Source organism: Triturus cristatus, chromosome 4_1 (genome assembly GCF_964204655.1).
Source record: "Triturus cristatus chromosome 4_1, aTriCri1.1, whole genome shotgun sequence".
Lineage (NCBI taxonomy): Eukaryota > Metazoa > Chordata > Amphibia > Caudata > Salamandridae > Triturus > Triturus cristatus.
This window is the reverse complement of record NC_140585.1, coordinates 142,388,025-142,532,203: the sequence shown is the minus strand read 5'-3', so window position 1 is coordinate 142,532,203 and position 144,179 is coordinate 142,388,025. Positions and strand designations below refer to the sequence as shown.

General features: G+C 48.8%; 1 non-coding gene across 1 annotated transcript; it reads left to right on the top strand.

The window, feature by feature from the left end:
• The first annotated feature begins 68,142 nt into the window (after nt 1–68,142).
• On the top strand, nt 68,143–68,214 carry TRNAP-AGG (transfer RNA proline (anticodon AGG)). The gene has a single exon. It is a non-coding gene; the product is annotated as a tRNA-Pro (tRNA).
• The last annotated feature ends 75,965 nt before the right edge of the window (nt 68,215–144,179 follow it).

The window sequence follows — 144,179 nt, the reverse complement described above, 5'->3', positions numbered from 1 at the left end:
TGACTTTCTTTGTCACGTATTGCATCCCCAGGCGTCAAACTACCTGTCGCAGATGTCGCCGAACTCACGACACCCTCCACTCGCCCATCTGTTTCTCCTTGGGCTTCTGGGGAGGGTGACTTTTCGGTAGGTTTATCACTTTCGTGCCTAAATACTTCGCTCTGGTCCCTCTGATCATCCGGCAAAGGAAGTGGGACCCTTTTCAGATGCAATACGTGGATCCAATGCTGTTTCCGTTCAACTTCTACAGCCGTCCTCGTAGCCAAGAGTACTTGAAAGGGCTTGGTCCAGCGTGGGTCTAGATTTCCGTTGGTAGTTCCGAACCAGGACCCACTGTCCAGGCTCCAGGCTGTGTGCAGGACCCTCCGGCAGAGGCTGCAGTACTGCTGATATCTGTTGGTGAATAGAACGAAGATCTTTAGTCAGTGCATAAAGGTAGTCTGCCAACATAGGGTACTCAATGTCTCTAAGGGATTTTGGTCGTGGCACACCCCACACATTAGCAGGCCTATCAAATATCACCTCATACAGCGATATTCCACTGCGGGAGTGGGGAGTGGTTCTTACAGACAGTAAGGCCAGGGGTAAGAGATCAGGCCATTTCAGTCCTGTTGTATCTTGTAGCTTCGCTAATTTCAATTTTAAAATCCCATTATATTTTTCCACCAGCCCTGCTGATTGGGGGTGGCGGGCAGCATGGAACTTCTGCTGTATTGACAAGCACTTGCAAACATGTTCAACAAGGTCAGCATTGAAATGTTTCCCATTGTCACTCCAGATCACCCGGGGTAACCCATAGCAGGGAAAGAACTCCTTTACTAGGGCCTTTGCGGTGGCTAGGGCAGTATTTTCCTTGGTAGGGTACGCCTCCACCCACTTGCTGAACGTACAAACCACTACCAAGACATATTTGAGATTGTTAACCCGCTCAAACTGAATGAAATCCATTTGTAATACCTCAAAAGGTAGGGTGGGGGGCGCGAAGCTACCGGTCAGAACAGGGATGCTACCTCCTGGATTATGCTGTAGACAAATCATGCAATTCTGGACTAGTTGCTTTGCAGTCCTATGGATGTTGGTATTATACCACACGGTATCTAGTATTGCACAAATACCTCGAACCCCCACATGTGCGGGACCATGTGCCATGGATACCACCGAATTTACAAATGCATTCGGCAGAAGCCATCTACATCTCTCTGACAGGTCAATCCAACATCCATTGTCATCCAGCTTCCCTATCTGTTCTTGCCAGTACTTTAGTTCTTCAGGGGTTACTTCCGATTGCAATTCTTTCACACTGTCTATAGTATTATTGAATGTCTCTGTTTCTACCATCCCTTTATGCAGACTCGCTACAAACATGGAGGTGGTGTTGGATTGGGCAGTTTCTTTAGCGATTCTGTCCGCAAAGGAATTTCCCTTACCTACATCATCAACTACTGCTTTGTGAGCACTACATTTTACAATGGCTATGGCTTGGGGCAAGGTCAGGGCGGCCAACAATCTCAAAACCAACTGACCATTCTTTATTTTCTGACCATGGGATGTGAGGAAACCTCTCTCTGCCCACAACCTCCCAAAGCTATGTGCTACGCCAAAAGCATACTGGCTGTCGGTGAAGACATTTATCCTTAACCCTTCACCTAATTCACAAGCTCTTAGTAGTGCGACTAACTCGGCAGCCTGGGCCGATCGATAAGGTACCTTGGCCGTCTCAACTACTGTTTGCAATGTGGTGATCGCATAAGCAGCGGTCGTAGTGCCGTTAGGTAACCTAAAACATGAGCCATCGACATACAATTCCCCTTGAGGATCAGATAAAGGAATGTCTGTCAAATCTATCCGCCCCTTTGTTTCTTCTTCTGTCCGAAATATGCAATCATGTATATCTTGACTGTGGTCTTCCAGAAGGAGAGATAGTAACGTAGCAGGGTTCAGGGTGACACATCGTTTGATGGTGATGTGTGGTGCAAACAGGGTCAATTCGTACCCCGTAAGACGCGCACTAGTTAAGTGCTGGGTCTGCGTCCTGTTCAACAATAGGTCCACAGCGTGAGGCACCATCACTGTCAGGTCCGTATTCAGGACGAGCCCTTCCGATTGTCGGATCGCCACTGCACCGCAGCCGTGGCTCTCAGACAACTGGGAAGTGCCCTGGCGACATTGTCCAATACCGCCGAGAAGTACGCACAAGGTCTTTGCTTACCACCAAATCCTTGTGTTAACACTGAAAGCGAGCAACCGTCCACCTCATGCACGTAGAGAACAAAAGGCTTCCGGTAATCAGGGGTGCCAAGCACGGGAGCAGAGCAAAGAGCAGATTTCAAAGAAACAAAAGCATTCTGAAATTCAGCTGTCCAAGGTAAAGGCTCATGCACATCTTTAGTCGTTAAATGCAAGAAAGGTTTAGTCAGTAGGGAATAGTTAGGGATCCACTGGTGACAGTAAGAAGTTATGCCAAGCAAAGCGCGAACATCACGTTGCGTGCGGGGAACAGGCATGTTAGATATAGTTATGATGCGATCAGGAGTCAGTCGTCTTCCCTCCTTCTACAGGAGATGACCTAGATAGGTCACCTCTGGTCGACAATATTGAAATTTAGACAACGAGACTTTATTACCATGGTCTGCCAAATGCTGTAACAATGCAGTCGTCGCCGCTCGGCAACCGTGTTCGGTATCAGAGGCCACAAGGAGATCGTCTACATTCTGCACCAGAACGTTACCGGGTGGCAAAGTCAGTGTATCCAATAACGTTTTAAGCGCTTGGCTGTAAATACTCGGGCTTTCTGTATAGCCCTGTGGGGCGCGAAAAAATCTGAAGCTGCGGCCTCCTAATAAGAAGCCGAAAAGATAACCGCTATCTTGATGAATGGGGATACTAAAGAAAGCATTTTTCAGATCAATGACAGAGAAAAAACTAGCAGTCGGAGGAATCATCGTCAAAAGAGTAGGGATGTCAGGTACCACGGGATATTGGGGCACTACAATCTTGTTTATTTCGCGCAGGTCAATCACAAAACGATATGTGTCAGCGTAATCAGGGCTTTGATCTATCGGGGCTTGAAGTGACCTAAGAATAGGAAGAATAGGTCTATTGCACGTATTGGAAGCGGTTCCCTCCACTACACCGGTGCGGATCAAATCATGCACGATGTTATGTTATGTTATGTTATGGTTTTTTATAAAGCGCGCGATTACCAAGTAGGTGTCCTGGCGCTGTCCACAAATCCTGAATTTTAAGCTGGCGTAGTTGTTAAAACAACCAAGTTTTTAGAGCTTTCCTAAACTGGAGAAGATTCTCCATAAGTCTCAAATGGGGAGGTAGTTTGTTCCAGAGCTTGGCAGCCCCATAGAGAACCTGCGTCCTCCCCAACGGGCTTTTTTTATGGTAGGAATGGAGACGAGTCCGGCCTCTGCCGAGCGAAGGTGCCGGGCAGGGACATACCTGGTAAGATGCTTAGTCAGGTAACCTGCGCCTTCCCCCTTCAAGGCCTTGAACACCAAACACAAGGATTTGAATTGAACTCTCTTGTGGATAGGCAACCAATGCAAATCATGGATAGCCTTGGAAATCGGGGAGAACTTTGGAATACCCGTAAGTAATCTGGCCGCCGCATTTTGTAATAATTGCAGTCTATGCATCAGATTCTCCTGAATATTCAGATAAAGGCTGTTGCAATAGTCGAGTCTGGAGGACACAAGAGCGGTGACCACCGTTTGTCGACTTTCGGGAGGAAGAAAAAACAGGATCTTTCTCAACATTCTTAGAATAAAGCCTGTTTTAGATGCTACTGCCTTAATCTGTAGTGACATCGTGAGTTTGTCATCCAGCACCATCCCGAGGTTTTTTACATTACTTACTGGGCTGGGACAGGCTCCTAGTTCCTGAGGCCACCAGGTAGGAGTCCAAAAGCTGGGATTATTTCCAAACAGCATTACCTCCGTTTTCGTGGAGTTTAGCCTGAGGCAGTTGCTGGCCATCCACCGGGCCACTTCCAGCATGCAGGCCTGGAAATTGACATCCATTCCCACATCACTTCCGGGATATAGAGACACGACGATCTGTGTGTCATCGGCGTATGACGTGACACTAAACCCATAAGATCTAATGATAGGGGCAAGGGAGGCAACGTAAACATTAAAAAGTGTTGGGCTCAGTGAGGACCCTTGTGGTACCCCACAAGGCAGGGAGAAAGGGCGAGATATAAAGTTTCCCAGTGCCACTGTTTGACTCCGCTCTGAGAGAAAGGAGTTCAGCAATTTCCATGCTTTTTGCCGAACACCTCCTTTCCTCAGCCGGTCCATCAACAATCCGTGATGGACCGTATCGAACGCGGCGGATAGGTCCAGCAGGATCAAGGCTGCTCTGCCGCCTTGATCAACTGCTAACCTAATCTGATCTGTTGCCGCGATCAAAGCGGATTCGGTGCTGTGACCCTCCCTAAACCCATGCTGGGATACATCCAGCAAGGCTGATGACTTTATAAAAGCTGTAAGCTGTGTGTTCATTGCTTTTTCCACCAGTTTCGCCGGGAGGGGAAGCCGGGAAATAGGGCGAAAATTGTTAGGGTCCGTTGCATCTAAACTCGGTTTCTTCAGGAGGGGGAGAATGGAAGCCGTCTTCCAGATATTAGGAAAAATTGCTTCTTGGAACATCCTATTAAAAATGGGCGTGAGAAGTTTGGCTATCGGCCCCGATGCTAGTTTAGTAATCTTTAGTGGACAGGGGTCAAGAGGGGAACCTGAATTAGCTTTAGTGAGCAAATCCACGGTATTTTGTATTGTAAGCGGAACAAATTCCTCCAGGGTAATGGATGACGTGACCACTTCAGTAAGTCTTTCCTCCGCCTTCTCCTCCCACCTGATTGAGTTGCTAAGGCTAGTAAAGATATTATTAACCTTGGTGGAGAAAAACGAAGCGATGCTTTCGCAGAGCTCTGTGCTAGCCGAGATGGAGGTCGGTGCAGGAGAGGATAATTTTGTGATAGTGGCAAACAGCTCCTTCGAGCAATTCTTAGCTGCCGAAATCTGGGTCGCAAAATACTTCTGTTTTGCTTTGTGCAGCATGCCTTTATAGGTTGCTAGGCTAGTCAAATATTCCTTTTTTTCTGTAATGGAGTAATTCTTCCTCCAATTACGCTCCAATCTCTTACAGATACATTTTTGTACTTTGAGGTCGGTCGAGTACCAGGGGGCTGAAGGTACGCTCCTTTTGAGAACAACTAGTTTAGGAGGAGCTAGGTCAGCACAAGCCTGCGTAAGTAAATTAGTATAGGCCAATGCCGCCTCGTTCGCGTTCCCAGCAATGGGTATAGGAATGTTAGTCAGAGCGTTGGCGATGTCGTCTGCACGCACCCTATTCCAGGCTCTAATTTCTTTCTTATCAGTTAAATACCGATCACTATCTATGTGCGGTGTAAGATTAAGATTAAAACGAACTCCCGCATGATCTGACCAGGCCAGGGGTAGCAGTGCTATAAAGGATAACTCCGGGGTATTAGAAAAAACCCCATCTAAGGTATGTCCAGCTGTGTGTGAGGGGCCAGTTACATGCTGTACTAACTCCGCTGTTTCCATGATATTAAGAAGGCGGGCTGTATCAGGCTCATCTGTCTGTTCGAGATAGAAATTGAAATCCCCTAGTATGGTTTGAGAGTTTCCCAAAAATGCGTTTTCTACAAGGGTTCCTAGCGAGGAGAAAAATATATGTTTGGGCCCAGGGGGTCTATAAACAAGTGTTCCTTTAAATGAAAAATGACTAGTTAGTCTTATGTTGAATGCGAGTGCTTCGCAAGATGGGAGAGAGATTGCGTTGAAGGTTCCAGAATAGGAGCTGTGATAAATAATGGCCAAGCCTCCGCCCCTCTTATTCGGGCGGTTAAGTACTTCGCAAAAGAAACCTGGTGGAGTGGCTTTAACTAGATCCGGACCGGACGCTTCGTCCATCCAGGTTTCAGTAATAAACGCAATTTTTATGTCCAGATCCATCAACATGTTAGCACATTCAGTGCTATGCTTTACAAGGGATCTTGCGTTTCTCAGAATGCAGGCAACAGATTTCCCAGCTTTGCACAAAGTGTTTACTGACTCTGTGCCAGCCATATTAGTTCCCACCTTAGTAGGATGAAATGAAAAAGAGCAGTTGGAACACATGCCTAGCGGTTGGAAAAGGCCTAATTCATCAGGTTGCTGGTTGCAATCTCCCATTATCTTCCCGGTATTTAGTTGTAGCAGTGTAGTTCTAGAGTACGTGAGTCGAACCGGTACTTCTAAGTGCATCCGGGCAGAGGTTTGGGCGCTGAGCGCGGCTTGGGCGCGGACGGGCGCAGACGATGGACAATAATGCCCGCTCACCCGCGGGAGCAATCTTATACTGCGGGACTCTAGGTAACCGGGCATCCCACCCATTGTTTCGAAATGGGTGGGATGTGCAACAAACCCACATCAGTATCTCCGGTAGCCCAAAGACTCTGTGGAATCTTTGCAAGTTCAGGGGGCAGAGTGTCCGTTTTGGAAAAACATTGCGCTGAAGGAGGAAAGGGTTTCTTAATAGTCAAATAAACACCATCTGGAGAGCAATAGATGCAGGCATATAGCCTCTTCAGTATATCCATCCCCAAGAGATTCTCACCACACTGTGAAGTTAGAAGGAAGGGTGAATCAAATGAAATCGGTCCCAAAGTAAGAGAACGAGGTTGGGAGATGGGGCTTACCACCGGAGTTCCAGAGAATCCTACAGACACATTATTCTGGCCAGACAGAGCAGCCCCAGGGACAAGGGCATGTGAAACAGAACTATTCATAGCCCCTGTGTCAACTAAAAACTTACCTGGTGTGTCCATTAAACGGGCACGCACATAAGGTCCGTTTTGATCTACTGGAATTGACACACGTCCCCCACTCCGTCCTCGGCTCTCCTATGCCTCAGAATAGCCTGCCGAGTCCACCACACATCCTTCATTGTAATACTGTTTTCCCTGACCATGGTCGAAATAATTCTGACTATTCTCACCTTGCCCGACACCTTCCTGTCTCGTATGCCCACCTCGATGACCACCAGCACGGCCTCTCCCTTGGCCCCTCGGAACGCCGTTTTGTGCCTGTAACAACGGACACTGAGCTCGCCAATGCCCTTCCTGTTTACAGAATGCACACTGATTTATTCCCAAATCTGTTCGTCCTCCACCCTGCCCGGGACCCGCCCCTCGTGGGGCGAAGTTCTGCGTTCCCCGACCCCTCCCTCTGCCTCTTTCAACTTGCTGTAACAGGACCCTAGTCTTCAAATCCTTCGATCTCTTTTCTGTTTTCTCCTTACTTTCGTTCTCCCGATGCTCATAGTATTGTGCCATACTTAAGATAGTTGAAGTGGTAGATGTAGTCCAGGTACTCTCCGCAGCCTGAAGTCGGGCTGATATCTCAGGTAATAGGTTAGTTACAAACCTGTTAACAAACAAGCGTATGCCACCCTCCTTGGACAGATCTTGCCCGCTGAAGTCAATGAAAACCCCTTCGAACCTCGTAAAGAAATCGGACACACTCTCATCCTTCTTTTGATTACACGCGGTCAGCTTATCCCAATCTACTTTCCTGGGCGGAATTAGCGAATGCATGTAAGTTATTATTTTCTCCGGCAGAGTCAATATTTCAGTTCTAGGCTTATCTCCTGGCTTACGATCCCTATCCCAGTCCCTCATTGCTCCCAGGTTCCCCCAAACTCCGTCACATGGTCCTGGTCATGCACCTGTCGCCATATGTCCACCGGCACCAATAGAGCAAAAAACAGCTCGATATCAGCCAGTGTCATTACCGCCGAGGAGGCGGCTTCCGTGAGTTCCTTATAGTATGCTGTAGGATTCTTTCAAGGGCCAGGCAACTGCGTTTTCAATGAAAGTACCTCGCTACGTTTCCACGGGGTGTATACCCATTGCTCCTGAAAGCGGGCGTCTGCTCTCGGGCGGGTAACCGTCCCATGTGCATCTACTATCTCAGTTACTTCTGGGTGATAAATGGGGTGCTCCTCATGCATTGGGAACTGCTGTACCCCTGCGGGACTAGCTGCTTGTAGGCGTGTTCGGTAACTGACCAGAGTTTTCACATTCCCATATACCTCGTTTGGACTTAACTGGGACTTGTGTGCCTGGGTATGAATGTCATATAGTAGAGTCGGAGCTCTTTCCCTGTTATAAACTTGCTCCCACAATGAGATGAGGCGTCCAGCCATGTGTGCTAATGCGTGCTGCTGCATCACTGGTTCATAATCTTTCATGGTGCTCCATATGTCAGACAGGGTATAAATAGATTGCCGCATCCATTGGGATGCCTGTACTGCAATGGTCTCCTTTTCCTCTGTTCCTAAAGCTGATCGAGTGAACAGCTTCTTGCCATCTAATGAACCGTACGGATGTACTGGGAGTTGAAACAGCTGCGAAAGGAGTTGCACTCGCGGAAGAGGAGGTCAAGGCAGAGGGAGAATGTATGGCCCCCGATGACAACTGGGGAGCTTCAGCTGCTGTGGCTGACAACAAAGTGGGTAATAAAGCCATAACTTCCGAGACAGAGGAAGTCAGCCGAGAGAGATCGGTGACAGGCGCGAGGGAGGGAGGCTGAGGCGCTGATGCAACCGGAGTTGCTGTGGAGGCGACTAGAGCCGGCGTAGGGGCAACTGTCCCTGCCCCCGCCTATACACTAGCTGAGGATGCCTCCGGATATAATCGTTGCGGGACATAAGGGGGCGCTGGCCGTATGTCCAGCAGGTCTTCTATTTCATCCTCCGCATTAGGTCGAGCCACATAACTTTTATCGACCTTCAATCTAAACTCCCGATTCATACAATCGATTCCTTTCTCTACCCTAGCTCTGTCATAGGCTACAGCTGAGTTATGGTCTGCCCAGCCTTAGCTCTCGCTAGTTTCTCCCCCCTCATCCGTCTTTGCTTGGCTTCTTTCTGCCAGGCGTTTAAGGCATCAAACATAGATTGCCTACTGCGCCTAGCAAACAGTTGTTCCTGTAAGAAGGCAATTTTCTTTTCATCAAATGAACCAGTCTTTGGCCACTGTAACTCTTCATTACCTTTAGTGTACTTCTGCCACAAGGTTTTGAACAATATGGGGGCAATTCCATGCTTCACATACATGTAATGGCTAGGGCTGCCCTCAGGAGGGGCAGGCTGACTCTCAGCCAAACAAGAGTAGCTGGTCCGACAACAACAACCAAAACAATTCATTTTGCTGAAACACGACATATTGGTTAGTAGACAGACACAAATAACATATAACAGACTCTATACCACAGATAACATGTATGTCGACATTACTTTCTGCAGTTCAACCTATCCAAACTTGATGCATCCAAACAAACGAACCAAGCCCGTCGACTCCCGTTCGTGGAGAATTATTCAAAAGGATCAACAGACTCACAACAAGCAGTCTCCCAACAGACTGGCAAGAGGCTGTCAGACAGGGGTAACCACGAACTGGACTACGGGCCATCCCATGACCTCCCTGGTTCACCACTGAGACTGTTCTGATGTAGTCCAAGCCGTACTTCAGATATGTCTCATGGCTACCCAGTTACAGCCGCAGGCTTTTCCAAGTGCAATCCGGCCGTGCATTACTCACAGGTAACAACTAGGCATCTGATCAGTATCTCAAACTCACAAAAGATCCGCGGAGTCTCTACAGTCAGTCCCTACCGGACCACCCTGCTAGACCTCCGTAATTCCCCTAGGGTACTCACGACCCCTCAAATCAAATACGGTTAACCATTCCAAATGCACCGCTTTAGCAGCGCGTGCTTCAAACAAAATGCACCGCTCAACAGCGCATGCTTCAAACAAACAAATTACTCACCGGGTGCACCCAGGTACGAATGTGCGTTCTCCGCTGCCAACTCCTTACAACCAACACGGTCAGCTCCTGGGTTTAAGCCCGTAGGACCCCGGTGAAGGGCGACTAGCAGCAGAGGGCACCCCGATCGGGAGCACGGAGTGGACGTCGAACTCCCCTCCGCCCGCCCGGCCAAGACGCCCTCGATCCTGCCACCCGAATACGGGGGAGGAAAGACCCTATCACGGGGTCCCTTCGTGGTCGCCAACTGAAGTAATCTAATAGTAATCCCAAGGGCCACACTTACCAGTGGCCCGCAATATTAAGTCAATAATAAGCAGTTGGCAACGTAGAAGGTTCAAGCGTTTATTGGCCACAACAGAACTCTACATAGAGGAGCCTCATCGATCCTCACCCATCAGGTGCGCTGAGGAAGACTGTTGGCCCCTTGACAGAATCACACTTATATACATAACAGACTCAGCATACAAAGCATTGAAAGTGGAAAAACACCAGTTAGCCCTAGAGCTCCTAAATGAGCTCATACCATCTGCACACATAAGGTTACTATCTTCTCCAGAGAAGGTCGGCAGGGTGACTCCCTTTCGTCTCGGGCACAGAGGAATTTCGCTTAATACTCCCTACTGCAGATGTGACCTTGGGCCATCTGCCGTAAATACAATTCACCCTGTCTCTAGGCTGGTACGAGCTAAATCATACAGACGGTGTTCAGAGAGAACCACGTGATCTGAGGCACGACTGGTCATGATCCAAGATGGCCGCAGTTTGGCTTTTCGGCCCTTTCTATCATACAAGACACGGAGAATAAATGGGCCATCTTACAAAGTAGTTCTCGATGCATACGGAGTAGAGATACAACCCAAGATACGTTATGCTAACTTCACATACTGACTTGAATCCCACAGAATATTATCAAGCCCATTATCTTATTTTATTTAGGCTACCACAGTAGTGTGCTATGAGTCTTTTACATCTTCGACACTTGTAAAGTCTCAACAGATTTCAGTCTATTTAAGGTGCAGTAGATTTCTTTCTTTATATCTTCATATTCTGCCTCAGTGTAGTGTGTTTTCTATTCCTGTTGATGTTATTCCTCCTATTGGACGGGACTGGCTTCCTCATGAAAAACACTACTGATGTGTGATATTTTTTGGCTTGTACCTACTTTAATTTAATAACAAAAGCTGCACAGACAGCATGCTGCACCGACAATGTGTCTAATGTACGTGCTGTCATTTAACAGCGTCATTTAACAGCGTGCTCCCTGGTGGTCTAGCGGTTAGGATTTGGTGCTCTCACTGCAGCGGTCTGGGTTTGATTCCTTGTCAGGAAAGAGTAGAATTTCTCTTCTGCATGATGTACTTCTATTCCGACAGGAAACAGTTTTATTTGTTCTTTTTTATTGCATTGAAACTGATTTTATTTATAACATTTAAATTGGAAGTATTTTATTACATACATTCTTCTTTATTCGACTTGACACCAGTAAACATTTCAGGGACAGCGAGGAATTGCTGACAGAAAAGTGACTGAAGGCCAATGGACTGGGGTGGGACCATTGCTAGGAGTGGAGCGCTTGGAGAGGAGCCTGGCCAGGAGATGGGCCCGGAGCTTGGAGGGACCGCAGCATTTTCCTGCCGCTAAAGCGGCAATAATTTTAACGCCGCTCTTGATAATATGCCCCATAGATTGTAACTGCATTCTGTGGGCAGCTATTCAGGCGGAGCGCCGCACCTTCGAGAATCATGCCATATCTATTAACTCAGACTATACCAAGTCAATATTCAATTCTAGGCTTATCTCCTGGCTTACGATCCCTATCCCAGTCCCTCAATTGCTCCCAGGTTCCCCGAAACTCCGTCACATGGTCCTGGTCATGCACCTGTCGCCATATGTCCACCGGCACCAATAGAGCAAAAAACAGCTCGATATCAGCCAGTGTCATTACCGCCGAGGAGGCGGATTCCTTGAGTTCCTTATAGTATGCTGTAGGATTCTTTCTAGGGTCAGGCAACTGCGTTTTCAATGAAAGTACCTCGCTACGTTTCCACGGGGTGTATACCCATTGCTCCTGAAAGCGGGCGTCTGTTCTCGGGCGGGTAACCGTCCCATGTGCGTCTACTATCTCAGTTACTTCTGGGTGATAAATGGGGTGCACCTCATGCATTGGGAACTGCTGTACCCCTGCGGGACTAACTGCTTGTAGGCGTGTTCGGTAACTGACCAGAGTTTTCACATTCCCATATACCTCGTTTGGACTTAACTGGGACTTGTGTGCCTGGGTATGAATGTCATATAGTATAGTAGGAGCTCTTTCCCTGTTATAAACTTGCTCCCACAATGAGATGAGGCGTCCAGCCATGTGTGCTAATGCGTGCTGCTGCATCACTGGTTCATAATCTTTCATGGTGCTCCATATGTCAGACAGGGTATAAATAGATTGCCGCATCCATTGGGATGCCTGTACTGCAATGGTCTCCTTTTCCTCTGTTCCTAAAGCTGATCGAGTGAACAGCTTCTTGCCATCTAATGAACCGGCCGGATGTACTGGAGTTGAAACAGCTGCGAAAGGAGTTGCACTCGCGGAAGAGGAGGTCAAGGCAGAGGGAGAATGTATGGCCCCCGGTGACAACTGGGGAGCTTCAGCTGCTGTGGCTGACAACAAAGTGGGTAATAAAGCCATAACTTCCGAGACAGAGGAAGTCAGCCGAGAGAGATCGGTGACAGGCACGAGGGAGGGAGGCTGAGGCGCTGATGCAACCGGAGTTGCTGTGGAGGCGACTAGAGCCGGCGTAGGGGCGACTGTCCCTGCCCCCGCCGATACACTAGCTGAGGATGCCTCCGGATATAATCGTTGCGGGACATAAGGGGGCGCTGGCCGCATGTCCAGCAGGTCTTCTATTTCATCCTCTGCATTAGGTCGAGCCACATAACTTTTATCGACCTTCAATCTAAACTCCCGATTCATACAATCGATTCCTTTCTCTACCCTAGCTCTGTCATAGGCTACAGCTTTCTGAGCTATGGTCTGCCCAGCCTGAGCTCTCGCTAGTTTCTCCCCCCTCATCCGTCTTTGCTTGGCTTCTTTCTGCCAGGCGTTTAAGGCATCAAACATAGATTGCCTACTGCGCCTAGAAAACAGTTGTTCCTGTAAGAAGGCAATTTTCTTTTCATCAAATGTACCAGTCTTTGGCCACTGTAACTCTTCATTACCTTTAGTGTACTTATGCCACAAGGTTTTGAACAATATGGGGGCAATTCCATGCTTCACATACATGAAATGGCTAGGGCTGCCCTCAGGAGGGGCAGGCTGACTCTCAGCCAAACGAGAGTCGCTGGTCCGACAACAACAACCAAAACAATTCAATTTGCTGAAACACGACATATTGGTTAGTAGACAGACACAAATAACATATAACAGACTCTATACCACAGATAACATGTATGTCGACATTACTTTCTGCAGTTCAACCTATCCAAACTTGATGCATCCAAACAAACGAACCGAGCCCGTCGACTCCCGTTTGTGGAGAATTATTCAAAAGGATCAACAGAATCACAACAAGCAGTCTCCCAACAGACTGGCAAGAGGCTGTCAGACAGGGGTAACCACGAACTGGACTACGGGCCATCCCATGACCTCCCTGGTTCACCACTGAGACTGTTCTGATGTAGTCCAAGCCGTACTTCAGATATGTCTCATGGCTACCCAGTTACAGCCGCAGGCTTTTCCAAGTGCAATCCGGCCGTGCATTACTCACAGGTAACAACTAGGCATCTGATCAGTATCTCAAACTCACAAAAGATCCACGGAGTCTCTACAGTCAGTCCCTACCGGACCACCCTGCTAGACCTCCGTAATTCCCCTAGGGTACTCACGACCCCTCAAATCAAATACAGTTAACCATTCCAAATGCACCGCTTTAGCAGCGCGTGCTTCAAACAAAATGCACCGCTCAACAGCGCATGCTTCAAACAAACAAATTACTCACCGGGTGCACCCAGGTACGAATGTCCGTTCTCCGCTGCCAACTCCTTACAACCAACACGGTCAGCTCCTGGGTTTAAGCCCGTAGGACCCCGGTGAAGGGCGACTAGCAGCAGAGGGCACCCCGATCGGGAGCACGGAGTGGACGTTGAACTCCCCTCCGCCCGCCCGGCCAAGACGCCCTCGATCCTGCCACCCGAATACGGGGGAGGAAAGACCCTATCACGGGGTCCCTTCATGGTCGCCAACTGAAGTAATCTAATAGTAATCCCAAGGGCCACACTTACCAGTGGCCCGCAATATTAAGTCAATAATAAGCAGTTGGCAACGTAGAAGGTTCAAGCGTTTATTGGCCACAACAGAACTCTACATAGAGGAGCCTCATCGATCCTCACTCATCAGGTGCGCCGAGGAAGACTGTTGGCCCCTTAACAGAATCACACTTATATACATAACAGACTCAGCATACAAAGCATTGAAAGTGGAAAAACACCAGTTAGCCCTAGAGCTCCTAAATGAGCTCATACCATCTGCACACATAAGGTTACTATCTTCTCCAGAGAAGGTCGGCAGGGTGACTCCCTTTCGTCTCGGGCACAGAGGAATTTCGCTTAATACTCCCTACTGCAGATGTGACCTTGGGCCTCAGCCGTAAATACAATTCACCCTGTCTCTAGGCTGGTACGAGCTAAATCATACAGACGGTGTTCAGAGAGAACCACGTGATCTGATGCACGACTGGTCATGATCTAAGATGGCCGCAGTATGGCTTTTCGGCCCTTTCTATCATACAAGACACGGAGAACAAATGGGCCGTCTTACAAAGTAGTTCTCGATGCATACGGAGTAGAGATACAACCCAAGATACGTTATGCTAACTTCACATACTGACTTGAATCCCACAGAATATTATCAAGCCCATTATCTTATTTTATTTAGGCTACCACAGTAGTGTGCTATGAGTCTTTTACATCTTCGACACTTGTAAAGTCTCAACAGATTTCAGTCTATTTAAGGTGCAGTAGATTTCTTTCTTTATATCTTCATATTCTGCCTCAGTGTAGTGTGTTTTCTATTCCTGTTGATGTTATTCCTCCTACTGGACGGGACTGGCTTCCTCATGGAAAAACACTACTGATGTGTGATATTTTTGGGCTTGTACTTACTTTAATTTAATAGCAAAAGCTGCACAGACAGCATGCTGCACCGACAATGTGTCTAATGTACGTGCTGTCATTTAACAGCGTCATTTAACAGCGTGCTCCCTGGTGGTCTAGCAGTTAGGATTTGGTGCTCTCACTGCAGTGGTCTGGGTTTGATTCCTTGTCAGGAAAGAGTAGAATTTCTCTTCTGCATGATGTACTTCTATTCCGACAGGAAACAGTTTTATTTGTTCTTTTTTATTGCATTGAAACTGATTTTATTTATAACATTTAAATTGGAAGTATTTTATTACATACATTCTTCTTTATTCGACTTGACACCAGTAAACATTTCAGGGACAGCGAGGAATTGCTGACAGAAAAGTGACTGAAGGCCAATGGACTGGGGTGGGACCATTGCTAGGAGTGGAGCGCTTGGAGAGGAGCCTGGCCAGGAGATGGGCCCGGAGCTTGGAGGGACCGCAGCATTTTCCTGCCGCTAAAGCGGCAATAATTTTAACGCCGCTCTTGATAATATGCCCCATAGATTGTAACTGCATTCTGTGGGCAGCTATTCAGGCGGAGCGCCGCACCTTCGAGAACCATGCCATATCTATTAACTCAGACTATACCAAATTGATAATCTCATGAAGAAAAACCTACATGGACGTGAAACACCAGCTCGGGAAGATGGGACTTCCATATGCTGCTGTTCCCTGTGAGTGTCAAGGTCCCTGCACATGGCAAAATTCACTTCTAACAATAACCCAGAGGAGTCTGGCTGGAGGTCGGGGATAAGGCAGGGACGTACAGACGAGAGCAGGCCTGAGCGAAGTTCGGGGCTCCCCTGGAGGTGTTTCGAGGGAAGGTGCGGACCTTGGTACCAGTTAAGAGCTCTGATAGTGGGACAAAGGTGGACACCCAGGATCATGGTCCAAGAGGATGGGACCTTAGCCAAGGATAGAAAATCTACTTCTGACGACCTGGAGGCATCTGGGTAGGGCCCTTGCGTGCTGGACAGTCAGGACACTGCCCCCACAGATGGGGGGATGCTTCATAAAAGGTGTAGCTACATGTGGGGCGGAGAGAGTGGTGCAGGACAGCTCAGGAGGTGAAGTTATGAACACTAACTTGGTGAGCATATTCTTTGAAATGCTCGTCGGCCTGGAATAATTTGGACACTTTCTAATGGGATTTGTGCTTACTCACTCTGATTCTTCAATGAATTGGGGCTGCGGAGGAGTGAGGGATGGACTTGCATGCCTGGCATGGGGGGATTGGTTTGTGGGTCACTTTCCTCGCCTGATGGACTGGACTAGTTTCCTCATGGAAGAACACTACTGGTAAGTTTGCATCGGGTGGGGATACCCCAACAGGAGGGTCCCTATGCAGATTGCGGGCAGCCCGAGAGAACTGGCTACTAATCACTTCATTGGTTGGTCAAACTTAGTTTTCAGGCATCATCCCCCCTTTGTCAGAGTTGAGAAGAGCCAAGGGCCAGAGAGATCTCTGGGCTGGGGTGGGTACACAAGGAAACATGGGAGTGGGGTAGGTACATGATCGCATTCTAGAACAGAAGGCGTCGTCGATACACTTAGGCGGGCCACATGTATGGATATTTAGGTACTGCCAGAGGGACTGTTCTTTGTGTTATTTTTCTGGTTTAAAGAGCAATGATGACTACAGATGTTGGATGCTGTAGGAGGAGGAGAGGTGAGGGAATTGGGCAGGACCCAACCCTGCTGGCACCTCACACGGGCCATTTCCACGACTATGGTTAATGTGCTAATGTCCTGGAATGTATGGGGTCTCAAAGGCTACCCAAAAAGATGCTGTGTGTTATCCTATCTTGAATGATATCAGGCCTGCATAGTTACGTTGCAGGAAATGCACCTTTTGTAGAATGAGCTAGCGGAGCTAGGTAGATCATGGAGAGGTCATTTGTACGGTGCTACATACTCTAACTATAGGAGAGGGGTTGTGACGTGGTCACCACCGGTTGTCCTCCTTGATAGGTGGACGGTACATGCAGACCCCAGAGGCAGCAACTATTAAATGTTTGGAGACCTCATCACCAGAGAGACACAGGGGACATAGTTGTATAGACTATGTGTTGGGGAGGACAAAGGATTTGAACTGGTATGCGTCCGCAGCCATCCATAAATAGATATTAGTGTAGTATCCTGGTATCCTCAATTCTACTGTATCCTTTCTATGGTTTGTATTGTCTATCACTCCCTATATCTATATTCCTGCTTACTCTGTTATAGAATGTGTATAGGTCATAGGAGAAGAAGTTGCAGTTGGAGCTAGACAGCTTGGTATGGTTTAACCTGTATGGATGAGATCTTTCATTGAAGATTAAACCTCTTTTAAACCACTTGAAGACTGGAAAGTATTTTCTTCAAATGTCACACTGGCGTAGTAGGCAGTCTTCAAGAAGATCTCAACAGCAAGTATTCTCAAACCCTGACACCAAGGAATTTTCACTTTTTGGAGAGAAAGAGATTTCATCATTTTCCTCTGTTATTATACTATTGATTTAAGGTTTGGGAGCATTTCGCCACATTCCCCAAATTAATAGATGGCATTTATTCGATGTGGGCTTACTATTTTCTATTTGTATATAGAGGAATAAATTGTATTTATACATCTGAAGTTCCTGTTAAAGAGAGTACAACATTTTCAATTTAATTCAGAATTTTCGTGCTTGAATCTGGGGTTGGGAGCTTTTCGCCACACATGAGCTAAGTTTAAGTTCTAGTCGATGTGGGCTCACCCTTGATCTCTTTCAGGAATCTGAATTGTTGTCTTTACCTTTTATGCCACTTCATGAAACGCAGTTATTTCATCAATCATCTCCGATCCTACTGACTGACTGCGCAGAGTATGGTATGTGGTCATCATGATCATGGTGTCCAACTCAGTCTGTAGTGCACCGAGTGAGTCCAGAGTCCATATTCAAATATCCACTGGATCGCCCTGCAGTAGAAGTACAACTTTGTTACTAAACAACAAGTGCATTAACCTGAAACAGGACACATATACATCAACATAGCATTTTCCAAATTCAGTAACTAAATCAACGCACGGCTGTCAGACATACCTCCACTACTACACTCGTGACTAGTACTACTCAACTCCATCACTACACAGACACGTAGGTCTGCTGTGGTTGTTGACTTATTTACCTTTTATGCCACTTGATTTGAAAGTAAACGCCTCGAGTTATTCCATCAATCATCTCCGATCCAACTGACTGACTGCGTACAAAGATAGTATGGTCATCATCATGGTGTGGTACGTGTTGTCCAACTCAGTCTGTAGTGACTCCGATTAAGTCCATATTCCATATTAAAAAATTGCAACGTATATTGGCCTGCACCTGCAGTACATTGACTGTCACTTGAGTTACTTTTACTTGGTAGATTAACTAGTAGAGTTCGACTTCATGCACAACATCAACACAACAAACAACAGCAATCGCTCAGAGTCAGCAAGCATCCAATGCATGCCATCATTACCTGTCTTGCTCTTCTCTTTGGCTGTCAGATCAGATGCCTAGTTCTGACAGGTGTGTGTTTTTTAACGAGGCAGTGGCCTCATTATTATGCCACATTCATTTTCAGTGTTTTTAGTCGCTGTTTGGGTTTTCTTCTTATTCATGTGTGACACTTTGTCGCAGTTGAAGTTGGTTCACATGGTCAGCGGTGTGATGGGCCGCAGCCTGGGTAGCGGTCATTGGTCAATTGAGTTTGCAGAAATGTCAGCAAGTTTCTTCGAAGAGTCTTGTCTTTCTCTGCCAACTACCTTCTGTTCTGACAGTGATGAGCTTTGGATGCCTGCCGAGGCTGTAGCCTTCTGACAGTGATGAGTTTACTTTTGGATGCCTGCCCAAGTTCTGACAGTGAAGAGTTGTGGATGCCTGCAGAGGCGGTAGCCTTCGGACAGTGATGAGTTTTGGATCGGAGACAAAACAGAGAATAGCTATAGTCATGTTTCACTTCTTCTGGAGGGACTGTTAGAGGCAACATTTCTTGTACTATTCTCCATCCAATGTCTGGCTTGATGGAAATGTATTTAGGGCGAGTCAGAAAGATGGAGCAGGACTCTGAGGAGTGGAGAGTTAAATGCACAGAGGTGCAACTCCAATAGGGAAATAAAAAGAGAAGACGGTGGTGATGGATTAGTTGTGATTTAATTTGAACCAGAAAGACAGATACACACAAATAAAGGAAGGAAGAAAGTAACAATTTGAAAGCCTAGTTGTCAGGGAAGACTCTGGTGGTTTGAACAGAAGTAGGTCATCTAACCCACTAATTCCGTCATCAAAGTTGCTCTCCTTTTCCTGCTGTGATTCAGGTATTTTGTACTCCGGTGGTATAAAGTGCTGATTCATTTTGATCATGGTTAACCTCTCCACGCTTTTGGGCGAGGGACTGGTCCTTTTCAAAGTTACAATGGCACCAGCAGCACTGAAAACATGCTGAGAAGAGACACTTGCGACAGGGGAAGCCAGATACTTTATCGCCAGCCTGCTGAGCACTCTCCATTGGCTTCTTTTCCCATACCAATACACCAATGGGTTTCGATCCATGAAGACCTCTGTTGGGTCATCTAGATAGGCCTGGACCGTCCGCTCAATGCTCAGGGGTGCTCCGATGTGCTTGGCCTCTTTTGCCTATGCATCAGCACTGGACTTACCATACCCCTACCGTAGAAACCAATCAGTTGCCGATTGTACTGTGGATGATCCTGTTCTTGCTGTTGTTGATGTTATTGGTAGTGTTGGTGTCGGTGACTGCTGGGAGGCAAACACACTGCCCTCAGGGTCTGAAGTAGAACTTGACTCTGGATGCCCTGTAGTACTTGTTCTGGCCTGGGGCAAGGGGCCTCTAATTACCAGCCGTTCGTTTTCAAAGTCAATGGCTTGCTCAGCTATCAAAGTTTTGTACTTGGCAACATCCACTTCTGAAAAAGGAATTACTGCCTTACTGTTCAGAAATACTTTGTACCGTGGATCCAAAATTGTGGCAGTAATGTAATGTGGATGTGACACAATGTTATTTTGAATCCTTGTATTTTCAGATAAGCGAACGGCTAAGGAGTCCGCCAAATAATATGCTTCTTGTTTGTCATCCACACCTGCGTACTTTTCAGACACCTACTTCAGCTGTTGCTCTAGCATGTGCAACAATGGGATAGCTTGGTCCATAGTACAGTCCTTCCTGCTGACTTCACGCGTGATGACCTCAAAAGGAATTAGCATCTCTGTCAGGCATTGAACGAGGTCTCATAGGCCCATCTCAACGGTCATGCCTCTCACGTTAGGATCCCCTAATCTTTGCATGACATAAGCATTGAGTGGTATGTACTGCTCAAACAGACGATCAAGCATGTAATAAGTTGAGTTCCAACGTGTTGGCACCTCCTGGATGAGTGCTTTGACTGGCATTTTATGCTCACATTGAATGACCCTCAGCTGCTTCCGGGCTTTAAAAGAATGGCGAAAATGTGTGCATATTCTTCTGCAGGTGGCCAGTAAGTTGTTGACTTTGTATTCATTTTTCAGAAAGTCTTGCACAACAATGTTAATGCAGTGTGCCAAACACGGGACCCTGAAATAGCCACCATCTTTCATGGCCCTAACTACATTACTGCCATTGTCCTTGGCAACAAAACCAATGTTAAGCCCTCTTGGGCGCAGCCACTCAAAGACCTTGCTGTTAAATTCATCCAAAATGTTTGCAGCAGTATGAGATTTCTCCATTGCAAACATGGCTACAGTTGCATGTTTGCGAGTGGTGTAAAAAATCTCAGCAGCGTCAACACCAGCAGATATGTGTTCTCTAACCCCCACAAAAGAGATTCAGTGTGCAGTGATGCACATGTCATCAGTGGCTTGGCAACTGGTCCACATGTCTGTTGTCAGGTGGATACTCTGAACAGCACTCTGCTTCAAGGCTTTTCCAAGCAATTCCAGCACGTCGTGATGTAGTGCTGGAACAGCAACTCTGGCAAAATAGTAGCGGCTGGGAACCTGCCAATTTGGGCAGATGGCTGTCACAATTTCCAGAAAACCCACCCCTTCAACAAAAGAAAAAGGGAGAAGGTCCAGTGCTAACATTTTTGCCAGCTTCGCATTGTACAAACGTGCTATTGGGTGGTTGCGTTCGTACTGCCCTTTCCGCCTAAACATGCTGATAATGGTGGGCTGCATGGTTTTCCTTTCTCTTAGGCTCAACAACGCATTTTCTTTCATTGCGGTCCTCCTTGCTGTCTCAAGCTGACTCTTACTCTTGTGCCACTGAGATGTTGCTGAGGATGTGGGCGATAACACTGCACTGCTGGGGACAGGGCTACTTTGTGTACCACAACCAGGGAGAATGTCTCCCTGTCCTTCCTCTTCCACCGTGATCGGATCTTCTACTCGTTTATCCCCACCAACACCAATGGTTGCAGTTTTTATGCTGCAAAGGTGGTCCTCCCAGTCGATCAAGTGGTGTTTTTTCAGATGGGTTATTTGGCCTCCGGTACCATAATTTGTACCAAGCTTACCCTGACTAACGGAGGTATTACAAATGGAGCATATAGCGATGTTCTCTTCCTTTTTGCTAACCGTAAAGAAGTCCCAAACTGGGGAGCTTAATCTTTGTCTCCTGCTGGAGGTGCCACTTCCAATGCCGGATGAACTGGAGGGTGTGCGTTGAATTTGACTCTGTACTGTACCACTACCTTCTACTGAGGTGGTGGTAGTGGTGCTGGATTCCAGGCCTTTGCTAATGCAAATATGGAAGCTGTAGGTTGTGTTGGTGTTACCTGTGTTGGAGGTATGCGTGCTACATCCCTCGCAGCTATTTTGGATAGGGTAATAATGTTGGTCTCCATCTCCTCGGGACCGGGAGTGATGTTCGTGATGACTGGCTCATCGTCATCATCCTGCAAGTGTAAGGCTTTCTGGCACCTTCCTTTTCCCTAGCCTGGTCTTGGGACGTGTCTCCCTCTCAGACTCAGTTTGTGGCTTCCAAGTGGCATCTAGATCATCAGAAGGGGTGCTTGGCGAAGAACTTGATGGACTAACCCTCCTTTTCCTTGCTGGCGATTTGGAAGACAAGGGATCTTCTGAATGAGTGGCTTCCTCTTCTTCTTCCTCTGCATGAGGCTCAATTTCCAGAACTGCCCCTACTTCGGGAGGAACAACAACTACTATTGCGGGCGGTGGTTGCGGCTGTTGTTGTTGACCACTTATCTGCTGTGTTTCCTCCTGCGTTGATTGGGTACTACTTTGAGATAGCGATAAGTTTATCTCAGGCTCAGCATCACTGGTTTCCACCATTAGCCTGGCTACCTCTTCCACACTCATGTGCTTGGGCCTGGGTTGGTGGGTTGGGCCCACTGATGCGGAGGTGCTGCCTCCAGCTTACCCCCGGACACCGCTGCTGCAGGCGTCATTTTGGGTTTCCCAAAAAAGGTTTTGGGCGGCACACCCGAATTAAGTGTCACTTCCTTCTTCTGTTCCTTCTTCTCAATAGCAACCTTCTTGGTACTGGAGGACCTGGTAACTGCTTTCTTTGGGGCCATCTTCTTCAGATGTCAGCAGCACTCAGTTGCACAAGTTGCAGAGATGTCTGGTCAGGTCACAAGTCACGTCGTGTACAGCAGCAGGACGTCTGTCTGGCAGCACAACGGGTGATGATGACACACCTCCTCCTCAGTCATTTGTGCACCTAAAAGCAAAAAAGCCAGATGAACATCAGTCAAACGTGAAATTTGTTGTGCTTAAATTACTAATAGTACAATCAAACTAATATAATATATAATATAACTTAGTGTGTGGTGGTCACAATTATTACATTTTAGTAGCTCAGTGAACAACAACAGTGTAGCCATTTATGAGACTTTGACAAACAAGGCCAGGGCTTTCCTGGTGTACTGTGTACACTGAAGAAGAATAAGAATAGCAAAGAACAAAAACAAAAATGTAGTGGAGCCTGTTTGGCCTAAATTTGTGCATCACGTGGGATGGATGCAGCATCAGGGAGCTGCAGCTGGCAATGGGGATGGATTTGGAAGCAGTAAGACAAGAGGAACAATGGAAAGACACGCAGGACTATGTGGCAAAAACAGCATACTACTAACAACCACCACAAAATGGCCCCCAGCCACATGGTCACTCACAGGCACAAGGCACGGCAAACAATGAACTCAAGTAGGCCTATATGGCCAGACAAAGGATGCCTGAAAAACAACACAGCTTTAATGTAAAAACGAAAATCCACATGGCTAAAAACAGGTTGGAAAGTTACACAACAACCACAACAACACCACATACACATGAAAAAAGGCATTTATTTAACAGACCCAAAAAGTGAAATACACCCCCCAAAAAAACTCACATTTTGCAATTCAATCCAATGCCATCCATGCCCTAAATGAAATTCAACAGACACCACAGAAACAGTTGTTTCATGCACCCATGATGATTGATGAGTACCCCTGGGCCTACTGGCAGACTGGGCCACAAGCTTGGAGGCCTATGGCAAAAGCACATTGGCTGGTCCCACAAAATGGCCGCCACCACATGGCCAGGCCACCCACAACAACAAGAAAAGGAAGACAAGACAGACAATGCAGGCCTATGGCTAAAGCACAATGCTTGGCTTCACAAAATGGCTGCCACCCACATGGTCAGGCCATCCACAATAATAAGAAAGTGAAGACAAAGGACAGGACCAGGAAGTTGGAGACTCTGGGGAACTTCTTTCCTCTTTCAAAAAATTGTAAAAACAGAAAAATTACTCCTTGCTCAAAAAACTACAGCCAAATGACAACCTGAGGAGCTTTTTTAGCAAAATGAACAAAATCTTAATTTTCGAGAAGGTTTTATGCTGCTCGAGAGATATTCTTTACCAGATTGCAAATTCTGCGTGTTCGGCATCGCAATCTTCACAAAAAGTCATTATCGCGCACGCGAACAGGCATATTGAGCACGCGAAGAAGAAAAAAAGTCTGCGTTGTCGCGCAGTTCAGAGTTGCCAAAACTCCGCGAGCTGAACGCCCAGGGTTACCTACTGGCTGAAAACACCTATTTATTTAAAACACACCAAACAACTGAAATACCACTCCAAAAACCACATTTTGCAATTCAATCGAATGCCATCCATGCTATAAATGATGTTAAAATTCAACAGACAAAACAGAAATAGTTTTTATGCACCCATGATGACTACCTCTGGGCCTACTGGCAGACTAGGCCACAAGCTTGGAAGCCTATGGCAAAAGCAAGCACACTGACTTACTCCACAAAATGGCCGCCACCCACATGGCCAGGCCACCCACAATAACAAGAAAGTGAAGACAGACAATGAATGCAGGCCTATGGCAAAAGCACACTGCATGGATGGCTCAACAAAATGGCCGCTAGCCACCCACAACAAAAAGAAATGGAAGACAGATAATGCAAGCCTATGGCAAAAGCACACTGCCTGCCTTCACAAAATGGTCGCCACCCACATGGCCAGGCCACAACAACAACAAGCATAAGCCAAGGGGAACAAAGAAAAGACATGCAGGCCTATATGGAAAAAGCAGCACACTACTAAACTACCACCACAAAATGGCCCCAAGCCACATGGTCACTCACAGTCACAACAGGCTATGGAAAACAATGAACTCCAGCAGGCCTATATATGACCAGACAAAGGAGGGCTGCTAAACAACACAGCTTTAATACAAAAATGCAAAAACGAAAATCAACAGGGCTACGAAAGGTTGGAAAGTTACACAGCAAGCACACACACACATCCAACAAAGGTATTTATTTATTAACACACACACCCAAAAAGTGAAATACACCCCAAAAACCACATTTAGCAATTCAATCCAATGCCATCCATGCCCTACATGATGTTTAAATTCAACAGACACCACAGAAACATGCACCCATGGGTACATCTGGGCCTACTGGCTGAAATTTCGAATAAAAACAACTAGGCCCCTACTGAAACTACAGGCCACCCTCAACAATGAATTTTAAAAACGATGAAAATCCTCAAAAAAATATAGGTACACTACAAACAAGCCCCAATCAAACAAACAAGTACACCAATTCTACAATTTACTTGTAAAATCTCAAATCCAAAAGTCCTCAAATCCAATCCAATGATATGATGTATCAGACAGACACAAAGGTGCCGATCACAATCCGGTAAAAAATTCCCCCGTGCGACTCGTATCGGGTCTTTTTACCGTACGAATCGTACAAGTGCCGTACGAACTGGCAATCACGATTCGCATGGTAAAAAGTCCATACGAACCGCACTGGGAATCATTCCCCACACGTCCTCGGGTCGGAAAATGTGTCCGACACGTCCTCGGACGATTTACCTTACAAACGTGAAAAGCCAAGTCCGACCGAGGAATCACGATCCATCCCGTGCGTCCGAGCGTACAACCGTATGGAAAAAACACCGTCCGCACCGAACACCCATAGCAACCATGGAGACATGTGCCCGCATACGCGCCCAACACTCCCCCCAGCCCCCGTACGTCCGACACGTACCCCCCGTGTATGTATACCCCCACCCGTCTAGGTACACCCCAGTACGTTCCAGTCGAACCCCCACCCCAGTACGTGTCATACCCCCGTCAATGTACACCCCCCCACCCCTGTACGTGTCGTACCCCCGTGTACCCCCACCCCAGTACGTTCCAGTCGTACCCCCACCCCTGGACGTGTCGTACCCCCCGTGTACCTACACCCAAGTACGTTCCAGTCGTACCCCCACCCCAGGACGTGTCGTACCCCCCGTGTACCTACACCCCAGTACGTTCCAGTCGTACCCCCACCCCAGTACGTGTCGTACCACCGTCAATGTACACCCCCCACCCCTGTACGTGTCGTACCCCCCGTGTACCTACACCCCAGTACGTTCCAGTCGTACCCCCACCCCAGTACGTGTCGTACCACCGTCAATGTACACCCCCCACCCCTGTACGTGTCGTACCCCCCGTGTACCTACACCCCAGTACGTTCCAGTCGTACCCCCACCCCTGGACGTGTCGTACCCCCCGTGTACCTACACCCAAGTACGTTCCAGTCGTACCCCCACCCCAGGACGTGTCGTACCACCGTCAATGTACACCCCCCCACTCCAGTACGTGTCGTACCACCGTCAATGTACACCCCCCCACCCCAGTACGTGTCGTACCCCCCGTGTACCTACACCCAAGTACGTTCGAGTCGTACCCCCACCCCAGGACGTGTCGTACCCCCCATGTACCTACACCCAAGTACGTTCCAGTCGTACCCCCACCCCTGGACGTGTCGTACCCCCCGTGTACCTACACCCAAGTACGTTCCAGTCGTACCCCCACCCCAGGACGTGTCGTACCACCGTCAATGTACACCCCCCCACCCCAGTACGTGTCGTACCACCGTCAATGTACACCCCCCCACCCCAGTACGTGTCGTACCCCCCGTGTACCTACACCCAAGTACGTTCGAGTCGTACCCCCACCCCAGGACGTGTCGTACCCCCCCGTGTACCTACACCCAAGTACGTTCCAGTCGTACCCCCACCCCTGGACGTGTCGTACCCCCCGTGTACCGACACCCCAGTACGTTCCAGTCGTACCCCCACCCCAGTACGTGTCGTACCACCGTCAATGTACACCCCCCACCCCTGTACGTGTCGTACCCCCCGTGTACCTACACCCCAGTACGTTCCAGTCGTACCCCCACCCCAGTACGTGTCGTACCACCGTCAATGTACACCCCCACCCCTGCACGTGTCGTACCCCCCGTGTACCTACACCCCAGTACGTTCCAGTCGTACCCCCACCCCAGTACGTGTCGTACCACCGTCAATGTACACCCCCCACCCCTGTACGTGTCGTACCCCCCGTGTACCTACACCCAAGTACGTTCCAGTCGTACCCCCACCCCAGTACGTTCCTGGCGCACCCCCAACACAACCTCCTAAGTACGGAGCGCACCCCATGCCCCAACATCACAACCGCATGTACGAGTCTTACAAAGCCACACACAAGGACAAAATCGTACAACCAAATGGCCCATGTACACACCGTACACACGCTCAAAACGCACGTACACAACCAGGACAAAATAAAACAACACAAGAATACACCAGTCGAAAGGCACACAGCCACTAAACATGGCCAACAACCACTTAAATAACACAATCACTGACCTGCAACTGCCAAAAACAAACAGAGGCCCAATACACCACCACTCCTTATAACACACCCACCCAAAATTCAAAAACTGCCACACCCACCCATGGACCAATAAAAAGGGCCCACACACACAAACCATGAGCCTTTCCAACAGACTCACTGCTGCCAGACACCACAGAACCAGACTACAAGCTAGACCACACCTTACACTTGCACACCTTCAAACGACCACCCTCACAAACACCCTCTCATCACATTCACACACACACACAACCATCCACACCCCCCCCCAACATCCACACCCCCCCCACACCCACACCATCCCCACCCACACCCCTCACCATGCCCACTACCAAGAATCCAAAGTTCAGTCACCGAGAGTTGGAGGTCCTTGTTGATCAAATCCTCAGAGTCGAGCCACAGATCTTTGGAACATTGGTCAGAAGCACCAGCCAGGCAGCCAAAACAGCCATGTGGCAGACCATCGTCGATGCTGTGAATGCTGTTGCGGACACCAGGAGGACCAAGCAGGATTGCCAGAACAGGTGGTACGATCTGCGGAGGAGGGTCAGAGCCAAGAGGCAGGAGGAACACGACCAGGCCAACGCCACCGGAGGAGGGCCCTCCCGCAGAGCCGTACAGTACCATCCCTGGGAGGAGAGGGTGATGGCCATACTGCCGGTGGAGGCAGTTGAAGGAGTAGAAGGACTCCGAGACCCGGGTGAGTACACAAACAACGCACCTCACATGGGGGGAACTGCAACCACAACCAAAATCAATAACAGGCACGCAACCACCACAAGCCATCGCATTACTCAACCACACTCCATGAGCAGGCACATGCCACTGCTGCCACCATGCCCCATGCACCCAGCTGGACAATGTCAAGTCACAGGCCACAGAAGACAACAACACATGACACGGTAACCCGGATGGCGGGAGGCTGGGCACCAAGAATCACATAGTGCGACTCCAAAGCAGACAACAATGCCCTCTGCCCATATGGCCTAGGTCACAGCCAGACAAACACTGTGTCCCAACACAGGAATGACTTGCCAGCAAATGGCTGACGCCTTGCATCAACACATGGGGGTGAAGGCACTGTTTTGCACATGCCAGCAGCTAATGAACAGCCAACAGTGTGAAAGAGTGGCAGCACACACCACCACAGCAGCAGCGCACAGACACACAGCAGACAAAATGGGTGCCTGGAGATCAGAAACAAACTCACATCAACAGGCCAAGGGCCACTCAAAGATCTGCTAACAGTGTGTGCCCAGGAAGCTGGGCCAAGGTGACAGAGGGTGACACACGGAGGGAGGGAGAGGGGGACACAGAGGGAGGGAGAGGGGGACAGAGAGGGAGGGAGAGGGGGACTGAGAGGGAGGGAGACGGACAGAGGGAGGAGGCTGACACACGGAGGGAGGGAGAGGGGGACACAGAGGGTGGGAGAGGGGGACAGGGAGGGAGGGAGAGGGGGACTGAGAGGGAGGGAGACGGACAGAGGGAGGAGGCTGACACACGGAGGGAGGGAGAGGGGGACACAGAGGGAGGGAGAGGGGGACAGAGAGGGAGGGAGAGGGGGACTGAGAGGGAGGGAGACGGACAGAGGGAGGAGGCTGACACACGGAGGGAGGGAGAGGGGGACACAGAGGGTGGGAGAGGGGGACAGGGAGGGAGGGAGAGGGGGACTGAGAGGGAGGGAGACGGACAGAGGGAGGAGGCTGACACACGGAGGGAGGGAGAGGGGGACACAGAGGGAGGGAGAGGGGGACAGAGAGGGAGGGAGAGGGGGACTGAGAGGGAGGGAGACGGACAGAGGGAGGAGGCTGACACACGGAGGGAGGGAGAGGGGGACACAGAGGGTGGGAGAGGGGGACAGGGAGGGAGGGAGAGGGGGACTGAGAGAGAGGGAGACGGACAGAGGGAGGAGGCTGACACACAGAGGGAGGGAGAGGGGGACACAGAGGGTGGGAGAGGGGGACAGGGAGGGAGGGAGAGGGGGACTGAGAGGGAGGGAGACGGACAGAGGGAGGAGGCTGACACACGGAGGGAGGGAGAGGGGGACACAGAGGGTGGGAGAGGGGGACAGAGAGGGAGGGAGAGGGGGACTGAGAGGGAGGGAGACGGACAGAGGGAGGAGGCTGACACACGGAGGGAGGGAGAGGGGGACACAGAGGGAGGGAGAGGGGGACAGAGAGGGAGGGAGAGGGGGACAGAGAGGGAGGGAGAGGGGGACAGAGAGGGAGGGAGAGGGGGACACAGAGGGAGGGAGAGGGGGACAGAGAGGGAGGGAGAGGGGGACAGAGAGGGAGGGAGAGGGGGACTGAGAGGGAGGGAGATGGACAGAGGGAGGAGGCTGACACACGGAGGGAGGGAGAGGGGGACAGAGAGGGAGGGAGAGGGGGACAGAGAAGGAGGGAGACACAGGGAGAGCAAATCAGTCCTTTGGTGTGTGGGAATGTCTGCTCGTCAGCAGGTGGACTGCGTGCATGTAGACAAGGGTGCCCAGTGCCAGAACCCCCCCTCTTCATCATGGCAAAACGCAGGGCCATGTTACAACCTGTACACAAGCACAAGGACAGCCACCTGCATCATATGAGTGTGTGGATCCACTCCATGTGCACATGTACAGTGCTACAAGGAAGGCGCAAACGCATAGCTCGGCACACATGCACACTCCACTGCTGACTGCAGTCACACTTGACGCAGCAAGTAAGACTGTGCCACACATAGTTAAAGGGGCCAAATTGGTGCCCAAGGGACACACACATGCACAAGTGCACTGTGAGTGGAATGCAAGACAGATCCTAATTCCAAGAGGAAATGTGCCAACTTTGTAACGGATGAAACATGGATGTTGCATGGATCAAAATTAACATTGTCTCTCTCACACACAGGTCAACGTCGTGCTGCACCCCCCAACACTGGGGGGGAACACTCACAGGACCCGGATCTGCAGGAGACCGATCCCACCGGCAGCGACCACTCTCACCACTCTGCGGACGACCCCGACCGACCTGGCCCCTCTGGTGTCCAACCACCTGCAGCACCTGCGTCAGGTACAACCGTGCCAACCACCACCCCCACTCCTGCCACATCCCAGGAGACACCCAGGATCCCTGCCCCAACACCACAATGCAGCCAGGCTCGCCAGGAGGGACACGGTGTCCCGGGCACCCAGGAGGAGGCAGGCGACAACGCCAATGCCACCCCTCAGGGGTCCCGGAGACCCCATGTGCCCACAAGTGCAGGCCAGACGCAAGTGGGCAGGGGTGGTGGGAGTGGAGAGCGGCGGAGGCGCGAGCCTGACCAGTTGGCTGGGGATCCGGTATTTTCCCATGTCCGTAACATCCTGGACTCATACCGGCAGGACACCACGGGCATGGCCCAGGTTGTGTCCGTCCTCGAGGGGATCAAGGTCCAGCAGGCCCAGCAACATGCGGAGCTAATAGCCTGTCTACAGCTACACCAACGGAGGATGGAGGACAGACAGGCTCAGCAAGTGACGGCGTCCCAGGGGATTCACGCTGAACTCCGTCGGATGGCCGACACCATGGCCGACCCTCCCTGTGCCAGAAGGCGGAGAACATCACCACCCACAGGGAGGGATCATGAGGAGGAGGAGGAAACATCCGACGGAGCATCCCAGACGTCGTCACGGCCTGCTGCTGAGGTTCCCCGCAGGAAGCCGGGTCGTCCACGGAAAGGACCGTGAGGGTGGCTGCTACATCACCATCTCCCAGGACACCTGGCCTGGCACCTGGCCCACTGGAGCAACAGCATCACAGCATCAAGAGACATTCTCTGCCACATGGCCCTGCTGGTCACTGGCTGACCAATGTTGACAAAGACTGTGGCATGGACTCTGAGGATTTCCAATGGCAAGGACACCAACTCCCCTACTGAACTTTGGATTCCCTAATCCCGGAAAGGCCCTCACTTGGCCCCCCCCCCCCAATAATAAATCACACTATTAAGAGTAGATGCCTGCTGGTAGCATTATTACCTAACATGTGTCTTGTACAGTCTAAACATGCCTGAGTCATCTGTTCACTTCAACCATCCACACCCTGGGGCCTGAGTCTGGCACAGGACACATGGGTCACAGTTTTCTAGGCAAGACAGACATGGAGCACCATACACACCCGTGATGGTCAGAACCAGCTGAGGGGGTGGCCGAACAACCGTGCTGACAGACACATTGAGTACAGCAACAGTCATGCGCAGAGGTCAGGGATCCTGGCCCGTGTCCTGGGGGGCACCCAGGTACGTGTAGACAGGTGGCAGAACCATGTCCTGCAAGCTTGAGTCCGGTGGATGCAGAGAATGGGGTCATGGACAACGTTGGATGCATGGGGATGGCACATGTCACAATACCCACACAGTCATGGACATCATGCCCATTACACAGTCTCAGCACACACACACAGCTTGCATCTTGCCACTCGACACATTGACACATAGCCACAATCAGGGAATACCATGCCAGACATGCAGGATGCACCGTGCCAACACACCAGCATTGACTGAGAAGAGGCACCTTGGAGGCATAGGGACACCTTTAATAGTCATGTGTTTGGGATTGCAGAGGCAACTTGAAGTACACATGAACACATCATGTGGAGTAACATGTGGCTCCAACACTGGCACCCCCCTTCTGCAGCACAAATGCGTGATAGCCATGGAACTGGCACACAAGTGTCGGATAATAGCTAAATACCCACAGCTGCTCACGGAGAGACTGCCATACACCATACATCCGCTGATGTGGAAGTCCCACGCCATGTCAAGACAATGTTAACCGTATGTGTCCGAGGGCAGTGTCACACACATTGATGCCTTCATCACAATCCACCATCCCATCACTGATGACTGACAACCAGGCAGCCCATCTATTCAGGTGTACCCAGCTGCATGTCGTGTCCCATGGGGATGCCACATGTCTGCAGAGGACCCAAACCCCGACCGGGGCAGTGTGCACACATCGTGAACAACTGCCACACCCAATACACCCCAGATGCATCCCTTACCCCATGGAGACTTCCAAACGTGTCCGTGCCTGTAACGCTGAGTCAGCCCACGATGCCATGTCCATGAGGAATAGCAGTGCCACAACAATGCAACCAGCAAACGGCATGCGCAGGTACCTGGGGAAGAGAGACACACAAGAAGTCAGCCACAAGAAGCACAGCCACTTGCATGTGCATTTACTCGACACATGTATGTATGACAACATGCTAGGTCACAATTATGCCTGGGGAAATACTACCATCACTGCCACCATCACTCCAGTGACACACCCACACACACCTCTGACCCACGTGCCATACTTGCAGGTGGAGACACACATCACAACGCATGCCACACGGGGACCAATGCGTGCACACTCAGACCCTGGTACTCACCACTAAGCAAAGAAGTCGCGTATGAGCCGAGTCCGGATGTCCTCTTGCGGCTCCACATCCTCCACATCACTAGCCCCATTGCCAAGCCCTTCGTCCTCCACGGGTGGATGGTCCTCGTCATCTTGATCCAGGATGAGGGGCACAGCTCTTTCAACTGCCATGTTGTGCAGCATGCAGCAGACCATGAAGATCTTGCAGACCTTCGCCGGGGCATATGGGAGTGCGCCGCCGGTCTTGTGGAGGCACCGGAATCGGCTCTTCAGCATGCCAAACGTCCTCTCTATCACTCGCCTTGTCCGGCCATGGGCGGTGTTGTAGCGGAGCTGGGCCGGCGTGATGGGGTTGCGGAGAGGTGTCAGCAGCCAAGGCATGTTGGGATAGCCAGCGTCCCCTAAATGGAAAGCACATGGATATCGTTAGAACTGGCGAAGCGGTAGTGCTGCTCGGCCAAACAGAATACAGGACAGACAGACTGTACCCACCAACAACACATGCACGTTCGTTGCGCAGCTGCATCATCATATCAGGCATCCCGCTACGCCTCATGATGTAGGCATCGTGTGCTGATCCTGGAAAACGAGCACAGACATGTGAAATCACCATGTTGGACAGACACACCACAAGGGCATTGATGGAGTGGTAGTGCTTCCGATTGCGGTACGCCACCTCCCGTGCGTGTGGTGGTACCAAACCTACATGTGTCCCATCTATGGACCCAATGACATGGGGCATCCCTCCCAGGGCATAGAAACCACGCTTGACCTCAGTCATCTGTTCAGGGGTTGGGAACTTGATGAAGTCATCCAGGTGAATCAACATGGCCTCCAAGAAATCATGCAGCACACCGCTGAACATGCTCTGGGACATGCCACCAACATGAGCTATGGTATATTGGAAGGTACCCGTGGCAAGGAAATGTAGGGCAGCCATTACCTTCAGCTGGGGTGTCAGTGCCGTAGGATACCTGTGCTGCGGTTGCAGGTGTGGTGCCAGTCTCGCCGTCAGCTCCAGAATCAACGGTTGGGTGAAGCGGTAGAGCCGGATCCTGTCATTCTCCTGCATGGTGGCCAAGTCTGGAATTCTTCGGGCAACAGGAGGCGCTCTGCAGTAATTTGGAAGTGACAAGGAAGAGTGAGTGCACTACGAGAACAACTCATGTCTACTGAGCACATGTAAATCTGCCAATACACACATGCCACATAGGGAGTCAGGCATGTGCTACATGCCCAGGACACGTATGGATGCAAGGTGACACTCCTTCCAAGACCCAGCTACACACGGTAATTGAGAACCTCCCCATGCCACGCCATGGGAATAGCTGTGTCCCAGTGCAAGTGCACTTCCCGACGCAAGACAGGAGTGACATACACCCACACATCAGCAGAAGTGTGATGCTGATTGCAGAGACTGGCAGCGGAACACTTGAGCCACAGGTCACATGACATTACACTAGTCCAGCCCACACACCTTGCCATGAAGGTGCACATGTCATGACTCCCCACACATTCCTTGTGAGTTTGCTGACATGGCCTTGTCACGCTACTCCGTGTCCCTTGCATACATGTGCACCTCACATCCGGTAACACATGTGGCATGGTGTTGGGAACAGTGTGCAATGACAATCTACACACAGCCACATGTTGGTTGCTGCAACGGCTGCAGCTTTTGAGGGTGCAACAACATCAACCCGATGTAAATCCCGGACACATATATGGCATAGTCACATTGTGCACTGTGGGTAGTGATGAGTCATGTGTCATGACCCCTGTACCGGGCATCATGGGACACTTCCGTGTGTTGGTGTCCGTGCCATGCCAGTGACGCTCACCCCAAGTGCGCAGTCCCACATGCACACATGTCAAAGGAGTCAAGGGCATGCCTGGCACACATTGCACCCTCACACAGTACACATGTACACATCTCATCATACATCTGGTGCCTTCTCCACTCAGGAGGCATGTTCCACATCACAGCCTGTGACACCTGTGCCCAACACATGTGGTAATGCACAGACGATGCCTTGGTGTCCATTCCTGGACAAGTATGTCCATCCATGGACAAGTATGTCCGCCCTATTCCGACATGTGTGTCGCCCATCACCACAGTGATGTGTAAAATCCGCCGTACTGCTGCTGAGAGGGCCTGTGCATGTTCCCAAATCACTGTGGGAGTGCTGCCGTATGTGTACCCATCGTGATGGCGAGCGTAGATGCGAGTGTACGGTCCGTACCACTACGGGTACGCATACGCGTGCAGACCCATAGTGATAGTGAGCGTAGATGCGAGTGTACGGTCCGTACCACTACGGGTACGCATACGCGTGCAGACCCATAGTGATAGTGAGCGTAGATGCGAGTGTACGGTCCGTACCACTACGGGTACGCATACACGTGCAGACCCATAGTGATAGTGAGCGTAGATGCGAGTGTACGGTCCGTACCACTACGGGTACGCATACGCGTGCAGACCCATAGTGATAGTGAGCGTAGATGCGAGTGTACGGTCCGTACCACTACGGGTACGCATACGCGTGCAGACCCATAGTGATAGTGAGCGTAGATGCGAGTGTACGGTCCGTACCACTACGGGTACGCATACGCGTGCAGACCCATAGTGATAGTGAGCGTAGATGCGAGTGTACGGTCCGTACCACTACGGGTACGCATACGCGTGCAGACCCATAGTGATAGTGAGCGTAGATGCGAGTGTACGGTCCGTACCACTACGGGTACGCATACGCGTGCAGACCCATAGTGATGCGTACCCGTAGTGGTACGGACCGTACACTCGCATCTACGCTCACTATCACTATGGGTCTGCACGCGTATGCGTACCCGTAGTGGTACGGACCGTACACTCGCATCTACGCTCACTATCACTATGGGTCTGCACGCGTATGCGTACCCGTAGTGGTACGGACCGTACACTCGCATCTACGCTCACTATCACTATGGGTCTGCACGCGTATGCGTACCCGTAGTGGTACGGACCGTACACTCGCATCTACGCTCACTATCACTATGGGTCTGCACGCGTATGCGTACCCGTAGTGGTACGGACCGTACACTCGCATCTACGCTCACTATCACTATGGGTCTGCACGCGTATGCGTACCCGTAGTTGTACGGACCGTACACTCGCATCTACGCTCACTATCACTATGGGTCTGCACGCGTATGCGTACCCGTAGTGGTACGGACCGTACACTCGCATCTACGCTCACTATCACTATGGGTCTGCACGCGTATGCGTACCCGTAGTGGTACGGACCGTACACTCGCATCTACGCTCACTATCACTATGGGTCTGCACGCGTATGCGTACCCGTAGTGGTACGGACCGTACACTCGCATCTACGCTCACTATCACTATGGGTCTGCACGCGTATGCGTACCCGTAGTGATAGTGAGCGTAGATGCGAGTGTTCGGTCCGTACCACTACGAGTACGCATACGCGTGCAGACCAAAAGTGATGGAGAGCGTAGGCATGCATGTACGGGCCGTTGCCATGCATTTGGGGTGCCCTAGGGCCCCCACACGCACCGTACCTGTGTGTGATGCTCCAAATTACATGGGGGACAAGTATTAAGGCCTACATGCATGCTGGTTGTCATGGAGACCAAGTTCAAAATTGGAAATTGTTCTGGAAGGTGCACAGCAGAAGTCAGTTGGGATTTGTCTACTTTGTTGCAATGTGTTTGTGGGGCTGACATCATGCAGGAGAATGAAACCGATAGAGAACCCACAGACTGCTAGGTTTGAAGGGATTGGTGGAAACATAGGATGCAAATGTGAGTGACCAATCTCTCTGTACTCCTGTGCATGAGACTGGGCAGAAGGGCACATATAAGGCAGCCAGGTCCCATGAGGGAGCACTTGCCTGCACATCTTTGCATTCGTCGACCCAGCTGCTGCTACTGATTCCCTGGAACCATGTCAAGGGCTGTGGAGAGGACACAGCCATTCACCCTGGAGGAGAACATGGCTCTGCTGGATGTGATCCTCCCACAGTACTCCATGCTGTATGGGCGACCAGGTTATCAGGTGAGTGCATAGGCCACTGCCACAGACTGTCCCTATGTGGTGACTGTGACTTCTGCCATTGCGTCCAGGTGTAACACACATGCCATGTACTGTCGGGGGGGGTCCCAGGGGGGGGGGTGCCTGATGTCTCCCAGCAGTGCCCTGAGACAGGAGGGGTGGGTGCAGAGTCCTCCCAGCAGTGCCCTGAGACAGGAGGGGTGGGTGCAGAGTCCTCACAGCAGTGCCCTGAGACAGGAGGGGTGGGTGCAGAGTCCTCACAGCAGTGCCCTGACACAGGAGGGGTGGGTGCAGAGTCCTCCCAGCAGTGCCCTGAGACAGGAGGGGTGTGTGCAGAGTCCTCACAGCAGTGCCCTGAGCCAGGAGGGGTGGGTGTGATGCACAGTGTGAGCCTAGATCATTGATTGTGACATTGCCATCATTCCACCTGTGTACCCACTGTGGCACGTACTGCTTTTTCCCTCACCAGGGGATGATGTCCCTATGACAAAGGTGCAATGCGTTGGCTGCATGACATGCCTTGTTGTTACCAGCTAATTTGTACCCATATGTCTCTCTGTGACATGTGGCTGGTGTATTGATGTGGTGTCACTTGTTCCTCCTCACAGGTAGGCGCCACTGCCAAGGAGCAGATCTGGCTGACCGCCGTCAGTGCCGTGAGGGGTGTGGATGGTCGGAGGCGGCGCCTGGCCCAGGTGAGGAAACGCTGGCAGGATATCCGGTGCTGGACGCGGAGGATTGCACGGCTCCTGCTGGGGGACTCACCTGAGAGCCACAAGAACCGCGGCCGCCGCCGTCTGAGCCACCTCCACAGGCGTGTGCTGCCGGTGGTCTTTCCAGACCTGGAGAGGCGCTTACAGGCGATGCAGCAGCCGGAAGGGGGTAGGTACATGTGTGTTTGTTGTGTGTCACCGGCATTTGTAAGGGCACAGTAGCATGAATCCACTGGCAGGGTTTAAAGGTGCTGTGCAGATCCTGTTTGGCCCAGTATAGCGCTGTGCCCCTGCCACCCTTCCCCTCCTTGCAATGTGTTCCCTGGTCTGTGTGTAGTCACTCCTTCCCAGGGTAATGTAGGCTGGCGCTTTGTCCACGGGAACAATGTCTGTAGCATCATGTGTGGGGGTGGTGTGTAACAGGTTGTGGGACCTTGCCTGTGCACTGTCAAGTTCACTGCATGTGGGTTCCATGTCAGTTGGCACTGATGCTGACTCCAGACATGGGAGTTGGTCTCTCATGTGTCATGCCTTACAGCGCGCATGTCCTATGTAGTGGCCTGTGACATGATGTGCATGACTGTGCGATACACATAGTGCAGGGATGGTGACGTGTGTTGCTGTCATTACCATTCAGTAGCATGTAGTTGCGTGCCCACTACTGTCCCCTGGGGCACCTTTTCCTCAGTGGTGTATGTGTCATCATGAACGTGGCCACTGTCAGTGTCTACAGCGTAAGTTGTGCTCTGTGCCATTGTCCCCTGTCACCATGTATATAGACGTGCTAATTTGTACAGGTGTCCACTGTGCAGCCTGACCTGATTGTCCTTCTTCATACTCACAGTTGCCAGTGCCTGTGTGTCTTGTTATACTCATCTGAGGATGGGCACTGGTACCTCATTATTTGTACAGGCGCACCTTGGCTGTTTGGCGTCCAATCTTGCTTTTTGCCTGCCCCTGTGTGTATCACCCAGACCATGAGATGTTGGTGCCACCTGTGTCTCCACAATTTGCCTCGTGTAGGGTCTTGTTGGGGCGGGCAATGCCTATGTGTTAAATCCTGATTACCACTTGCTGGGTCTGGGCAGTGTGTGATGTGCCTGGACACACACGCAATGTGCAGTGACCGAGTCATGTTGTGCATGTTTTCAGCATTACCTATGCAGCATGTGTCTCAAGTTCATGGATATGGTCCCTGGTCATCGGTATTTTCGCAAACGCTGTGTGGTGCAGATGCAGTGCTGGATTGTCCCCAGGACCTGGGTGCTATGTCAGACTCCTTTTCCTGTGTTTAGCTATTGTCTCATGCTCTCCATGGTATTTCAGTGGCATGGTGGCTCAACCAACTGTGTGTTGCATGCCCTACATCGGTACCCTGTTCAGTAGATGTTAGGGATCTTCCTTTTCAGGCCATGCAATGTTACCTATGTAGATTGGACTCATGTGACAGATGTGTACAGGTGTCTGAATAATTTCTGTCTCTCCACCCTGCCCACAGCATCGTCGGGGGACACAGAGGGAGACATGGACACAGACCAGGCGGAGGGACCGAGCACCAGTGCCAGCCGTGACATCGGGTCTGGCACATCGAGTGGGACAGAGGCGGAGGAGAGTGTGGCCGAGGACCTGTCGACTGGCACATCAGACTACGAAGCTGACAGGTCCGGGGACGATGTCTCCGAGTGGGCGGAGGCTGCACCAGCAGCTGACAGCGGAACAACACCTCGCACCGCCCCCTCAGTTTCCACCAGCCGCCTCCCACTTGCTCGTGTCCCTTCCCAGCGTGCCCGGTCACAGCATGTCTCCTTCCTGCCAGGCACCGCGCCCCCTGCCCCTGTCTCCACTGCTGCCGCCAATGCAGAGTCTGTGGACATCCAGCGGCAACTGCAGGTTGGTCAGGCTGCGATCCTTAATGTCCTCCATGCCCACGGCAAAACCCTCACCAACATCGAGGCTTTCTTGGAGGGCATTCATTCATCGCAGGCTGACCAACGCAACTTGCTGAGGTCCATCGACTCCACACTGACTGCAGCAGTGGGTCTCCTGCAGCGCGACCTCCCCCCACCTACCCCTGCCCCATCCACACTTCCCACTCCCATGCCTGTCACACGTACACCCAGACGTCGGCATGCACCCACATCAACGGACACGGGCACCACACCAGCAGGGAAGGTCCACCGCACTCCTCCTGACACGCACACACAGGGTGAGGTAGGCACACCCACTGGGTCGGGGGGCAAACGTGTGACACGCAGCCATAGTGGGAGTCCGCATTCCACCCAGTCCACTCCCTCCAAATCCCCTCCCCTCAGCTCTCCTGGCCACATCTCCCCCAAGGACTCCTTCATGGCCGCTCTGTCCCTGAGCCCCACAGTTACACCACCACGCAAGCGGTCACGGAGGTCCCCGGTCAGGGTGGTTGAGTCTCCCCCCCTGTCTCCACCCTCCCCCGGTGGTGCTGCGACCCATCCCTCTGACCCCCCCCCCCTCCTTGGGGCCTGAGGTCCCTTCGGGTGCAGGGGACTCCCTGGATGACCTTGCAAAGGTGTGTAGTGCCATCCTGGCCTCCGCCTTTGGCACTGACCCACCCCCTGTGGTGGACTCCTCCATCCCTGCACCCACAACGCCGCCCCTTTGCCCTGATGTCCCTGCGGTGCCTGTTGCTCCCCCCCCCCCTGATGCCCTCACCAGTGTGGAAGACGATGCCATTTGACTGTGCAGGCAAGGTAGGGGACACGCATCCCACTGTGTCCCCCATCCAGCTGAGAATCATTGACTGCCCTATGGGCTTTGTGAAGATTGAACTGCCTGCGATCCACGGACATTGTGCTCCTGCAGAATAAAGCTTAATTTTGTTTTCATTATCACACTACTGCTATGCTGGTATTGGTGTTGGTGGGGCTGCTACATGGTTTTGGGTGGTGTGTAAGGGTTTGGGTGTGTGGGATATGTAGTAGTGTACTGCTCATTGGTGGGACCCTGTGATCTGTGTGCCATCACAAGGTGTTGGCTAACTTTCTTTGTTCATGTAGGCAGTTACTGCATGGTGCACTTGTCCAAGGGTGTATTCCTTCCTCTGTGTACCCAGCTTTCTTCCCTGCAGGGTGTTCCCAATGTTTAGCGCAGAGCTGTGTCTACATGAGCTGTGTGTGTGACGGAGCCCTTCTACTTTGGCCATGCATGCAGGGCCATGTCTCCACCTGCGACAATCGTGGCATCCTTGGTGATCACTGTACTTGTGTGTGGAGTCTGTTGACATGAGTTCATGGGGACATGTTCCCTTGTAGCCAGTATGCATGTGGATAATTCTGGCCTCACACACATGTGTTACACCCCTCCAGTCTCAGGGCACTGCTGGGAGGACTCTGCACCCACCCCTCCTGTCTCAGGGCACTGCTGGGAGGGCTCCACACCCACCCCTCCTGTGTCTGGGCACTGCTGGGAGGACTCTGCACCCACCCCTCCTGTGTCAGGGCACTGCTGGGAGGACTCTGCACCCACCCCTCCTGTGTCAGGGCACTGCTGGGAGGACTCTGCACCCACCCCTCCTGTGTCAGGGCACTGCTGGGAGGACTCCACACCCACACCTCCTGTCTCAGGGCACTGCTGGGAGGACTCCACACCCACCCCTCCTGTGTCAGGGCACTGCTGGGAGGACTCCACACCCACCCCTCCTGTGTCAGGGCACTGCTGGGAGGACTCTGCACCCACCCCTCCTGTCTCAGGGCACTGCTGGGTGGACTCTGCACCCACCCCTCCTGTGTCAGGGCACTGCTGGGAGGACTCTGCACCCACCCCTCCTGTGTCAGGGCACTGCTGGGAGGACTCCACACCCACACCTCCTGTCTCAGGGCACTGCTGGGAGGACTCCACACCCACCCCTCCTGTGTCAGGGCACTGCTGGGAGGACTCTGCACACACCCCTCCTGTCTCTGGGCACTGCTGGGAGGACTCTGCACCCACCCCTCCTGTCTCAGGGCACTGCTGGGAGGACTCTGCACACACCCCTCCTGTCTCTGGGCACTGCTGGGAGTGATGGGCACCCACCCCTCCTGTCTCAGGGCACTGCTGGGAGGACTCTGCACCCACCCCTCCTGTCTCAGGGCACTGCTGGGAGGACTCTGCACACACCCCTCCTGTCTCTGGGCACTGCTGGGAGTGATGGGCACCCACCCCTCCTGTCTCAGGGCACTGCTGGGAGGACTCCACACCCACCACTCCTGTCTCAGGGCACTGCTGGGTGGACTCTGCACACACACCTCCGATTTCTGGATATGTGCGCTTGGCACATACACGGTGGGGTTACGCACACTGCATTAGAGGTGAGGGTACGAGTCTACTGACACTGGTGTGGTGGGGGTACGCTCCGTACGTCCGCGGGTGTGGGTACGGGTCGTACTTACACTGTTGGGCAGGGGGGTACGCTCCTTGCATTCGTGGGTGGGGGTTCGAGTCGTACTTACACTGTTGGCATGGGGGGTACGCTCCATGCATACGCGGGTGGGGGTACGGGTCGTACTTACACTGTTGGGCAGGGGGGTACGCTCCATGCATACGCGGGTGGGGGTACGGGTCGTACTTACACTGTTGGGCAGGGGGGTACGCTCCTTGCATTCGCGGGTGGGGGTACGGGTCGTACTTACACTGTTGGGCTGGGGGTACGCTCCGTACGTCCGCGGGTGGGGGTACGGGTCGTACTTACACTGTTGGGCTGGGGGTACGCTCCGTACGTCCGCGGGTGGGGGTACGGGTCGTACTTACACTGTTGGGCTGGGGGTACGCTCCGTACGTCCGCGGGTGGGGGTACGGGTCGTACTTACACTGTTGGGCTGGGGGTACGCTCCGTACGTCCGCGGGTGGGGGTACGGGTCGTACTTACACTGTTGGGCTGGGGGTACGCTCCGTACGTCCGCGGGTGGGGGTACGGGTCGTACTTACACTGTTGGGCTGGGGGTACGCTCCGTACGTCCGCGGGTGGGGGTACGGGTCGTACTTACACTGTTGGGCTGGGGGTACGCTCCGTACGTCCGCGGGTGGGGGTACGGGTCGTACTTACACTGTTGGGCTGGGGGTACGCTCCGTACGTCCGTGGGTGTGGGTACGGGTCGTACTTACACTGTTGGGCTGGGGGTACGCTCCGTACGTCCGCGGGTGTGGGTACGGGTCGTACTTACACTGTTGGGCAGGGGGGTACGCTCCTTGCATACGCGGGTGGGGGTACGGGTCGTACTTTCACTGTTGGGGTGGGGGGTACGCTCCTTGCATACGGGGTGGGGGTAGGGTCCGTACATATCCGTCCCCACGCTATGTGATGTTTGTGCGGCCCGTACCCAGGCCTTTGCCACGTGGGTGCGATCCGTCCCGCCATTGTTGGGGTGACGTGTGTGGGCGTGGTCCGACTCGTACCCACGCTCTTCAGGCGTGGGTACGGGACGTACCTGTCTGGTTGTGTTGCCGGTTCGCGTGGTGACGGACTTCCGTTGTGGCGGTCGCTGGATTATCAGGACACGCCCCCACCCCCTCGTGGTGACCAGGGCATGGGAGTCAGGTATGTCCAGGCCATGTGTAGTGTGTCACTCATGTGGTTGTTTTGTGGCCTGCCCTGGTAGTGCCACCCCCACCCCACCCCACTTTCCCCCCTCCCTTAGTTATTCTGACCTTCTGCGGCGTCTGCGTCGTAACCTGTAGAGGAGGTGGACTGCTATGAGGGCAGGGATGACTCGTAGGTTCGGGTCCATGTCTGTCCGTCACGTACTGGTCCTCCTTGTTCGCGTCGTCGTCTGTCCGTCGCGTACTGGTGGTCCTTGTTCGCGTCGTCCTGATTTCCCGGCAGTTTTTGGCTGCCGCAAAATATTCACCGTGCGGGGTGACGTCGGTGCGAATCGTGATTCCTGGGTCGTGAATGGCTGGCTGCGTGCGTCCCGACGTCAGGTCGGCGCTTTCCCGGATCGCATTGGTAGGTGTTTTTTGTTCGGTCGGTCTTTTTTACGATTCGTACGGTAATGGTGTACCCGTGCGAATCGTAATTCCATGTTTGTATATTTTGACGACCGGGTACGCGTCGGACGGAGAATATGCTCCGTCCGACGGTTCGTACCCGGTTTTTACCGGATTGTGATCGGCACCAAAATGTGATCCCTCCATCTCCAAATCCAAATGAAAGTGAACAGCACATGGACAAAGCACTAGGAGGAGCTTGCTGGACAGGAACAGGAAGTTGGAGACTCAGGGGCACTTCCTTCCTCTTGAAAAAGAAAGTAATAAAGGGCTCCTTGCACAAAAAACTACAGCCAAATCGCAATCTGATGGTAAGTCGTTACCGCGCACGTGAGAACGCATATTGAGTGCGCGAAGAAGAAAAACAGCTATGCTACATTGCAGTTTGCGTAGTATTCGATAACTACACGTTCTACGCGAATCGCGAAGTTACCGAAACTCCGCAAACCTCGCGAGCGTAGCGTAGTTCACTACCCAGGGTTAGTTGTGGTAAGTGCAGACCTCCCTGTTGAATGCTTATTGGGCAATGATTTAGAAACTTCAGATTGGGCTGAAGTGGAATTCAGGACTCATGCAGAAATGTTGGGCATCCCTGTAGATGTGTTTGCCATGACTAGGTCAAAGGCAAAAATGTCTTCCACTGAACAGGCCCTGGATCCTGGAATAATGGATCATGTGCCTTCCAAGCGCCTTCCAAGCGAAGGAGCAGTAGGGTTAAGGCAGGGTCTTCTCCCCTGCCTCAGAGTACAGATCAGTCTCTTGAGGGAGATGATCCGAGTCCTGAAGAAGGAACTGTCTCAGAGGAATTTGAACCTGATCAGGTTGAGTTCTTGGGGTCAGGGGGCCCTTCTTGGGCAGATCTGAGCCAGGAGCAGCTGAAATGCCCTCTCTTGAACCCCTCAGACAGCAAGCTGCTGCTGAGGCTGCTGGGAGTGCCAATGGGCCCCAGAGGAGCTATTGGGATGATGGACCAGAGGGTAGAGTCCCCAAACCTGGTGCTACCAGGAGGTTGGTTATACCTCTGAGGTTTAGGGGCTTCCTATTGACACTGGCACATGATATCCCATTAGCAGGACACTTGGGCCAAAACAAGACCTGGGACAGACTTGTTCCTCACTCTCATCCCTGACCTGCTCTCACAGAACCTTGATGATTGGTCAGTTGATCTTGGCAGGCAGCCTCACTGCCCAGCAGCAAAATGATTGCAGGTGAGTCCTCAATCAGTAAAAACATATGTTTTCTCTGACTCCAAGTCAGACTACCTGGTGCACTCATGAAGTGGAAACAGGTGACAGTCTGCCTGTTAAAAATAAGATTTACAGGCAACCTGTCTATTGAAGTTGTGGTTCTTATACCATTTTTAGGTCTTGCCTGACCCAGCGCATGCGCTGGTCTGGCGAGACTTATTGAGAGGGCTCCAAAAAGTGCTACCAGGCCAGCCTAGAGCCACTGTGCATGTGCGCGGGCGCGCGCGCCGCGCTTTACCGACATTACTTTCGGGTTCGCGGCCGCACGGTCGCCTTGATGTTTGTTCGTGATCGCGATCACTTTCGCGGCTGCAGGGCCGCTTTGCATAGCCAATAGGTCTCGCTTTTGGGACCTTATAAGTATTTAGTTATGCAACTGTTGCATGGCTAAACACTTATAAGGTCCCAAAGGCGAGACCTATTGGCTATGCCAATGCTTGTTCTTATAGCTGTAAATAGTCTTGTTTTGTTTCCTGTTCCAGTACCAACACCTAGAGCGAACTTTCCCTTCCGTTTACGGGGTTTGCAGCTCATGGACCAAGTTCCAGGCGATGGATTAAGTGGCATAGCTAGAAGAGGACTGCTCATAGTTTTTGTTAATTAAAGAGACTAGTGGCAAATCATAATGAAGACAAAAGAAGGGAGTTACAAACGTTTTTACCACCGCAAGTACTTCATAAGTAAAAAACAAAACGATTTGTGAAATTCGATATCTTAATTCACTGACTTAGGATACGTTTCATTTTACCTTTGCAAGGTGCCCTTATAAACACAATAAAAATTGACATGATGATGGATCTTCTGCGGGAAGAAAACACAAGAAAATGTGGACATTTGTGGGTGGTGATTATGCATAAGTGCGGGAATGTTCTCACACATCTAGGTGCCGATTACGATCCGGCAAAAACCGGGTACGAACCATCGGACGGAGGCTTTATTCCGTCCGACTCGTACCCGGTCGTAAAACTTTACAAAGATGCAAGTACGATTCGCACGGAAACAGCATTTCCGTACGAGTCGTACAAAACACCGACCGACGAAAAGAAACATACAAATGTGATCCGGGGAAAGCGCCGACGTGACGTCGGGACGCTCTCAGGCAGCGCTTCACGAACCAGGAATTACGAATCGAACCGACAGCGGTCCGGACGGCAATATTTTTACGTCACCCAAAAAGTGCCGCAAAAGCGAAGTACGCCGCGATGCGAGTGGAATTGGGGGCCCGGAACGTGCCGTACCCCCCCCCAGCCCCCGTGAGTACGCGCCGTACCCCCCAGCCCCCGTGAGTACGCACCGTACCCCCCCCAGCCCCCGTGAGTACGCGCCGACCCCCCCCGTGTATGCATGGAGCGTACCCCCCGTGTATGTACGGTGCGTACCCCCCGTGTACGTACGAGTCGTACCCCCGTGTATGTACGGTGCGTACCCCCCGTGTATGTACGGTGCATACCCCCCGTGTACGTACGAGTCGTACCCCCATGTATGTACGGTGCGTACCCCCTCGTGTATGTACGGTGCGTACCCCCGTGTACGTACGAGTCATACCCCGTGTATGTACAGTGTGTACCCCCAGCGCTACGCGCTGGGGGTACGCACCGTACATACACGGGGGGTACGCACTGTACATACACGGAGGGGTATGCACCGTACATACACAGGGGTACGCACCGTACATACATGGGGGGGTACGCACCGTACATACACGGGGGGTACGCTCCATGCATACACGGGGGGTACGCTCCATGCATACACGGGGGGTCAGCGCGTACTCACGGGGGCTGGGGGGGGTACGGCGTGTACTCACGGGGGCTGGGGTGGGTTCAGCGCGTACTCACGGGGGCTGGGGGGGTCGGCGCGTATGCGGGCACATGTCTCCATGGTTGCTATGGGAGTTCGGTCCATATGGTGCATTTTCCATACGGTTGTATCTTCGGACGCACGGACGGATCGTGATTCCGCGGTCGGACTTCACTTTTCACATTTGTACGGTGACTCGTCCGAGGACGTGTCGGACACATTTCCCGACCCGAGGACGTGTGGGGAATACTTCCCAATGCGATTCGTACGGACTTTTTACCATGCGAATCGTGATTGCCAGTTTGTACGGCACTTGCACGATTCGTACGGTAAAAAGACCGGATACGAGTCGTACGGCAATTTTTTTACCGGATCGTAATTGGCACCCTAATGTAGAAACTTGCATACCTATCAAAGGTACTTTCCATTGTTATAGACTGACAGGTCAGCGCTCTGCAAAAGGAGTAAATGCTTTTTTATTTGCGAATGGGGATGAAACCCCTCTTTTTTTTAATGTAGATGTACTGGATGAGGATTTTGCAAAGGGGTACAAATAAAACCTTTCAATGTGGAGAAACATGCACATTTGCATCATGTAGGCCTGGCCGAAATTCAAATTATGCCAGTGTAGCTTTTGTCATTTTGGAATTCAATGTTATGATTGTTGTGCTACATTTCTGACATTAATTCATTACGGCACTTCACAGTAACATGCCATTCTCAGTAAGATTTTGCTGCAAACGCACAAGAACTGCTGTTGTTTGTGCTGCTTTTGCACTATGTTAACAGCAAACAAATGCGTTCTCATGTCAAAAGCTGATGTGAGGATGCATTTCTTACTCACTGGTTTGAATTTAGTGTAATTTGGATGAAATTTTGCACAGCCCTTAAAGCTTGTAAAATTTTCCACTTGGTGGAAATTCTGTGGGCATAATTGTTACCCAGTGAAGAACTCCAGAAAAGAGTGTTGCAGATTTTCTGATGTACACTAGGGATTCTATGTGGATCCATTTAAAATTCATAAACTGCTCCAAAATGAGGAGCAGTGTTATGGGTTAAAACTTCAATCCTTTCCCCGCAGGCCTCCTATGAATCCAGTGTGCCCTGCATTTATTGGCAAAATCCACTTATGTTCCTGCAAGCTTTGCTGGTAAAATGTTTTGCACTTGTTTTGGATTTGTTTTCCACAGAAAGGGAAAAAAAATATTTGCAATGCAATAGGTCTCGCAATTGTGCGATTTTTAGCTATTGGCATTGTAAATGTGATTAGAAAACCTGCAATAATAAAAGGTATTGTCATTTACAATACCAATAGGTCAAAGTTTTGAAAATGCGAGACCTGTTGCATTGCAAATGCTTGTTTTAGTATATGGCTAGGTCTCCCCCTGGAGCCCGCTGTGTATTGTGCTATTTACTGTCATTCTATTGGTTTACTATTGTGTGCTTTGTGCTCTAATCTCATAAAGAGGTTAGTAGTGAGTGTTTAGTAATAAATGCATATATTTTATATATCTCTTGTGTGGTTCTCCTTTCATTTGATCATTCAGGAGGTTCTGATCTGGTGATACAAGCTGCTTTACATTTCTTTGAGACTTAGCCTGAAGGCTGTTCTCCACAGCTACCACTAGGATAGCTTTCTATAAAGGTTGTCTTTAACCTAATCTTCAATAAGGGTTGTTTGGACTGGTACAAGGTGCCCACTTTAATTAGTGGTCAGCATATACCAGGCCAACTTCTCACAGGACAAAATGCAGAACAATGTCATACATTCACCCCAGTACAGAGATCTGGGCCTAAATCCATTTTTTTTGCTCGCCATTCCAGTTTGGACCCAGCCATATGCAAATCAGTCTTGTCCCTGCGCCCAATGGGAACAGTCCAGCCCGAACGGCCAGGCCAAGTCCTCCCTGGACAGGAAACATGCATCCTTGGACCGGTTTCGGGCTTTCAGCCCTCATCAGCCACAATAGCTTGACTCCAGTGGCATGGAGAGCACGGGACCCACGTCTGGGCATATCCGTCCCACTCGGGACAGGGTCAAGACTGATTTGCATATGGTGGGTCCAAACTGGGGTGGTGTGGTAAGCAAAAGAATGATGGATTTTACCCAGATCCTTGTGACTGGGGGTGAATGTTTGCTTTGTCCAACATTCTGTCCATCAATTGTTTCTTTTGCATATGTCGCCCTAAGTGGGAAGGGGATGCCCAGACGTGGGTCCCGTGCTTACTACACCACTGGATTCAAGCTAACCTGGCTGATGAAGGGTGATGCCCTGAACCCGGTACCATGATGCTAGTTTCTGGTCCAGGGAGGACCTGGATTGGCAGTTTGGGCTGGACTGTTCCCACAAGGAACAGGGTCAAGACTGATTTGCATATGGCTGGGTCCAAACTGGGGTGGTGTGGTGAGCAAAACAATGATGGATTTAACCCAGATCCATCATCTGTTGTGCATTTAGTTACACAATTCATTTTTTATAAACGATTACAACCCAGCAAGTTAACTGGACTTGCGTCCCAAATTAAAAACTGGTTATCTTTTTCAGTGGATCCGATTTTTGCAGGAACATATACTGACATCTTATTAGTGATCTGCTTGTTACTAACGCCTACAAATTGAACTTCTTTTCCCAACAAGAGATAGGTTGGGAACCTTTATTGGTCTACCTGTGGAGCCAGCAGCATATATCAATCAGAAATGATACTGGGTAGCCATTCACCTCATCATCTACATGTGGGGCACTCTGGTCTACGTTTAGGACCGCACAAGCGTACAATCCTTTTCCCACCTCAGGCGCATCATTGTGCCTGCATTTGCGTTGGTCCAATATTAAGTTCAAATGTTGATGCAATTTGAGGAAAGTTGACGCTCATCACTGAAGAATCTGAATGAAATCAGACTTATGTTGAAATTCTATATGTTTTTATTCTCCATACTATAATTAATCTTTGGGGCTGAAGACAAGTTTCCATTGAATTGGCTTTGGTTTTGCATGTTCTGCACAGCAGCTTGTTTGTCTTGAGCAGTTGACTTAGGCATTCGGGGCCACATGTACGACCGAAGCAATATGTGTCTTCCTAATTGGTGACTTTTTGGGACTCACAATTAGGAATGCGCAAAATGCAATCTACTCGTAGCTCAGACACATTTGGTGATTCCCAATGGGGTCGCAATTGACATACTTTATCAATTCAAGAGTCGGTTGTAGGTTACCGGCACGCAAAATACAGTCAGTACATGCTAAAAGGCATTTAAGCGATCTCAAACTGCCCAATTCTCCGTTTTGCGACCGCTAAAAATGGTTCTACATTTGGCTCTCCATTCTGTGGCATTGTATTCATGTTCAATTGCATCTCTGGAACTATTTGCATCTCATTTGGCACTCTATCTGGATTAGATCTAAAATCCTGTTTCCAGTTACCAATCTTGCCCCAAAAAGGACAAGGCGTAGCCTTTTTTTAATCATATTATTATTTGCATGAATCACATTCAAATCATTGATGAAACCTCTACCTCTTCCCTGAGAACATTATCTCCTGTGAGCACAAAATGTATATCCTTTCTCTGCACACCAATTCCCTACATTACCCAATTCACAGCTGGAATAAAACCAGAATCAAAACCAAGATCTGACTTTTGGGAACAGTTTCCTTTTCTGCCTCCTTTCTGAAAATTATTTGTCTGACCTAGCATAATCTCTTCCTTAATGTTTCCTCTGTTTTGCATCAAAACATTCACTACATTACTTGGTACACTTCAAAATCTCATCAAGAGATGTTGCTTGCCAGCACATCAGACTCTGCTTAAGATGAGAACTAATCCCTGGACGCTAAACCAAGATAAAAGCTGAAAAGAACCAGCAAACGCCTTCTTGTGCGGAGTTGTCGATTTTAATCTACTATCTTTAGATCCATATTAATCTAACATACGATTCATTCACCAATTACTTAAGCACAACTGCATTTTTAATAATTTTTGACTGATTTACTTCGTTTTGCAGCACTCTAGTCTTCATATGTTCAGTTACTAATTTATATTGGTTCACTGACACAACATCGATGTAAAAAATATTGAGTAAAAAATATAGACAACATAAATATCGACTCCTATACTTAAACACGTAACTACAAAAATATCGAATCAAAAATATTGATGTAAAAAATATAGATGTAAACATTATCGATTTAAATATATATATAAGATAAAATAATATACATTAAATATATTAAATATTATTTGTTTTAAAGAAATAAATTAAATGTAATATACATTTTTTCAAAATATTACAAATAAACAATAACAAAATAAACACGTTAACATAATCATTTATACATATATATTTACTTGAAAATAATTAATAAACTACTATCTTTAATTTATTTTAAAACTTTAAGATTAAATAAAAATAAAATATATATATCAATATTTTAAAATAAAAAAAACCATTCTAGAATAAATTACATCATTAAACTATAAATAAGTATTTAAACTTAAATTGCCCAATACAATCAGTGCAAAAGTAGGAAAAGTGTGGGATAGTAAAATATTTAAATTTACTATTCCAACTCCAGTGAGTGCAACAGTAGGGAAAGTGTTGGATAACGGAGGGGTAAAAATGACTATTCCAACTCCAGTGAGAGCAACAGTAGGGAAAGTGTTGGATAGCCGAGGGGAAAAAAAATACTATTCCAACTCCAGTGAGTGCAACAGTAGGGCAAGTGCAGGATAGCGGAGGGGTAAAAATTACTATTCCCACTCCAGTGAATGCAACAGTAGGGAAAGCGTTGGATAGTGGAGAATTTGTTTTTAGTATTCACACTCAGACACCTAGAAAATATATATATCTATATATTAAACAAAATAAAATAATAAACATAATTTAAAAAAAATATATATATATAAAACATATAAAAATAACACATATTATAATACTAATTACATGCAACAAAAACCTACAAATATTATATAAAATAAAATAATAAATCAATTTTGAAAAAAATCATTCTTTTAAACTAGAAAATATTTACAAACAAATTAATTATTTAAAACATAAATGTATTTTTGTTATTTCCTACCCTATAACACCACACCAATAACAAAACACTTCAAAATTTTTTATTAAATGTATTTACATAATTAACATAAATATTAATTAACAAAAAAATATTAATAATTAAAAAAATAACCTTTATTAACTACACACACTTTAACACTATAATATCCACAACACACATCTAAATTAAACTATAAAATAATAAAACACAATTAAAACTTATTTTAAAATTAAAAACTATTACTATTAAAAACTAATAATTAAATAAAATGTATTTAATACCCACCCTTTACCCCTTTAAAAGTAAAAACAACACACACAAAAACCAATTACCAAAAATAAATATGTCAGTCAAAAAAAATCCTTTATTGCTTAATTAATTAAAGTCATTTGCAATTAATGTACAACAAAAAAATACATGAATACGGATCAAATAAATTATATACGAAAACTTTAAAAAAATTCTGAGTAGTTTCATTGCATGCTCCATATAATTGCCAATTCATATGCAGAATCGAAACTAAAACCGTATCGTTAATGACCAGAGAATACTAGGGCTGTAAAGGTGCGTGAAATATTCAAAGCAAAGTGAATAGGGTTAAGGATTAAATAGCCGCCCACGGGGCTAAAAAGATGACAGATGATATGTGGAAGAGAGTATTTACTCCGAGCCATGTGGGATAAAAGTACATAACTGTGCTTGCAGATCTAAGGTGTTATCTCTCATTTTTACAGGACATAGTTCAAATCGGGGATGTTTCACGGTGATGGTAGTATGTTGGCCTAATTTATCAGTGTATTTAAATGCTGCTTGCAACAGGAAAATATACTTGCCAAATTATGCGAGATCACATGGCTCCACTATATTGAAATCTAAGAGGCCCATTAGGATGGCGGGCGGACTTCTGTCCGCCCACCCGCCCGCCACACTAGCGCTGCTGGGACCTGCCGCCAGTGGTGCGGCAGTCCCGCACCGGCGATTAGGATGCCACCGCCACCGTGGTGGTGGCATCCTCCATTCCCAGCATTGTGGCGGGCGGTGCTGTGAGCATGGTTCCGCCCCCATGCTAATATGTATGGCGGTGTCTAGCAGATACCGCCACCATATTAAACCCTTTTACGCCCGGTTGACTTGTCGACTGGGCGGAAAAGCGGCGGACAGTCTTCCCGTCCACCGTGGTACCCCCGCCATACTAATATGGCAGGGGGTAAATGGGTGGCAGGTGGGGAAGGATGTAAGGCGGATCACCTCCACCATGCAGGCGGTGGCGATCCGCCCTACATCCTAATGGGCCCCCAAGTTTGTGGCCTCATTACAAGTTCGTACCCCATTTTTAAGAAACATAGTTTTAAGCAAGGCACGATGAGAATTCAGAAGGACAGGACAGAAGCACAGCAAGTGGTAAAACATTTCCATTTGATATCTGCATAGTCTGCACTTAGTGATCAAGGAAAGGGAGTGCCATTTAGGATTCAGCTCTTTTGTTTGTCGGCACATCAACCTTGCAGCCATGATTTGTTGTAGACATGTCCTTCTGATTGCATGACGAAGATATGGCTGTGGTCTAAGTTGTAACGGGTGGACAGTATCATATGAGGTGGCCGCTGCAGCAAATGCTGGGGTGCTCTCGGATTTTAGTTTTGCCAAATCAGCAAGTATTGTCTGTAATTTTGCTTGTCATTTAAAAAAATTTTAAGAGCCAAATGTGACAAAAGTTTGTTGTTTACCACAGACAAGTCTATTTGAAGTGTGTCCGCTGCTTTGGTTAAATAATTCGACCAAAGATTTGGCTTTATGGTAAACATCTGTTGAAGAATTAATTTTAGGGTGTTCGGTGGAGCCTTGATGATCCTGTAATAGTATTTAAAGAATCCTCCCATGTTAGACCACATTTGTGCCTCAAGGCCAAATTCTAATCTTCTAAAATAGCCTCTTGTATAATTCAGGAGTCTAAAAATTCTCTTGTAGACTTGGAGTTGAAATTTGTCGAATGATCTCGTGAAGGTTTCCGGGAAGGCCCCCTGGCCATAAGTGAGTGCTGGCATGAGAGGCCTGAAGCATCCATTGAATGGGTATAGTAGTAGGGCTCTCTAAGGTTGGATTAAGCTGGCTGAATTGTGTAATGATCAGTGCTGACTTCTTTTTCAGGTGATCCAGATGGGTTTGGGTCCACCCTTTGATGAGAGCCACACACCCAGATCATTACAGACATTTGACCTTTGAATGGTGAGAGGACCCAGGCTCCAAGTGTCAATTCCTGTCTTATTGCTTCATCCGAATACAACCGTTTTTGTTTTTGACTCATTAACTGCCAATTTATTTACTTTATTGTATTAATGGAGAGCATGCAGGGCTTTTTGGATCACAATTTGTGAGTGGTCCATTAGCACAATATCATCTGCATATTGTGATAATGTTATCTTTAAAGACACAATTTTGGGAGGAATCAGGTTTGCATGTTTTAAGGTTAAAAACATATCCACGGTGTACAAGTTGAATAAGAGGGGGGCAGGACATACCCCTGCTTTTATCCACTGTTTGTCATTATCGTCTTTGTCGTATGTGTGACAGACAGCTTAATCTTGACCCCGGTGGACATATATAGGGACATTATTGCACGTAGAAGATGATTTGGAATGGCCCAGTCCTGTAATTTCTGCCAAAGAATGTTTAGTCAACAGAATCAAAGGCGGCAGAGTAGTCGATAAAACATGCATATAAAGACTGAGATCAACGATTTAGAGTTTGTTGTATTAAAAAAGATATGGCCACAGTATTGTCAGTCGTTGATGCATTAGCACTGAAGCCAGTTTGACAGAATGGGATCAGTTCATTTTCTTCTGCCCACGCCTCTAGCTCTTTCAGCAGAAGTGAAGCACAGCCCTTGGCTTCAATGTCCAACAGCGTGATTAAGCAGTAGTTGCCTGAGACCAATTTGTCACATTTCTTGATAATTGGGTGAAGTATCGTTTTTTTCCAAATTTCTGGGCATCATGCCTTTCCAACTTTCCAAAGAAATATCAAATAATTAACATTAATTAACAACTATATATAATTAATTAAACACAAATTACTTCCCACTCTTTACTCCTATAAGCCCCAAAATACACACCTAAAATTTGTTACACAATTACCATAATAATTACCAATTAATTTATTAAAATTAACAACCAATTATTAATTCATCAATTAAAAATAAATTACTTCCCACCATTTACACCTATAAAAACCACAACAAAAACCTAAAATGAATTACAAAATTACCATAATTAAGTACCAATTAATTAATTACAATTAATTGGAAACCTGATTAAGAGTGTGTGGGGAACGCTGAGATTTACTGTAATGTTGTACTGATTTTAACGAACAAACTCACTCCTGATATTGTATTATTGCTGCTAAAAATCTTTTAATTCGAGTAAAGGAAAAATCGTTTTTAAATAGTAGTGCATTTCGAGACATTCTGTTGCTAACTGATGCTAATTTCTTTTGCACATTGAACTGCACATTGCACTTTTGCTGATCCTAACCTAGTTCGGTTAAATCGGAGTCTGAGCGCCATCTTCACACAGGAAGGTTAGCGTTAGCGCTCTAGTGGTCCGTGACTTCCGGCGGGGGAAAGATTAAATCGGATGCAAAGACGGACGCGCAGCGGACGCGCGCAGCGTGCGCGCCGCTGGCGCACCGAAGGTAAGCCCGTCTGCGCCCGTCCGCGCCCGACCGGGTCCAGGGGCCACCCATGCTGCCCCTCTCACTACATATACATCGGACTCTCTTAGAGCATTACAGCAAGCCCGTATCACCCTAAGTCCCACTATTGTTAGGCGTTTGGACACTGTAGGTATTAATCGCCTAGCTATTTCCAACCGCGCTGAGGTAAAGCCCCCTGTTTACGCCAATAATAGCGAGACCACCATCAGGGTAATATACTTGAATACTCGGTCCTTATTGAACCACCAGTCTGACATTTTTATTTTACTCACTAACGAAAAACCGGACATTCTTCTTCTGACGGAAACCTGGCTCACTGCTGAGTCGCTTCCTGATATTTTGGCGGCTCTCCCTCCAGATTACTATATTCTTCACGCGGACCGACCGGGAGACCGCTCTGGAGGTGGAGTAGCTGCCATCATATCAAAACGTCTCAACTCTCTCTCTTCTTCTTCTCTTTCCATACCAGGGGTGGATAATCTGCTCCTCAGTATAGGAACCAACACAGGTGTCCTCACGCTGCTCCTCCTCTATCGGCCACCATATCCCATGACCACCTTTGCCACTGTGTTGAGCGAACATTTGTCCTCCATTTTGACACATCATGCCAGTTTCGCACTTATCGGCGATCTTAATTACTGGTACAACGACCTCAACGCCGGCTCTCACGCCTTTGAACTGTTTGAAACGTTGCATAGTCTGAACTTGACGCAACAGATTCTTTGTCCTACCCACCTCAAGGGCCACATTCTGGACCAGATTTGGTCACATAACTTAGCGCTGTCTCAGCCTATTGTCTCTCCTTGTGTCTGGTCAGACCACTTTTTAGTCGACACGGTTATCACCCTCACAGGCAGGTTCCCTGCCCCTCGTATGGCTGGCGGGCTCTCTCGAAAGTGGAGCACACTGGATTCCCAGGCCTTCCTTACGACCCTAGTGGACACCAGCCCAGCCCGGGATCCCATAGTCTGTTCTGATATCGACACATTAGACAGCAACATTACCAACTGGCTAAAGTCGGCCAGTGACCAATTTGTCCCGCTGACACGATTCCCCCCCACCAAGCACTCCACCTCTCACAGATGGTATACGCATGATCTTAAATTGCACAAACTAAAAGTACGTCAACAGGAACGCATCTGGAGGCATACCTATTCCGACTCAGCTAGATTACTCTACATCACTGCTCGTAGAGAATACAAAGCAGCCATCACCTTAGCTAAATCAGCCCACTTCTCGGATAGGCTCTCTTTAGCAGCCAATAAATCCAAGGAAGTGTTTAAAATCATGAACGAGCTCACCACCGACGATAGAACTCTTCCTGCTCAGACCCCTTCTCAAGAGACATGTGATGCCCTTAACCTTTTCTTCATTGAAAAGATTATAAAAATCAAAGACTCGATTCATTCTCCTCCCCAGCCATTCCTTCAGGACTCCACGCCCAATAACCACTTGACCATTACGACGTTCCCTGCCCTTAACGCCAACTCACTGGCTCGACTCGCAACCCGAGTCAAATCAGGTTCTCCTAGCGACTGTTGCCCGCCTTCAGTTATGCGGGACATCTGCCTTAAGTTACCGAATTGCATCCTCTCTCTGTTGAACGGCTCCCTCAACAGCGGTACTGTCCCTGCATCCTTGTAACGCCCTGAACGTCTCAGGATCGTTTAACAGACACGATAATGAGAACGCAACCACTTGTGAAGGTTTAGTTATTTTAATGAAGGCAAAAATAATACAAGGAATAAACAAAGGTTATAGTCACTGGAATCCTCCAGGCTAAGTACGTTACCAGCCCACAGCACGGATGGTCCTAACCGTCCTCTGCATATACGCCGATCCCGGCGTATGCCAACAGAGGGCAGAAATGAAATGGCCGACAATGCCAATCGGTAGGCTGTGAGGGGCACGAAGAGTGTTGGGGAGAATGGAGGAGTCAGGGAAACACCCAGCCGGGGTCTCTACCTGAAGGGAGCAGCCGCTCAACCTCTTCCTCAGACTGCACCGGGACGCGGAGTCACCTCCTGGTGATGCGTCACCGATACCCCAATCACAAGCAAAGAAGACTGAACCGAGAGCAGCCGCTCGATCGATCCTGTGGACTTCCGAGTCTGTAACGCGGCAAACACCTCCTGGTGTGCGTTACAGCTGGCAGTCCCTGTATCTCTGGTCGGGCTGGGAGTTACGACTCCAACCAGCGAAAGCGCCACTGCGCTTTGACTCAGCCGAGTCAAAAAGCGAAGCTCAATGGTTATCCGGTAGAGCTTCCGGGTCCTTCACAGGTGACGATGGGGCAAGACACGGCCCAGGGAGTAACGACTCGACCTACCTCCGTTCTTGCCTTACTGGAGCACCACTCCGGAACACTGCTCTTCACTAAGCAGGTACGTCGGTTGTAAACACAATATCCGACAGCGTTGTACCTCCCGGTTCCTCCCTTTATAGGGCGTTGTTTTCCTTGAGTTATGTAACAGCTCTCCTGTTTACATAAGGGCGTGTTTTCCTTGAGCTATGTAACAGCTCTCCTGTTTACATAAGGGCGTGTTTTCCTTGAGTTATGTAACAGCTCTCCTGTTTACATAAGGGCGTGTTTTCCTTGAGTTATGTAACAGCTCTCCTGTTTTACATAAGGGCGTGTTTTCCTTGAGTTATGTAACAGCTCTCCTGTTTACATAACCTCTCAACCGCTAAGCATCCTGGGAGATGTAGTCCGTTTTCGCTGGTTACCGTTTTCCTCCCCTCGCATGACGGGAATTCTTGACAGTACATCCTCCCTCTCAGCGGCTCCCCACGGGTCCAGCGCTGGCAGGAAAAGGCCGATGGAACAAGGAGACCAAGCGCGGAGCATGAACCCCTTCAGCCGGTTCCCATGACTGCTCCTCCGGGCCATAGCCTTTCCACGCAACCAGGTACCACAGCTTCCCCCTGCGCCATTGGGACACCCGTATGCCCGACACTTCATACTCCACCTCCGACTCCACGCATACCGGCCTAGGTGTCCCAGACGGCTTGGAGGGTGCTGGTTTGAGCAATGATACATGAAAGACAGGGTGTATCCGCAATGACTGGGGCAAGCACACCTTCACGTTCACGGGACCCATACACTTGGTAATTCGATAGGGGCCCATGTACTTGGGATGGAACACACTGTTCTTTCGAAACCTCATGTTTCTTGTGGATATCCAGACGTAGTCTCCAGTGCGGTACAGTGGCCCGGGCCTTCTCTTCCTGTCTGCCGCAGCCTTGTATCTTCTCTTGGCCTCTATTAGGACAGCCCTTGAGCGCATCAACGTGTCTTTTATGTGTGCCACCCTGTCCGCTGTGGCGGGAATCCTGTCCTCTCTGAACGGATGTAGAAATGGCAAGAACCTGGGATGTTGGCCATAGTTGCTATAGAACGGAGATGACTGTGTGGAGCTGTGAGTGGCGTTGTTATAGGCGATCTCTGCAACCCATAGCAAGTCGACCCATTCTTCCCTGCGCTGGTCCACAAAACATCGCAGATACTGTTTGAGCGTTTGGTTCAGGCGCTCGGTTTGGCCGTCCGTTTGAGGGTGGTAGCTGGTGGACAGGGCGGTCTTAACATGCAGCGCAGTGCACCAAGTCTTCCAGAATTGCGCAGTAAACTGCGACCCCCGGTCCGACACGATCACCCCAGGTAATCCATGCAGTCGTACCACATTCTTTAGGAGTAGTGACGCCAATTCCCCGGCCGTAGGGACTCTCTTGCAGGGGATGAAGTGCCCCATTTTCGTCAAGTAATCCACCACCCCCAGTATTGCCATCATCCCCTGGTCTACCGGTAGGCCCACCACGAAGTCCAGTGATATGCTATCCCATGGTCTATCCGGGGTCGGAAGTGGATGTAAGAGCCCTTGGGTTCGGCCATGGTCGGCCTTCATGGTAGCACACGTAGGACACTCCTGTCCCCACCTCCTGACATCCACTCTCATGGTTGGCCACCAGAAATGCCGTCCCATGCTAGCCACCGTTTTTTCAAAGCCCAAATGACCTGCGCATGGAGAGTCATGGCACCAGATGAATGCTTGTTTCCTTAGCCGAGGCGTGGGTATCAATAGGCACCTGCCCTTCAGGGGTATCCCGTCCTTCAGCTGCCATTCTCTGTGACTGAGGAGCCACCTCCGCCATGCGAATGACCTGATCCCTCTCTCTTTCACTTAGCCTATGTTCCAGCCGTAATACCAGGTTGATAAGGCCCTCACATGTCTTGGGTTGTGGGTCAATATGAGCCACGGCGTCCTTGAGCTCATCGCACAGCCCGTGATGGAAGAGCGCCGTCTGTTTAGCAACAGGCCACTTGGTTTCCGCAACCAGCCTTCGGAACGCGTTGAGATACTGCACCAGGTCGTTGGATCCCTGTCTCAACTCAAGCATTTCACGGTCCGCCGTGTACGAGTCAGCCCTTCTGTCGAAGACCTTCAGGAATTCCTCGCGAAAAGCACCCCAATCACATAAGATGGGGTCGTCCCTGCTCACCAGAGGTACGGCCCATTGTGCCGCGTTTCCAGCCAAATAGGATATAAGGAAAGCCACACGAGCCTGACTCGTGGGGAACGCCCTTGGTTTGCACGATAGATGTAGCGCCACTTGTGTGAGGAATACCTGCACTGTGTTAGGATCCCCACTGTACCTCTCTGGTGTTGCCAAGGGGACGGCTACCGGCATTTCCACTACTACCGCAGGGGTCTGGTTCGTGAGGGAGGTGCTGGGCGTGAGCGGGTCCAATTGGATAGCATCCAGTCTGGCTTTTACATCGGCTGTTTCTTGCCTGGAGGCAGCCAATTCAATTTGCACGGTCGCTAAAGCAGCCAGCACATCATCAAGTGTTGCCATGTCTGTTATCGACCGGGAGACAGTTAGTGTTATTAAGGTCGGATATTTTGTAACGCCCTGAACGTCTCAGGATCGTTTAACAGACACGATAATGAGAAGGCAACCACTTGTGAAGGTTTAGTTATTTTAATGAAGGCAAAAATAATACAAGGAATAAACAAAGGTTATAGTCACTGGAATCCTCCAGGCTAAGTACGTTACCAGCCCACAGCACGGATGGTCCTAACCGTCCTCTGCATATACGCCGATCCCGGCGTATGCCAACAGAGGGCAGTAATGAAATGGCCGACAATGCCAATCGGTAGGCTGTGAGGGGCACGAAGAGTGTTGGGGAGAATCGAGGAGTCAGGGAAACACCCAGCCGGGGTCTCTACCTGAAGGGAGCAGCCGCTCAACCTCTTCCTCAGACTGCACCGGGACGCGGAGTCACCTCCTGGTGATGCGTCACCGATACCCCAATCACAAGCAAAGAAGACTGAACCGAGAGCAGCCGCTCGATCGATCCTGTGGACTTCCGAGTCTGTAACGCGGCAAACACCTCCTGGTGTGCGTTACAGCTGGCAGTCCCTGTATCTCTGGTCGGGCTGGGAGTTACGACTCCAACCAGCAAAAGCGCCACTGCGCTTTGACTCAGCCGAGTCAAAAAGCGAAGCTCAATGGTTATCCGGTAGAGCTTCCGGGTCCTTCACAGGTGACAATGGGGCAAGACACGGCCCAGGGAGTAACGACTCGACCTACCTCCGTTCTTGCCTTACTGGAGCACCACTCCGGAACACTGCTCTTCACTAAGCAGGTACGTCGGTTGTAAACACAATATCCGACAGCGTTGTACCTCCCGGTTCCTCCCTTTATAGGGCGTTGTTTTCCTTGAGTTATGTAACAGCTCTCCTGTTTACATAAGGGCGTGTTTTCCTTGAGCTATGTAACAGCTCTCCTGTTTACATAAGGGCGTGTTTTCCTTGAGTTATGTAACAGCTCTCCTGTTTACATAAGGGCGTGTTTTCCTTGAGTTATGTAACAGCTCTCCTGTTTTACATAAGGGCGTGTTTTCCTTGAGTTATGTAACAGCTCTCCTGTTTACATAACCTCTCAACCTCTAAGCATCCTGGGAGATGTAGTCCGTTTTCGCTGGTTACCGTTTTCCTCCCCTCGCATGACAGGAATTCTTGACAATCCTTCAAGGAGGCAATTTTGGTACCCCTCTTAAAAAAACCTGGAGCAGACCCTGGGGAACCGTCTAACTATCGTCCCATTTCCCTCCTTCCCTATCTCTCAAAGTTACTGGAGGCCCATGTTACTCAATTTCTTTCACACTTCATTGAGTCCTCCAGTTACCTTGGTGCTTCTGGATTTGTCTGCCGCATTCGACGCGGTGGACCATAACATCCTTCTCCGCCGTGTCGCACAGGCAGGCATCCAGGGCACCGCCCTCAATTGGATTATGTCCTTCTTAACCAACAGAACACAGGCCGTACGCCTAGGCCCCTATATAGCTGGGAGAACTGTAACCACCTGTGGAGTCCCCCAAGGTTCCTCTATTTCACCGCTGTTGTTCAACCTCTACCTCCGTCCACTCATCCACTCACTTAGGAACTGGGATATCACGGTGTATAATTACGCCGATGATTTACAAATCATTTTTCCTCTCAACTCCCCTATTGCTGCTAATGTCTGTCATGATTCATATACTGGAATGGATGAATATTAATCAATTAAAGTTGAATCCGGGGAAGACTGAACTACTACTCCCTGGCTCTAATTCTGCTCACTGGGGTCCGCAGTTCTGGCCTACTGAATTGGGCCCTCTTCCGGTCCCGCTTAAATCAGTGAAAAGTCTCGGCGTGATAATTGATGCAGAACTTTCGCTAAAAGCCCAAGTGGGGGCTGTCATCTCCTCCTCCATGTACCAGCTCAGGAAGATCCGCAAGATCAGCCATTTACTCTCATCCCCTGCATTAATTCAGGTTGTCATCTCCCTGGTCCTGTCCCGCCTGGATTTCTCAAACTCTATCTATCATGGACTCCCTCAGTGTCTTTTGCACCGCCTTCAGGTCGTTCAGAACCAGGCGGCCCGTCTCATTTACAAAATCCCTAGGTGGCAGTCGGCAAAATCACTATTACAGCGACTTCACTGGCTGCCAATTGGACAAAGGGCAGCTTTTAAGTTGGCGTGTATTATCTATAAAGCCCTTCATTGCACTAGTCCTGCCTTCTTGCAATCTCTAGTTACGGCCCATCGGCCGTCACGTAACCTACGCTCTGCTCATCTCCACTTACTGACTGTCCCCAGAGTCAAAACCAAGAAGTTCGGTGGCCGTTGCTTTGCTCTTCTGGCCCCATCCCTTTGGAATTCATTGTCTCTCTCTACCAAGTCGAGTCCCTCCCTACTCAACTTTAGGAAACTGCTAAAAACTTCCCTTTTCCCTCTTTCTTGTTAGTCAGCTTACTGTTATTTTTCATTTGTTGCCGTTATCACTCTTCTGTGGTTAAGCGCCAGGAAACCCTTGGTGTCAGTGCGCTATATAAATATCATTTAACATAACATAACATAACAATTAACTACCAATTATTAATTAATTAATAATAAATTACTTTACACATTTAACACTATAACATCTCAATTAAACAAATATTAATACATTTAAAAAAATCAAAGCATTTAAAATAATTAAATTACTTCCCACCCTATTTCCCTATAAACCCTCAACCCGCTACAGAACTAAAAGCGCAAAATAAAGAAAAAAAATGTAATAACTACTAAAAATGTAACACATATATTAAAAATACAAACAATTCTTATACAAAAAACATACATCACATACATATAAAATATATACTATAATACATAACAATAATAAAAAACGATATTGTTAACAACTATATTTTTGCAAACGATATTGAACACTTCGATATTTTAAAGATCGATATTACTTACCTTAAGTCGATATTCTTGACCACGATATTCTTTCTGTCGATATTTTTGACCCACGATATTAATGACTCGATATTTGTGCAAAACGATATTTTGTACTCGATATTCTGTTTCTGCACCATTTATATTTGTCCATTACATGAGGAGATAGACCACGATGGAGCTGAACCCTTGGTGGGTCTATATCTGACCAACATGCAAATGCCTTGGACTCCAACCACAAATCTTTAGGAATAACAATGTCAATATTCAACTCAAACCAAAGAACTTTTGAAATCGTCGCAATTCATTCTACCTATTTTTACCACTTGTATTCTTCTTCTCTGAGCTGTGGAAAATTCTTTGTAATTGTCAAGAGATCAGATCACGTCCTCACCACGTAAACATACGCACCTCCCTGTACTTCTTTAAAAGGGAATCCTACAACCCTTTCACACTCAGAATGTCTCATTCTCGTTCTCTTTTCTTTTTCTTCATTTTGTTTCTGCTTTCCCTCTTTGTTGAACCATTTTCTTCTGTAATCTTTCAAGTTCTCCCCATTGTTTATGAGTTTTATTATATTTTTCAATGGACACATTACATTTCTCGTATTTTGCTGTCACTCAGTTCCATTCTATAATTCCTGCACAATCTCTTTTCATACAAATCCACACAAATCCATAGCCAAGGGGCTAATTTATGAGCTGCCTCCACCGCCGGGTCGTCACTTTTCCTGATGCTCCAGCGGCGCGGGCCCCTAAATCATATCTATGAAGCCACGCACAGCCGCTTTGCGTGGCTTTGCGTGGCCTCATAGATATGGAGTAAGACAAAGCAGCGCTAGTCGTTGTGCTGCAGTACTCTGCACCAGGGAGGCGTTCCATGGGCATTGTGGTGAGTTTTTCCCAAGCAACACCCATGGATTTCTTTACTGATCTTGATTGAGATGGGAGAGGTGGGCCTGTAAGGCCAATCTGTGTTGAATATGGCACTGATTACAGGGGCAGATTAGCCCATACCTTTTGATTTAAACAATCCTATTCTGGTAATCTGCAATCTCTGGACTTGGAGATAATTCTTCCTATCGAGGCCATTGGCCCTGGACACATATTGAATACATATTATTTTGCCCTGATGAAGTCCAATCTTTGGACAAAACACATTGCCGGTTTTGTGCTGTAACCATTGGGGACCTCATTTATGAAAAGTGTTGCATCACTGGGTAAAAACAGCGATGCAACACTTTTCACTGCACCCTCCATGCGACACAATGGATGGGCCTTATTTACACTACGGCGCTCCATGTCGCAAGGATTGACCGGCTACGTCAGGAATCCTAACGTACCTGGTGGGGCAGTAATGTCGCATTGCTGGAGTGTGTCGGTAACCTGACGCAACTCCAGCAACGTGTCATTACACATGGGGCGAATGCCATGTGAAAGGCCCTGCATCACTCCTTAAGCCTGTTTGAAGCAGGCCTAAGGATTTGAAGCAGTCAAGTCGTGGAAGTGGCACAGTGAAATCTTATAGATTTCACTGCGCCACTTCTACGTGGCTCTCCTGAGTTGGAACGGCCAAAACTGCATACATTATACCTGACGCAGGTATACTGTAGCGCAGGGGTTTACAAAGTGACACATCTGCCTAGATGCGTCACTTTGTAAATATGGCGCAGTGTGGTGCATTATTTACGCTGCCACAGCATCACAAGAAGTGATGCAACGGCAGCATAAAGGCCTCATAAATAAGGCTCTAAAGACCTTGTTTATGAGGTTTGCCACATGCAGCACTCATAGAAAAAGGAAAAATTAGGAAAAATAGAGATACTTCTCCTCATTGTGCCTCTCTTCTGCCTCCCCTGGGGAGGCGTACGTTTTTGGTGCAGCCTCAGACTTACGATTTCTCGTAAGGCAGGGGCAGTGTCAAAAAGCCATGGATTTTGCTGGGAACGCACCCAAGTAACACCTTGCGTTAAAGGGAATGATATTTATGAGGCAGAATTAAGCCAAAAAAAGTGGCTTAGTGCTGCTTCGTAAATGCCAATTAAATAGTAGGAGGTCAGGAGGACGAAAGCTCAGAAGCGGATTAAGGCTTTATTATATAAAAAAGAAAGGGAGTGACGTGAAAAGCCCCTAGTGGTTTGTACATCTGGAAATATTTTTGGACCAAGTTCGAATAATAAATATTAAAGTGACATTATTGGACTATATACATCGCGGTCCTGACCGCATGGCGACTGGATTTATAATCATGATGTTTGTTTCCTCACCCTTGTCCTGAGGAGGCCAAGAAGTACAAGACGGCCGAAACGCGTCGACATGTTTTGACAAAGAGGAGTCTGATGAGAATTGATTTATCTTTTGACTACTAAATGCACAGTTTTGTGATTAAGGTTTGAGATTAATATGAACCAGGTGTGCATAGAAGACGACCTCAGAGTGTATCACCTTTATGTTATAGGTGAACACTTTTTTTTCCAACAAGTGGGTAGAAGGAACCTATGAATTTTATGTGTTAATTGGATATTGGTTTTGTATATATAGATGTGTGTTTAGGAAAAGAATTTCAAAAATAATTTCAAAAATGTATTGAATCTAAATTACGTTAATTAAAATTACGTAATTATGTGTCCTTGGTTTGTGATTTTTTGTTGATAAAAAAGAAATATGAATGAATAGCAGAACTCTGTACTGTCATTAAGGTAATACATAGTTCCCGGTGATAACAGAGAGAGACATAGATATATTTGTTCCTCCTGGCCATTTTTTCACTTTATTCTCGTAAATATGGAGCAGGCTCCTGCGCCATGGAACGCCACAAAAAGAAACATTCCAGCGGTGCAAGGGGCCTCATAAATGATGTTTTGACAAGTGGATAAATAAAAAATAAAAGAATTGAGAAAGTTGTCTTTGGAATTTGATTGGAACTTACATCATTTGTGGTGCATCATTAGATCATTAGTTGTATTTTGAGTATATCTGACCACGCTTGGGCAGCGGTTGCATTTAATGAATGCACACATTTCTTATTAATACAAGTATAATATACATTTTGAACTAGAGGGAGGTACGGCATCCATGGCTCGTTGTCCAATTTATTTGTTGTATTGCTCATTTATGAGATGCCTGCACCGCCGGGTCGTCACATTTATTTGACGCTCCAATGGCTCAGGACCCTTAATCATATCTCTGAGGCAACGCAAAGCCACTTTGTGGGGCTCTGCACGGCCTCATAGATATGGAGTAAGACAAAGCAGCGCAAGTTGCTGCGTTGCCTTACTCTGCACCAGGGAGGCGTTCCATGGGTGTTGATGGTGGGTTTTCCCAAGCATCACCCATGGATTTGCAGCTGCCCCATATTTACTTAATCACATAAACCTGGGGCAACGCCAAAACCGTACGCCTTCCCAAAGCAAGAATAACGAGGAGAAATATATGTATTTTTCTTCATTTTTTCTCTTTCCATGTGTGCTGCATTCTGCAGCCAGATGGAATGAAAGGCCTGTCTGGCGGTGCCCAGGACAGCAGACACTCCCTGCTGGGGAGAGGTGTCTTTCCTTTGTAGGAATGCACAAGTGATTGTGATTGGCCAAAGGTAACAGACACAGCCTGTAACATCCTCAAAGAGTGAGCCCATAACCCTGATGCCCTCTCGTGCTGGTCTGGAGCAAACACCATCTGCCCCCTTCCCTACCAGGTATTATCTCTTATTAGACACTAAAAAAAAACACCAGCCGTGTGGGCCCTAGCGTCGCACAAGTGCGTTTTAGTGAATATCTTTTAAAGCCGTACACTCTACTTTTCATGACCTCTCATTCTTAGAAGCAACAACTACTGAGCAACCAAAATCTAGTTGTTTTTTCACGACATTCTGCCTTGACACACGGAAGAGATGAATCAGGGGGGTACTATACCACCCAGGGAAAGAGAATGATTCCCCAAGAAGATACTGCACCAAACGGTACACTAAACACCATTCCAAATATGTGGTCCTGGGATGCAGAACCCTGATGTAGTCCTAAGGGACGAAACGCGTTGACTGGGCTGATTGGGTAAAAGTGTTGTTCTATAAAATGAATAGAAGTTGGATTGTGAGACGCAATTGCAAGACTCCTGGAGATTGAATATTGTGTAATTGCATCATATTGGATATGTTGCTGGACTTTGTGATGGCTTGAATCTTGGCTGAAAATAAATTGACATGGTATACGCTATTATAACCCTTTAGTGTCTGTAGTCTTAATCAGACTGAAATAGACTTTATGAATTAAGACAATGTAACCCATCTGCTATGGATCCATTAATCATGTAGAATGATCCCTGTCAGAGAAATACATGTTCGTACTTTCCTAATCTAAACCCTTCAGGCCTGAGTGAAATAGGAATCAAACTTTAATAAAGTTGACAGACTCAGGGCCTCATTTACAAGCCCCTTGCGCCCTCGCTCCATCACTTTTTTTGACGTAGCGGCGGCACAATCAGTGAACCACACTGCGCCACATCTACAAACTGACACATTGTGTGCAGTCCATCAGTTTGTAGAGCACTGAGGCACATTATACCTGCGGCAGGTATAAAGTATGCAGGGTAGGTGTTTCCAAGCAAAAAAGCCACGTAGAGCTAGTACAGTGAAATTTACATTTCACTGCGTCACTGTATGATTTCACTGAGTCAAAATCCTTCCGCCTGCTCCGACCATGGTGAGGATTCACTCAGGGCTTTTGCACTGGGACTTGCCTATGTGTTCTGACGCATTGCTGGAGTTGCATCAGTTTTATGAGCAACTCCAACAATGTGTCACTTTTGCGCCAACAGATGAGTCAGAATTTCTGACGCATCTGTTAATCCTTGCGCCATGGAGCCCTGTACTGTAAATACAGCGCATCCATGGTGTCTCAAGGACATTTGGTGCGGGCGCAAGGAAACTGACGCATCAATGCCGATGCATCAGTTTCCTGTAGGTGAAGCCCTCAATGTGGGATCCTGTCACACAATAACATGCAGAGGTGTGTGGTGGGTGTTTCCTTCTCTTAGTAGTTTTGAATAAAAGGAAGCGCTATTTGCTGAAAGAGGAATATCTGAGTCAGGAGACCCTGCCATGGAGCGCCCTTCTGTCCTTCGGGAGTCCCTGCGACTAAGGAGGGCACAGACAGGAATGATATAAAATACAGGTAGAGTTCTGGCAGAGATGGACACAACATATACAAAATGTAACATGGGTTCATACAGCTGGCTCGTTGGTCTAGGGGTATGATTCTCGCTTAGGGTGCGAGAGGTCCCGGGTTCAAATCCCGGACGAGCCCACATTTTCTTTTTAAAAAGCCATATTTCAATAAATGGATACTTTGAAAAGTGGAGAATCACAAAACAAGTGACTTTAAAATAACCAGGTATGGTTCTGCATTTGATTACATACATACTCTGCCGCACTCAGCAGGAATTAGAACCCTGGACCACCGAGCCAGCTGCAGAAACAGCTGGTGGAGGGGGCGGGGCAGCGACCCCGCCACATCAGCAAGGAGGAGGGATATGTTTTTATGTTACTCGCGTTTAAGCTGAGAACAGGGGATGCAAAAATTGTATTGAAACCAGCCTCTCGGAGACAGAAAGGTGAGCTGTGGGAGTGCACACTGGACACAAGCAGCAGGGCTGAGACCCATCCAGACACAAGGGTAACTCTCTAAGAAGGGCTTCAGTTATATTCGCAATGATCGGGTTGTTTCTGCACAGAGTGAAGTTAGAAGGACGGTCTCTGCCCTCCTTCACTCTGATTGGTTCATCAAGAGATGCGGGAATTCTGTGGCACAATAAATGTCCCATGTATTTTCTTTGGCTCAATAATTCGGATGGGCGCGTTTAAAGCGCCTTGGTTCTGATTGGCACGTTCTGTGGCACAATCAACCTGGCGGAGGAGTGTGGTGTGGGGTGGGGGGGGGGGGGGGGAGGGGGGTCTTTGGTGCAGAGGTGTATTTCAAAGGCTTATTCTCTGGCACAGTCATTGTGATGTGTATTATGGAGGGTACAATAACGACCCCAGGCACACGTCGTAGTGATATCCTGTAGCTGTGATTGTGATGGGCATATTCTGGGCACAAGGATCCTGGTAATGGAAATAAAGAGACGCAGGTACTCACCGGGCTGAGAGGGGGCAGGTGGTAAATGAGACCGGTGAACCCTGAAACTCCCACGTGCACAACACGTCCATAGTGTATTCACTAGAATAACAACAGTCACAAACGTTTTACACAGGTGGCCGAAATAGCTCAGTTGGGAGCGTTAGACTTAAGATCGAAAGATCGCTGGTTCGATCCCGGGTGTCGGCAGAAGACTTTTGCTGACGCAAAGTGACCCTTTATGGCTTAGAAACCTGAAACATAAAGCGTAGATTTAAATTAACCTTTTTAGTCTTCTGTCCTTTCGCCTTCATTCCTTCCTCCTCATTTTCATTATTTACGCGTTTCTTGCAATGATGCATCCTTCGGGTACAATCCTTCTATTGTTTGTGGGTCTCACACCTTGTGCACAGGAGCACAATCCCACAGGGTGTGATGTGACACCCACGCTGCACGCACAATCACGCACAGTGAGTTGATCACCCAGTGCCTCAGAGCAGAATCCCACTGATTGTGTGTGAGCCTCGCGCCCTGGGCCCAAGCACACTCACACATTGGACCCCAGTCACCCCACGCATTGTGACGTCCACAACGTGGAACATATCCTCCAGCCGCGGCCCCTGCAGGTAACAGCGGTGAGGCGGTGGGGCTGGGTTGGGGGGAGGTTTCAACGGACGATGAAGAGGGAAAATTAATTATTTATTTCATTTGACCTCTGCGTCGTCCTTTGAAATCCCCCCTTACTCGGCCACACCGCTGTTACCTGCACAAACTGCATCTGATATCCTCACTGCTCGGAATAAAGGGATATATTTACGAGCGGAGTTGCGTCACTCTTTGTACCACGCAACTTGGTGCAAGAGCGATTCAAGTCCAAAATGAGTGGCTTATTTACAATATTTTGGAGTAGGAGAGTGCCACAAGCCTTCTAGGTGCGTTGCCCTGCGTCAAAAGACAAGAGAAGGATGACGCTGTTTCTACAAGCTACGGCACATTCCGGTCCTGTCTGCCGGTGCACAGGCGCACAAACTGCAGCCTAGTGCCAACGCATGCACCCTTACCCCACGGTGCAAGAGTGTCTGACCTTCCTGCACAAAAACAATCAAAGGAGACATATTCCTCGTTCTATGCGTGTGGAAAAAGGAATAAATGAGGAGAAATGCAAACATTTCTCCTCATTTTTTCCTTTTTCTTTTTTTCATGCTGCGCCGGCTTTGGGAAGGCGTTAGTTTTGGCGCTGCCCCAGATTTATGCTATGTTGTAAATCCAGTCGCTGCTGGCAAGGCTTGCAGGTGGCAAAGTGGACGCGGGTGGGGCGGCAGTCGCGCATGTGGAGTAGCAGGGATCGGAAATAAAAACCTTAAAAAACTTACTTCGAGGCCGGGTCCTGCATCTTCTCTCCTCCTGCTCTCCTGTCTCCGACAGGAACAGGAAGCAGGCAGCCAGGCTCCCTCCCCTAAGCCAATCAGTTGTGATTGATCTGCATTGCATTGCAGCGTTGTGATTGATCTGAGCGCCGTGACACGGCGCTCTGCCAGGGGCTGGAGCAATGGGCATGTTCTCCATTCAGGCTGTAATACAGCCTGCATGGAGAACAGGGAAGTGCGCATGACTGGTTTGGGCTGCCCGACAGGACCGACCAAACAGTCATTGTGCACTTAGGAGTGGGCGAACCACTCCTCCCTGCCCTGCTCAGAGAGCAGAGCAGGCCCGCCCAACCGCCACAAAGCAGCAGGACATGGAACATAAAATGACAATAACTCTGTTATTGTCATTTTATGTTTCTGACAGCTTAAAAGCAGTGGGCGACGCTCCTGCGCCATAGCAGAGGAGGAGCCGCCCCGTGTAAATCTGGGGAAGTGTCAAAAACCATGGGTGCTGCTTGGGAATATATGGCAGAAACCATACAGAATGTGTGAGGTTTCAGTGAATATGTTTAATTTGCGCATCACCAAGTAAACCGTCTTTATTGTATTTAATCTTTCTTTTCATCACACTTCGGGATTACGTAAAAATGGGCTTTATTTTTTGTTTCCTAACTGGTGGTAAATTTTCTAATATTTGCACAGTTCATTAATAACTGAATTTTAAATCAGACTCTCTGTATGCTTGCAAGACTGTCACATAGTTCACTCTACCAAATCCTCTCAATTTGCATCAAGAGAAAGAAAAGTACCCATGATCTCCAAATTAAAATAATAAGCTACAGATTGTCAGAAAATATACCCCTGTCTTTAATGCACAGCAAATGCGACAAAAAACACAACTTTTAAGGCATCTTTATTGCTCACTCACCTTCTGAATTCAAGCATGGTTATTTTGGGGGCTGCAGCACCTTCCACGTCGCTACTTCCAGCGCCTACGTGAGCAATATAAATCAAAAGAATAACAGTAGAAACAAAAAACATAATAATAATAATTCAACTTAGCAGCAGGTTGCCATATTGCAATAGCATTGTACATATGGTATCATTACTTACATTTCCATCATGAACGACATGTTTGAAAGCATTGGTGGCCATTTTGGAATGGTAAAGCACACATTAGGGACAATACCATTCCAAGATAGCTGTGTAGTTTAGGAGCAATGGCAGCACAGGATGCGGGGCATTGCAAATGAACCGAGGAGCAAGCGAGCGGCCTGGGAGCTGCAGAATGCTTTACAAATCAAAATACAAAAATGAAGAAACAAAATAAAAGAGGACCCATAAAAAGTAACAAAATGGAAGCCTGTAGAACTGGCTTCCCCACCCTGGCACTGAAGGGCACTCATTGTCAGACAGATGTGCACATGTGATCAGGAAAAAGAGGGCACTCAAAGACTATGGAGCCAATGGCTAAGCGAGCTGATAAACAGCTGGACGCTGTATGCTGTCATGGAACGACCTACAGTGTGACTAACACTTGAACTAACCAATGGCAGAAGAGGGCTGGCCAACCTCCATTGACCTACTGACCATTTCAGCGACTCCTCTTTGCGTTTAGTCCCATTATGGCAACACACCCCACCCCTACCACAACAGAGTATGCATGCATAAATAAATACACAACACAACTTTTGTTTGGGAAAAATATTGCTGCAGGTTTATTCCATACAAAAGTATGCAATATGGTGGGTTATCTTACGGGCGATCCAAGGGCAGGCAGCTGTACCAACCTATGCTGCCCTGCCCGCCTGATGAGCCAAGCACTGTGGAGAAACCAATCAGCGCTACCCTTATGGGGGGTGATCCCCTTACTGGATCACGGGTGATCCCCTTACTGGATCACGTGACATATTGATCCCTTATTACTCACGCCCCTTTCAGGGCGGAGCGAAGCAAGGCAAACCCCCGGTTTTTCAGGCCCACAACCACACGAAGGACTAACAGGGCGCCGACGTAGTTGTTCCAGGACCCTCCACACGAGGTTCCTGTGATTTGGCTCTGGCACCCCTTTTGTGCTCTTGCAGAGGTAACCTTTCTGTACCCATATGCTGCCAGATCGCCCTGTAACTCCGCCTGCAACGACAAAGAAAACATTACAACATCCTATGTACTTCCCCTGCTAACCCCACGCAGGGTAAGCGGTAGGGTGGGAGACGGCGTGTCCGGCGCAAAGAGGACGCCAAGATGGACGGGGGAGGCATAAATACCTCCCCCTCCTCTATGTGCCGGAAGTGACGCGTCTGGTAAGGGGACTCCTCCTAGAGTCCCCCCATTATTAGTGGGGGTGGGGAAATGCCCAAATGGGAATAAGCAGCAGTTTGAACACCTCTATGTGTTTTACTCTTCCAAATCCACTCTGTAGTTGTGTTCCCCAAAGGTGCCCCCAAAGATTTCTCAATGCCCATGTAATTTAGTTTCTTACATTTTATCTCTTTCCTTTCCCTCAGTTACAGAGTCAGTGGCCATGGCTGTTGCTCGCACACCCACCACCTTGTCCTTGGATACACAGTCTTCCCCAAAGGCAATACCTCTCCTATCTCTGTCGCCTGATCTATTTTTATATTCCATATAGGTACCCTATATAGGCGCAGGTAACATTGCAACCTTTCACCTATATTCTTCCCTACATTACATACATAGCGGTTCTTAGGGTCTGACCTTTTACCGAGATACGACACTGCATTCAGAACGCGGGTTTTTCCCTTGTAATTTCATACATTGTGCATTAGGTTTCTTGGAAGCACAGCAGGACTACCATCTCCTGTATAATATCTCTGTACAAAGTTCAGGACCAACCTCATCCTTTAGGCCGACACAGTAACACAGCAAGGTAGAATCCCTGGGGAGACCTATGGGTATATATACATCACATCTTGCTTAGAAGGACAGAGGAGACCGAGACTTCCCGTCTGACACACTGACCAGAGTCGCTGAGGTTCCTGCATGCAGACGCTCCAGCTCGCAGTGGTCTAACATGCCTCGCGGGGTGTTCAACTCGAGACCAGGACGGGGTCTCTCATTCTCAGGTAATGGGGGTGACTAGATTCTAGAGGGATTCTTGGCATAACACCTACACAGATGGTAGGTACATTTAGGTACATCTAGTTACGCAGGCATCATAGGAGTACGCACTTTTACCATGTATTTTATTTACTTGTATCTATTCATGATTACTGCAAAATGGTAGAACTGTACCATCATTTTACTTTCATAGTACTTCTAATCATATATCTCTGCTATTGTCTAATGGTTGTTGCAGCTCATCTATTCTACACTAGAATAACAACTGTTTCATAAATTCTTCTTTTTTTTAACACAAACTTTATTAAGTTTATCCAAATATCCATACAATCTTCTACGTCCACATTAGGACCAAGTAGTATCAATGCGGTACATCGTCATATGCCCTACTTGTATATTCCTGAGCACATAGTTAGTACAATACCTTTGTGTGCATGGATCTTAACAGCAACACAGTCCAATGTGTACATTTCTTTTGCTGTGACATTAAATATTCCGTTCTGTGTTGTTGACCACATTTCACATTTCTAAATAAACCTATAACGATTACACAAAGTCACCCCCCCACGCAGTCAAATAACTGGGAACACCATAGTAAGCTACAGAACAGATTGAATAATTCCATAACATTTCACAAAGAGACCTGCACTTGACTAGGGCTTGCGTCACTATACTTTGTCGCACAACAAGTTCTGATTTATCTTGTAGAGGGCACCCGCCTGCCGCGTACAACGCCTCAGCCAGAGCTCGATCAAACCACTACTGTCTGCATAGGTTCCTCCCAGCTTTTAAATGCCTCAAATACTACATCTCACGCCATTGCTATTGGTATATTTTTCTCAGGCCCCTCTGCTCTTTCAATAAATTCTTATTGACAAACACCCATTATGTTTATTTTGTGTATCTCTCTGAGACAAACTAAGTGAGCATGAGTGACTGAGCGAAAGGTAGTATATTGTTTCAACGATTCTAAGGGCTCACGGTTGTCCTGTTCTGAGGTTGCCAGAAACTATTCTCTCCCCGATAAGAGGAGATTCTAGTGGCACTGTGAGCTAGCTGATACAGACAGGCTAACGTATCCGGTGGGGGTGCACGGAATCAGTCTGCCACAAATCCCACAGTTTATGTTATCCAAACGTGCAGATCCTGAATCGGTTATATAGGAACTACACGACATGGCACCGCCAACGTTGGTTGGGTACTAATTTAACAGTAGAATCTGAGTAGTTCAGTCATGCTATTCTCAGAGACCCCGACTCACAAAACACCAGAGATGTCTGGAGGGGGTGGGCGAAACAAAAAAATCCTATCTATTGGCTGTTGGTTAATCAAGCTTGAAGGACACATTTTTCCTAAATTGTGCACAAACACCTTATCTTAGTTTCCTTGGAAGACTTCTTCGTTACAAAAATGACTGAGACCAGAGATAACGTAATAGTAGATCTAAGCCTCTCAGCCGGAGCAGAAGATGCAGACACAATACACATTGCAGACAATTTTAAGAAATACAGTCACCCTGAAACTGCTTGCGCATGGTCTAACACCTAGGGGTGGTATAGTAGTGTTCGTGATTGAGGCACACGAATCATACAGAACAGAGGTATTTTATTTGTGGGTTACATTCCCAGCAGCAAATGCAACAACACTAACATTTCAACCCTACACGGGAGATGCACCAGTGGAATACTGTCCGTTTGAAGACATAGAGGTTCCGCTCACGTACCAGGAACACTTATACTGATTTAAAAGCGCCCTACCCCACATAAGAAGAAGAGTGAGCTTCGGCCCGCTTGGAAGAGAAGGGGCAACATGGCCAATATTAGCGGCCTACACACCACATCCTGACATTGAAACAATGCCAGTAGGTGACTTACTCACACAACACAAAGAATTAATAAAAATCTACAGAAACTTGATGCAATTCGTCATGAGCACACGGACAGTCCAACCAGCAATAGTTGCAACAAATGGAACTCAAGTTCAGGGTACAGCAGCTAAAATCACACCACAAACATTACACGCGGTGATGGGTAAAATGCCCACAAAACGTGAATAAATGCTATTCTGGGTAGCTCAAAAAATAACACAGCGAGAGGCAGTATTCCCGACTACTACCCTTTATGAATAACACAGAATGCTAACGATCTGCTTGCCCATGGGGATAACACCACAAGTAGAGGACTGTACCACTTGGGGTACAGTCTTTGCTGTCATTTATACCACAACTCATGGTATTCCGTCATTAGCAGTGATACCAGATGTATTGAGACAAATACAAAAGGAGTACGGCGCAGAGCCTGCTCTGAACTTAGGGATGAAGTTACTAGGTAACTATGTCCAGGTATCAGCCATAATTTTAGCTAATATTAAAGAGGAAGCAGCTTCAGTGACTATCCGTCAACGCCTAAGGGAGTTCAATCCTTTAGAACAGGAACCCAAACTACCAAAAATAAATGAAACTGCAAATGCAGAATTAGGCAGAGACAATTTGGGTGGAAAAGCTTTAAAACCACAACTACTGGGCAGCGGGGTAGTGGAGAGCTGAGGCGCTAGCGGCTACGAGTGTGGGCCATGCCTGCGGCTCATCTCCCGGTCTCTAAACTATGCGTGAAGAGATCAATGTACGATGCTTCAACAATGTATGCGATTGTGGAAACCACATATTCCGCTCTCAGAATTCCTTGATGGTCTCTCAGATAAGAACCATCTAGAAATGAATCAAATCAGCCAATTCCAGTGATATATCTTGAAGGACTGGTCTTGGCTTGGTACAAAATTCTGTTACATTGTTGTAATTATTGCCACAACCATTCTCTCCATCACCAGGAACTTCCCCATCTGGCATTGGAAAGATCGTGGAGGGATTCAGTGTATGGCAACATCTGATTTAAATATTTTCAGCCTCAAGCATAATTTGCTCATCTTTATTCATGCAGCTGTTTGTAAGCTGCTGAGTTTGAGTATGAGTCAGCAGAATGTCAACTGAGCTTGGGATTAACTCGTTAAGTGTATAACCTGTTATAATTAGTGCCCACGGTTTTATGGTATTTACTTTTTTGTCATTTCCGTCTGTATTTATCCATATTTATTTTTTGTCAACTTTATCTGTATTTATCCATATTTATTATGGGTATTGTGAAAAAAATAAAGCTGAAACTGGTATATTTCCACATTTAATAAACTAATAAATATTCAGTCATGCTTGAATGCCTGCCAGGTTTCAGTGATATTAGTGGCACCCGCAGAAGATAAATCAATGGACTTATATAAAAATATGCGCATTTCAGTATCAGCCTTGTGCATAGCTACTGCTGTTTAAGCTTCTTTACTAAAATTATTTTAATTTTTAACCCCCTTTACCTATCAATCCACACAGCTATTGGCCTGGCAGTTTTGGCAGAGTGTATTTAGAATCACTCACAAAGCACCCAATTTTCGTTTTTATGCACATTTATAAATAAATAAAGACAAAAAATAAATGTTTTTCTGTCTGTATTTATCTGTAAAAATCTGTACAACATTTTGTTACATTTTTATAATTATTGTCACAATCATTGTCTCCATCACCAGGAACTTCCCCATCAAGCATTAGAAAGATCGTCAGGGTGTGGCAACATCTGATTTAAATATTTTCAGCCTCAAGCATAATTGGCTCATATTTATTCATGCAGCTGTTTGTAAGCTGCTGAGTTTGAGTTTGAGTCAGCAGAATGTCAACTAAGCTTGGGATTAACTCGTTAAGTGTATAACCTGTTATAATTGGGAAACAACCTTTACAACGCAACTATTACATCGCACTACACTTACAACGCAGGCATTACAACGGAACATCCTTTACAACGCATGACACTACAACGCATACCATTACAACGCATACCATTACAACGCATGACACTACATCGCATGTCACTACAATGCAGGCATTACAACGCTTACCATTACAATGCATACCATTGGAGTTAGAATAGTAATTTTTAACCCCTACACTATCCAACACTTACCCTACTGTTGCACCCCCTGGAGTTAGAATAGTAATTTTTACCCCTATACTATCCTATGCTTACCTTAAATGCAATGTAACAGTATGCGTTGTAATGGTATGCGTTGTAAAGGTAGTATGCGATTTAATGGAATGCGTTGTAAAGGTAGTTTTTTAAAATGCGTTGTAGTGTCATGCGATGTAATGGAATGCGTTGTAGTGGATGTTGCGATATAAAAATTGCGTTGTAAGTGCATGCGTTGTAAAAGTATGCGTTGTAACGTCATACATCCGTTATAATTAGGGCTCCCGGTTTTATGGTATTTACTTTTTTGTCATTTCCGTCTGTATTTATCCATATTTATTTATTGTCAACTTTATCTGTATTTATGCATATTTATTATGGGTACTGTGAAAAAAATAAAGCTGAAACTGGTATATTTCCACATTTAATAAACCAATAAATATGCAGTCATGCTTGAATGCCTGCCAGGTTTCAGTGATAGGAACACCCGCAGAAGATAAATCAATGGACTTATATGAAAATATGCGCATTTCAGTCTCAGCCTTGTGCATATCTACTGCTGTTTAAGCTTCTTTACTAAAATTATTTTATTCTTTTTTTTTTTATAACTCTTTTTATTAAAGAAACATCGACAACAAGGCATAGTTTCATAAGAACACCGCAGAGGTATTGGCAAGCACAAGGATTCAGCAATGCATAACACATTTATACAGTTGGAGTTACGGGGAAGGGGAGACATCGTCGTTGTAGAGTCTGGGAGGGGTACATATTTCACCTCGGTATAAGTTCCAGGGGGTCCAGATTTTGGACCATTTTCTGGGGCAGCCCCTTGCAATGTAAACAGATTTTTCTCGTTGCATGCACCAATCAAGGTCCTTTTCCCAGTCTTTTATTGCAGGTGCCTGGGCAGCCCCCCAGTGCTGCGCAATGTTCCTCTTGGCTATCATACAGGCAAGTGTCACCCAGTGTATGGCGTAGGCATTGAGGTCTGTGGGCTCCCAAATATTTAGGAGGCATCTAGGAGCTTCCGGCCGGATGTCAATCTAGAGGGTTTCACTCATGATGGCATGTATCTTGTGCCAATACTCCTGGATGAACCTGCAGTGCCAGAGGATGTGTGTGAAGATACCTGGCTGGGAGCACCCACGTCTACATGACCCATCTGTGTGTCCCCCCATATGTACCAATTGGGGCCCCGTAATATATGTTCAATGTAGAATTTTTAATTGCACCAGGCGGAGCCGGGCTGAGATTGCTACTGTTTTGGGGGAGGAAATGGCCGTCTGCCACCCTTCGTCGTCTAGTTCTATTCCGTCCTCAGTCCATTTTTCCCGCAGTAGGGTCAGGGGGTCAGGCATGTTATTAATTATCTTCCTGTAAGTCAGAGATATGGCACGCTCTGGGAGACATCCATCAAGGAGTCTGTCCTCCAGCGGGGAGTTAGCTGGTAGGGCGGCGTCCCTTGGCAAAGCGGCCTGTAGCGCGTGGCGGACCTGAAGATATCTGAACAACTCTGAGTCAGCCATTGAGTTTTGCGTCTGGAGCGTGTTAAACGACTTCACTCCCTCCGCCGTCCAGAGATCTCCGATAGTGGAAATACCGATAAGGTCCCACTTATCAAAACCTTTTGAGTCGCCCAGGTATCCTAACTTTTGTGAGTCCCAGAGCGGGGTGGCTAGCGTAAGTTTGTTCGCCCAACCCAGCGATTTTGTCGCCGTATGCCATACCCTAACCGTGTGGTTGGTGGGCCCCGTAAGCGGGATCTTGCCAGGTGTGGAGTACAGTGCACGGTTGTAGGTCCCGCCGGGGAGTAGCCAGCGGTCCATACGAAATCCAGGGGCATCAGGGGGGCCATAAGTGCCATGGTTGATGGCTGTGAGGTGAGCCGCCCCATAGTATTTTTTAATGTCAGGCAGCCCAATTCCACCGTCATACCACCCAAGTGTGAGCTTTGTGAAGGCTATACGTGGCCGTCCATCCCAGAGGAGGTCCCTCTGCAGGCCCTCAATCTCCCTAAAGTATGAATTGGGCACAGGGTCCGCGGCGTTCTGAAGTGCGTATAGAAAGCGTGGGAGGGACATCATTTTGAACAACGCTGCCTTGCCCAATAAGGAAATAGGGAGCGTTTTCCAATGTACGATGTCGCTTTTGAGGCGTTGCAAGGGTGGGCCCAAATTGCGGGAATATCGGAAAGTCGGATCTAGGGAGATAAATATGCCCAGGTACGTGAAACCGTCTGCGGCCACCGATATCGGGCAGTTCCGAGGCAATTGAGGGGAGGTCCCACTTAAAACATATATGAGAGACTTCTGCCAATTGATCCGGAATCCAGAATAACGCCCGAAGACGTTTAGGATGTCGAACAGTACAATAAGGGATCTCTTAGGGGAGGCGATGTAGAGGAGGAGATCGTCAGCGTACAAAGAGATACGGTCCTCCCAGCCCGGCGCCCATTGTAATCCGCGGATGACCACATCGTTGCGTATCCATGCTGCTAGGGGTTCAAGGGCCAGAGCGAATAGGAGAGGGGAGAGGGGGCAGCCCTGTCTGGTGCCGCGACCCAGCACAAAGGGGGCGGATTGTCTGTTATTGACGACCACCTGTGCCATAGGGTGAGCGTATAGGAGTTTCACCCAATTGATAAAGACCGGGCCAAAACCAAATTTTGCTAGTACTGCAAACAGGTAGTTCCATTCGATGGTATCAAAGGCCATAGTAGCGTCTAGGGACGCGACAATGGCGTCCTCGCGTATGGTTGGGGCCCTGCCCAGTACTCCGTGCACCCTGCGGAGGTTAAGGGCGGTATTGCGCCGAGGCATGAATCCGGATTGATCTGGATGGACAAGGTCCCCTATGACCTTGATCAGTCTGTTAGAGAGTACTTTAGCTAGGATTTTGGGCTCGGCGTTAAGTAGGGAGATGGGCCTATAGGAGGAGCAGTCGGTTTTGGGTTTCCCTTCTTTGTATATGGTGACGATGGTGGCCAGGCGCTGGTCTAACGGTAGTGTTCCCGTCTCTAGACTGGAGTTATACATGGATTGGAGATAGTGTCCCAGTTTGTCAGGGCGGAGCTTGTAGAGCTCGATAGGAATCCCATTGGGGCCGAGAGCTTTACCCGGCCGAAGCGTCCGAATTGCCAGCGCAATTTCGTCCGTAGAGAGGGAGCTATCTAGAAATTGGCGACTCGTATCTGGCAGGGTAGGGAGGGAGATGTCCCTGAGTAGGGCGATAGAATCCTCGAGTGTGTGAGGGGCCACCGAAGTATACACCTTTTGGTAGTGGGCCGCAAATTGGGTAGCTATGGCTTGGGGGTCTGTCACAGGGTTACCGTCGGTCCCTCGGAGTTCAGGCACCAGACGACTAGCACGCTCTCTCTTGTCTAGCCAGGCTAGTAATTTCCCCGCCTTGTCTCCCCAGTCGTATATACGGCCCAGTTTTTCTTGTCCCATTATTTTGGCGCGCTCTGTGACCAGGGCTCTATACTCGTCCTGGCAGAGTCGTAGCTCGTGTAGTACATCAGGTGTGGGGTTTGAGTTGACAGTCTGCTCCAGACGGTGTACCCTATGTTCGACATCGGAGATGTCTTTCAGTCTGTCTTTCTTTGCACCCGCTATTAGGGAAAGGGCCTGCCCTCGGACCACAGTTTTGAACGCTTCCCAGAGTGTTAGGGGGGAGTCAACGGTATGCTCATTTTCTGTAAAGTAGTCATCTATGGATTTGAGCAGATCTTTTCGTATCTTGGGGTTTTTGAAGTGCCATGGGTTGAGGGGGGCAATGCGTCCGACTTGCGCATGATCCAGGACGATATGCGTCCAGAGGGGGGAGTGATCAGAGATACCCCTGGGCAGATGTCTGATCTCGTGGACATTGGCTATCTGGGAGGCGGGGGCAAGAATGTAGTCTAAGTGGGAGAGGCTGCGATGTGCATGAGAATAAAAGGTGTGTTGTATTTTATCTGGGTGGTAGGCTCTCCACACATCTACTAGACCCATTGTGTCCAGAAAGCTAGAGAGCGAGTGTGTCGCTGCGGGCAAGGGGCGCGGCGGGTGCCTGTCCAACTCGCCGGAGACGACAGAGTTAAAGTCACCGCCCATGACAAGGTGACCCACTGGCAGTGTGAGTAGTAGAGCACTAAGGTTGGTAAAAGTCGTCAATTGCAGTCCAGGGGGTGCATAAACAGAGAGGAAGGTTGTAGTGTGGCCCTCCCACGTGCCTGTGACACCCACGTAGCGCCCAAGGTCGTCTGTGAATGTGGAGACAATCGACAATGGGAAGGATTTCCTAACCATGATGCCCACACCCCTCGACCCAGACGTGAAGCCCGCATGTGCCGCCATCGAATACCCCCACCTATTCAGTGCCCCACAGTTGTTGCCCAGCAGGTGCGTTTCTTGGAGTAAAACTATGTCCGGGGAGAGTCGTTTGACGTGTTGGGTCACTACACTGCGCTTGATCTTGTCCCCCAGCCCGTTTACGTTCCAACTTAAGATTTTGACCTCCTTGTTGCGTTGCGTACCCATTTGTGTGTCGGTGGTGCATACGGTTGCGGTGTAAAGTTAGAGACCATGCCGTCGAACACATTAACATAAATACTAACCAAGAAAAAATACATTCCCTCCCAAATTCCCCCCTCCCTGCTTCCCTGCACTCTGGGCCTCAAACTGCCCATCTGAACAACAAATGCAGAGTGCCTGTCGCCCATCAAACAAAATGAGAAAAAAGGAGAAAAAACAGCTAAAGAAAGAACGTGGGGGGGGAGGCTTCAACCGTACCCCGATCCTCACTCTCAATGGTAATCACATCGGAATCAATGTTCAGGAGGGTCAGACTGAGCAGTTGCCTGCAATGCCCCAGTGAAGCACAAGTCCCAGCATTAGGCGCCACAGGGGAGTCTTCAGGTCAATTCCACACATACCGGAAGACAGCGACATCGAGATCGTGTCAGTGTTGCTACGCCCCCGCCTCCCGCAAATCAGCTACCCGAGGGGCCGCTCCTTCCTCGGTCTCCTCGGCTGTCCAGCCAGTCCGATGCGGCCTCTGGATGGTCGAAAAAGTGTGTTTCCCTCTCTACACGCAATCTCGCTGGAAAGAGCATGGCATATTTGAGGTCAGCGGCCCGGAGACGTTTTTTGACTTCTTGAAACGTGCGGCGACGCATCTGCACCCCGCGGGTAAAGTCAGGGAAAAAGGTAATAGTAGCATTATCAAGGCGGAGCGGGGGGGCAACTCTGGCGGTCTGGAGGATAGTGTCCCTGTCGCGGTAGTTGAGCAGACGGGCCAGTATGGGGCGGGGTGGCGCCCCTGGCCTCGGGCGGCCCCCCAGAATCCTGTGTGCCCTCTCCACAACAAAGAGCTTGGAGAGTCCCTTAGGTTGCAGTTTAGTCGTGATTAAGTTCTCGATGAATAGGTCAACAGCAGGGCCCTCCATTTTTTCCGGCACCCCTAGGACACGGACGTTGTTGCGCCTCATCCTTCCCTCATAGTCATCGAGCTTATCTTCTGCAAATTTACGGAAGGCCTGAAGCTCGGCAACCTCTGTTTGAAGCTGAGAGGTATCGCCCATGAGGCCTGTGGTGGTGGTTTCAAGCTGTTGCACTTTCTCTCGATAATTGGCGAGGTCGGCCCTGATGAGCGTCATCTCTGAGGAGAGAGTGTCTATAGACGTGCGAATGCCCGTAATGGCTGCCATGAGGTCCTTCATAGTGGGCTCAGGGGGCGTTTGATCTGCGCCACTCTTGGGCATGTCTCCCTGCGCCCTCTTGTCGGGCAGGTCCGACTTTGTGCAGGCGTAGCGATCCAGTTTGCTTTGCTGAGATATCCTGGCCCCCTTAGCTCCAGACATCTCGCTGCCCCCAGCCAGTCCAGCGGCGTCGCTAGAGGTGAGCGAGCGCGGTCAAGATCTCAACGTGGGAATGGCGTCTGAAAAGAAGGGGCATCCGTAAATTATCTCTGCCGCACACCCCCGGCCAGGAGAGGTCCACGTTGTGGCCGCCTACACTTATAGGAGGTCGTAAAGGGTCCCGCCAGTTTCAGGGAAGCTCGCCCACCCCCGAGACACCATGTACTCACTGCGTGAACTGGAGGGCCAGCAGGGGGTCACAGCGCCCCGGGTCGCCAGGGCCCCAGGGAGCAATGTCATTCAAGGTCCGGGAATAGGCCACTCTCAGCGCCGAGTTCAAAGACGCGCCTCAGATAGCTCCCGTATGGGGCACATAGGCACTCCGCAACAGGCAGCCGGGCACACAGGAGGGAGCGCCCCAGTCCGCAATCCCCCCGCAGTCACACTCCAACGCTGTACCTTGGAGCAGGGAACATCGCTCTCCGCACTCGGGGCACACTCCACTCCGGCGACCCCCGGCAGTCCTCAGCGCTCGAAACGGATGGCGAGGGAAGAAGTCACCTCCTCAATGGCGCTGGCGAAGTCTCCTCAGCAAGGCTCGTCTCCTTTGATATGCCCCCAGGGGGTGTCTCGGGGGGGGGGGGGGGAACAGCGCCAAGGAGCAGTGTAAGGCGCACCCTCGAGAGGAGATCCGATGAGTTGGCGCCAAAGCGCCGCCGTCACTCGATCGCCGCCTCGGCCGCTTCCGGTGAGCCGCGGCCGGACGTACAGCCACGCAATGCCGGCGTCTGGGCCACCTCAGTCCCCGGTCGCGGGAGTGTCACAGGGCCCCAAGCAGCGGAAGCTGTAGCGCCGGAACGGAGGCAGCGCCGGGGCTCCAACAAGCAGCGGCAGGGATCGCCAGTCCTGGAGCGTTGGTTCTCGGTGCAGGATGTCAGGATAGATGACAGGATGGTGTATTGAGAGGAGGTTTACGGCGGAGCCGAGGCACTAAGCGTCCGTCTTGCCTCGCGGTCAGGCCACGCCCCCTCAATTATTTTAATTTTTAACCCCCTTTACCTATCAATCCACACAGCTATTGGCCTGGCAGTATTGGCAGAGTGTATTTAGAATCACTCACAAAGCACCCAATTTTCGTTTTAATGCACATTTAAAAATAAATTAAGACAAAAAATAAATAGTTTTCTGTCTGTATTCATCTGTAAAAATCAGTAAAAACGGAAAACAGGGACCTAAATTATAATCCCTTCATTCTGCTGGATGGAAAGACAGGTAGCAGCGATGCTCCTCAAGCAGCCTGGAAGGGTGGCGGCTACAGAGCGTAATGTACCTGAGAAATAAGCCACCGCCCACTTCTCTCCTCAGTGTTCCTGAGTAAGTACTGAAATTGAGCACCTTTCTCTCTCATGGCTGAATAAATAAAATAAAAGTATTTTTTGTACTTAGGCATTTGTTGCCTTTTCAGGTACTATTGGGTTGGCAATAACAGAAACACAGTTTTAAAGATGTTTTAGCTGGATGGGTCTGGTTAATTTTACTTTCTTTCTACATCAAATTGGTCAAAGGTAATGTTCTCAGGTCAGTTTCATCAGGTCTTTAAGTAGTCCAGTTATGGCTATGATGTTCCCCCAAAGGTCACTGGTTTGATGCGTCTTCCTTCTTTGATCCCAGGTACACAACACCCACCCAGGATAGTTGCGCCCCTCCAGGGATGTGGCGGATCCAGTCGCACCTCCCCTCTGACTGTGGAAGGAATATATGGTGTCTTAGTTTGGGGCATATTTACAAGGAATTGGCCGAGCGCTGCGTTAGCCTCCTTGTCGTAACGCCGTGCTCTGCCACTTCTGAAATGCAGGGCTGCACCGTATTTACAAGGATACGGTGCAGCCCTGCGTTTCCCCTTTCACTGGTGCTAATTTAGCAACCTAGCGCCAACGCAGGCACCCTTGCACTATAGTGCAAGGGTTCCTGCTTTGCAGGGCTAGATTCTTTATGTGCAGGAAGGTGTCATGATGTGAAGAGATCCCAGCAGAGGCAACCTGTAGGACACAAGAGTCTTTTTCAGTGTCTATTGTTTCTGTTTTTGTTTCATTTTAGAGCCCTTCTTCCTTTTTAATGTTTTCTCTCTCTTTACAGAAAGTGTTGTTTCCGTGAGGAACATCAGTGACTATTTGTCATGTAAGTCCTGGTCTTCGCAACAGCATTCCAAGAACGGGTGTGACACAGAAACTATGTCCGAGCTTGAGCAAGGCATTCATTGTCCAATGGTACCGGACCACTCACATCACTGTGCGTAAGCCTCTGTAAGGACTGTGCAATAATGGACATGTTTGGAATCCACTGACGACAGTAGCCAACCATTTCTAAAACATTTATCTTTTTTTCCTGGGTCGTTGGTGGGTCCATTTCAGAATTGCAGAAATGCGTGATGAAAACACCTTTCTCAATTCTTTCTCAATTTTATTACCCAAGTGAACACGTCTGTCTGGCAGTATTCTTTTTTGCCGAGGATACCTTGTGGCATGCTCAGCAAGATGATTCAGCAGAGCAATCAAATGAAGTTTGCAATCCTTTCTCAGTGTGGAATGCAACCATCAGGTCGTCAACGGACTGTACCAACACTGAGCTACTGGGGAGGAGCAGACTCTGAAAATCGTTCTTCAGATTTTTGGAAAAAATTGATGGACTCTCCTTCCAACCCTGTGGGGTATACACCAGACCATTATTCTATATTCATATCTGAACGCAAATAGATACTGACTATCCTGATGAAGAGGAATGGAGAAGAACGCTTGACACATATCGATTATACTGAACCACTCTGTGTCCGCAGGGAGTTAGAACAAACTGAAAGTAGGATTTGGTCCCACGGGACAACATGGGTCTACAATATTATTCATTTTGCAAAGGTTCTGCACTGTTGGCCACTTTCCGCTCAGTTTCTTAATTACCATTATATGAGAGTTGTAAGGACTCCCTAACACTTCTCTTAAAACGTCGTACTCAATCATCTTGTCAATGACACCTGCCGTTCCCTCCTCTGCCTCACGGGTTACCTTGTACTGAGAAGTGCAAGGAATACGTGCATATGTTTTCATCTTGATCTGCACTGGTTCTGCACTTTTTATTAATCCTATTTCTTTTCCTGTAAAATCCCACACTTCCTCTTTCACTGTATGTCTTAAATCAGGAAGCAAATCCACTTTGTGAGCGTTGGGATCAAAGCCACTTTTGACTTTTAAGCTTTTAACTTGAAACCCAAGTTTTCACGCTGAGTTTGAATTGCCGCACCCTCTGGTGTACATTTAATTACACAATTCATTTTTAATTAAAGATCACAACCCAGCAAGTTACCTGGACGTGAGTCCCAAATTATAAACTGTTGATCTTTTTCAGTGGATCCGATTTTTACAGGGACATTTGCTGACACCTTATTAATGATCTACTTGTTACTAACGTCTACAAATCAGACTTCTTTTCGAGTGAGGGTTGGGTTGGGAGCCTCCATTGGTCTACTGATGGATCCGGTAGCATATATTGATCAGAAATGCAGCTGGTATTAAGGGGCGTACGGGGCGTTGCCCTCCCAGTTTCGGAGCAGAGAAGGGAGAAAATTAACACCACATGGATTGGAGCAGCTTGCCAGCTTTCCATCTTTAAATCATGGCATGCTCACTCACTGCTCGGTGCTCCACTTGACCACTTCTACGAGAAAGTAACATTTTTAATATCGGCGTTGTTCTTTGAGGTTGTACCCTCGGATGAGAGTCCCCTCCTACGCATGTTCTGAAATGGGAGAGGAATCTTCCTCGCCCTCGAGGCACAAGCGAGGAGAGTGACATCAGCCTGATGGGAGTGGCTGAACTAAGCAGCAGTAAACAGGCTGCAGATGGGGCGCTTCTGACGTGGCCCTGGGCGCGGTCAGCAGAGACTCATTCACATTAAGGGGAAGGGGTGGGGCTGTCCGACAGCAACACAGTGCAGTGGGTGGCAACGACTGCACTGTTAGGCGTCTTTTTCATTGGATAATGGCAGCTGCTGGGGGCGTGGGTTATTGAGTTCAGAAGTTCAGCTCTTCTTCCGGGATTTATCGCGTGTTGGCTGACTGTTTAAGGCGCGCAACGCAACGGACGGACACCATCAAGCTGCTCCAGTCCGGTCGATCTATTCTAAAGTGACCTACAGGCACCATTTACAGTTGGGAAAAGAAAGGCTGTGCCTGCAGCCACGGAACGCACAGCATGAGGGAAAGTAGGAATTTAAGGAAACGCTGCCATCTCTCTGTGAAGAGCCGGCACGAGAGCATCTATCACCATGAGGGGTGCAACACTTTCGGATAGGACAAGACACGTCCCGAGCACAGGTACGGGGTCCCAGTGAGGTGCAGCCACATCACCCGCTCGAGATCGCAAATATATACAGATGTGTGTGTTCACATCACACGGCCCACACAGATAAAAGGCTGCGGTATTTCTCTTTTGCCGGTGGACTGCCGCGCCTTATAACACTTCCCCGCCCAGTATCAAAGGCATTGTAGTGGGTGAAGTGGTCCTGATTGTGCCTTAAGATGGCAGGTTTCAAAGCGCTACCCCTGCGTTCACGAGGCCTCACATGGAGAATGTTCTGAGCTCTCTGTGAGGGTTGAGACATGAGCGGGGCTGGGGCTGCAAATGCATCACAAGGGACCCAATATTTCTTACGATTTCAGCCCTGGTTTCTTGTTTCAGTTGTATTGTGTTCTGTATGTTGTAGTGTTGGTTCGACTTGATAGCGGATCGGATGGGGTCTGACCTCAGTGCTGACTGGGGATGACACTCCTCACTGTTCTTCCTCCTTCTCCTCCTATCGTCGCTGACCTGTCTCTGGCCATCTCACGCAGCCCACCCTTGCAGGTTCCAAGGACAGCACGAGGGGAGGTTTGGTGATTTAAGGTGTGGGGTCTGTCTTTGGGGTTTGTAGGGCAGGCATGTACATTGAGAATGGGTGAATGTCTGAGCTACAGGACGTTGATTTCTCGGGTCCATTGTGAAGTTACAGAGTGGAGTAGCTGTGTCGTTGTGAATGTCATCATTGCAAGATTGTGAGGGGAGGGTGTCGGACAGGTGCATTGCGGAGAGTGGACAGACAAGACAGCTTTGTTTGCCCTGTGCAGGTAACCTAGTTAGAGCCTTGCTTGTTGTGCTGTGGAGTTTGCACCCTACAGTAGCTGGGCAGTTTTAATTCTGTAAATTATGGAGTGTTTTTGCTGCGTTTGCATGTTTTGGGTCAATACTGTCACAATTGCTTTGTAGTCATCAGGTTTGCTTTGGGGTGCATGATTTTCCCACTCTTTTTTTTCTGAGTTTTCTCAAGCGAGAATCCCCCTAGACTCCCCTTTTGATAGTCATTCTCACTAGCCCCGTGATGCAGTATACAGCGGCCGCTTTTGCGCCCTACCACTTTCCAATGTCACCAGCCGCCACTGCAGAAATGATACTCGGTGGCCATTCACCTCATCATCTACGTATGGGCCACTCTGGTCTACCTCTAGGACTGCTCAAGCGTACAATCCTCCTCCTGCCTCAGTTGCCATCATTGTGCCTGCATTTGAGTCGGTCCAGTAGGAAGTCCAAATGTGGACGCGATTTGAGGAAAATTGACACTCATCACTGAAGAATCGGAGTGAAAAACCAGGAATCTGTTGATATTCTATATGTTTTCTATTCTCCATACTATAATTTATCATTGGGGCTGAAGGCAAGTTTCCATTGAATTGGCTTTGATTTTGCATGTTCTGCACAGAGAGTAGTTGGTCTTGAGCAGTTGACTTAGACATTCGGGGACACATGTAAGACCAGAGCATTTGCCGACTGCAACTTTTTGCGACTCGCAAATAAGGAAGTCGCAAAATGCAAACTACTCATGTGTATCAGACACATTTTGTGATTCCCAATGGGGTAGCAATTGACCTACCTCATCAATTTCCGAGCCTGTAGTAGGCTACCTACTCGCAATTTGCAGTCAGTACATGCTCTAAAAGGCATTTTAGCTGTCATAAACCTCCAGATTATCCGTTTACGACTGCTAAAAACGGTCGTACATGTAGACCTCCTTGCTTTGGCATTGTATTCATGTTCCATTACTTCTGTGGAACAATTTGCAACTGATTTTGCACTCTATCTGGACTAGATCTACACTCCTGTTTCCAATGACCAATCTTGCCCAAAAAAGGACAAGGCGTAGTCTTTTGCACCATATTATTATTTGCAAGAAGCACATTCAAATCACTTATGAAAACTCTACCTCTTCCCTGAGAACATTACCACCAGTGTGCACAAAATGAAAATCCTTTCTCTGCACACCAATTCCTGGCATGACCGAATTCCCAATTGAAACAAAACCAGAATCAAAACCAAGATCTGACATTTGGGAACAGTTCCCTTTTCTGCCTCCTTTTTAAAACTAATTTGTCTAAGCCTACCATAATCTTTTCCTTAATTTTTCCTCTGTTTTGCATCAAAACATTCATTACAATACTTGGTACACTTCAAAATCTCATCAAGAGTGTTTCCTTACCAGCACATCACACTCTGCTGGAGATGAGAACTAATCTCTGAACGCAAAACCGATAAAAAAGCTGAAAAGAATCCACTAACGCCTTCTTTTGCGGGGTTGTCAACTCCAATGCACTATCTATAGATCTCATTAATCTAACATGCTATCCATGAACCAATTACTTAAATTCCCGAGTCTTTATCATCATTTTCAACAATGTATTTCCTTGTGCAGTGCTCTAGAACTCAAATGTTGAGTCTCTCATTTATATTCGTCCATTACATGAGGAGATAGACCCCTGTGGGGCTGGACCCTCGGTGGGTCTATATCTGACCAACATGCGAATGCCTTGGACTCCAACCACAAATCTTTAGGAATAACAATGTCAACATTCAACTCAAACCAAAGACCCTTTGAAATCGCCACAATTCTCTCTTGTTCTTTTTACCACTTGTATTCTTCTTCTCTGAGCTGTGGACAATGTCAGGAGATCAGATCACGTCCTCACCACGCAAACATATGCACCTCCCTGTACTTCTCTCAAAGGGAATCCTACAACCACTTCACACTCAGAATCGCTCACACTCGTTCTCTTCTTTTTCTTCATTTTGTTTCTGCTTTCCCTCTTTCGTCAACCATTTTTTTCTGTCTCCTTTCAAGTTCCCTCAATTGTTTATGAGTTTTATTATATTTTTCAATTTGTTTTCAAATTGACAGATTAAATTGCTCATATTTCACTGTCACTCAGTTCCATTCTATAATTCCTGCACAATCTCTTTTCATACAAATCCCCATCATGTGGCTCATTTATGAGATGCCTCCGCCGCCGGGTCGTCACTTTTCCTGATGCTCCAGCGGCGCGGGCCGCTCAATCATATCTATGAAGCCGCGCGCAGCCGCTTTGCGTGGCTTTGCGTGGCCTCATAGATTTGGATTAAGACAAAGCAGCGCAAGTCGTTGTGCTGCAGTACTCTGCACTAGGGAGGCGTTCCAGGGGCATTGCGGTGGGTTTTTCGAAAGCAACACCCATAGATTTCTTTATTGATGTTGATTGAAACGGGAGAGATGGACCTGCAAGGCCACTGGGTGTTGAATACAGCACTGATTACGGGGGGAATTAGCCCAGAACCTTTGATTAAAATAAGTTCTATTATGGTAATCTGCAATCTCTGGACTTGGAGATAATTCTTCCTATTGAGGGATGGATTTTGAATGGCCATTGGCCCTGGACACGTATGAATACATGTTATTTTTCCCTGATGAAGTCCAATCTTTGGAAAACATGCATCAACTGTTTTGTGCTGTAACCATTGGGGGCCTCATTTATGAGGTTTTGGCATAGGGCAGTGGCACAAGGCATCTTGCAGCGCTGCCCTACGTCAAGACAAAAGGGCATCTTTTAGATACGGCGCATTCCTGTGCTTTTCCCCTGCACCGCCTGACAACGCAGGCACCCTTGCATCATGGTTCAAGGGTGCCTGCATTGTGAGGCTAATTGTTTTTGTGCAGGAAGGGACACCTTCCTGCACAAAATTAATCACAAGAGGTGATTTCCTCTTTCTATGTGTGTTGCAGAATGCAGCGCACATAGAAAAAGGAAAAGGAAAGCATGAGGAGAAATGAAAGAAATTCTCCTTGAGGTGTCTCCCTAATGCCACCACTGAGGTGGAATTAGGTTCTGATGCATTCACAGGTTTACAATGCCTCATAAATCTGGGAATGCTTCAGGCTCCATGGGTGTTGCATGGGAACACATCTGCTAATCCTTGCGCCACGGAGCCCTGTATTGTAAATGTTAGGCACCATATTGTAGACCGTGGACACTGTTTAAATCAGACAGATTCTCTAAGCTGGTATGCCTAGGGGGTTCCACCACAGGTGGAGCTGAGCGGGCGAAATTCCCATGAGGAATAAGGTATACATGGCTCGAGCAGGAGGGCAGCCTTGCTCATTGTCACATACTTCTAGTTATGAACATTTCTGGGCGTCATGATTTAGAAAGCAAAGGGACTGTGCAAAGGTTAAGTATAATCCTCCTCGCCCGAATAGCCAAAGTAGACAGGCGAGTTGTGGGAGCAGTCACCTAGCAAGTGGGCTGCTGTCCCATAGATAAGGCACGCAGGTGTTCAGGCACACACGGTGCTAGAAGGACGGCAGCTAGGTGAGATCAGCAAATAGATGGGGCAATGTGAGCCATGGTGTCTGAAATCGTCCCGCCCAGAGTTGGCACGGGCTGAGTCATGTGATGCAGTGGAACTTTCCAGCATGAGGGGGAATAGTTTCTTGGCACAAGTTCACAGGCCATAAGGGCCTTTGGTTTCATCAGATACTAGCTGATCCAGGCTAATGTCAAGGGCTATTGTGATATAGATGAGATCAATCTATCACCAGTAGGGATGGATCTCTTCCTTCTAGATTAGCAGGGGCTCTAAAGACGAAAGGTTGCAGGTAAGTGTATAGCTGTTTTGGTGGGGGGCTCTGACGGCGACGGAGGCTACCTCCAGAGCTATGGTTGAGTTACAGGGCGATCTATAAGCAAATGGGTACAGAAGGGTACCTCTGTGTGGCACAATAGGGGTGCCAGAGCCTTATCCCAGGAGCCTCATGGGAGTTACCTGGAAAACAGTGTTGGCGCCCAGTTAGTCCTTCAGGCGGGGGCTTGCCTTGCCCGGAAAGGGGAGTGAGTAATAAGGGACCATGTGTTACGTAATCCGGGAAGAGGATCACCAGAAGGGGCAGCACAGATGGGGTTCGCCCCAGTACTGCTTGGCTCATCAGGAGGCCAAGATGGCTGCCCGCCCTTGGAACGCCCGTAAGATAACCCACCATATTGCATACCGTTGTATGTAATAAACCTGCAGCAATATTTACCCAAACAAAAGTTGTGTTGTGTATTTGTTTATGTAGCATTCATGCTATGTGTTTGTGTGGGTGGGGTGTGTTGCCAATGCTGGCACTAAGCAGGCTGAGAGAGGGTGAGTTGGTAAATGAGACATGTGAACCCGGAAACTCCTCAGTACACAACACTTCCATAGTGTATTTACTAGAATCACAACAGTCACACGTCCATGTCAGCAGAGGCTGAAATAGCTCAGTTAGGCGAGCGTTAGATTGAAGATCTAAAGGTCCCTGGTTTGATCCTGGGTTTTGGCAGAAGCCTTCTGATGACTGAAAAGTGATCCATTATAGCTTAGAAACGTGAAAAATAAAACTTGGAGTTAACAACTTTTTATTCTTCTGTCCTTCCTTCCTTAGCCTTCATTCCTTCCTCCTCATTTTCATTATTTATACGTTTCTTACAATGATAAATCCTTCCGGTACAATCTCTCTATTGTTTGTGAATCTCACATCTTCTGCACAGGAGCACTATCCCACAGTGTATAATGTGACTCACACACTGCAGGCACAATCACACACAGTGAGTTGATCGGTTCCCAGACTTTTGACCCCTGAGGACCCCCATGGAGTCACCACTGTAAGCCGGGGACCCGCAAGCAGTTGTATGATTTAAATTCCAAACATTAAAACAGTAATTCGAAAAAAATAACACACGTGTGCACACAAAAGAAATACTTGAATTACTAAGGATTTTAGTATTTTATATTAAAAGAATTTGCAAAAAACGAAAAAGGTTACTGGGAAGGTTGGTGCTGCATCTCCGTGACTAACTTTTAAATGGTTGGTTTTGTTCCGCAGTACGAGGCTCCTGCTCCTGCCAGGGCCAGACTGGAAACCCAACGCAGCCCTGGCAAATGTTTTCAGACCAGTCCCCATACAGTGCACACCAAGTGCAGTGAGTGAGCCTGACCACTACAAAGAGGCTTTAGGGGGCTCTTCCCCCAAGAAAATATAGGAAACAGTGGTGCGTTCTACAACACATTTATCATTTTATCTTGAATTGTATGAGTGTTTAAAGAATAGTCAATGATTATCTTACTATGCACCAGGATACGACAATCTTTGTTGAGGTTCTTCAATGATTTCCTTATTATCCCCCTCCAACAGTGCCTCTCATCCCTCAGTCACATGTATTTCATTTGTTGTGTAGTATCTCCCCTACCATTGTAGGATGTCAGAGCACTTTACATCACACACATATAGAGACAATGAATCATACGTGTTTATCAGTGTATAGAAAATGTTACATAAGGCAAAGGGGACGACAAGGTGTAGGATTCACATGTCATTCAGAACTTAACGCAGTGGTTAGCATTGACTTTAACAATGAACATGTATTTCCACCCAAATAAACCTTTTTAACAGCATCAGGATAATGACAGACTGGGGAAAAACATAAGATACTAACTTGTACCTTGCAGTTTGCAAGCAGCTCTTTGATTACAGTTTATTGGTCACTTTGCTAGATTACGATTGTCACTTATGAACTGCACAGTAACAAAAGCATCTGTGTGACAAAAGTTGAAACTCTCTGACCTATGCACAAAAAACAGTTTTTTATAATGCATGGTACGCGTTCTTTGCAGTAGGCATATTAACCCTCTGTGCTACATTAGACAAGTCAAGGCTGCCACTGGACAAAACTCTCATCTCTCTCCAGCAGGTACATTTATCACTGGGGATATCTTGATACTTTTCTTGTTTCTCGAAAACTGCTAATTATACAAGGAAATTTGCAGTGCTTTTAAACCTGCTGCCTGAGGACCCCCTTGGAATGTGTCACTGACCCCTGGGGGTCCGCGGCCCACAGTTTGGGAAACACTGACCTAGTGCCTTCGAGCAGAATCACACTAATTGTGTGTGACTCACGCCCTGGGCCCAAATACGCTCAATGACCTTGGACCCCACGTATTGTGACGTCCACAACGTGGAACATATTCTCAATCCCAGGCGCAGTTAAAAGCGATTGGGCAGTGTGGCGGTGGGAGTGGACAGACAACAGGATAAGGAAAGTAAAATAAAACAAAATTAATAAAATCACTTACCTTGCGCTCGCCACATCGCCGACTCCGCAGTGCGGCGAGCGCAAGGTAGGCGTTTCATCTATTTTACTTTCCCTATCACGTCATCTGTCAATTTCCCCACCCCACCCCACCGCTCCAAAAGTGATGCTGTGGCGGTGTAAAAGTGCCGTGGGGGCATTGTAAATATTCCCCTGAGATTTAGGAAACCACTTAAGCCCATTTTGTGTGGCCGTGAGTGGCTCTATAAATCTGGAGTAAAGCAACGCAGAGCAAATTCCATGGGCGTTGAGTGGGGGTTCCCATGCAGCTCCCAAGGTTTTTAATGCATTCCCGGATTTACCGGTACCAGTAAGCCTGGGAAGGCATCAAAAACATACGCCTTCCCAGAGAGGCATAACGAGGAGAAATATCTTTATTTATCCTCGTTACTTCCTCTTTCTTTGAGAGCTGCATTCCGCAGAACACACAGAAAGAGGGATATGCCTCAGGCGATTGTTTTTTTTGCAGGAAGGTGCCCTCTCCTGCAACAAAAGAATCCTGCATGCAACACAGGCACCCTTGCACCAGGGTGCAAGGGCACCTGCATTGGCGCTAGGCAGCCAAAATGGCGCCAGCGCAGGGGAAAGGCAGGAATGCGCCCAATTGACTTAAATATGGTGCAGTCCTGCCCTTATTTGTCACACAGTGCAGTGCAGCAAGGTGACTTGCTGCACTGCGTGAGGTTTTCATAAATGTGCCCCAAAGTGTCTGTCACTAGTTGTATGCGGGTGGAAACAAGGGGAGTGCAGCCTTGATCACTGAGTGTTACCCATATACCTTACTCACTGAGTGTTACTTGTGTACAAAGCCTGTTGTGACTAGTATACAGTGCAGCGCACTTTTAAGCATCAATTCTATTGTTTGTACTGTTGTTTCTCTTAATGGGTGTGAGTTTCGCACCTTGGGAGGACACAGGAAGAGAGGGTGTGTGCTGGGGAGGCAAGGGGAGAGCTGGATTTATGTGATACAGTTGAGTTGAGTTTACACTCACTAGACCGGGAGTGCACCCAAAGCATAAACACCAGTGCTTAATTTGTAAACAAGCATTGGCAATGGCAATACTTGTGGCGTGTAATGGAAAGCATCTATTCAGCCACTGGCAAATTTAGGCACTCAATAAATCATCATATATCCATGCTCTCATTCGTCCTAGTTCTCATGCATTCACTTTTCCACCTACCGAATCATTCTTGCATTCACCCACTTACCCATCTACCAGCAGCAGCCGGCACGGATAGGGGATGGAGAGGCAGGCCATGGGGTGAGAGGGGTGTTAAAAAAAAAACGTACCTCGTCGCCACTCTCTCCCATTTCTTCTCAGTCTGTCCTCGGCCGGAACAAGAATCAGCCAGGCACCCTCCCCTAAGCCAATCACAACGCTGCACTGCAGGATTGTGATTGGTCTAAGCGTTGTGGATCAGCGCTCAGCCAGGGAATGGAGGCCTGGGCATGTTATCCACGCAGGCTGTAATACAGCCTGCATGGAGAACATGCGAAGTGCGCATGACTATTTGACTGGGTCGAGAGGTCCAGCCATACAGTCATTACCCACTTGGAGTGGGCAAACCACTCCTCCCCTGGTCTGAGAGCTGAGAAGCCCCGCCTGCCTCCCTAAGCTGCGCTTCAGGAACAAATACAGTGATTATACCCTTGAGTCATTTTATGTTATTTCTTTCACTGCTTTGTAGCAGTTGGGCGACGGGCCTCCGCCTTAGCGTAGGAGCCACCAATGCCCTCCACCTTAAAACACAAACTCATCAAGCGTGCGCAACCAGTGGTGCTGGAACGATTTTCAGAGCGGGGGTGCGGCTATCAATGCCACATCACAGAACTCCTAGGAATTGTGAAAAACGGAAGCGTCACACAAAGAACAAATGTAGCAAACAAGCCACACCCGATGAGCAGGAGAGTGGTAAGGGGGTGAGTAGCTGGGGGTGCACTTTGGAGCACACTGACCTAGATATACCACCAAAGCATGGTGTGGTAGTGCACTGCCTTTTACAGACAGCACATTTTCTACTGAAATTACCACTACATTTGCACAGGCTTGCAGTTTTACTTATAAACCCATATATGGCAGAAACAATAGATAATGTGTGAGGCTTCAGTGAATATTTATCATTTTCGCATCAAAGTGTCTTCATAGCTGATGGAGCAGGTAAAACAAACTTTTGTATACGTCCTCTATTTTGCATGAAAGTAATTACGTACTCATTCTAAAATTAACTTGTACTAATTTGTCTGAAGTGAAATATTACTAACCAACATTTACACCTTGATAGACACAAGATACACGTGGGACTAAAATGCTGATTGCATGGTAGAACAACTAATTAATTAACTATTTTACCCAAACTGACTTTAGATTGTGGTGAAATAGAAAATTGCATGATTTATGTTGCTTTTGTGATGGTCTGTGCTTTCAGTACTGCAGAATGGTGAGTATTGTTGCTTTAAATTTGCTACAAGCTAGGTGAATACTAATATACATTGGGATTAGAGTGGGAATAAACATTAGAATCTTCAATTCTCTATTTTAATTTTTGTTATGTCTGTTTTTGCTTCAGTTGGCATTTGGGCCTACTAGGCTGCAGTATTTAAAATGGAGGTCCTATGAAGCCGCCGTCATATGAGCGCGATGACTTCTGCGCAGAATCGGATGGCTCTGGAGATCTCCGGGTGACCTCAGCTCTGCGACACCGTGTCCCTTGTCAAGGATGTGAGCGTGGAGGGTTTTCAAATGATGGACAATGTGAACCACCACGGGGACAATGGAGGACCTGTATAAGGATGCTTGCTCGTTATCCGAACGTCAGTTTCGGAACTTTCGCCTGTGAACCGAATGAATAAAGTCAAGTTTGCGCTTTGCTATGCCAAGTCTCGTGAAGAACCAGTTTACCCTGGGAACCTTTTGACAGTATTGCAAATCGACCCCGGACTGTCCAATAAGAACATTTCTCTACCCCTAAAATTGTTGCATGTTGATCTGAAGAAAGAGGGAAAAGGGTATAAAATACCCTCATCCACGGAAGGGGGGTGGTTCTTTGAGCTGATCTTTCATGGCGTTGGGTCTACGTTGAGCTGATGAAGATTTCCATGGTTTATTTTTGGTTTCTTTGATTTTCGGGAAATTATTTCATCTGATGGTTTGATCATTGCTGAGGGTCGGACAGTTATCCCGGAGATTGTAGAAGAGAATTTGGATAATTCTCTGATTTATCATAGGGTCGCTAACGTTTGAGATTTGGTAACTATTAATGCCCTTTCTAAATCTATGCTTAGAACCAAAGGTTCGATTTCTCCTTGAAATAAAAGTGAATTTATGCTGTGACCTGAAGGGCCAAAATGCTAATGTAGAGAAATTATTATTAGATAAACAAAATTTGAATTAATAATAATTGCATTAGTGATTCTTTAATTGAGTGCAGAAAAAATTAGATTTCCTACGCCTTAATTGTGTTTTAGCTGGTCCTAATTCACCATCAACCAGTCCAACTAATTGGTTCATCGACCAAGTGGTGAAGTGCCTTGTTGATAAGGTCAGGATCCTATAGGTGCACATGTATATAATGTATATAATGTAAAGAAATGTAATCCTGATAGTTAATAAGGTACCCACATGTCCAGCGTTTTTTTTCCTCCTGTGTACGGACTCGAATGAGACGAGTGCGTGTTGGTGTTATGGGCCCCACCAATGAATGAGTGTATGAATGAGTTGTTGTGATTACGGATCTGTGACATTGGGAGAATATGTAAATTTGCCCCACGCGCTGGATCATAGCATTAAATCTTTGTTTTCATCACACTTCGGAATTACATGAAAATGGGCTTCATTTGTGTTTTCCTAACTCGTGGTGTATTTTTAAATATTTCTACAGTTAATTTACAGCCATTTAAATTTTGTTTTGTGTTAGAAAAAAATAGACAGCCATTCCTTTCACACGAGACTGTCACATAGTTCACTTCATCAAATTCTCTCAATTTGCATCAAGAGAAAGAAAAGTAACCACGGGTCTATAAATGAAAATAATAAGCAGCAGTTTTTTCAGAAAACATAGCTTGACATTTAACCCCTGTGACAAGAGAAACACATCATTTAAAGGCATCTTTATTGCTCATTCACCTTCTGAATACCAACATGGTTATTTTGGGGGGCTGCAGCACATCCGCTCCACTGCTTCCAGCGCCTATGAATGCAACATAAATAAAAAGAATAAAAGTAGATTTTTAAAAAAAAATGCATTAAACATAGCAGTGGGTTGCCACATTGCAAAAGCATTGTGCATCGGGTATCATTATTTAAACTTCCATCATGACCGACATGTTTGAAAGCATTGGTGGCCATTTTGGGATGGTAAAGCCATGGTACATTAAAGAAAATAACCTGTCATGGTCCCTCTAGAACAACATGTCCAGAGCTAAGAGGTCACAGTATTCCCTCCCTGAACTCTTTTCTTTTTGTAAAAGGTTTTTTGTGGGATTCGGCTGATGCCAAGTCCCAAGTTGGCTGCCAACACTTCCTGGTGAGAGTTTTGACAGCCAATCAGGTTTCAACACTGATACTGTCAGATCCTTGGAGGATCCGGGTCCCTATATATACAAAAAAAAAATTATATCTAAAAACTACTGAATGGATGTACACCAAATAAAATAAAGGGCAGGGGCGTGGCCAAGCTTTATGGCCGACAGGACGTGAGCTCTCTCGGCTTCCTGCCGGACCGCCAGTTAATCCTTAATTATCCTGATTTGTAGTGTCCTAAAGTGCCGACAACTTGACCCCTGGACGCCTGTGGTTTCAGTCTGGTGGAAAAGAAATGCCGTACCTTCTCGGGGAGCCACGCTACTGGCTGTGACGCAGCTGACTGGATTACCCATTGGCTGGCGGGCTTGAAATCAGGGAGCCCTCGCCCGCGCTGCGGGTGCCCTGGAGGATTTCTGGTGTGACTGGAGGTCTGGGGCCACTGGTGACATGGTCCACGACGTCCCTTGTCGGGCTCCGAGAACCGTGAGTGAGGGCAGCCGGATTTAGATAGGACAATCCCCCGGAACGGCCTCAAGACCTGAGGGAGGATGGCACTAATCCTTCGATCGCAGCGAGAGGTAATACAATCTGGACTCCGCTATTGGTGCCTGATCCCCGCTGCGGCTGTGACTCCTGTGGAGGCGGACCTCTAGCCGGGGGGTGCCGCTTGCCTGCGGTGACTCCGGCATTTGGGGCCTGGATGAAGATGGTCCTCGCGACAGCCCTGCCCCCTTTGGGGCCCTTGGGAGTGAGCCAGCGCCCGGGGCGGCAGCGCTCTGCCACTGGGTGACTGTGGATGCAGTGTCTGCTCCCCGTCTGGCTGCAGCACTTGAACGGGGGAAGGGTGGTGGCTTCAGTCCACGTCTAAGTAACCTTGCAAACGCAGAGGGGCCCGTCCCGAGGGTTCCTCAGCGGTGGAGCTGCACCCTGGGCTGATAGCTGGCGAGATCACACCGGCCCCTGTGGTGCCCCCTGAGGATTGGGGATAACGCAAATTTACAGAGCTGACTCTGGCCTGCACGGCGGACTCTGCATGTCATTGGTGATGACACATGAGAAACGCGGCTGATGGTTAGGATTCCGGAGGCCTAAGCCCAGTCAACCTACAACTGGTGAACTTTTGGTGGTGAACCAGAGCCTCAGCCTCTCATGGAGGACAACTGCTGGTCTTGAAGACTTCCTGTAGTTTAAAGGGGCAATAAGATTGTCAACAAGATCCTGTGCCCCCCCCTCACATTCACTAGCCACATTCTGCTTTTTGCTGCTGCGAACCGGAGGAAGGTGTGCGAATACTCCTACTAGCTAAGTAGAAAGGAGAGGCCATCGACGCCTGGTGAATTCTTGCACACCTCGCAGAGGTAGCACGAGAGTGGGGTCCCTGTTGTCTGTGTGCATGACCGGGACGTTTGAGCTGAGGTGCACTGTCTAGAGGTATCCATTGCAACCTTCCCTTTCTGGTTAACTTGGAGGCGAAGTTCTTGCCTTGGGTGATGGACGCACCCTTTTTGTTTTACCTGGCTGTGAAACGGTGAAAGCGCCTGGTGCACGGACTGAGTCAATGCTCCTGAGGCTGAGCACTGCGTGCACAACAGCATTACAGAGCCCACTGATGATAGGAGGGAGTGACTGGTCAGGTTCGCTCTCTCTACTGATCGGCCACATTTTCCAGCATAGTGATAGCTAAAGATAAGACGGCGCGGGGCCCCGCTCCAATACCATTACCCAGTACACCACTCAGCGTCTGCTCACCTAGCGCATCACCAGGCAGACGGGCTCTAAATCTGACGTAGCTGCTGATGGCAAACGTTGCCGCGCGGAGCTCATTGCTGCTATCTAGGGGTCACTTTGCGCCCTGGAGAAAAGGATTGACATGGTCTCGATTGATGTAAATTTATTACGGGCGGACGTCTGTAAGGTTGCAGACAAAGTCTCAGAGGAAGATGGAGACAAAGCGCAGCTGAAGGGAGAATTGGCTCCGCTTAAGTTACAGGTGACACAGTTGTCCAGCGCTACGGGAGCGCTGGAACGCAGAGCTAAAGAGGCGGAGGGACGAGCGCGCCAGAGTAACATCAGGGTGCTGGGGATTCCCAAGGGAGCCGAGGAGGGCAAGACAGAATCCTTCCTGGAACAGTGGATATGGGCTAAACTTTGTCGGAGAGGCCTCTCGGACATGTTCGTGGTGGAAAGTGCGCACTGAGCCTTGGTCCCCCCTCACCCCCGGTGCTCCTCCTAGGGCTGTCATCACTAAAATATTGAATTACCAAGACAGAGACTGTATCCTACGTGCCATGAGAGAGACCCGGGATCTATGCTACGAAAATAGTAAAGTATCCATCTATCCTGATTAAACCAGACAGGTCCAGGAGCAAAGAAAATCTTTCCTTGGAGTCAAGCAGAAACTCAGGGAGCTCCACTTACAATATATGCTACTCTACCCAGCCAAACTGAATTTGCTCGCACAGGGGAAGGCCCACTTCTTCGAAACTCCTGATGAGGTCTGGGAATGGCTGGAGATCCGGGGTGATGCCCTCCCCTCCCAGGAGCAGGGGGGTGGAGTCGGAGCAGTTAGGGAACCCGGGCATCCTGCACGTCAAGGAGCGCTTGTGGCAAGAAATTAGCCTTGGGAGCTAGTCCTTTAAATCAGAGGAGAATCATCGTGGCTGAGGATGGTAGTATGCTGCAGGGGGGGACTCCAGAACCTGGAGGTTCCCCGTCGTCATCCGCGGTGCCAGAGACTGAACCAGCACCTGCTCCGGCGACGCGCGATCTCTCTGAAGAAGAGGTTCCGGAAACAATTCTGGACACAGCTCTTACCTTGCAGGATTCCGAATAAAGAAGGGGACTCATGAATATGAAGGTTTTACGCAGATTATGGGGTATAGCCTTTTATTGTTGTGGTATTAAAACTCATGGGCATGGGGTGGAATCTAGAATCTCTGGGAGCTTAGGCTCATGGTAATGGGAAACCTACAGCCAAGAATGTCTTGAACCTTGTGTTGGGCCTTGCCAGGATGCCTTTTTCATTGGGGGAAGTTACATGGCCCCGTTTGGGCCACAGGGAAGCTGTGCACGTCCTGGCACAAGCTCTTGGAGGGCTTATCCTCATGTAATATTGTAGGACATTTGCCCATAGGAGGGGGATGTTGGGATTTATTTCCGTTGTATTTTTAGGTCTCGGCTGCGAAGGCTGCGCTTGCGCAGTCTCGCTCCGAGATTTAATGACTTGGAGAAGAGGGGCTTGAACCCGCCCCTCTTCTCCCCTGTTCTCCATTGGCTGGCCTCTTGAATGCTGGCCAGCCATTGGAGAAGAGGTCAGTCATTCAGATTAGGCCCCGTCCTTTTCGGATCGGGGGGCGTGTTTTTTGCAAGAAGTCTCAAGGAGGAGACAACAGCAAAACACGCCCCCGAATCCGAAAATGCCGCTGCCTTTCTCCGAGGCATTTCTGCTCTGCCTCGGAGAAAGGCAGTCGTGTGCTCGTCCGCTACCCCTGCGTCCGGCTGCTGCTCTGGTCTCCTCACCTCTCCAAGGGTCTTCTAATTGGGATATAATGTACAAATTAAAGTCATAGACATTCAAAACATCTGAATATAGGCTACCCAACATTCCGTCCATTAGACGACTGTTTCTACTACCATCTACTGAGAAACGAGTGAACTAAGGGTAGAGTCGGCCAACCCGCTAACTTCAACAAGAACTACAAGTTTAGCTCCAAATGGCTGCTAATGCAATTGAGTTTGACCATACTACGAGTGACCATGCCTCGCGTCAGAACCCACCTGGCCAAATGTTACAGGTATGAAAGGGCTACGCGCGCCATCGTTGAAAGTAAGTAAGCACACTGAAGACAATGCGACACTAAGAGTGCTTTTCATTGTCGTGCGTCTGCACTACTCAACACTGGTGCAATATTTTCGACGGGAAATAACTGTAATCGCTCAGCAGCAAGCAGATAAGATACTCCATGGTAGTAGGTACATGTATTCTGAAGCAGGGCTGAACAAGTATGTATTTTTCTAACTGGTCGGTAACTTAGATTAAGAAGCTATGACCTATTGATTACATAGCATTATACATCTACTTGTTAAGGTGACCACCTGTCCGCAACTTACACGGACCGTGAGTGAATTCAGTCTAACATCCGTCGTCCGTTGTTTATGTTTAACGGATGTCACTTGTCCATAACTTTAGAACTTCCGGGTCGCGCAGTCGCACAGCTCGGAGACTCTGAGTCTGCTAAAGTGTAAGGATGCCTTCACCCTATCACGGTGCGTCGGCTAGTATCCCGAGTACTGATTTGCCGTGAAGCCTGCACGTGTCTCCGCTCCGATCCGCCCCCGACAGTCGACGGCTACCGCCCACTTTGGAACGGTGCGTTTATGCTAGTCTGGGACTGAAGTATTCCAAGGAGAGTTAGTCAAACTGTTCGGGGAACTACGCTGTTCTGTCTGGGAATGTTGCGGCTTCCTGCCCTGAATGGGACAGAGGGACTGAAAAGTGGTACAACCAGAAGTCCCAGATCAGCCTGGGTAGTTCCTTTTTCAATTAAGAACTGTCCCCGTTTCGTGACACTTTCTCATACATTGAGGAGGGTCGGGTTGTGCTCGCTCACGTTTTGCAGCTGTCTCATTAAACCAGTGACGCCCCTTCAAAGTTGTAACAACTGTTGCCTTCTGCGATGCATTGCATCCTCCACGCAGACGTTTTGATGGGGAGTGAATAGTCTTCGGATGATCCCATCGAGTGGGAGCATTTTTAGTGCCCGCCCCAAACTTGACGTTTCATGTCACCACGCTAGCCATTCGATGTTGACCAGTCGACGCTCACCAAGTTGCCAGGCAACGGCGCGCGTCCCTGGTAACAGGGAATGTGGGGAGATGGTACACTTGCAGCCACACAAGCGACAAGTGTTCATCTGGCTGTAGGACGCGTCCCTTATCACCACGTGCAATTAACAGCAGACGAATCCTGTGCGCGGAACATCACCCTAAGCATGAAGTGCAAATGTATCTGCGAGATCTGCACCTGCGGGTAAGAGGCGGTCAGGAACGACGGCAAGCAACAGGATAGATGCACTCTTACTTATCTCCGACTTACTCTCGATTTCCTACTAGCCAGCACCTTGCAAGTCGCTATTTGCCAAAGTTTAGGCAGTGTGAGGCTCCCGCGTGAAAATAACGGCGCCCAACCCACCGCCCACCTTAACAAGCATTTACAATGCAACGGTCTCGGCATTGTTAAAGTTAGAGCTATTGGCATTACTCATGACAATGCCGTTTTTTTAAATGTTTTAAAAACAAATACATAAACAAAAATAATGTCATGAGCAATGCCAATAGCTCTAACTTTACCAATGCCGAGACCATTGCATTGTAAATGCTTGTTTTATATGTGTTTTACAGCATGGAATGGTTTACCAGGTACTGCATGACAGAAGGCTAGGGGACATTGGAGCGTATCACAACCATGACGATGGGGACTAAATTAATAAACTGGAATATCAGGGGGTTTGGCACATGTACGAAGCGCGACAGGGTTCTTACATTTCTGAGGGGACACCGCGTATCTGTGGCATGCCTCCAGGAAACGCACCTCGACAACGCCGGTGCTGCACAGCGTCTGGCCAGGAAATGGAGAGGGCAGGTCTTTCATTCCTCATACTCTACATATGCGAGGGGGGTCCTTGTGTGGGTGGCGCCGGGAACTTCGTTTTCGTTGACCTACATGGAGGCTGGCGTTAATGGCAGGTACGTTCTGCTGAGAGCTAGAATAGAGGGGCGAGACATAATCATATTGAACGTCTACGCGCCTAATATAGACAATCCCGATTTCTACCAATCCCTACAAGAGGTGCTGGCATCGGACTTGGGTGCTCCGATCCTCTGAGTGGGAGACTTTAACTGTGTAATGGATACAGAACTAGATACACACCCTGCTCGCCAGGGCACAACGCCTAGAACGACGGAGAATCTCCTGGAGGAAATGGGAAACCTAGGCGCATAGGACATTTGGAGAATCAAACACCCCACCCAGAAGCTGTACACCTGTTTCTCCCTGATTTAGTAGACTCGATAGAGTCCTGCTTGCGGCCCCAGACACTGATCTAGATGTGAAGGTAACCCATCAGGCCTGCTTTTAATCCAACAACTCACCGGTTGCCTGTGTGGTCCGTTGGGGGATGCCGGCAGACCTCCCATGGGTGTGGCGACTGCAGTCAGACATACTTGAGGACGCAGTAGGTCGGCAGCATGTAGAGAGGGAACTGAAGACATATATGGCAATTAACTGGGACGGAGCAGACATAACCAAAGCCACAAAGTGGGAGGCTTTGAAAGCAGTAGTGAGGGGAGCTTGCCTTAGCCTGACCTATGGGGTCCATCACCAATTGCAGCGAGACTTAAAAGGGGAGGAAGAGGCCTTAGCTCAGGTTCAGACCTGGAGGGAGGGCCGGTGTGAGGTTCTCGCGGATCTGTATCCCAACGAGATGTTTTTAACCTTCGAGCAAGCATGTGAGAGTTTTACACTTGGGCAGGGTCACTTCCTTCAATATAGAGGGATCCAGGAAGTAGAGAAATACCTGGCCCCAATGTCCAGATATTCCCCAGCCGACGGACACTCTGGACCTGCTGCTAACATGTGGCTCTGGGTGCAGACTGATATCGCTTCTGTATAAGGCTATGAGAAGGGACTCTCACTTGCTCACCCTTGTCACGGTCATCTTGGGAGAGGGACCTTAATATTGTCATAGAGGATGGGACTTGGTCAGCCAATTGTGAACTCACATATACAGTATCCTATAACGCCAGGTTTAAACTGATCCACTATCATTTTTTATACTGCACCAATCTCACCCCAGTGAAGGTGCGACGTATCTCGAGTACTAATGATGGCAAGTGCACAAGCTGCAAGGCAGACGACGCAGGGTTTCTGCACTTGGCCTGGGCATTTCCTGAGAGGCGTCAGTTCTGGGTGCAAGTCATGGAAAGGGTGCAAACCAGTACGGGTCTACCCATTCAAGAAGAACCATTCCAATGTTTGTTGGCCCATGTACGCAAACCTAAAAAACGAAAAATAGCGTATAAACTGTTGCAGCTCATGTTGGTGCTGGCCAGACGCAGACTAGCGATAAATTGGATGGGACAGAGATGCCTGGATATCCCCACTTGGTTACGGGATGTTAGGGAATGGGCATTAGCTGAAGAAACGCACATGCAGTTAACTCTCAAAGATGATAACTTGCAGGCAGACCTCATGGAGTGGCGCCAGCTGTGCAGTTCGGCCCTCAACCCGGAAGGGGGCGATGGTGTTCAGAGTGATTCAACATCTAGTGGGACTGTCTCAGAAGGGGGGACACCCGGGATGGAGCGGACTTGGGAGTTTGGCCGTAATGAATACCCCCTCGATATTACAACGCACTAACGTGATGTTCATAATGTGATCCCATTGTCGATTATAATGCAGCCCAATATGAAACGTTGCCTTGTTTGCCTATGAGATCGTGCGAAAGATGCCAATGTCCTATTTTATGCTGTAATGTTGATTGTTTAAATAAGCAAAGATTTAACACAAATAAAGTTACAAAAATAAAAATAACAAAAAGGGCTGAACCAAGAGCTACCTTTCTGCAAAATTTGGTGTGATTCCGTCTCCATTCACAAAGGACCTACGCACTCATGGCGGAGGCCCTGCAGTCGTGGGGGAGTCTCCGCACTAATAGCGGAGCCCCACAGTCGCAGTGGAGGCACACCAACGTGGTGAAGGCCCACACATGTGGGGTAGGCCCAGCACTCATGGTGGAGGCCCGCAGTCATGGCAGAGACCTTGCACTCGTGGCGGAGGCCATGCAGTCGTGGGGGAGGCCCGCACTAGTGGCGGAGGCCCGCACTCGTGGTGGAGGCCCCTCAGTTGTGGTGGAGGCCACGCAGTCGTGGTCGAGGCCCGCAGTCGTGGCGGAGGCCGCGTAGTCGTGGTGGAGGCCCACACTCATGGTGGAGGACCCGCAGTTGTGGTGGAGGCCCCACAGTCATGGCGGAGGCCCGTAGCCGTGGTGGAGGCCCGCACTCGTGGGGGAGGCCTCGCAGTCGTGGCAGAGGCCCTCAGTCATGGTGGAGGCCCTGCAGTTTTTGTGGAGGCCCGCAGTTGTGGAGGAGGTCCCGCAGTCATGGCAGAAGCCCCACAGTCATGGTGGAGGCATGAAGTTGTGGCAGAGGCCCCGCAGTCATGGTGGAGGCCCACAGTCATGGGGAAGGCCCACAGTCGTGGTGGAGGCTCTGCAGTCATGGTGGAGGTCAGCACTCATGGAGGAAGCCCTGCAGTCGCAGCGGAGGCCCGCACTTGAAGTGGAATACCCGCAATGGGAATTCTCATTGTGGAGGCTCTGCCCAGAGTGCGGAGACTCCCCACAAGTAGGTGGCCTCCGTTACAAGTGCGGAGGCCCTTTGTAATTCAGTCCCAAAGTATTTCTCACATTAAATGCACCATTAGAAGGAAATTGCATGTTTAACCCCAGCACTAATCTTATGTTATTCGCATAGTCATAAACCTGTAATAAACCCTGAATTTATCATCATCTCATGGGCCGGTGACCCTTTGGATGGAACTGTATGTCTCCCCCAACATCAGCTGCAGACTTTCAGAGCTGCACCTATTTTCAATGAAGTTAGGTCAAGCAATAAGCCAATCAGAATTCAATTTTAAAATGAGACTTGACACGCAAACTTACAAATTCAAAACAAAGAGACTTTGCCTGCTTCCAGGAATCTGGAAAGGGACTCAATATCACTACTAGTGAGGGAACATACTAAATCTAAACTTTCAAACATACTAAGATACATATCTGACCAGCTGCAAATTTATATCGGAGTCTATGCATCTATTTCCTGTCCACAAAGAAGTGAAGGACACAACCTGTTAGACCTGTCAGCCCTAGGGTGGTCTTACCCTGTTGTTTTACCCTCATTTTTGCCACCATCTTTTTGTTGGCCCTAGATCTCTGGGTGCCTTACCACTGCCAAACAGTGCTGAGGTGCAGGTGCTCTCTCCTAATAACATGGCTGCCACAGGCCCCTGCTACTGCGGAGTGGCCATTGCATACACGCACTAGTGGTTAGGAGCAGGCTGGGACATCTTGATACAGTATCTTTACCATCCCGCCTTTTTGTCCCATAGACAGTTATGCGGAAGCTCCTGGAACCTTCCAGCCCTGGGAGGGATTATGCTTTGCCGCCTTTACAGGAGGGTCACCTGACCTGGGGGTATAAGAGGAAAGGAGGGAAACTGAACTAGTCAGTTGGGGCACCACTGGACCTGGGGGAACCTCTGCTGGAGCATAGGCGGTTGGGCCTAGGGGAGAAACCTACACTACTGGGACTGACTGAGTCTAGGCCCTGCTGTACCCAAGTTAGATGAGGGACTCTGCCTGCCTGCTGATCTTGCCCAGTGAGTGGGCAACCCAGGGGACCATCTCCAGTGTGCTGCAGGGACCCACCCTGCCTCTGATGCCTGCCAACTCAACCCCCTTCTCCCCCGCAAAAGCCTGCCACTGAGGCCTGCCATCTTCCTTCCCCCCCTAAGATGAGTGCTGCCCTGGAAACGTGGACTGTGCTGTAAGCCCTACAGGAACTACAGGTAAAGTGCTGTGCCCATCTAGCGCTGCCCTGCCAGAACTGTGCTTCCCGAGGAATGGTTCACTCCTGCTGGTCCCAAGCGCTGTGTGGCCTCTAAGCGCTACTTGCCCTGACTTCACTGAACTCTCGCCGTGCCTCTCCCGCCCCTGCTGTGGCTCCCAAGCGCTAAGGCTCGAAGGGCTGCCAGCCGACACCACCGCAGCCTAGGATTCGGGGGAGCTACCGCTGTGCTCCCTCCAAGCGGTAACTGCTGAGCGCTGTACTCTCTAAGCGCTACACGCCCCCAGCTCACCGCCGCGGCCCGGGTGCCTGCCGCCACCGCGATCGCATGCTGTTGACATCACCGCTGCGGCCCCCGAAGCCTGGAGACGGCCGCCGCGGTATTGGGGAAGCCTGCGTCACCAGCCATGCCCCCAGCGCCGCGTAGCCATTGGGCGAGGCTGCCGCTATCCCTAGCGAGCCGCGCAGGGATTGGCTGCTGCGGGTGCGGCCGTCGAGGCCTGCGCCCGGGGTGATCCCGGGACGAAGAAGACGCCGCAGGGCCGAGACCGGCTCCAAAACCCCCGGCCTCGCTCCCGCCACGAGCAAGAGCCGCGGGGAGCCCTCTTTGCCTGCGCGGGATCCCGCCTGGACTGGAGCTCCCGGTGAGAGGTAAAACCCCCTGGGGGGAGGGCGGAGTAACTGCAGGAATCGCAGGGGCTGCCCAGAAGTTTCCCTCATCCGGCGAGGCAGCCACGCGTCCGCCCCTCCCCTCCGGGAACTGCAACCGGACCAGGAAGGCCCCCAGTTAAGCATTACTGCCAAGCTGATGGGGGTTAGAGTGAGCGTAAGACTGCCCCGGGTGCACTGAGAGAGGGGTGGGGCCACGCTCACAGGAGACTCTGACCTTAGGGGCCCAAAGCTAACAACGAGAGATGCTTGGTTGTGTCTCCGCCAGGAGAGTGAATTGAAGTTCTTGGTATGCCCAATTTACGTGAATGCATTAGGTGTTGCCCTGATAGTTATCTGCACTCGTTACCTGCTTAAATTAACCGTTACCCTGAGATTAGTGGTGCTATACCCTTGAAGGGATTCACACCGGTTCTGACTTGAATGAATCAATTGTTGCCTGCGATTATCTGCTGAACTGCTCAAATGAATTTACACCTGTTTTGTGCCAAAATGAATTCCAAGTTGCCATGAGATTTTCTGCTCTACTTCCCTGAATGAATTGATTGTTACCTTGAGATACACTGATCTATTGACCTGAATTAATTTATTGTGGCCTTGAAGTTACCTGCATTATTCCTCAAATGAATTGGTTCACCCCGATTTGAAATAGATAAAGAATCTTGTTTTTACCACACTACTTGGTGTGGTGTCCTTCATTGTGTGCGCATTGATGTGTCCATGTGGGTGAGTGCTGCACAACCGCTTTACACATTGCCTTCGGGTGCCTTCCTACCTCACGCCAAGCTACCACGTCGGAATTGGTGACCCCAGTTCTAACATTGGTGTTCAGCAGTGGGATTGGGACTTGTGCTTGTGCAGCACCCTACAGGGATTCAGTGTGCGCCGCCATTGGACACCTGTTGTGTCGCAAGCCTAACAATTTGCCCTTCACTCTCTACTTGAGTGTATGGGCTCCTGTTTTGAACCTGTTGCCTACGTCCTAGTGTTTTCCCTTAAATTGTCTGGGGCCCCACCTGTCAGGATGGAGTTTGAGCTGGCCAAACTAGAAATGTACACGGTGGCGCAGCTGAGGGAGTTCTGTGAGGGGATGGGGGTGTCCGTCAAGCAAGGCGCCAAGAGAGAGGAGCTTCAGAAAGCCTTGAGGGTATGGGTAGTGGCCCACCCGGGGGGGAGAGGGAACGAGGGACAGGGGGAGCCGGGCGCTCGAGGGGAACCGGGCACTCCAGGAGAGTTGGACCTACTGCAGGTAGACATTAGTGATAATGTGTTGCCAGGGAGACGTTCCAGGGCCGGTAGTAGTGTGTCAGCGGGGAGTGTGTCGGCGGAGGAGTACGAGGACAGGAGTGAGGAGAGGCAGTTGAGATTAGAGCTTGCTAAAATGGAGAAGGAGAGAGAAGAGAAGAGAAGAGGCTAGCGATGGAGGAGAGGAAGCTTGCGCATGAGCTCAGCCTAAAGGAATTGGAGTTGCGAGCATTGCAGCTAGGGGCGCAAGGCAACAGGAATGGTGGTAGCGTACCCGCTGAGGCTCCACGAGAGCCCAAGTTTTATCTACCGAAGGAGGTGGTGGCCAGTTTTAGAGTCGGGGATGACATAGATAAGTGGTTGGCGGCATACGAGATGTCCTTGGTAGCCCATGGGGTGCCCGAGAGTTACTGGGGGGGGGGGTGGTCTATACCGGTACATACCTCCCGCGGCAAAGGACTCACTCTTGACCTTAGACAGAGAAGAGCGAACAATTTACCCTGTCATGAAGGAGGCCCTGCTTAGAAAGTTTGGTCTCACTCCAGAGAAGTATCGCCAGAGGCTCCGCAACAGCCATAAGCTTCCCACACAGAACTGGGTGGATTTTTGTGATTATGCACGTAAGGCCTTAGAGGGTTGGGTGCGTGGCAGCGAAGTGAGCGACTATGAGGGGCTGTACAACTTGTTTTTAAGAGAGCACCTTCTTGATAAGTGTTTTCCAGAGCTGCGTCAACACCTGGTGGACCGCTAGCTGACCGACCCTCGGAATCTTGCGGAGGAGGCAGATACCTGGGTTAGTACTCGGGTGTCCCACAAGGGACCCGGGGGAGACACCCCGAAAGGCGGACAGGGCGCACCCCAGAAGAGAGAGGGGGGAGATAAAAAGAAAGAGTTCGTCAAAGGCCCCCAAAATAGACCGCAAGGGAAGGGGGTAGGTTCCCCACACCAATCTTGATCACCGAAACCCACTTACCCTGACAAGAGTCAGCAGCCCAGAACTGTCTGGTGTTACGAATGAGGGGAGGTTGGGCACTACAAGGGGGATCCCCAGTGTCGCAAACGGACCCCAGCCCCCACAGGAGGTAAGAGCCCCGTGGTGGCTCGTGTAGCGCTGGGGGAGGAGTTATCCCTAGATGAGGGGGGTGAGTGGACAAGCTTGACCCTGGTTTCACTTGGGGATAGGGAGATGGTCCCAGTGACGCAGCTGCCCTCCAACACTGCCAAGTACTAGCAGAGGGTATGGGTTAACGGGGAGGAGATGGAGTCTCTGAGGGACACGGGTGCCAGCATGACAATGGTAAGACGTCAGCTGGTGTCCCCAGAGCAGGTGATTCCTGAAGTATTCCACCCGGTGGTAATGGCTGATAACAGCCTGGGTCATTACCCCGTGTCCCAAGTTCCCTTTGAGTGGGGAGGAGTCTCAGGCCAGTTGAGAGTCACCGGAAGCCCTGCCATTCCAGTGGACTGTCTGCTCGGAAACAACTTGGAACATACCGTCTGGAAGGAAGTGGAGTTCAACGCCCATGCTGAGATGCTGGGGTTACAAGGGTGGACCTGCGTGGTCACGAGGTCCATGGCTGCCCGGCAAGCAACTCAACCTGGGTTGGAGCCTGGAACAATGGCCCAGCCCAATGTTGGTCAGGAGGACATTGTGGAGGACGCACCCTGCGAGATGGATGGGGAGCTCGCGGAGGTGACCCTGGAGTACGCAGAGGTGGATGTTGTTCCCGTGGGGGACTTGCCGACCCCTGCAGAGTGGCAGGTGGAAGGAGGGCCGACCTGGGAGGAATTTTGTCGGGCACAGAGAGAGTTTCCCACGCTTGAAGGTATGCCGCGGCAGGCCGAAGCCCAAGCAACAAACCAAGAGACCGGCAATTACCATATTTACTGGGAGGATGGCCTCCTCTACAGTGAGCCTAAGGCTCCGGTGCATGGGTCATCAAGGACCTTAGTGGTCCCCCAATGCTACCAGGCCTTTCTGCTGGAATTGGCACATGAGATACCACTAGCAGGACACCTGGGCCAGGACAAAACCTTTGCTTGATTGGTCCCACATTTTTACTGGCCCAGAATACGAGTCGCCTCTGAAACCTTTTGCAAGACCTGTAAGACTTGCCAGGCGAGTGGCAAGACTGGGACTAAGTTGAAGGTCTCTCTGGAACCGCTCTCGGTTGTCGGTACCCCTTTAGAGCGGGTAGGCATTGACATTGTCGGGCCGATGGACCCGCCGACTTTTTCGGGACACCGGTTCATCTTGGTGTTGGTGGACCACGCCACCCGGTACCCGGAGGCGCGCCCTCTGAGGACCATAACTGCACTGGCGGTGGCGTGGGCCTTGATGGGGATTTTCACCCGGGTGGGATTCCCAAAGGTCGTGGTGTCAGATAGGGGCACGAATTTCATGTCAGCCTACATGCAGGCCATGTGGAAGAAGTGCGGAGTGACCTACCGGTTCTCCACTCCTTACCACCCCCAGACTAACGGGCTTGTAGAGCGCTTCATTAAGACTCTGAAGGGAATGATCCGGAGCCTACCAAAGGACTTGAGGCGGAAGTGGGGCGTCCTCTAAACCTGTCTGCTGTTCTCCTACCGAGAGGTGCTGCAGAAAGGGGTCGGTTTCAGCCACTTTGAGCTGCTCTATGGCGACCCCATTAGGGGGCCCCTCAGTCTTGTGAAGGAGGGGTGGGAGAAGACTTCTACGAAGCTTCCCCGTGACGTGGTCAGCTAGATGCTGGCATTCCGCAGCCAGATGGCCAAGCTGTGGAACGAAGCCAGACAACCTGGAGGCTAGACAAGCCATCATGAAGGAGTGGTATGACCGCAATGCTCGGACGGTGGAGTTGGATGTTGGACAGAAGGTGTGGGTCATGGAGCCCAGAGAGCTTAGTGCCCTCCAGGACCAGTGGACTGGACCGTACGACATTGTGGAGAAGAGAGCCCAGACCACTTACGTTGTCGATCTCAAGACCCCCCCCCGACAACCCCATAGGGTGTTCCACATCAACCGCCTGAAGCCGCACCATGAGCGATCAGAGCTTGCTCTCCTTATGGTGACGGATGGGAGCGAGGAGGAAGAGAGCGAGCCTCTTCCGGACCTTCTGGCAGCCCAAGAGAAGGATGGATCGTGGAGGGAGTGGTCCTCTCCCCATCCTTGACCCCTGAGCAACAGAGGGACTGCAGCCAGGTCTTGGAGCAGTACGCCTTGTTGTTCTCCCTCACTCCTGGGATCACGCTTCTGTGTACCCATGAATTGGACACAGGGGACAGCCCACCCGTGAAAACCAAGTCTTACCGGCTGTCCGAGAAGATCAAGACCAGCATCCAGAGTGAGGTGGCCAAGATGTTGGAGCTGGTGGCGATTGAGCCTTCCAGCCGCCCTTGGGCTAGTCCGGTGGTGTTGGTGCCCACACCGGAACTTCGGTTCTGTGTGGATTACCGTGGCTTGAACTCCGTGACCAAGATGGATGCTCACCCGATCCCTAGGGCGGATGAGCTTATCGACCGACTGGGAGCAGCTCGGTATCTGAGTACCATCAACTTGACGTCAGGATATTGGCAGGTTGCCATGGCGGACGGAGCCAAGGAGAAAACTGCGTTCTCCACGCCCGAGGGCCAATTTCAGTTTCGTGTGATGTCCTTCGGGCTAAAGAATGCTCCGCCCACTTTCCAGCGGTTGGTCAATCAGGTGCTTTCTGGCCTAGAGGCCTTCTCCGCTGCCTGCCTGGACGACATAGCTGTCTTTAGCAGCAGCTGGGAGGACCATCTGCAGCACCTCCAGAAGGTGCTACAGGCTCTACAACGGGTTGCCCTGACCATCAAGGCTAGCAAGTGCCAGATTGGACAGGGATCTGTCGTCTACCTGGGACACCTGGTGGGCGGGGGTAAGGTGCAACCCCTCCAGGCCAAAATTGAGACCATCTTGGCCTGGGAGCCCCCCAAAACTCAAACAGAGGTCTGGGCTTTTCTCGGCCTCACGGGTTACTACCGCCGGTTTGTCAAGGGGTATGGAAGCATCGTGGCCCCCCTGACTGAGTTGACCTCTAAAAAGCAACCCCGTAAAGTCATCTGGACGGCTGCCTGTCAAGAGGCCTTTGACACCCTCAAGCACGGTGCTTAGAACTCCAGATTTTAACAAGGAATTCATCGTGCAGACAGACGTCTCTGAGCAGGGCATTGGAGCTGTGCTCTATCAACTGAATGAGGAATGCCAAGACCAGCCAGTGGCCTTTATCTCCCGAAGGCTACTCCCCCGGGAACAGCGGTGGAGTACGATAGAACGCGAAGCCTTCACAATGGTTTTGGCCCTGAAGAAGCTGAGGTCATATCTTTTTGGCTCTCACTTCCTCATTCAGACCGACCACCGACCACCGACCCCCTCGCTGGCTCATGCAAATGAGAGGCGAAAACCCCAAATTGTTGAGGTGGTCCATTTCCCTCCAGGGGATTGACTTTCGGGTGGAACATCGACCCGGAGTAGACCACGCCAACGCTGACGGTCTCTCTCGGTTCTTCCGTCTTAGTGATGAGAACTCCCTAGAGGTTGGGTAGCTCTCCCCACATTCGGCTGGGGGGATGCATGTTAGACCTGTCAGCCCTAGGGTGGTCTTACCCCATTTTTTTGCCCTTGTCGCCTCATTTTTGCCACCATCTTTGTGTTGGCCCTAGGTCTCTGGGCGCCTTACCACTGCCAAACAGTGCTGAGGTGCAGGTGCTCTCTCCTAATAACATGGCTGCCACAGGCCCCTGCTACTGCGGAGTGGCCATTGCATACACGCACTAGTGGTTAGGAGCAGGCTGGGACATCTTGATACAGTATCTTTACCATCCCGCCTTTTTGTCCCATAGACGGTTATGTGGAAGCTCCTGGAACCTTCCAGCCCTGGGAGGGATTATGCTTTGCCGCCTTTACAGGAGGTTACCTGACCTGGGAGTATAAGAGGAAAGGAGGGAAACTGAACTAGTCAGTTGGGGCACCACTGGACCTGGGAGAACCTCTGCTGGAGCGTAGGCGGTTGGGCCTAGGGGAGAAACTTACACTACTGGGACTGACTGAGTTTAGGCCCTGCTGTACCCAAGTTAGATGAGGGACTCTGCCTGCCTACTGATCTTACCCAGTGAGGGGGGAACCCAGGGGACCAACTCCAGTGTGCTGCAGGGACCCACCCTGCCTCTGATGCCTGCCAACTCAACCCCCTTCTCCCCGCAAAAGCCTGCCACTGAGGCCTGCCATCTTCCTTCCCCCCCCCTAAGATAAGTGCGGCCCTGGAAACGTGGACTGTGCTGTGAGCCCTACAGGAACTACAGGTAAAGCGCTGTGCCCATCTAGCGCTGCCCTGCCAGAACTGTGCTCCCCCGAGGAATGGTTCACTCCTGCTGGTTCCAAGCGCTGTCTGGCCTCTAAGCGCTACTTGCCCTGACTTCACTGAACTGCCGCCGTCCCTCTCCTGCCCCTGCTGTGGCTCCTAAGCGCTAAGGCCCCGAAGGGCTGCCAGCCATCACCGCCGCAGCCCAGGATTCGGCGGAGCTACCGCTGTGCTTCCTCCAAGCGGTAACTACTGAGCGCTGTACCCTCTAAGCGCTACACGCCCCCAACTCACCGCCGCAGCCCGGGTGCCTGCCGCCACCACGATCGCATGCTGTTGACATCACCGCCGCGGCCCCCGAAGCCTGGAGTGGGCCGCCGCGGTATTGGGGAAGCCTGCGGCAGGTTGGCGAAGCCAGCGCGGCCCATATCACGTGACGGGGGAGCCTGCCGCGTAACCAGCCACACCCCCGCCAGCGCCGCGTAGCCATTGGGCGAGGCTGCCACTCCCCCAGCGAGCTGCGCAGGGATTGGCCACTGCGGGTGCGGCCATCGAGGCCTGCGCCCGGGGTGATCCCGGGACGAAGAAGACGCCGCAGGGCCGAAACCGGTTCCGAAACCCCCGGCCTCACCCCCGCCACGAGCAAGAGCCGCGGGGAGCCTGCTTTGCCTGCGTGGGCTCCCGCCTGGACTGAAGCTCCCGGTGAGAGGTAAAACCCCCTGGGTGGAGGGTGGAGTGACTGCAGGAATCGCGGGGCTGCCCAGAAGTTTCCTTCGTCCGGCGAGGCAGCCACGCGTCCGCCCCTCCCCTCCAGAAACTGCAACCGGACCTGGAAGGCCCCCGGTTAAGCATTACTGCCAAGTCAGTGAGCGTAAGACTGCCCCGGGTGCACTGAGAGAGGGGTGGGGCCACGCTCACAGGAGACTCTGACCTTAGGGGCCCAAAGCTAACAACTGTGCGAATACCCCCTGAGAAGAAATGCTTGGTTGTGTCTCCGCCAGGAGAGTGAATTGAAGTTCTTGGTATGCCCAATTTACGTGAATGCATTAGGTGTTGCCCTGAAAGTTATCTGCACTGGTTACCTGCTTAAATTAACCGTTACCCTGAGATTAGTGGTGCTATACCCTTGAAGGGATTCACACCGGTTCTGACTTGAATGAATCAATTGTTGCCTGCGATTATCTGCTGAACTGCTCAAATGAATTTACACCTGTTTTGCGCCAAAATGAATTCCAATTTGCCCTGAGATTTTCTGCTCTACTTCCCTGAATGAATTGATTGTTACCTTGAGATACACTGATCTATTGACCTGAATGAATTTATCGTGGCCTTGAAGTTACCTGCACCCCAATTTGAAATAGATAAAGAATCTTGTTTTTACCAAACAACTTGGTGTGGTGTCCTTCATTGTGTGCGCATTGATGTGTCCATGTGGGTGAGTGCTGCACAACCGCTTTACACATTGCCTTTGGGTGCCTTCCTACCTTGCGCCAAGCTATGACGTCGGAATTGGTGACCCCAGTTCTAACACAACCCTAATTACTTCAAACGCAATCAGGCCATTAAGGACTCATAGAAGATAAACCTTATGACGTGTCGATGCACACCTTCAGCAGACAATCAGCTTAAATATTTGTATCTCAAGATTTGGGATTGCTTTGACTCCGATAACCCAAAAACTAAAAGCACTTCAAAACTCAAAATTTGAAGAAACATAATTCAAGACTATTACAGCAATTAATATAAAACAACCACAATGCAGTGCAAATATCAACTTCAAGCAGTTGATGTGCAAACACTCGTGGGTCTTGCCATTGATTACACAACTGGTAGAACAGACATAATCACACCGCAGAACAGTTATTCACTCAGTCACACAATTTGCATCACAAACTAACACCACAGCACCACACTGCACGCAAACCAAGCCATATTCACACTTACTTAAAGATCTCTCTGCCCGACACCTTGAAGAGGAGCAGTACATCTATGCGATTCAAGGAACTGGGACTAGGGAGAATTCAAATTCCTTAGCTCTAACTAGGAATGCAAGTTTTACAGATTAGAACAATAATTTGCCCCGACTTACATAGCAAACATCAGCTAGCAAAAATTGTTGGTAGTTTTCACATCAAACGGGTTGTAAGAATTTAGGGGGGCCATTATGATGGCGGGCGGATCGCCACTGCCTAACCGTCGGTGCGATCCGCCCGCCATAACTCCCCACCCGCCCGCCACTTATCCCCACTAAATTACCATGGCGGAGTGTACCGCGGCTGACGGAAAAGGCCCACAATATGGTGCCAGTGCCTTGCAGGCACTGCCATCCATAATATGATGCATGCGGTGGGTATGCCATTCCATGGCGGGCACTACGCCATGGAAAGGCATACGGTAAATCACTTTGGGGGCCCGTTTCGGGGGGGTGGCTGCACTTAGCGGTGCCTGTCACGTTGTGCATGCCAATGCACAACATGACACTTTAACATTGCGGCGGCTGCTGCTTACAGAAACGCCCACCGCAATGTTATAGATGCTGGATGTGACTGCCAGGGTGGCGGTCGCATCCTAATTGGCCCCGCGAGACCGCCACACCTCTGGCGGTCGGTCCCGTTTTAAGTTACGGTGTCGCCATCGTAATGGGGCTCTCGGTTATTGGTTGGCTGGTTTGTGAGCCCTGATCAAGCCGTATCCGCAATCCTTATCAGGGTAAGGCACAATGAAGCCCCAAAATAGCCTGTGCTAAACCCACTGGTAACTTCGCAGAGAACAGTCAGACTTTAACTTAGAGGCAAGGTGTAATGTTTGTGCAACATTCCAAACTATCAAACATTAAAACCACAACAAAAAAGGATCCCACACCAGTTAAAAAAAATAGACCATAATTTCATAAATAAAACAGGACCAAAATGACAAACATCCAATCAGAAGGAACGGAAATGTACAATTTGAACAATTTTAGAGAAAATAACACCAAAAAGCACAATGCGCCAACTGTGGGTAACTGGTTGCGCCAGACTGAGACAAAGTCACACGTTCAGGCTAACTGTGATGGAGCACGGGCCCACCACAGGGACCCAGTTAGGCCTGGTTTGCAGAGCTTTGTTTAGATCCACATTGAAGATGCTTTGCGCTGCCGAAGCGATGCATCGGTTCCAAGATGCAGCGAGGCTGCAATGCCAGGACCTGCATCTTCATTGAGAATCTCGTTGATGGGGCTTGCAATGCAAAGTTCGGTGTAAAGGTTGCAGCGTGCAGGCGAGGCGATGTGTCGGTTCCAATGAACTGCGATAAGGAGTCTTTCGTAGTCGTAGAGGCTGTCGTTAACGAGGGGCGGAAGGGCTTTCGCTGAGGATGCATCGTGCAATCGGGGTAATGCAGGAGTTTTGAAGATGTGCGATGAGACACGGGTATTTACGACAGGCCCAATCCACGCAATGGCTGCAACCCATCGGTCCTGTTCCGGTTTGCACCTCGTAGCAGAAGAGAAGCACAGGTTTAGCTGGATCCACAGAGGCTAGTAAAGCATCTTAAGCCCACTTCCAAGGGTCCTAGACTGGGGGGCACCACTTGGCAGGGTAGACTCACAGATGGGAGAGTCCAGGTGCAACCATAAAAAGAGCAGAACACAACCTGAGGCAAGTTAAATAAAATCTATGTTCCTGATTGGGAATCCATTCTCTGCCTTCCGTCTACAAGACTGCCATGACAGAACATCACCAACTCTTCAGAACCACGAAGAAGAATTTCATCCAGAACAGAATTCTCACCAACTCACACAACCCTAAGGAACTCTTCAGCATCATACAAGAATTCATTAAAACCACCAAGCGAATGCTCCGATGTTCCTCCTTCCCAGGACCTGTGCAACTACTTTCATCTCAAGATCAGAACCCTCAACAGCAACTTCGACAACCAGAACCTAGACACCGACCCTACTCCCCAAACCGACAATGCAACCCAGCCTACCATCACCGCCTGGAACCCTGTCACCACAGAAGACACTGCTAAGGCCATGAGAAGTATACACTCAAGAACCCCCACCAACCTCTGCCCGCCCCACATCTTCCACAGAGCCGCCTCCAACAGCACCCGAACTACAGCGTACCATCAACTGCTCCCTTGAAACAGGCATTTTCCCCGATGACTGGAAACGTGCAAAAGTCAAGGTCCTCCTCAAGAAGCCCACCGCACACCCGATGGAACTCAAGAACTACTGGCCCATCTCTCTCCCCCCCTTTCGCAGCCAAAGTCATGGAGAAGATCGTCAACATCCAGCTCACAAACTTCATAGAAGCCAACTCGATCCTCGATTCCTCCCAATCCGGATTCCTCAGCAACCACAGCACCGAGACCACCCTCCTAGCCACCACAGATGACATTCGCACCATCCTCGACCAGGGCCACACGTCTGCCCTCATCCTACTAGACCTCTCAGCAGCCTTCAAAACCATCTCCCACCACACACTAACCTTCAGACTCCACGATGAAGGCATCAGGGAACTGCTCTTGACTGGATCTGCTCCTTCTTCACTGGCCGAACCCAAAGAATCAGACTCCCACCCTTCCTCTATGAACCCACAGAGATCATCTGCGGAGTACCCCAGGGATCCTCACTCAGCCCCACACTCTTCAACATCTACATGGCCCCTCTCGCCACCATCATCAGAAAACATGGATTCAGCATAGTATCCTTTGCCTTCGACACCCATCTCATCCTCTCCCTCATCAATGAACCCAACATCACCAGACACAACTTCCAGGAAGGCATGAAAGATATCGCCTTCTGGGTGAGCAACAGCTGCCTAAAGCTCAACTTAGAGAAAACGGAAGTCCTCATCCTGGGATCCACCCCTTCTGCATGGGACAACACCTGGTGGCCAACCGCCCTTATCCACAGACCACGCTCGCAACCTGGGCATCATATTTGACTCCTCCCTCATCATGAACGGACAGATCAATGCTGTATCCTCCACGTTTCAACACCCTACACATCCTCCGCCGGCCCTTCAAATGTATCCCCCCCCGAATCCAGAAGGATCGTCACCCATGCACTCATAACTAGCAGACTGGACTACGGGAACACCCTCTACGCCGGAATAAAGAAATCTCTACTCCTCAAACTCCAGACAATCCAGAACGCCGCAGCTAGACTTGTCCTCGGCATCCCACAACAACACCACATCACCCAACACCTACAAGAACTCCACTGGTTCCCTGTCGAAAAGAGAGTGACCTTCAAGCTCCTCACTCACGCCTACAAATCACTCTGCAACATCAGACCAATACCTCAATGAAAGAATCTTCTTCTACGTGCCCAGGAGAAGCCTCCGATCCACCGATCTTGCCCTAGCCGAAATCCCATGCATGTGCAGAGACAGGGGAGCGATCCTTCTCCTACATCGCAGCCAAGACCTGGAACGAACTCCCACTCAGCATCAGACGAACCCCACAATATAAGGTTTCAGGAAGAGCCTCAAGACATGGCTCTTTCTTCCCCCCAGCACCTTGAGACCATCACGGCTGAGTAGTGCACTTCACAAATCCCTAATTGATTGATTGATTGATTGATACTAAATAAGGTTTAACCCACTCCTCTGTGGTGATCTCCATACAGTAACATACAGTGTCCGTAGCCTGGGACTTGTTATACCTTTTCAGATTGCTCTGTGACTGGAAAAGCGAGGGGATATTTAGCTTTGAATTCACATTACTTTTGTTAGTAGATTAAAAAGCTGGGGGCTCCCAAATCTATAAAGGACTTCCTGACATATGCCAGCCATGCAATATTGCTGCTATGATCAAGAGTTATGCAATCTGCCAATACGCGGCTGGAAATATTGGTAAATGGGGAACTCCAAATTTTAGCCCATACTATTAATCGGGCTATTTTGATGGTATCTTCGATATACAGGAGGCCAACCTCGGTGTGAGTAATGAAAGAGGCTGGGCTATTAGGAACTGCCAACAATCTGGAAAGAAATTTGTTTTCAGAGATTTGCAATCGATCATAATTGGCATTCGCCCAAACCCCAACCCCTAGGTACCCAATGAAATGCATTTTGCTTTGGAAAGGGAGACGAGATCTTTCACCAGTTTTTCTAGCGAAACCAAAGATGACCTCAGCTGCACCGATCATTTTATATTCTCTCTGTTCCAGAAGTTTGCCCCATTTTAAATTTGCATCACAACAAAATTCCTGAATAGTTGAAATTCTGCACTTTTGTACCATCCATTGTAAATCTTTGTGAGCGTGTCTTTCTGGGACCAAAAGTCTAAATAACATTTTTTTTGTGGCTGACCCTTAATTTCAAGTTTAACATAAATTCATTAAATGTGTCCACAGGAGATGAAGCCCATTTGCTGTGGGAGAGAGCAGCACGGTGTCGTCGGCATACATTAATACGGGAACAGTCTGATCCCCTACCCTGGGGAAATCCTTGCCCTTCCGCTGAAGAATTGCTGTAAGGGTATTAATATAAACAAGAAAAGGGGGTAAAATGCACCTCTGCCTGACTCCTTGTCAACTTTAAAGGTGGGCGTAGACTCCCTGTCGTAGCAGGAACATAGCTGTGCTATGGGTTCCCAGTGTAAGCTCCTTAGGAGTTCAATCAGACTCACATTGACCCCAGATTGGCTCATAAGGTCCCACAACCAACCCCAATCCACGGGGTTGAACGCACTAGACGAGTCCATGAAGGCAAGATGTAGGGAGCCTAATTCGACATCCAAAAATATAAACAGCACCTCTGTTATTCCAAAGCAAGAGGCCTTCAGTTGTGAACAGTTGTAAATGTGTCCACAGGAACATGATGAACAGAAAAACATATAATGTAATAATGTTACCGTGCAAGCAAGACCATAGAGCTACTGACCTGTGTACAATCAATCAAGTAATGAACAGTGGCGCCTCCTCCGCTATGGCGAAGGAGCGCCGCCCCACTGCTTTCAAGCACTGCGAGATGCAAATACATAAATTAATAATAACTTTTAGATATTATCATTTTATGTTTGTGCTGCTTTACGGGCAGGCGGAGCTGCTCTGAGACCATGACAGTGGAGGAGTGGTTTTCCCACTTCTAAGTGCGCAATGACTGTTTGGTCGCCCCTCTTGGGCTGAACAAACCAGTCATGTGCACTGTGGTAAATAATTTAATTACCGGAACTTAATTTGATGCGGAAAATCTATAACAATAGCTCAGTAAAATAAGAGGCAGAATCCGTGGTATTAGAGGTTTGGAACGGGCTTTATTCCAAGATCAATTTAAATTGAGGAGCTCCATATTCCATCACCACGAAGGTTCAGGAAGTGAAGACGCTACTTTATTGACAAGTAATCATTTTTATACAATAGGCATTACAGTGAAGCAAATGCAGGAGGCGTAACAATTGATAGTAAAGATAAAACATACATGCGTAGCAAAAGTGGGCATAACTGGGTGTAACTAAAGAACGTCATCAGGTATGATGTCATAATAGGGTGGTTCCATGAAAGAATTTCGCAATGTCAGCAGAAATACTTGGCAGAAATGCGCGCGCAGCAGCATGACGTGTGATTGACGTGCAACTAGGGGGTGAAGGGGACTTGACATTTAGCTCTACATGTGGCGACAGAAGTCTGGAGGGTCAAGTCAACCTGATCCCAAATCATATCTAACATCCTATGTTTAGAGAACTATGTTATCCAAAAGAGAGGTCTCTTAGAGTAGAATCTTATTCTATACTGACTATACTGACTGTTAGTGCGTGTACAAGCGTCTAAGTGTCTACACTAGATGCGAGGGCAGAAATCTTCCATAGTAACAGGGCTATGAATTACTTGCATAAAGACAGAGGAGCCGGGCCTTTTGCTCGGTAGCTGGAAGGATGTTTACTTAAACTACTAGACAGGAATGCATTGGGTAGGGAGCGGAGCAGATAATTTCGAAGGTGAAATACAGTTTTTGGCAGGCAACAGGCTGATGTCAGGCACCGTTAGCCGCGCAGAGAGTAGGGCAAAGTTCATGGATACAGATGCGAGCTCAGACTGGAGCTTTCAGAGGCAGAAGGCAAGAAAAGGCTTGATGGCAGAATCAGGGCCTACTCGCCTGGACTGTAAAATGGCATAAGTGAACCATATAAAGCCGGTGGCCTTTCATACTTAGGAATAGAATATCCGGCCCATTCATGGTGGATCTGAAAGAGGACATGTTGACGGTGGACGCACATGTGTTTGCGTCTTCATAACTGGAACTGGAGGGAACATACATGTACTTGTGATTTATACATGAAACCGTTGGGGTCCAAGATAGGGGACATAACTGATCATAAAAATCCATATTTCCACATTCCCTCCTTGTCCCCTACTTGCCCGTTAAGAGATATCAATCTTCATCAATCCGTTGATCTGTTCATATAACATCATTTGTTCTTCTTTCTTCTTCCGTGATGAATGAAATCTTGGTGGTGGAATACACGATGTGGCACACAGACCACAGATCGCTGGTCCACATTGTAGGCATAGACAGCAACTGAATAATATGAGGAAGCCAATACCTAGGAAGGATAGGACCTTCCATCCAAAGGTAGATAATACACTCCAAAACCAACTGGACCAAGTCCAAGTGCCTGGATTCTGGTGTATCTGGCTTACAATCTTATGAAGGCGAGTTATGGCTTTATATACAGATGGCGAATTTTCTGGTATGAAAATGCAACAACTTGATCCGATGACCCTACAAGCTCCGCCCCTATCGGCCAGGATGACGTCAAGGACAAGACGATTTTGAAGCACAACAATCCGCATAGCAGACTGCTCTTCTGTTAAATTGCCTAAGGCGGAAATAGTTTCGTTCACTACTGCTTCAAGGGTTCTGGTTAATCTACGTATCAGCTTACTATTGGTAACTGTACCTATATAGGGAAAGAGACCTTTATTGAAATCTGTGTATTTTTCCCATGCTGTCTCAGTGTAATCGACTATTGGGAGATCTCTCCTTTCTCTATTGTGTACTAAATGAGTATTTCTGTGATAATCCGGAGGAGCTAGAAAAACAGGTGGTAAAAGGAATCCGATGTAGCAGGTACCATCCCAATCTAGTGGCAAACGTATGTATGCCGTCTGACCACATATGAAGTAGGAATGGCGGGAAGCTCTAAATGTAGACTTGCCTTGATCACTAAATTCTATTACAGTGGTGCATCTACTATGGCCCATATGTATGGAACCATTCTTTCTTACACATAATTCACCTTTTACTGGAAATACTGACATGGCGGGCAAAATTGGAGTAGCTCCGGATTCGACATTCAGGATCATGAGATTAAGCGTAAAATTACCTAATCCATACACTTCATTTTCTAGATCAGTTCCTGTTCTTTTGGGAAGTCCCTCCTTGTTAGGGTGACAGACTCTGAGTAAAACTAAGTTCAGATTTCTCCATACCCAGTTATTCTGGTAAACTGCAGAATTCGAATCTAGGGAATCAATTAAACTAAACCATGCTCCACAGGAGCCGTTGTGTGTGAACGGGTATGGAAAGAGAGGCAGAATTCCTTTATAGTTCTGAAAGGGAGGGAGTCGACCATATATCCAACAATTTGTAGCATTGCTAACCTGATGGGAATGATGTAACATACTAATAAAAGTGTTATTGCGCAGCGCAAATCTATAAGACAACTCATGCGGAGGTAATTCACTAAAAGAATGTTCAGCAGTAACATTATAAACATGTCTAGAAATAGGATAATATGTGTGCAACAATATACTTGCAGTAATTATTAAAAGACTTAAGAAAAACAAAATTAATAACGTCACTGTGCAATGACTACGCAGTGATTTACAGTACGCATGTCGTTTCAACTTTATCCTTCTGTTTCTTTCTCTATACAGGTCTAAGGGATACATGTCAGAGACGAATTCGACCGATTCACCTTGGAGAGGACTTAAACAATCAAATTGCCTGACTTGTTAGACCGAAGTTTTAGTTTATATTGTTCATGGTTATTCAGTTCAACCAAAGGAAGTTTTGAGTCAATCGGGGAAGACACGCAAGGTGTGTCGTTTACGTCGGATGGTAGTCCATGAAATTTCTTGATATGACTTGAATGTATCCAGCCTTTTCGACCTTCGATCTTCACGGCTGTCCTCGTCGTTAGCAATACGAGTTGAGACGATTTCCACCTAGGGTCCAGCTGAGACTTCCGGTCAAAGTTCCTCACTAAAACTAAATCTCCTGGAATTACGTCATGGGGTTTCACCTCGGTGTTGTCGGGAAAGGCTGCAGCTACCTGTGAACGACAAGATTGTAGTGCAGACATCAAGGAAGCCAAGTAATCTGTCAGCATATTACAGTCAATATCAGTTATTTTGCGTGGTATAGGCGTCCCCCACATATTTGGTGGTCTACCGAAGATCACTTTATACGGGGATAGCCCTGTTCGAGAGTGTGCTACCATTCTCATGTAAAAGAGTGCAACGGGTAAGGCTACTACCCAGTCGACACCTTTCTCTCTACAAATTTTGGACAATCTAATTTTCAGGGTCTGGTTATGTCGTTCCACGAGACCTGCTGCCTCGGGGTGTCGGACACAGTGAAATTTCCACTGATAGCCTAACAAAAGTGAAACGTGTTTCATTAGTTCGGATGAGAACGGCTGGCCGTTATCTGAGTAGACAGCACGTGGTAAACCGTACCATGGGAAGAATTCTCGAACTAACTGTTTGGCAGTAGTCGGGGCAGTGTAATCTGAAACCGGGTATGCCTCTGTCCAACGGGAAAGAGCACAGACAACTACGAGAACATATTTGAATCCTCGACATCGTTCCATCTGGATATAATCCATCTGGAGGACTTCAAAAGGGTGATCAGGAGGCTGAAATCCACCCTGTTCTACGGGAATGCTTTTACCTGGGTTAAACTGACAACAGATCATACAGGTACGGACTTTTTGTTTAGCTGCTGCTCGTAAATGTTTGTTGAACCAAATGTGTTGGATGCTGTCTAGCATAGCTTTTTCTCCTAGATGTGCTGGACTATGTACAGTGTTAATAACGACTTGGACCATTGAATCAGGAAGGAACCACACAGATTTTTCCTTTGTCATCCATCCTTGATCCGTTTGGATCCCTCCTAATGCAGTCCATTTCTTTATTTCGTCTGGTGTAGCATGTGTCTGTATGTCGATTACGTCAAGAGCGGGATCCTTAACCATCATGCAATGTGTTGGTGTCGGGACTATTGTCTTTGTCATGTCGGATGTTTGAGTTTGAGCAGTCTGTTTAGCTGTTCTGTCAGCTAGATCATTGCCTTGAGAAATGATATCAGTAACTTTCGTATGAGCTTTACATTTCATAATTGATATTGCAGTGGGTAGATGTATTGCATCTAATAAGGCATGAATAAGGGGTCCGTGCTGAATGTGGGCACCGTGAGAAGTTAAATAACCTCTCTCTCGCCACAGCACGCCGAAGTCATGTACAACTCCGAATGCATAACGTGAATCAGTGTATATGTTGACTTTTTTATTTGTGGCTTGAATACAGGCTTGTGTCAGAGCGATGAGCTCTGCTGCTTGAGCTGACAAGGTATTTATGCAATTTGTTTCAACGATTTCAGTGTCTGTTGTGACTGCGTAAGCGGCCACTAGCTCTCCTGTACCTGTTCTCATACATGAACCATCTACATACAACGTCAGGTCTGGGTCTAACAATGGGACGTCTGTCAAATCTTGTCTGGGTTTCGTCGTGATAGTGATAACTTCAATACAATCATGTGCTAGTGGGTCTGTTCCATTTACAGGTAACAGTGTGGCAGGATTCAATGTACTACAACGTCTGATTTCTATATGTGGCTGAAACAATGTTAATTCGTAACCAGTGAGTCGTGCTATAGTCAAGTGTTGTGTTTGTGTGCGGTTCAAGAGAACCTCTACTGCATGTGGTACTTGTACTGTCAATGGATGTCCTAATACTATGGCATCGCTTTGTCTGATTGCTAAAGCTGTTGCTGCCACTGATTTCAGGCACGCAGGCAAAGCCTGAGCTACGGGATCTAATGTACTAGAAAAATAAGCACATGGTTTGTGTGATCCTGCTTGTTCCTGTGTGAGTACTGACAAGGCCGTACCTTCGCGTTCTGTAACGAAGAGTGTAAACTGTTTATTGTAACATGGTGTTGCTAAAACAGGTGCTTGGCATAAGGCTTTCTTTAGGCTTTCAAAAGCTTGTGTATGTTCCTGAGTCCAAGGGAGAACAGTCGATGTGGCTGCCTCCTGTGTTGTCAATTGAATGAGTGGTTTCGCTAAAAATGCATACTGAGGGATCCACTGCCTACAATATGAAGTGAGGCCTATGAAAGCCCGCACCTCCTTTTGTGTCTTGGGTATTGGCATATTAGCAATTAGCTGGATGCGATCTGGTGTAAGCTGCCTTCCCTCCTTGGACAGCGAGTGACCAAGGTAACAACTCGCTGGACACAGAATTGCAGCTTAGAAGGGGACACCTTGTGCCCCTTTTCGGCCAAAAATTGTAAAACCGTCAGTGAGGCTTTTTCACATTCAGGTTCGCTTCTAGCGGTGATCAGCAGATCATCGACATATTGAAGCAGGGCAGTGTTGACTGGCATGTGGATACTGTCGAGTTCTCGTTTCAGTGCTTGGCTATAAATGCTGGGGCTTTCTGTAAAACCTTGAGGTGCGCGTGTGAATTTAAAGCTACGTCCATTTAAACTAAATCCGAACAAATATTGGCTTTCCGGATCTATTGGGACGCTGAAGAAGGCATTCTTGAGATCAATTACAGTAAAGAATGTTGCTTCGGAATCAATGGCTGTCAGTAATGAAGAAATGTCTGGGACTACGGGGTATTGTGGTACTATGCATTTATTTAATTCGCGCAGATCAATAACCAATCGATACACTGGCGGGGCTGTTGGATCGGTTCGTTTAAGAATCGGAATTATCGGGGAATTACATACATTGGAGTCAGTTTCCACAACCACTCCTTGGGTAATAAGCTCGTCAATGATTTGTAGTAAAGCCACTACAGCATCTGGGGGTAACTTGTATTGTCGCATTCGTGGAAGTACCACTCCTGCCTTTAGTGTGACTCGATATGGTGTAATGTTCATGCAACCAACATCTGTAGGGCCTTGTGCCCATAAATGTGTGGGTAAAGTCTGTAGTCGGTGATCCATGTCTCGGGACACGTAATGCCCTTTGAAATCACGTAAAAACAATCTTACTCCTTCCGGAGAACAACATATAATAGCTCCTAGAGCTTTCAAAGTTTTTATGCCTAACAAGTTTTCTGGACATGATTTAGTAAGTAATAAATCTGTAGTTCGTGTCAAGGGACCAATCGCAAGTGGAAGAGGCTGTGTTACTTCGTTAATGATAGGTTTTCCTGAAAAGCCAAGGGAAATATTCTGTGCGCCTGAGAGGGGTGCCCCTGGAACTTCACTACGTTTTATTGTTGTTCGGCTTGCCCCTGTATCAAGTAAGAATTTTCTATCTTGACCTAACAGTTCACTGTGTACATAAGGTCCTTCTTGGTCTACAGGGACCTCAATAAGGGGTAAGCCAACTTCCCTCTCTAGGCTGTTTCATGAGTATCGTTGATAATCAGGATAGTCATACTGTGCGGTCTGATACATCTGTCGGGTCGTTGTTTGTGTGGCAGCAATAGGCTGCGGTGGTGGAGCTGGCATAGACTGTTGCGGAGCTGGCATGGACTGTGCATGCTGCGGAGTTCCTTGTTGATTCTGATCCTGTCTAAGTGGTCGTGGTCTTTCTTTTGTGTTACCTCTGGCGATATTATGTTTTAAGACTGGACAATCGTGTACATAATGACCTGGCTGTTTACAATAGTTGCACGTCCCTTTAACAGGACCTGTTGAAACACTGGACTGTGTTATACCCTTCTTATGACCATCAGCCGGAACTGTCTGGGAAACTAGCATTTTCATTTTCGTGTCCTTCATGCGCCTATGTTCATGTTCTTGTTCTTCTCTAATTCTATTGTGATGGTACTGTAGCATTTGTAACATTTGTGACGGAGTGTTACCTTGCCAGGTACTCTCGAACTTCAATACTCTATTCTTAACTTGGGGCAAGGCATTTTCAACCAATTTTGTCACAAACAGATGTGGATACGACTCGCTACTTGCTTTTATTCCACTATTTATACCAAAACATTTTTCAAATCGGGAATAGAAATCACTAGTGTCTTCATCTGATTTTTGTTTACAGGCTGAGATTGCACCCCAGTCTTCCTTTTTCGTAGTTAATAAACGTGGCAGTACCTGTACTAATAAACCTGGTAGTGCTTTGGTCTTGTCCCCGAGCCCTGAACCTGGACCTCGAGCTTTTTCCTCGTTTTCTAATGCTGTCCAATCTATCTTCTGGTCTCCCACCTCCCAATCCTTTTCCTTGAGTTTTTCGTAAATGCCCGCAGGCATTAATACCTTCAATATTGTCATAATGTCGGGGTAGGTATATTCTCCCATGAGTAACATATCTTTAATTTCACGGTGGAAACCCGCTGGGTCTTTGTCATGACTGGGTACCACTTTCTTCATTTCTAATAGTTCTATTTTGGATATTGGTGTGTATACAAACACACGTTTAAACTCATTGTCATCACCCTTTATCGGGTGCACTTCGCGTAAGGGATTTTGTCTATCCATGTAATACGTCGTTCTTTCCTTGATGGGCAGTGAGACATGTTCAGGACATACAAAAAGAATGTACTGCCTTCTAGATTCTAGTATTTCTCTAATTAACTTAGTACCGGAACCTCTCCATTTATTCGTGAGTAATTCAGTCAATATATCAGGTAAGGGGCCAGGATCGGAGTGTTGGCTTTTATATAATATAAGGAGTTGTTGAATCATATAGATACCAGCTAAACGCTGTTCATCTGGGGCGAGGTTCAAAAACGTATGTGCTAGTGTATCATCACCATATTTTCCAGGACTATCAACCCAGTGTACGGCTGACCTGGCTAATTCTTGTTCGTCCATAGAATCGAGTATATGATAACCCCTTCGTTCTCGGAGTAATTTGTCAGCGGCTTGGAATGAATGTTCGGGGGACCTTATATTTATTATAGGAGTTTGGAATTTTCTGTTATTATCTGGACGTATCGGACATATCGGATCAGTAAAGCATCTAGTATTATTGCAAGATCTTCCTCTACCTACATAGGCCATGGTTTCTAACTGTCCTGTGGGCAGTTCTAATTCTTCCTCGTCCTCGGTTTGTTCAGGCTCGTCTACTGCTAATCTTTCTTCGTGTATTCGTTCTATTTCTTTGCGGATCTTTCGGCTCATAGCTACTATACATGCTCGTTTATCGTGTCTCCCCTCTGATATATTCTTACCCCATGTGGTAAGAATTTGCATTTCTTCCGGATTCACCCCTGGTTGATCTTGATTTCTGATCACACAGTTTATGAGGAAACGTAACAGTTCCCCCTGGATTTCCACTTTTTGGTACTCCATGGCTCTGTTAATACTCTCAGGGTCTCGCCCTGACTGAACAAAATGATATATATTTTCTAAATGTGCAGTCATTCCTGGTAGCTTCCCTAAATATATGGCAGCTCGTCGGATACGTAATGATGCCAGCATCATTTCGTCCCCTTTTCCGGGCACAGGGTCATATCTACAATCTATTAGAAGTTCCTTGAGCGTGTTGGGAGTTACTAGTTTGGGCGTACGTTGGTGGGCTAATTCTTGAAAGGAAAGTTTATTTGTTCTAGGCGGCGTAGAAAAAATGCTTGATGTACCTCCGGTAGCACCTCCTGGGTTCATAATGCAATCTGCATCCCAGGTCCCAGCTGCGGGCCACCTCTGACTTTCTGGTAATTCCTTGGTGTAGTCTACCCATAGATCAAGAAATAATATGGCGTCTAGGCCATGTTTATGATACATGAAGTACCCTGGAGTGTCCCTAGGAGGAATGGGAACAGCTGCTTCGAGTACCCCTTTTCTAGTGGTGATCTGTCTTAATTTCGAAAAGAGCGGCATATTGAGAACTGATCTGGTACCTAATTTCGAACACGTTTAATACCATAAAACACAATAATGAACAGTCATTCATACCACAATATACAGAACGTATTTAAAACATTTTAACATTTAACATTTTAATGAATAAACAATGATGGTCATTTAGGGAACTAGTCACTAAGCATAATACTCGATACTAACTAGGTAACTCTGAATTTATATACTAGACATACTTGATATACTGCTAAACAGTACAGATACACTGCTGAAACAGTGCAGACCGGATTTGTGTACCTAAACCCGTCTTGACCGGCACAACCTATGTGCACGTCAGAACGCCTCCCCGATAATGGTACTCACCGGGTAGCTCGGAACGGAAGGCCTCGGAACTGAACTGAACTTGAACCGGACTGGACTCGACTCGGAACCTCGGAAACCTCGGAAACTGGTGGGCCTCTGTATACCTCGGATCTTGCTCTCTCAGCTAGGCTCTGGTCGGGATACTTCGCACTTCTCACCGCCTCGTCTGGGTGTTGATCGCAGCCTCAGTTACCCCCGCTCGGCAGGAGGGAGATACAGGAAATCCTGTGGGTACGCGTTGTTGTCCGTCCAGCTGTGACAGGAGACCGGGCCTGCAACGCACCGCCGGCGCGTGAGATGAGAAAGTGTCCCTGTTCGGGCGCCATTTATGCGGTAAATAATTTAATTACCGGAACTTAATTTGATGCGGAAAATCTATAACAATAGCTCAGTAAAATAAGAGGCAGAATCCGTGGTATTAGAGGTTTGGAACGGGCTTTATTCCAAGATCAATTTAAATTGAGGAGCTCCATATTCCATCACCACGAAGGTTCAGGAAGTGAAGACGCTACTTTATTGACAAGTAATCATTTTTATACAATAGGCATTACAGTGAAGCAAATGCAGGAGGCGTAACAATTGATAGTAAAGATAAAACATACATGCGTAGCAAAAGTGGGCATAACTGGGTGTAACTAAAGAACGTCATCAGGTATGATGTCATAATAGGGTGGTTCCATGAAAGAATTTCGCAATGTCAGCAGAAATACTTGGCAGAAATGCGCGCGCAGCAGCATGACGTGTGATTGACGTGCAACTAGGGGGTGAAGGGGACTTGACATTTAGCTCTACATGTGGCGACAGAAGTCTGGAGGGTCAAGTCAACCTGATCCCAAATCATATCTAACATCCTATGTTTAGAGAACTATGTTATCCAAAAGAGAGGTCTCTTAGAGTAGAATCTTATTCTATACTGACTATACTGACTGTTAGTGCGTGTACAAGCGTCTAAGTGTCTACACTAGATGCGAGGGCAGAAATCTTCCATAGTAACAGGGCTATGAATTACTTGCATAAAGACAGAGGAGCCGGGCCTTTTGCTCGGTAGCTGGAAGGATGTTTACTTAAACTACTAGACAGGAATGCATTGGGTAGGGAGCAGAGCAGATAATTTCGAAGGTGAAATACAGTTTTTGGCAGGCAACAGGCTGATGTCAGGCACCGTTAGCCGCGCAGAGAGTAGGGCAAAGTTCATGGATACAGATGCGAGCTCAGACTGGAGCTTTCAGAGGCAGAAGGCAAGAAAAGGCTTGATGGCAGAATCAGGGCCTACTCGCCTGGACTGTAAAATGGCATAAGTGAACCATATAAAGCCGGTGGCCTTTCATACTTAGGAATAGAATATCCGGCCCATTCATGGTGGATCTGAAAGAGGACATGTTGACGGTGGACGCACATGTGTTTGCGTCTTCATAACTGGAACTGGAGGGAACATACATGTACTTGTGATTTATACATGAAACCGTTGGGGTCCAAGATAGGGGACATAACTGATCATAAAAATCCATATTTCCACAGCACTTTTACACTTCTCTATGCAGGCTGCATTACCGCCTGCATGGAGAACATGGCCTCCCCTCCAGCCCCTGTCTGAGCGCTGTGTCATGATGCTCAGACCAATCACAACGTCGCATTGCAGCGTTGTGATTGGCTTAGGGGAGGCAGCCTGGCTGCCTGCTTCCTGTTCCTGAAGTCGGCGGCCGGAGAGCAGGAGCAGAGACACGGGACCCGGCGGCAGAAAGGTTAGTGATTTATTTTTATTTTTCTCCCTCCCTCCAATAATTGTGACCCTCTGCATAACTCACCCCCCCCCTCGCTACCCCATATGCCCGCCTCCTCACCCGCTAGCCATGCCCACGGCCAGTGGTAATGAAGGTCACATTTGAGGCTTCTCGGTGCACAGGGAGGGTGAAAATAAGTTAGTGTCTGACACTGTGCCTCACATGTATTTGATATGTGCAGTTTGAACACACCAGTAGGTCAAGTCCTACTCATGTCGAGTTTAACATTTTTGCTTTATTAAACACAGTAAAGCATTCTATTTGTGATTCACTGGTATTAATGTAAGCACAGAATGTTTAATTGTGGTATCTGCTCCCACAATTGCATAACTACATTTTTATTTTAGTGGGCCCTGATACTTGTGCTTCGTGTTTGTTTTCATTCCTTTATAGGTCTCAGCATTCTCCCGCCGCTACTGTCCCTGCGGCCCTGCCCCCGTCTCAGCCCCCGTTCCCGCTTCCGTACCTACAGTCCCGCCCCTCCCCTACTTAATGGCAGCAGCTGCGTGGTCGCGCAGAGGACGTGCACAGTGGGCGGGCCTAAGGCAAGCCTGTCTGCGCCCGTCCGTGACCCTACCGCGACCAGCGCCAGGACCCCTGGTTCTCCGAGGCCTCAACACTATGACTCAACCACCCTCCACGCACTCAACCCCGGAAGACATGCCGACTGCGTTAGGTCCTCGCCGAACACCACCCATGGGCAATTCTCATGCAGACCCTGCCGCCAATCCTTCACCATCGACAGAGCCCCCGCGACTGCCGAAGGAATGCCCGATACACACACCACCGAAACCCTGCCTTGCATCCTGCTCAACGTGAGCTCCCTGCACCGACACGCCATTGAGATCTGGGACCTGCTCGACACCCTCTCGCCTGAAGTCGCCTTCTTCACGGAAACCTGGACCAACGCCACCTCCGGTCCCGACATCACCACCGCCATCCCAGACAGCTACAAGATCCAAAGAAAGCACCGTCCGCACCGTCCAGGAGGAGGACTCACCATTGCACACAAGACCTCCCTCCGAATCTCCACATCCAGCACGAGTGACCCCCACTCCAACACAGAACACCTCCACTTCTAGATCCAGACACAGACAACCCCCAGGACCACGCTATGCAGCACCCTCATCTACAGACTGCCTGGGCCTTGCACCCATCAGGCAAGTACCATTGCCGAGCTCACCGCACCCCATGCCATCACCTCCTCAGACTACATTCTACTCGGTGACCTGATCTTCCACCTAGACAACAGCAACGACCCTGACACCACTACCCTCCTCGACAACCTCGCTAACATAGGGTTGAAGCAGCTCGTCAACAAACCCACCCACAGAGCAGGTCACACCCTCGACCCCATCTTCGCGGGAGGAACTAACATCCGCTTCTGCCACACCATCTAACCCCCCTGGACTGGCCACCACTGCGTCCATTTCACCTTGAACACCACCACCGCGCCCAAACCTGCCCTACGCCCACCACGACGGAACTGGAGCAAGGTCACAGAGGAGCACCTCAACACCACCATCTGTCAATAACCCCCATCTCTGTGACCATCACCAACTCCGCAGCCAGGGAATTTCACCGCTGGAATCTCCTGCTGCGCCGAAAAGCTCGCACCCCTCCGCCCCTATCAAACAACGCCCGCTGAAGGCCGCCTGGTTCACCACAGAACTTCAAGAAGCCAGACGGTCCTTCAGACGCCTAGAGAAAACTTGGTGAAACCTGAAAACCACGGAACGACCACAAGAGTGCCCTGAAGGAATACCACCAGCGCATAAAAGACACCAAACGGACCTTCATAAAAGACAAAGTCCAGACCAACATGACCAATGCCAAGGAACTGTTCAACGTCATACAGCAGTTCGCAAAACCCACCTGCGAAGCCACGGATGTCACACCTTCCCATGATCTCTGCGACAAACTCAATTCCTACTTCCATCTCAAGATCAAGGCCCTCTATGACAACTTCAGCGAAACAAAGAAGAGCACCACCTCCCTACCCACCGCCACCGATAAACCGACCATCACGTCCTGGGAGCCCGCTACCGTCTAACTCATCACAGCAACTATGAAGAAAACCCACTCAGGGGTCCCAACGGACCCCTGCTCACCGCACATCTTCCACAGATGTCCACCTTCGTCGCACCCGAACTAGGATGCACCATCAATGCCTCCCACAGATCAGGCATCTGCCCAGGTGACTGGAAACGGGCAGAGGTAAAACCCCTCATCAAGAAACCAACGGCCGACCCAACGGACCTGAAAAATTATCGGCCTATCTCTCTCCTCCCCTTTGCGGCCAAAGTCACTGAGAGACTCGTAAACACCCAGCTGACCGCCTTCATAGAAGAGAACTCCATTCTGGATGCCTCCCAGTCAGGATTCCACAGCAAGCACAGCATCGAGACCGCCCTCCTCGCTGCCACTGACGACATCCGCATGCTTCTCGACCAGGGATACACCACGGCCCTCATTCTGCTAGACCTCTCCGCAGCCTTCGACACCGTTTCTCATAACACTCTCTCAGCTAGACTTCACGACGCGGGAATACAAGGAGCTGCCCTCGACTGGATCCAATTATTCCTCTCCGGCAGAACCCAGAGGATCCGACTCCCTCCCTTCCTCTCCAAGCCCACGGAAATCAACTGCGGAGTACCCCAGGGATCATCACTCAGCCCCCGCTTTTCAACATATACATGGGCCCCCTCGCCGCTATCGTCAGACAGCATGGGCTCAGTATCGTGTCCTATGCCGATGACACCCAGCTCATCCTCTCGCTCAGGAGGAATCCCGAAGACACCAAACTTTGTTTCCAGGAAGGTTTGAAGAACGAGGCAGCCTGGATGAAGGAAAGCTGCCTGAAGCTAATATTCGTGAAGAACGAGGTCCTCATCCTCGGTCCCTTCTCCTCTGCCTGGGACAACACCTGGTGGCCCTGCGCCCCCGGGAGCCCACCCACCCCTACAGACCATGCTCGGAACCTCTGCATCATCTTGGACTCCTACCTCTCCATGAACCGCCAGATCAACGCCGTCACCTCCACTGGTTTCCACTGCCTCAGCATCCTCTGTAAGACCTTTAAGTGGATCCCCCCGACTGCAGAAGGACTGTCACCCACACACTCATCACCAGCAGTCTGGACTACGGCAACGCCCTCTACGCCAGAATCAACAAGACTCTTCTGCACAGGCTCCAGACTATACAGAACGCTGCAGCCAGACTCATCCTTGGGACACCATGCCATGATCACATGACCCAACACCTAGAAGGCCTACACTGGCTCCCCATCGTGAAGAGGGTCACCTTCAAACTACTCACCCATGCCTACAAATCCCTCCACAACATCGGACCCAAATACCTCAATGAGAGAGTATCCTTCCACGTACCCAAGAGGAAACTCTGCTCAGCCGACCTCGCCCTGGCAGAGGTCCCTCTCATCCGCAGAAACGGCGGAAGAGCTTTCTCCTACATCGCAGCCAAAACCTGGAACGAGCTCCCTGTGAACATCAGACGCTCCCCAACCCTAGACACGTTCAGTAAGGACCTCAAGACCTGGCTCTTCGACTGATCAGGAGCTGCCCCCTACCAGCGCCTTGCGACCCTCACGGGTGAGTAGCACGCTATACAAACCCCTGATTGATTGATTGAGTAGACGCCCCCTGGAGGAGAGGGCGGACATTGCACCTGTCTCTCACCGCACCCTAATACGCAGATCCACGACGCAGGGATCCAAAACAAGGCCCTCGACTGGATCCGCTCCTTCCTCTCTGGCAGAGCACAGCGGGTCAGACTCCCCCTTTCCTCTTGGACCCTACACTTACCACTTGCAGAGTCCCCCAGGGGTCCTCCCTCAGCCCTACACTCTTCAATGTCTACATGGCTTCGCTCGCGAAGACGACATACAGACGACACCCAACTCATCCTCTCCCTATCCAACAAACCCAACACCGGCAGACACAACTTTCGAGAAGACATGGAAGCCGTCGCCAAATGGATGAAAAACATCTACCTACAAGTAAACACCAACAAAACTGAAGTACTCATCATGGGTCCATACCCCGATGCCTGGAACGACACCTGGTGGCCCCCCGACCCTTGGAAGCCCGCCTACCCCCATGGACCACGCCCGCAACCTGGGAATCATCCTGGACTCAGAGCTCAAAATGGACCGCCAGATCAACTCCGTCTCGTCCTCCTGCTTCCACACCCTCCGCCTCCGACGTAAGACCTTCAAATGGATCCCCCTCAAACACAGAAAGACCGTCAATCACGCCCTGGTCACCAGCAGGCTTGACTACAGCAACGCACTCTATGCCGGAATAAACAAAAAACACTAACCCGCAAGCTACAGAACATCAACAATGCTGCCGCAAGACCGGTCCTCAACCTGCCAAGACACTGCCACATCTCCCAGCACCTGCGCACACTCCACTGGCTCCCCATCGAAGCTAGAGTCACCTTCAAGATGCTCACCCACGCTCACAAGGCCCTCCACAACACCAGACCAGCATACCTGAACAGCCGATTCAAATTCCACGCACCCCAAAGGACCCTACGATCAGCCCGGCTCTATTACGCTGTGGTCCCCCGCACCAGAAAGACCAGATCAGGCTGTCGCTCCTTCTCCGTCCTCGCGGCCAGAGCCCGGAACGCCCTCCCTCTCCACCTCAGACAGACAACATCTTTCCCTTCTTCACAAGAAACCTCAAAACCTTGCTCTTTGACAGACCGCCTCCTTGATGGAATGGAACCTGCGAAACCCCCCTTCCCCTTGAGACCCTCACGGGTGAGTCGTCGCGCTTAACAAACACCGGATTGATTGATTGATATAAGTAGAAGCCCCCTGGCGGAGACTGCAGACATTGCACTTGTACGTGCTCCATGAACACTGATGCCCTTTCACGCTGCTCTGGAGCAAACACCGTCTGCCCCTTTCCTGGCCGGGCGTTATCTCTCATTAGTGTCATACTGTGATGTCACAACCAGGTACTGTCTTTGGTCTTTATCAGACTAGTGTGGTGTTTATCAGCCCAAAAATACGCAACACCTCTGCTGCGGACCCATTGATAATGTAGAAAGAACCCTTTAAGAGAAACACATTTTTGTATCTTCCTAAAAAAAGCCCTTCAGGCCCGGGTGAAATAAGGACTGGACTTTTATGAACTTGACAGACGCAATGTGTGATCCTCCCACCGAGTAATCTGTCTGGAGGTGTGTGGTGGGTGTTTCCTTTCTGCAGTTTTGGATAAAAAGAAGCAGGTATTTGGTAAAAGCAGACTATCTGAGTCAGGAGACCCGGGCATGGAGAGTCCTTCGGGAGTGTGGGGCTGAGTTTTATATACAAAATAAAAGTACATACACACTATACACAACGGGGGACTGTATATATCAGAACAGAGGACAGTCGTGTCTGTCACTCGGCTCGTTGGTCTAGGGGTATGATTCTCGCTTTGGGTGCGAGAGGTCCCGGGTTCAAATCCCGGACGAGCCCTCAGGGTTGCTACACGCACTCATTTTTAAAGTCATCTTTCGGGAAATGGAAAAGAGAGGAATCAGGAAAAATTTGATTTTGGAAAAACCTGTGTGATTTTGGATTTGATCCCGAGTCCTGCCTCACTGAGAGCAAGAATCTGAGCCGGACCTAAGTGACAACCGCAGAAAGAGCTGATGAATGGGGGGGGGGAGGATGTTTGAAGGGGGAGGAGGCGGTGAGGCAGCGCCCGCCAATCAGCATGAGATGAACATTATATGGGGTCTGCCAACGTGTGAAAACCACACTCTGGGGAACAGCAGAGTGAGCCGTGGGAGTGCACACGAGTGTGAGACACACTGGGAAGTGTGAGGGGATTGTGAGACACCAGCAGCAGGGCTCAGGGCAGGCCCCACCCCCTGCACATGTCTATACACATACATACATGGGGGCGGTAACAGGAACGGGCCGACCTAGTGAAGGAAGAGGTAAGACATGTGTGAGGCCGGTGACACCCGGGAGGTGACGCCTGAATCATCCGGTGATTGAGGTCTGACGGGTCAGACGCCAAACAGACCCTGATGAGAAGGGGGCGGTGTGGAGGGACTGATTGAGGTCTGACGGGTCAGACACGAACAGACCCTGATGAGAAGGGAGTCCTGTGAAAGGACTGATTGAGATCTGACGGGTCAGACACCGAACAGACTGTTATATCCTGAGTGTTACATTTATTGTAATCAGCCTAGGTCTTCCTAGCTGCTCAGCCAGAATGAGAGATGGTAACGGAATGTTGGTGTGACTGTGATGAATGGAATGCCTGGGTGCCTGTGTGGGTGAGTGATGACAGTTGGAGATGGGCTGAGCAGCTAGGCAGGCTGCTCCTGGTGGGGCCGTGATATGGGCTGTTACATGGGCTGACATAGAGGCTGTAACAAGGGCCTAAGATAGGCTAATGATGAAGCTGGTACGTGGCTGAACCTTGTCTGAAGTGATCTGGAACTGGACCTAATAAAGAAGATTTAGAAACCTACAACATGGCTACAAGTGTCATCCTGTACAGATCACAACATATTAATTTTGGCGACGAGCGGACTTGAACCCAAGCGTACTCAAGGACTGAACAGATCTACAAAGAAACTGTGGGAACCAGCGCAACTACAAAGAAACTGTGAGAACCAGCACAACTACAAAGGAAAAAAAGAAATGTACATGTAACAGTATGGAGTAAAAGGCAAGCCGGCCCCACCAGTGTCCAGTCATCGGACGGCCCCAACCTGTGTCCTGCCTGATCGTGCTCCATGGATTTGACCACAGGTATGGTCTGTATGTTAGGGTATGGATTGACTGGCTTTCACCCTACCACTTCATTTTGAATCTTCTGTATGGTTGTATCTACTGCGCAAAGGAATGTGGCTGTTCAAGATGTGAGTTATGGACTAACTCAGTGAAAGTAATTCACACGTGCCACACAACAGTGGTGTGGTTCTCCTAAGATTGGTGTCTTGGTGACATATGGTTAGCAGAATTTAGTACTAACTTGTCTGCTGCTGTCTGGAGGTGTACAAGCATTGTGTTTGCCACTGCCCTGGATCGGGATGTCTCTTCAAAAATCCTTGGAGTGGATGCACAGAAAGGGAAATATCGTGTCTGTCTTTTATTTGTCGCATTTTGGAATTAATGCCAACGAGAGTATGTCCTAGAGGCCACTTAGGAGCAGTGGTTGCAGTGAAGTAATTGTGGCTATTTTCATCCATTGGACATTTGCCAGTCACAGCGTGTACTTACACGGTGAATTCACATGTCTGGCAAACTTCTACGTGTTTTTAAACTCTGCCATTACAAGGTCAATATCACTCGGTTTCGGCATGAAGGAACTATCAAGGTCAGATCTATGTTTCCTTTGGATTTATTTATTTTTCATCAAATAATTTGGCTTTCAGACACAAAAGGTTGAGTAACTGTTTTGCGGCGTTTTAAATTTCAAAGTGGAACTCGCGCATCTTACCGTCTTTATGGTGTCACGCGCAGCTGCCTTGGTATCTTCGTGACGTTCCACCATGTTCACTCGATTCTGCCGCCTCAGGAAGCCGGATGCACAGACGTGCTGTGAGCCATCCGGCAGGACGTCTGTAAACGTGCTGCCATCTATTGACTGGCCGCCGCTTTGTTCTTTCCCCTCTGCTGGTTCTCGATCTGTTCCTACGAGTCGCCAACCACGCTGCCTTGTTATGCCAATCACGTTTTCATCGTTTTTGTTAATGCAGCAAGTGCGATGCGAAGAAATGCCCTGCGATTTGTCTCTTCATTTGCTTCAATTTTGCCTACAGGGCTCACAGTTGGCTTGAGCATGCTAAGCAAGCTTTCACATGCGGTTTGAGAAGTTCTTAAAATAAGGTACTTTTGTTAATTTCTGTTTCCACGCACATGGTTCCATTCTTCCAGTTACTTTCTTTCACATGGAGTGTCTTATGGTCCACTAACGCTTTCACAACAAAAAGGAACCTGATGTGGGCATTTTGCAGCAATGCCACTTTAGCTACTGTCTTAACATCTTTGGATATGACTTTTCATGTTTTAACATCTTTGGATATGACTTTGCATTTTGGGTGTTCTGCTAAGACTGTCATTGGCCATTCGTGCTCAAATAGAAGTAGCTGTTGGTCAGCACAGGTCACGTCACTAGTGTTCTACTGTATATGGAATTGTATTGGTATTATCTAATGTTTCAAATTTTGTGATGCCACAGTTTTACGCTTTTTATTGGTTGGGACGTCCTAGTCTCCTGGTGGGTGGACATCATATGTTACCCCTTACATGAGGGTGGTTCTGGTCATGGTGGGTGGTTCCCATCTTCTTGTGTTGTGTGTGCAAGTCGTTTTACGTTGCACGTTGGTCTGATGTGTTGGTAAGTCGCCTTGCGCTGCACGTCTTGTCTGTTGGTATGTGTGTAAGTCGCCCTGCGCCTCGCATGTTGTCCTGTGTAAGTCGCCCTGCGCTTCAGATGTTGTCCTGTGTAAGTCGCCCTGCGCTTCAGATGTTGTTGTGTGTAAGTCGCCTTGTGCATCATGTGTTGTCCTGTGTAAGTCGCCCTGTGCTTCAATTGTGTCGGGTGTAAGTCGCCCTGCGCTTCACTGTGTGTACCCTCTATGTGGTCCATGTTGTGGTACACGTGTATTTGTAGTGTTGGTTCACCCTTGTTGTCTGTTTCTGGCCACGGGTGTGTCGTGTGGTGTGTTCACTTTTCACTACATGGTTTTCAAATGTTCAGGGGGAAGGATGGGGTCATTGCTAGTTTAAGTTGCTTGACAGTTTAAAGTTCCCCAAAGTATGTAGTGTTATTCTGCGTTGTAATATGGTGTAATAATCTTCATGAGGGAGGATGGGTAATTTTGATGCATGTATTTTAGATGTCGTTTTTGCCCATCTTTTCTTTATTTGTTTTGTTCTCGCTTTAGTGATGTTTTACTTTTGGTTGCATCCTTGAGTTAGGAACTTTACTGTTTATTTTGTATATAGTATTCTGCTGTAGTAATGTGAACTTTGTTTTCATTTTAAAAGGAAAGGGATAATGTTATATCCTGAGTGTTACATTTATTGTAATCAGCCTAGGTCTTCCTAGCTGCTCAGCCAGAATGAGAGATGGTAACGGAATGTTGGTGTGACTGTGATGAATGGAATGCCTGGGTGCCTGTGTGGGTGAGTGATGACAGTTGGAGATGGGCTGAGCAGCTAGGCAGGCTGCTCCTGGTGGGGCCGTGATATGGGCTGTTACATGGGCTGACATAGAGGCTGTAACAAGGGCCTAAGATAGGCTAATGATGAAGCTGGTACGTGGCTGAACCTTGTCTGAAGTGATCTGGAACTGGACCTAATAAAGAAGATTTAGAAACCTACAACATGGCTACAAGTGTCATCCTGTACAGATCACAACACAGACCCTGTTGAGAAGGAGGTCTGTTTGGAAGGACTGATTGAGGTCTGACGTGTCAGACACCGAACAGACCCTGATGAATCGGGGGTTGTGTGAAAGGCTGATTGAGGTCTCTCACAGGGGCACCGGGAAGGCAATAGGTGTGGAGTGAGTGATTGACGTCTCTCTGAGGCAGTAGCGTAACAAAAAGTGAGGGGACCCCCTTGCAAGAAAATGCTGAAGGACCCCCTCCAGTATGGGTAAGCCTTTGTTACGCCCCTGCTCTGAGGGGCACCAGGATTGGAAAGGGGGTCAGTGCGGAGGGAGTGATTGAGGTCTCTCTGAGAGGCACCAGGGAGGGAGGGAGGGAGGGGCTGGGGTTAGGGTGGGTGCAGTTTTACCTGCTTGGATTTAGTTGCGCTTTGGGAAGTGTCACGGTGTAGATGACGTCACAGCTTAAAATGTCAGCTGTGTGTCTGGTCTTCAATCTTGG